The 144179-nt window shown below is 41.1% G+C and overlaps 1 protein-coding gene across 3 annotated transcripts; it reads left to right on the top strand.

Moving 5' to 3' along the window:
- Positions 1-58083: 58083 nt before the first annotated feature.
- RSPO3 (R-spondin 3) lies at positions 58084-121560 on the top strand. 3 transcript variants are annotated; one of them, XM_027751420.2, is made up of 5 exons: positions 58084-58347; positions 93054-93245; positions 94734-94880; positions 97248-97445; positions 120479-121560. In XM_027751420.2, the coding sequence occupies exons 1-5, from the start codon at positions 58251-58253 to the stop codon at positions 120670-120672; spliced, it is 828 nt and encodes a 275-aa protein (XP_027607221.2). In that variant the 5' UTR covers positions 58084-58250; the 3' UTR covers positions 120673-121560. The 3 variants fall into 3 exon arrangements, with proteins under 3 accessions (XP_027607221.2, XP_027607230.1, XP_039237717.1); XM_027751429.2 differs by lacking the exon at positions 58084-58347 and adding an exon at positions 58525-58679; XM_039381783.1 differs by lacking the exon at positions 58084-58347 and adding an exon at positions 59747-59765.
- The last annotated feature ends 22619 nt before the right edge of the window (positions 121561-144179 follow it).

The following is a 144179-nucleotide window of genomic DNA, read 5'->3' as shown; positions in this document are numbered from 1 at the left end:
TTGTTGGACTGCATACCCAAATCAGTCCATACTGTTATACAAACTGATTATGTTTCAAAGAGTAAAAATGGCGAGCTGTTAATGGTAGCAAGCATGTTTGCATAACTTGGTGTCACTGGAGAAATCAGAGACAAGCTCCTGAGATTCCCTTATTTACAGAGATGAACGGCTCACACAGTGAAAACCTGAGTCCATGCACTGGACGAGCCGCACTGCTCCCAGAGCAGGCTGCTGCCTTGCCAGACAGCCAGGGTGAAAGCTTCATCTGGCTGATAACACACTCATTGCTGGAAGAGGTCAACTGGATTATCGGCATTATTCAGGGGCTGCAGTGGGAGTGGGAGAGCAGAGACATTTGGGGTTGCTCTCATCGGTTGAGAGCCTCTGGTACGAAGAAGGATGAAACTCACCTGGTGAATTAGATGAAGCCGTTGGGTTTGAAAACTGTGCTCTCCTTCACACCCAAACCCACACTGCTGCACAGGGCCAGGTCACGCAACATCCTTTGAAGCCCTCCCTGTGCACCATGTCCAACATGAGCCCAGCCATTAGAAAATCAGCTTCAATGAAAATTAAAAGATCAAGAGCCAGTAATTTCATCCTTCCTCCGATCAGCTTACTCTAACAATCTTGAGAAGTGAGACAGGCTGTGGTGGGGAGGAGACTAGCAGAAAAGGATTGGGCACCCTGTGTCATATCAGAGCACTCTTGATTGCCACTTACACCCTAATATGGTTCAGCTGATGAAATGCAAAGGGTCTCTTCAGAGGGTTCTACCTGAACCCAGTTTATCAGCATCCTTTTCATGTCAAGTTATTGTGACTCAGTGAAAACAGGTGAGGGCCAGGTTACTGCAGAGGGCTAAGCAATCCTCCGGTGCTGCCAACGATGAGGTCACCGTGCAGCAACATCCACCAAGCAGGGGAAAACCAAGACAAGCAGCTGAAGCCACCATGTGAGAGCTGTGTGCAACCATCATTGCTGGCTCAGTGCCTTTGACCCTTCTCACTTTGCTTCCATTTGCTGTATCTGTGGATGTTGTTTGTTCATTGTGGCAGTTTGATATGGAGATGCAGGGTTGCCAAAAAAATTATTGGGCTGGATATCAGACTTTCTCTGACAGAAGCAATGAAGATGGTCTACTAGATTGTTATGCAGGTTTCTTTTGGGATGCTTGAATAGCAACTGTGTCATACTGTTTATTTCAGCTCACATCTACCTGGATTCGTGCAAAACATCTCTAAAGTGAGAAGACATAGATTTAGTGTGTAGACCACTCTATGGATAAGGAATTGACTGGATGGTCACACTCAAAGTGTTGTAAGCAAGGGCTCGATGTCCAACTGGAGACCAGTAATGAGTGGTGTTTCTCAGGGATCAGTATTGGAATCCATGGTATTTAACATCTTTGTTAGTGACATGGACAGCAGGACTGAGTGCACCCTCAGCCCCACCTCAAGTACCTTGTCTTGAGGCCTCTTCTCAAGTCCTGTGTGCAGTTTTGGGTGTCACAGTATGAGAAAGATAGAAAGCTATTAGACAGTCTCCAAGAAGGGCTGCAAAGATTGTGAAAGTACTTAGAGAGGAAGCCATATGAGGAGGGGCTGAGGTCACTTGCCTTGTTCAGCCTGGAGGAGACTGAGGGGAGACCTCATCATGATCTACAGCTTCCTCACAAGGTGAAGTGAAGGGGCAGGCACTGATCTCTTTTCTGTGGTGACCAGTGACAAGACCAGAGGGAATGGCATAAGGCTGTGTCAGGGGAGGTAACAATACCAACTGTGCTATTATAACTAACATTTGAACCTACATTCATAAACAGAGCTGACATTTGTGCCCAGGAGAGGCTGCTGACATACCATGCACACATGAGCCATATCGGTGTTTCTTCAGATTCTCACATGCTGGTTACAAAAGGCAAGTATCAAATCCAGACTGATACCACCTCCCTGCTTCTGTCATGTAGATGTAGCAGGTGGCTGGTGTGGTTGGGTACGTAATGTTTAGATGTCTTCAGTGCCCCAGAATTAGCCATGAGGCTTCACTAAAAGACTCCCTGAACCATAATATAAAAATAAAATGTTAAGCATTTGCTATACAAAAAAGGAAACAAAAAAAAGGCTGTAGTTATAAATGTAATATGAGCTTACTGAGGTCCAGGCTGCCATGAACATCACTGCTGTAGGTTTTAATGTGCTTTGAAATAGAAACCATTAGCATCTCAGGTATAACCTTTCTAAATATACAGTGATATATAATCTTACTGCACAGACCATAGTATAAATCATTAACGTATTTTAGCACTTTTTGGAAGCATTGGAAGAAGGAATGCGCTACTCCTGCTCTCTGCCACAATCCACATTGCTACTGCGACCCCCATGAACACCATGTGACAGAAAGGGGCACAAATGGGGCAGAAGAATCCAGTCCAAGCAGTTTTCACTCTTTCAGTTTTTTTTATTTTCACAGTCTGTAACCCTTCTCTCCTCCCAGAAAACAAGCACTGGCAATAGGATCAACAAGCAGGGCACAAGCAGTTGAGGGGGCCCTTTCTTGTTAAGACCTCTGAAACTGCTTTTGGTATTTCATAAAGCTGGAAATATGCAGCCAGAAGGTTGTGTTTCAGTACAATCACAGTAGTCTTGATTCCCGTAGTCCACTCTGGTGGTTTTGACAAAAAAGAGGAACAGAATAATCTGTCAGGCAGATCCAAAAATGTCCCAGGTCTGGTCCAAAACCAGATGCTCACAGCTAAGGGTCAGACTTTAAATCTGGTCCAGAACTGTGGACTGTGAAAAATGTGGTGTGATAGTTGGGAGGAATGTCTGTGTGACCCCTTGTAGGAGTATCCTGAAGCCACAAATCTCATTCAAATCCCAGCTAGATGATAAGGTCTGCAGACCACGGAAAGTGCCTTTTATTTGACTGCAAGACCCCGGGCAAATTTTTAAAAAAGCATGGAAAAAAAAAATCAGTTGTGGGCTCTGCCATACCTATTTATTGAAGCTCAAAATTGGAACCTTTGTCAGGGAAAGTCAGGTTTAATATTACACATCCTACATGATGAAAAACAGTGAAATGAGAAAATTTTGGTGGCTTAGCAAGGGACAGCTGTCACAAGAAAGGGGAGAGATACCATTCTTCCACTTTTTTCCTGTGTCAGACATAAACAATCTTCCTCGCAGGTGGCACAAAATGATGACGTCTTTCTGCCAAAATTCATTGAGTTTTCAGGTTCAGACTTTTTCAGAAAATTTTTTCATTTACTACTTGTGAGATATTCAACCCTTAATCTGCTGCTGCCATCACTCTTCCCCACATCTCATCACCATGGTACCATCAGGCTGATCTCCACCAAATCTCCTTCCCTTTCCCAGCACAGTTGCAGACCTCATTTCACGGGCTCCTTTCTCAGCTCCTCCAAAAACAGATGCCATTTGTTTTCTCTTCTGTCCCATCCACCCCTCACAGCTGCCCTCCTTGTGCTTTGCCTTTCCTGCTCTGCTCAGAATTTGTTCTGTCCTGGTTACAGCCAGGACAGGGTTAATTTTTGCAGTAGCCAGGATGGGCCATGGCTAGGACCAAGAGGTTATTCTATACCACTTCACATCATTGCTCTGGGCAGGGGGAAGGGAGTCTCTTCAGGGGGAGAGGGTCCTTTCTGTGTTGGCATAGCATGGCAGAGGGAGTGGTTGGGTATTTTTCTTTCCATGTGATTCATTCACCTTTTTCTTATATCCTCTGTCATTAGTGTTGCTGCTGTTACTGTTTCTGATCTCATTGCCAATTCCAGTAATAGCTCAATCCCTGATCTTTACCTTTTGTGCCTACATTTCCCCTCACCAACCTCACAAAGGGGAGGGGGAGGGGGAGGAGAAGAGTGGTTTCAGTGGAAGGACTAAGCTGGAGAATACCACTTCAAAACCACGACAGGTTCCTCCCTTCAGCTGCAGTCTGCAATTCCTATATCCTCTCCAAAAAGATTTCAGAAAATCAGTATGGCTTTATGCTGTTCTCTTCCTTGATCATGTCCCTTGGATACCTGTATCCACCTCTCTGCCTGTCTATCCCTTTCCCCACAGGTCCTTAGGAGAGCCATAGTGGGCATGTTCTCACCTATGTGGGACATGTCCCTGTGCTTTATCCTCCATGTAGCGCCACCTTGGGCTACTCCTTGTCTGCAGCTCCCTTCCACCTGCACTTCTTCCAGGTACCCACTTGCCTTCCACCTTCTGTCTTCTGGTTCTCTTTCATCCGCATCCCATTAAAGACCTGAACAAGATCCTAGAAGGTCATTTCCTTCTTTAGTTTCCTACAGTTCTCTGGCCCTGGTTCGAGTTCCTCACTCACTGAGAGCAGCTGACCTATAAATTCTGCTGCATCTTATCAACCAGGACACAAGCTTGGGTGACTTTGAATAGTGCTAGAGTTTTACATTGATGATTTTAAAGAGAACTCACTGTTCAGCTTTAAAATTCAGTGCTGTTTGGTTTTGGTATGTGACAGCTAAAGACTATTTGGTACGACTCAGTCATAACTGACTTCTATTTTGTTTCGTGGTGTTGCAATCAGTGTAGTCATGCAACCACAGAGAGAGAAATAGTGTGGCACACAATGAGTTTAACATTCATGCAGATAAGTGGTGGGTGAGAGTGCAACACATAGCATTAGCTGTGTCTGTCTGACAACTTTGATTGAGGTATAAGTCAAAAATATACTCTGACTCCTCTCAGATAAATTATTTCTGTAATTTGTTGAACTGCATCTGCACCTAGGTCTGGAGAATCAAGAATATCTGAATTTAAAGACTTAAATAGAAGATTGCAGGGCAAAAAAAAAGTAAAGTTGACATGTGTAATGAAGGTAAAATACCTTTCCAATAAATTTAATTATGCAATAAAGTGCCAGTATGGTGCACAAGGAATTTGATCAAGGTTCCCAAGGAAGGCTTTCATTCATTTTATCTTGCATTCTTGAGCTTTAGCAGTCAGATTTAGAATAGATTAAAGTATGTGTGTTACCTCCCTTCATTATGTCTTTTTTAAATTGTACCAGACACAACATCTACAAGTTGGTTAAAGCAAACTCTTCAGTTTAAGAATGCCAAGAAGAATTCATTTAAAGTTAACTATTTATTTATTTGGTTTCTGCATAACATATTAAAAATAACATTTCAGTTTATTTGAATGAAAGTATCAGTGGCTTATGTCACTCTTTGCACACTTTTCCACAAACGCATTGCCCCATGTCTTTTGCACTCTGGTTCAGTAATACGGATGTTGATCTACCAGATAATTTATCTGTCTGACAAATATGATTTTAAACTCAGAGATAATTCTTCCGTTTTATGTGTATTCAGTCAGCTGCTATGAATAGAGGTCTTGGGGAATGGCCATGCAGCATTTACAGAAATGAGATCATAACTGAAATGGATGTGATTTTCCCTATTTGTATAATATTTAACCACACGGTAACAATAGGCTTGTATAAATTTTTGGTACAATGACCAAAATTTTATACTGATATGTCACAGAATCATAGAATGACAGAATAGTTTGGGTTGGAAGGGACTTTTAAAGGTCATCTAGTCCTGAAATGAGCAGGCTGCCATAAGGTTTCCCTGGAACCTTCTCCTCTCCAAACTGAATAATCCCAACTCTCTCAGCCTGTTTTCATAGGAGAGGTGCTCCAGACCTCTGGTCATCTTTGTGGCCCTGCTCTGTATCCGCTCCAACAAGTCCACATCCTTCTTACATTTGGGGCTCCAAACCTGGATTCAATATTCCAGATAGGCTCTCACAAGAGTGGAGTAGAGGGGGACCATTACCTCCCTCATCTTGCTGCCCATGCTTCTTTTGATACAGCCCAGGATATGGTTGGCCTTTTTGGGCTGTGAAAACACATTGTCAGCTCATGATCAGCTTTTTGTTCATCAGTGCTCCCAACTCCTTCTCAGCAGGGCTGCTCTCAATCTGTTCTCCTCACAGCCTGTATTCTGATTGGGATTGCTCTGACCCAGGTGCAGCACCTTGTAGTTGGCCTTGTTGAACCTCATCACGTTTGTACAGGCCTACCTCTCAAACCTGTTAAGTTCCCTCTTGATGGCATCCTGACCTTTAGAAGAGACAGCCACACCAGTCACCTTGTTGTTGTTTGCAAATTTGCTGAGGGTGCACATGATCCCACTGTCTATGTCCTTGATGGAGACATTAATACAACACTGGTCTTAACACAGACCCCTGAGGGACACCAGTTGTCACTGATGTCTGTCAGAACTCTGAGCCATTGACCATTTCCCTCTGGATGCAATGGTCCCAACAGTTCCTTATCCACCTAAGAGTCCACCCATCAAATCCATCCCTTTCTAACACAGAGAGAAGGAGGTTGTGGAGGGACCTTGTCAAAGGCTTTACAGAAGTCCAGACAAACAACATCCATAGCTCTTCCCTCGTATACTGTTGTAGTCACTCCATTGTAGAAGGCCACTAGGTTGGTAAGGCAGGACTTGCCCTAAGTGAAGTTGTGCTGGTTGTCTCAAATCACCTCCCTGATCATCATGTGCCTTAGCACAGCTTCTAGGAAGATCTGTTCCACGATCTTTCCAGGCACAGAGGTGAGGCTGACAGGCTGCTGGTTCCCAGGGTCCACCTTTCTACCCTTTTTGTAAATGAATACAATGTTTCACTTTTTCAAATAGTTTGGGACTTCACCTGACTGCCACGACTCCTCAAATATCATGGAGAGTCCCTTGCCAACTACATCAGCCAATTCCCCCAGGACTCTGGGATGCGTCTTGACAGGACCCATAGACTTACTTCCTCAGGTGGTCATGAACCTGACCTTCTCTTACGGTGGGAGGAGTTTTGCTCCTCCACTCCCCATCTTGCAATCCAGCCATTAAAGTGGTTTGGGAAGAGAGACTGCCAGTAAAAACTAGGCAAAATGTTGCTCAGTACCTCAGCCTTCTCATCCAATTAGCTCACTTGCGTTGGTGAACAACAGGTCCCGTATCACATCCCCTCTGCTACGGCTGACTGTTATCTGGCTTACGAAATTATCCTCCATGCATTCCAGAAGTCTCCTGGGTTGCCTACGCCTCAACATGCTACTTTTCCAGCAGACCTCAGGGTGGTTGAAGTCCCCCAGCAGGACAAGAGCCTGTGGGTGTGATTCTGCCTGTAGCTGGAGCAAGAGGACTTCGCCAATAGGTTCCCTTTGGTCAGGTGGCCTGTAGTAGACAGAGGGTTCCCCTTGTTGCCTCAGTCTCTGACTCTTACTGATAAGCTTTCAACCTGCTTGTGGCTCTTCACACTCTATCCATTTCTTGATGTAGAGGGCAATCTCTCCACCCCTCCTTCCTTCTCCAGGTGAGGCCTGTACAGCCTGGAGTCATCAACAGCCTCATTCCAGTAATGGGATTTGTCCCACACGAGTTTCAGTAATGGCAACTAAGTTGTAGCCTTCTGGCTGCAGGACGGATTCCTAGCAGAGCCTCGCTCACTTTGGTAGAGCCCAAATTAATTTGATTTCTTAAGAAGTTCACCACACTTGTCCTTAGAAGCATTTGTAAATATTCCCCTGAGAAGGCCAAAGTAGTCTCTGCATCTTCCTTGAACAGAGTTGCAGCCCCTTCTGTTTACTGTCATGTTGGGCATTCCAGAAGGCAATCAGGTAGTTTATGGGCATCTCACATTTTGTACTGCATTTCTCCTGCAAACTGGTGGTGTTCTGCAGTACAATCTTGTGGCTTGCTATATACAGATTTGGGCTTGGCTTGTACTCACTGTGGTCTAAAGTCATGTAGGAAAGATTAGAACCAAAGTTTCAAGTCAGAAGGTGGTTTAGAGCCCTGTGGCGGTTTACTCATGGAAGGAGGACAAAACATCCCACACAATCATCTCTGAAGAAGGGATTACCTGTTTTCATTTACCACTGAAACAAATCCAAGCATCTCTGAGATGTTTTTGTGGTTAATGTGCCGCTGATATTGTGAGAAATACTGTAGGTTGTGGCTGAACCCTCTTCTCAGTGAATCCCATATAAGGCTTGAATGACTATTTTTTGTTGAAGGAATAATCAGGTTTTACACAGTCATAACTGAGTACAGAATTTACCCCAATGGTTGAATGTTTTTATCCCAAAGAAGACACTAAGTATAGTCAAAACAAAGCAGCAAACGAGTATTCTTCAGAGGTGTGCTGATTTATATCAGTTAAAACAGTCGTTCATATTAGGCCATCATTCTGGAAAGCATTTGGTCATATCTTTATCCTGCACCAACTGAAGGCAGGAAAGCAGGTAAAATGTGCTGACTTCCAAGCTGATGCCCCTGAGAACGTAACGTTCATAGTGAAGACTTTTGATGAGGTTCTACCTGTGTTGCAGAGCAACAGAAATCTGGGCTGAGCACTGAGAGTCAAAGGGATTGCATGCCTGTGGGAGGCAGCCAAATCTGCAAGCAGGGTAGTATCAGGGAAAGACCCTGGAGGCTGTGGGCAGGGTAATGGCATGAACCAGTTCTGCCTCACATCTGCACCTGGGAGTGATTTGATTAGGTTCATAGTATGTTCAGCATGGCATTACTTGTCCCCCTTAGAAAGTCTGTATATGCCCTGTAGTGTCTTTCCAAGATCCCATTTTATGGGCACCTGGGAAAGTGGTTGTTGCAAAAATGTGGCAAAAGCGATGTCCTTTTTGTTTTCATATAGGACATGGTATTTGACTGTGTAATAAGGAAAAATCTATGACATGCAGAATGTTTGGCAGCTCTTGTACTAGTGTTTGGAAGTAGGGAGCTGTATTAAACTGAATGTCCAGTCTTCATGAGCCCACATTTTGATGCACAGCTAGGACTGGGTTCTCCCAAGCCCATATAAAAAGCAGTTATTCCTCTGTGCTTTTACTTTGGTTGCACACAGTAACTATCCTTCTCTTGAGGTATCCTGCTGAGTGCATTCAGAAAAGAATTGCATCTAGAACTAGTACCACAGTAGGGTTTTGGCAATGTTATTTTTCCTGCAGAGCGTGACTCACAGCTTGAAGATCATGCAGCTTTCAGTATCCAGCCTCTAAAAATTATTGACAAAGATCTGTGAACCATAGATGTCTGTATACTTTGGGAGATGTGGGTCTTTGTAGAGTCATAGATTAGACTCTTGGATGGCTGTGAATCCACAGCTGAAAAAGAGTTTGCAGGCAATAATATCACAGTTCTATCTTCCGCTCATCACTAAAAACTGTTACTGGAAGATATAACCCAGGAGTTTTATCTTCCATAATTGAATATAACCCAGGTACTGTAGAGAGGAGAGACTGGAGTTAATAGGTTATACAACTTTCAAGAAAAAATAACTAAAATAACTTTCATAAAAATAACTAAATGCTTACTTATATTTTATATTGGGAAAAGAATGTTATATGTATATAAAAAAAAAGGTATCCATTCCTCTGTTTTTTAAGATTTTCCTGTTCCAGATCTCATATACCTCTCTCTCTTCAGCTGACAACATAGATTTTTAGACAAATTTGATAGTCTTTTTGCGTTACTGCCTCTTTCCCAAAGGTAAACTTGACTCTTAAGGAGATGAGGAGCACAGCACTATACTGCTTGCTCTGTAAGCAACATATTTACTTGAGACAATGTACACTTTAAGCTTCATTACAGGAGTGCTAAGGTCAGAGATAAAGCTTGCACACCATGCTGTTTGCAAAACATCTCATGGTGACTAGAAATGTGCTGGAATAGCCGTATTATACCCTATGGAGCCACAAAGATTTGCTTCTGGGAAGTTAGTTCTGTTTGGAACAAGAACTTGCACTGGCCATTGTGTAGTAAATTACACATTTTTTCCAGCATCAACCTCATGCTTTGGTTTTCCCTTGACACCTCTCATAATTTCACAGGCCGTGACCTGTTTGTGTATCTCATGTAGAGGACTAGTTTTATTACATATGTTCAAATGGCATCGTACTGACTAGGAAGTATAGATACGTGCTCTGAAATTGACCTTTAGAACATATTGCTGTACCTGCATTTTTCAGCATGCAGGTCCTAGCACCATATGACCATATATATACCAGGAACGCTCATGAAACAGGACTGTGCTCAGCAACCAGCCCAAGACAGTCCCTGTTGGGTATGGTGGCTCTGCTGAAACCCTACCATTGTGCTAGAGCGTCCTTTCAAAAATCTTCATAGCCTGACTCAAAGTCTACTGGGAATCTTTTCAGGATTTTGCATCGCAACATCCTGGTCTGACTGTGATTAAATGTGTTTAGGTAAGTGTGCAGTGTGGAACCTTTGAGAAAAATCAAGGTACCATAAAAGAACATCCTTGTGCATCCCTATCCCTACTAGGCGGTAGGCAGGATCAGTGAACTAGCTAGGAGTTGCAGTAAAACACGATTATTTTCACCAGCATGTTTCATGGTTCTGTGCTTCCATACTAGGTTCAAAAAGGAAAAAACTGCAATGTATGAATCTAAACATTTATAAATCAGAGAAAACTCTTTTCAAAATTCCTTGTCAGAAAATGAGCAAAATTCTGCCTGTATGGATTTTTTGTGTATAACAAAGTGCAATAACATGAAATGTCTTAGGAACAGAAAGAGAGGTTCCATGAAATCTCTCTGCAGAAATACATGTATTTGCTAAGAAATCCATTGAATAGATCACTTTGGAGCTTTTGTATTTTTCCTTTTGTCCTACTTGACTTTAGCACATACTCCCAGTTGCACAGAGAATGTTGCCATATTGCTTTTACATTAGGTTGCATCATGAAAAAAAGGAAATGTAGTGTTGACAAATTCAGAACATATTTTATGCAAAAACTCCTTCTCCTTCACAGTGAGTTTTGAGGGTTTTTGAATGGCTTTAATGGAGCTCTTTAGATGGCTTTAATGGAGATGATGTGAGGGCGGAATTAATTTATATACAGCCTCTTAGAGCAGCAAAGGAAAGCAGCACATGTACACTGGAGGGACAAGGACAGAGCTACCCAGAAACCTTCTGCTCAGTGCTGGCTAACTACCAGCCCAATTTGCTGACTTCTCTCTCCCTGTGTTTCTTCATTGTTTCAAGCCATGCAGAGACTTATTCTAATAATGGGTCAACCATCAGCCAAATGTGTTCAGCTGAAGGCCACCATGGGAGAATGGCAGGATATTGTCTTTCCAACAGCAAGTGAATTTCAGGCAGCTTAAGGCGGTATCCATTTCACTATAATGCTGGTTTATGTTACAGCCCTTTTCAAAGTTCTAATTGCCCTGTACTGCTGACATTTATAGACATCCCCAACTTTAAATGAAAACACAACACTGAGGTCAGGAGGAGGTTCTGGGACAGCAAAGATCCCAGGTGAGGCCAGAGGAGGAAATTACTTCAAAACTCTCAAATGCCAAACATGTTGGGGTGAGGGGAGAAGAAGAGAGAAAAGAAGAAAACCCAGAGGTGAGGGAGAGCCTATTCACAGCTACAAAGGTACAGATGGATGCCTATAGTGATTCTTACTTATCCACACATTCAATGCCTGGAGCACAGCTAATCCTCTTACTCCTCAGTTTCTCTCCCTTAGGTATAAACATTTTAAAATATTTATTTTTTACTTGAGATACAGTCAAGTTTATGTATAATTCTTTATTTCTGCAATTACAGGTTGATATTACTAATGAATATTTATAATGCTTTTATATGGCACTAAAACCATCTTCTAAACATAGTCAACTGTGTGCCGAATTTCAACCGTGTTTTATCCTGCCCAGAGATACACTTCTACACCTTTCCTGCTGTCTCGCAAACTATCCAGTACATATGTGTCAGCCATTATGCAATATATTCAATAGCTGCACAGTGACAGGTTAGTTATTTAGGTTGCTAATGATGATAATGATCCAAATCCATCCCCAGTGACTTTTAGTGGGAGATGAATGACAAAATGCTTTTGAAAATACTGTGATAAATGTCTTAATGGGTTTGATTTAGTTTCTCATACACAGACACTTAGTGTCACTCCAGAGACCTTACAATATCTGACAGAGGATATCTGCCACACAGGACTGGCAGATATAAATAGGATCTTCAAGAGAATCAGACATTTCTAGACCACAGCTTGAATATCTTTACGATAAGGGCAGGGGAGGAGGGGGGATGTTCTCATATGCTTAGGAGAATTGAACCCTGCGTGTCTGACCATACATATACAACTAACCTCTCCTGATTGTAGCAAATTTAAATTCAAAATTATTAAAACAAAGACAATTTCTGATGTAGAAATGAGACATACATTGTGCAGAAAGAAGCTCACTTGCTTTTATTTCTTATGGAAAAGAAGCATGTGTGCCACATAACCATCCAGTAAAATTCAGAGGAGATCCAATCACTTTAGTGGGGAGATATTATTGTGCCACAATTAAGCAAAGGATGTGTTAAGATTCCTCTTCCTGGGATTTTTGCTATTATAAAGAATCAAAGAATGGAATATTACTAGACCTATCATGAGGATAGAGAGGAGAAACTCAGATTCTTTTGACTTGGTGTTTGTCTCAGTTTTGAAAACACAGTTCAAGTTTTTAATAACCTTTAATACAGTGATGTTCAGGACCTTATAAAGTAAACCTGGACCTAAAGCAGCTATTTCTCCATAAGCTTGTAACTGTTCCTAGAGCCAGGCACCAACAAAAGATACTGAAATTCCCCTTTATAGAGGGGACAACGGAGTCCCATGGGACTAGCTGGAATGGAGGTGTGGAATTGACTACCGAGCAGAAGGCACACGACAGTCCTCCTCCTCCTTCACTCCTGCAACTGCTCCTCCTATACATATCTGCTTTCTTTCAGCATCCCACTGTTGTGGGAGTTAGTCAAGTAATATTTGGACTGTGTTAAGCTTGCAGTGGCTTTTCTGCTGATACCTTGGGAGGCCTGGGCTGCAGCAATCTTGTCCAACTTCACTTTCTGCCTGAAATCATCCTTGTCCTACACAGCACAGGAAACTCCAGAGGAGAGAGGAAAAGGAGAGAGAGATCTGTTGCAAGTGTATTCATGCAACATCTCACCTTTGACTTTTTTTACAGACAAACCTGAAAAACCTAAGTCTGTGTTATTAATAGATCTAGTGTTTAAAACAAACTCATCTGCCATTTTATTTTATTTTTGTGAGACTATATTTTAATTTAAAATTGTCCAATTCACATTTATTACCAGTATATAAATTACATTTTCTATTTCCTCTTTCTCCTCTTAGTTTCTATGAAGTGACAATACTGTCTCAGGAGCAAAAATGTTATTTTCCAAATGCAATATGACAGTTCCCTTAAGCCCTGGTAGGTCTTTATTTGAGACTTTTGTTTGGGGCTTTTATTTCATTCTGATTATAGTTGCTCAAAAAAAAAAAAATAGGTCTCTTCAAACATATGCTTAACTTAAAGATATTTGTGAATGGGAAGCCTATTTCTAATACAGGTCCTTGTTCTTATGCTATCATTTCTGAGCAGAAACTCTGATCTACGTTTCCACTGTTTTCAGATTTCAGCTTGTTAAAGGGAGTATTTGGTATGTAGCACAACATTCAGCCAACATTTCATTACATTTTGGGATCCAATTACTCATGCAGGGGGTTTGGGGTTTTTTTTGTAACTTGGTGTAAGTTTCCTTTTCCTCATGAGGTTTTATTTTAATTCCCTCCAGTCTACAGTGTCACACAAGTATTTAGTGAGTTTTTTTAATTGTGGCAGAGTTACAAAATAATTTTTTTTCTTAACAAATGTGGAAAAGAACCAAATCTGGATGAAACGCATCTCCAAGATTTTTGAGTGAAAGCATCATTAAAGGATATCTAATTAGACCTACAGTAATAACATGACCATCCTTGTTACACGACATATATATCTAAAGGCTTGTGATCTGCTGAGTTAGGAAGTTAGCAAGCTGGAGGGTCTACCACAAGTTCTGAGTGTCCAATCAGCTACACCACATATTACACACACCATGGAAATTATAACCTAGTCTATAGTTTTTGTGTAATCAATTTGGAATGACCAGATTTGGTCTCAAAACAAGACTTCCAGGATGCAAAAACCACAGATCTGAAGAAAACCACAACTCCCTATATGCAAACTATAGCATTTTTATATAGTACAGTGAATCTAAAGAATTTAAAACAAGATGAAGAAAATCTGAAATGCCAGCAAACTAGTTGTGCTGTTTGCCTATGACCACAGAAAATGACTCTGGATGTAACTTTTTAAAGAACATTTAATGAGTACATAGGAGTTGCCATCTCTGAATCCAGGCATATAGCCTCACCAAATCCTAATATAGTCTCTCTTCTGCCTGTAGTTGCTTGGCTCCTGAATTCCAACACAATCTTTAAATTATAAACTTTCTTACTCTTCAACAAGTTGATCTATGCTTGTGAATTTTAAGTATCATCTGTTCTAAAGAATTTGAATTACTTTGCTCAGCATTGATGTAAATAGTTGGGGTTTGGGTGTGGGGTATTTTTTAGGGGTTTTGTTGTTTGGTTGGTTGGGGTTTTTTTTAGGTTTTATTTCCCCCCCTCTACTGCATCTATTTTCCATTTTATACAAGTTTTGATGATTCTATTGATCTTGGCAAGAGCCATAAAATTGAATATCTTTAACAAGTAAATCTGGACAATTTGGAATAGCCCATGGCTGCCAAGGTGGCATTATGGACCAGTTCACTTCAAACAAAGGTACAAGGCAGCATCTTACCTTGAAAAAGCCCCACCTATTTTGCCACATTGCTGTTGCCTTATCCCATTTTTCATGAATATGGTGAAGTTAATGAAGTGAAAAACAGCACTAGAGGATAAAGTCATCCCAGGTATTGCAAAGTCTGCTTTCAACAGGTATTCTTTACTGACTCTTTTTCTATTTAATACTCATGTCATTCCAGCGAGGAATGTGGCATTAAGCTCTGGTGGGCTTGTGGTAACAAACTGACAGAGCAGTGAACTGATAAACTATTCTAGCTAGTTAAATAAAAGTACTTCTGTCCACAGACTACAAGAATAGGGACAATAATCCCTTCTGAAGAGGTACATTTCTTCACAGTAACTGGCCCTCACATTTTTGAGGCCAAATTTTCAGTATTAAAAATTCAACCAGTTCACCCTAACAGTACCCTGATTTTCAGGTCAGTATGCACTGTAATATATATTACAATTTTCTTATGGTCACAAAACTCTAGTCATTTGACTCTAAATATCTCTACAGCAGGTGTCAGTCCCTGAGATGCCCATTCTTGCTTCCCTTTACAGCCATTTAGGAGGACAAAAAAGTGTTTACCATAGTACTTTTTTATGATGCACTTTAAAATTGACCAAATCCCTTCTCCAAGGAGGGATAAGACTGTATAGAAACTAGCTGGAAGTTGTCTTCATTTTATTATTCAAATCTTATCCTTATTATTCAGATCTTACCCCCGGAGGCATTTGGGGTGAGGCTCTTGGAGGAGCGGTGCTTTTAAGACAGATGTAGCTGAAGCCCTGATCTGAATGGAGAGGCTGAACAACAGCGTGGCCACAACCGCCTGATGTAATACAGGACACGTATTACCCCGGCTGATGGCTCAGGGAACTGAAGCTGTCTCCTCTCACCTCTGTGATAAATCTATGCTTGCAATTTATGACTGATTTAGATCAGAGAAATGAAAGATAAGGACCAATAAGTGTCTAGTTGGAGAATCAGATGATGAACCTGAATCAGCTTGCAACACAGAGGTGTCTATTTTGACACACAATAGCACAGTATGTATAGATCTTTTCTAAGCTACAGGAAAATGTTCTGCTTTTTTTTGAGCTCAGTGAAATAGATATGGATTCTCTGCAACCCTCCTGTTATCACTAAAGTATTTAAATGCCTTATCTCTTATCTCCATCATGATGTGAATTAAAATGACTGAATGAATGTTCTGAAACTTTAAGCTATCAATCTGGAGTTATTAAAAAAATATTTACAGATAGAATCAATAAGGAAACAGATTTACTGCTTTTAGGAAGATAAGATGAGGAGAAGGGGACAAGATTTCTTTTAATCCATACTGGGCCAAATAATGCTTAAGACCAAATAATTTCTTTCTCTATCCTTCAGCTATTTAGTGAAATCAACGTATTTTCTGAGCAATAACAGGAGTTTCTTATGGTTCACTGTTCTCAGACAAAAATGATTGTATAAGCTTGGGAACCCAATGGTCCTGTCCTTAGGGCAGAGCTGTCAAGAATGAAGAGAATTTGCAGAACACTTCTTTGTTTTACTGAAAGTGTCTCAAATTCATTACATCTTCAAGAAAACAAATACACACATTACACAGGGAGATCCTGCCATCAGGAAAATGATGACTGGATATATTAATGGTAAAAAAACAAAAGCATAAATATAAGCAAGACCCTGACAAAGAAAAGTATTGAAACATCTTGAAGTATGTGTTCAGAGTAAAACACCTACATAATCACTTGGTCAAAGTGTATTGAAAATACAAAACTAATCTCTTATTTTTCTAGAAGTGAAGTTGGACAATGTGGTCCTGGTTTTCTGACATGTTCTGTTGTATCAAATCACATAGTTTATAACAGTACAAAACCTCTGGCTGTGGTTGCATCTAACATGCAGGTTCAACCCACAGAAATTATCAATCCCAATATACAGTTTTTGCATTGTACATATGTACAAACTCATCTACGCGTATACTGCCTAAATGTGTTCGCATTACTTCCTAAGCTCTTGCAAGGCATAAGACAACACAGCCAAGTAGCCTACAACAGCACATTTCCCTATCAAACAGAATGTGAAATAATTAAAAACTCAGTGTAACTTCACACAACTTAAGCAAATGCATTATTTAGTGGCGAATTTCCTGGGTGGGCTGGTAGGGACCTAAGGAGGTCCTAAACTTCCTCTTGTACCAGAACCCTAAGTGATGTTTCCCAGGGTAGCAGCCATGCCAATGACCAGCATATTTGCTCCCATCATATCTGCACCCAGCACTGTCATGTCTCTTCTATGTCCAGACAAGTCCTTTACCATGTTATAATGCAAGAAGAACACTCGAATAATTTTCAGTCTACAAAGGCAAGTGCTTTAAGGAGATGGTCTGCATGCAACCTATAAATTCTGAAGTTTTCATATCATGGGTAGCATCTACTCATTGTGGGTGGGGAGGGAGGGGGAGTTTGAATTGTAGTAGCCCCAACTCAGTTAGGCCTTATGTGAACTACCCTTCTATGGAAATATATGTGGAAAGATGTGAAGGCAATACATGCCACCTTCCCTGTGCCTGGAAACAGTTGTGCTTTCACTCATCTCCCCTGACTTTAGACCTCTGCCTCTGGCAGTGTTCTCTCTCTCCAGTGACAGAAAAAGAAATTTAGCAGGTCTCTGCCCATAATTTAAGGCATTGCTGAGAACCTGAGAGTAAGTGGGATGATTCCAGCTTTCTGTTCATGACCGGTCGTGGTCCATCTCTACTTGCATTTCTAGATACATTTTCAGTAATCAGGCATTTCAGTCACTGAAATTGCCCTTTCCCAGCCTGAGATTACACACTGCTACCTTTTTGTTCATGATGGTCAGTGCTGCAAATGAGCCTAGCAGGTAGTCTTGCATGGCAGTTCATGGTCATGTACCTTGTTCATGTATCCTAGCTTTCACACTGACACAGCAGCTAATTATAAAAGCAAATTGTAAGCCTATCTGTTTGTCCTTGCCTGTTGCCAAGTAATATTTAGTTTGATGTGAGACAATAGTATCAAGATGCTTGAACCAAGGTTGATATATAATAAGAAAATGATGTTAAGAGAAAACAATTGCAATAAGTAACCTTCCTCATAAGGAAAAGAATCAGAAAAATATACACAGTTCTACCATTTTACATGCTCTTTCATTTTAGTAATAGCTTCTATGTCAGAGGCTAAATTTCACTTCATGTATTAAAATTACAACTATTGTTTCAGTTTCTTTGATATTTATAACAAATGAAGAAATATATAGCTCTCTTTATTGACTTATAAAAATTGAATAATTTCTTGAGGGCTAGTCGTCCAATCCTGAAAAATCAGGTGAACCTTTTTTGTTTATAAAAGAGAAGAAAAAGAAGAAGATAATATGGTTATAGACTATCCAAATGAACTTTTGGATTCATTATTACAGAGCTGTCTGGTTACTTTGTCTGTGACTTTGATCCAGCCAATTCTACAGCTGTGCATAATTTTATATACTCTGACCTTCGTGCAGTCAATAAAAAAGAAGATGCATCTAGTGCATAACCAATTGCAGATTCACATCCTAAACAGTATCACAGCACAGCAGAGATCATCATTTTCACCTTTGGAAATCTTTTCAAATTGTGATAACCTGACTAAAATTTACCCACTTCCTAAGGCACTAAGAAACAAACAAAAGTGAAGCCTTGCTCAGAATACATATCAATTTTTTCTCTTCAGGATTTCTGGAGTAAAGCTGAATCCACCAATTCCAAAATTTCTGAAACTTTATTCCTAGTTCAGCCATTTGTTTTTACACGCGTTATGTTCAGTTTTATATCCTAAATCCACAAGTTTTCAAATTGAGCCACTTAGCATATGGAAGAGTTGAGCTGGCATTTCTATTAATGCTCCCCAGTACTAATATGCAATCTTTGCTTCTTAAATTCTATTTGATTGCCAAACCCAGGCATGGATTAGAATAATCTGTCCATAGGTAAACTTGCCAAATTCCCATTCAGTTGACAAGTAAGTCCTAAGAACTGAGAATCATTTTCATTTTCCTTGCTTACCAGACAGAAGAAATCTCTGCGGCTGAGACTCAAGTCACTGAAACATAGAGGAGAAAAAGAGGTACCACTGTCCATGTACCGTAAATGTTAGACAATACAAGGGGATCTGGTTTGATGAAAGAGTGGTACCATATCAAGGTGCTGAGTGCCTATTCATTTCTAACAGAGATGCACCATGGCTTCATAACAAATAAACAAAAAGCAGGAAAGCAGTTCTTTTCTTCATTTTCTCCAGTTCATAACTGTTCCAGCTATTTATGGCTGGCTGTTTCCACCCAGCCTTCTGGAGGCATTTTTGTTCCTCGTGACCCTTCAGCACTTTTTCTGGATGCCTCTGCCTGAAAAAAAAGACAGAATTGGGGTTTGATTTATCCCTGATGAGAATAAAAATACTTTTCCTGTTGTGATGGAGGAGTGTTTGCAATGGCTTGACCTGCCCTGACAACTCTCTGTGTTTATTAACTTGCCTGAAATATTTGTTTTGGGATGTCAGGTGTTAATCTCAATTAATGCTGATTTTTTTTGCAGGAGACTACTGGAAAACAACTTTCTGTTAGAACTGTTCTAGTTTTACAGCAAAATACTTATTCATATAGAAAAAGCTGAAGAAGAATAGTTGATATATTTTAATATTTTGCTAAAATGCATTATTGGACTTTGTTTAATCACATTTTTAATTTAAATTAAAATCTGGCTCCTCACTGTGACCAGAAGAAAAAATACATTCACCTCCACTATGTAGTGTACAAAGACACAATAGCAAGTTTAGGAAATAGTACAGTCTATTTCTGGATGACAGATGCTTTGTAGTGTAATCATTATTCATTGGCTGCAGGGATTTTTAGGCAGACTGCCAAGCAGCCCATGTGCCTCCGCTTATTGCCACATTTCTTAAAGGTAGGTTTTTAATTGGAAAGGGGAGAGATCATGAGTGATTTGCTATACGATTTTTGACAAGTAGCATTCTAAATTAAGTGTTATGCCATTTTTTCACATGCAGGAAACTTTGGAGAACGTGATCTACCTCTCCAACAATCACACATTAAACTATAAAGCTCCATAGAACACAATTGTTGATAAGAAGAGAGGAAAACTGTGAAATTATTGACACCGTGCTGCAGTTCGGGGCCTTAGGTAAGTGTATGCAAAATGTAATACACATATCCATCATAAAGAGCAACGACATGTTTATTGGTACATTCCTTCTCAAAGGCAAAGTGCTCTTACCAGGTACTTTTCATCTCTACCTAGACCTGTATCTTCATCTATATTTTGTACAAGATGCCCCTCCCATATGGCAGTGGAAAAAACACAGATCTACATATGAGTCTCATTCCAGGATTTGATGGGCATGACCAACATATGGTTTACATCTTCTAGACCCTATCTAAGATTTTACAGATGTCCAGATCACCAGATTCTTAGGTCTTGATCTGTAGATATAGGGTCCTATAGGGATAAAATTATAGGATTTTGTCTTAGAGGAACTAGAATATGGTGAAATGATTAATACATTTCTTCACTGCGAACTTGAAAGGTGCAATTTTCACATTTGAATGTCTAGAACCCATATATCAATTTCTAGCTTTTAGCTTACTTCAGTGCTGTGAACTTGATTTCAGCACCTCCAAATTAAAATGTCATCCGGGTATATAGATGTCTTAATAGATGGGCTTCTCACGTGTGTATCAGCAGCAGAGATGTGTACATCTGAGCAGGTCATCTAACTCTGCTTTAAGAGAGCAAGAGGAAGAGGCTCCTGTAAGGCACTGGTCACGTCTTCCAGAAGTAGAGTTTTAAAGCAGATCTGTTAACCACACACAATTTTTTTTCATACGCTTGCAGTAAAGAGAAGCTTGGGAGTTAGCCCCTATATAGACATCTGCAGTGTGGATACTGCACACACCTTGCATGCTAACCCACAGAGCAAATGACACACAACTAAGTTTAAAAACTGGAAGCGAGAGGGGTATCGTATGAGGAAAGAGTAGAACTGTTAACACACTAATACATCCTGGTTAGGCTGTTACACAAGCTTCATGTTCTTTAGCATCCTAAATAGAAAGCAAGAGAGAGAGAGAGAGAGAAAGAGAGAAAGAGAAAAGAGAGAAAGAGAAAGAAAGACAGAAAGAAAGAAAGAAAGAAAGAAAGAAAGAAAGAAAGAAAGAAAGAAAGAAAGAAAGAAAGAAAGAAAGAAAGAAAGAAAGAAAGAAAGAAAAAAAGAAAGAAAAAAAGAAAGAAAAAAAGAAAGAAAGAAAAAAGAAAGAAAGAAAGAAAGAGAAAGAAAGAAAGAAAGAGAGGAAGAAAGAAAGAAAGAAAAAGAGAGAGAGGAAGAAAGAAAGAAAGAAAGGAAGGAAGAAAGAAAGAAAACAAATTTTTGTGATGTGCTGGCAATAAGGCTGAGCTTTCCTGCAGGCTGCTGGGATGACCCAGTCTCTGGTGGGAGGAAGGAGACCAGCGGGTACCAGCATCCCACCTGCATTGTAGTGAAGACATGGGGCCCTGTAGGAGCTACTGCCACCTCCTATCCTTGCACCCACACCTGGGAGCCCCTTTTCACCATTCATCTTGCATCTGTCTTATCTTTCACTACCTTATGAAGATACTGTGACAGATCATCAGGGGTCAAGAAGACTGTACTAAGATATATGACTAAAAACAATGAAGTAGAAATAAAACTAAGCAGAATAAGTATAGAGAAAAAAAGTTTCCAAAACTTATTAACAGTGAAGTCTCAAGAGGCATTAAAAGACAAGCAGTTCATTACTTATAGGCATTTTCTTCAGCGTCTTCAAGCCTGACCTTCAAAGGCATTACACAGTAGATAGTCACAATGCACTCACACATTGCCAGACTTGGTTGTGATCAAAATGAATGAGGTCCCCTGACACTCCTGAAAATACCTCTGCATGTAATCTGATGCTTTAGCTACTTTAATAACTTTAGCTATTTGACACTTTTCTCCACCTTCTTTAACCTTACTAGTGCACCTGCTCAACTCTCTTCACAAGATCTCCTGTGGTGCTCCATCAGATTACTGCTTTCCGAAAAGTTGCCAGGGTATGAATAAAAATATCCAGACTCTCATGCCTGCTCCCTCTCTAATTTATCCACCCCTTTTAGGAAACCTCACTGACTGTAGATATTAGTTTGAATTATGCAGACCAAATCTGCTAAGCCTTCAAACAACGTTTTATGAGTAGGTGTCATCCTCTTCCCACTTGGTTTTCCTTTTCCTTATGCACCCTAATTGCTAAGGTTAAGATAAGCCTTAACAGAGTTTATTTTACACCATGTGAAAAATTAGGTGTGACAAGCCTACAAAAGATAGAGAAACTCCATTGTAGAGTGTGATGCTGAACTGGCACAGGACAGATTAAAGTTATGTGGGCAAACCTGGGTTACTGGAGACTGCTGTGTGTTGTCAGTCGGCAGGGGTTTTCCCGTGTGCATTGTGACTAGAAGCCATCCTAAAGGTGAAGTGGGGGTACAGAAACTTTTTCATCCCTCTGGAAACATGAGATGGTGTGGGTGCTAGCAAGGAACAGAAGGGAGAAGGGGGATGAACTCATCAGTCAGGAACATCAAGAGTTCAAAGCTGCTCACCCTACTCTTCAGTTGCCCAGAAAAAACAGAGGTTTGAGATGTTTAGGAAAGAAAGAATACCTCAGAAAAAAAAAGAGCCTCCAAAAGCTTGTCAGATACCAAAGAAGTCCTTAAGGATAAAAATAAAAAGGAACGAAGAAAGGTCTTGGGTCTGGTCTGAATGATTAAGCGGCTTTTTCCATCTCTGATTTCTATGACTTCATACTTGTGTGTTGAAATACAGACTCCACTAAAATGGATGATGAAACTCCCACTGAATTCCAGGAGCTAGGCTTTTATCTGTAGTGTCTAAGGAGAACTTTTACTTATTCTAAAAGTCCTAAGTGCTATTTGATGAATTTCCAGCTGCCATAAAAGCTATTGTTGTCTTCCTAGTACTGCAAGCACAATTCCATTTAGAAGAAGATCTGTACAAGCATAAGTATTTCCATAAATGTAAGGCTTCCTTTCTGTTTCTCATTGTCTTTAACAAGAGATACTTCTACTGATCAGTCTGAGAATTAAAAAAAATAGTTATCTTACAGATCTGTAACTAAACCTTAATAAAATAAAAGATTGGATCTCCAAATCTATTTGGTCTGTATGCTGCCTATCACTTTTTTTTATGCTGACAGCTCCTGCTGCTCACAGCTAACAACCTGAAGTGACGCTCCCAGGCTCCACTGGTCTATAGCTACAAAGGGAATACGGGAGATCTGTAGGGAATCTGGAGAAGCCAGTTTGTTCCACACGGATGTGCACATTGCAACTACTATGAAATGTGGAAAGTAGGAGAATACTTTAAATGTTCCTTCTCTCTCCATGCTAGACTCCCTTCCCAGCACCACTGTGGCACAGGTGTCCATCTGGCTCTCGTTCCTTTCCCTGGCTGAAAAAAGGTGATGCCACATCTCCCATGTTCCTGCAATTCATTTTTTTGGGGAGGAACTAATGAGGGGAATGCAACATATCACTTCCCTGGCAACATTTTAACTTTTCGGTTTAGGAATGAAATATTCATGAGCAGGGTAAGCAGGAACTAGTGTGAGTTCTCCTCTGTGGTTTAGAGCCTTTCCCTTGATGGAAAGTTAGAACCTTCTCATGGGCAGGAGAGTATTCAATAATGCTCAGACTTCTTGAATGCTGTCACAAACGGCACATTCTCTGGAGAGGGTGAGAAAGGATTGTTACCTCTAGCAGTTGTCACAAGGGGAATGGCTAAAGACACTGCCTTGCAGACACTTGGTTTGTGTAGGCATTTTCTCATCTTTGGGTAAGGAAGGCAAAGCAATGTCCAGCCTGTGGATCCCAGGATCACTTAGAGCATAAGTTACTTGGGCTTTCTGGGCTTTCTGATTTTCTCAGGACACATATCTTTCTCATAGTGTTTCCCTTTTTACAATTGCAGCAGGCACTGGAATATTTCCAGTCCATCCCCAGATACTGGAAATGTTCAAGCTTCCCTCTTTGGAAGGGCCCAGCTGTTGCGTAGACCACCATCAACCTCAAAAAGGAGGGCAGCCCTATGTTTCCGCACCACATTTCCTCATCTGTGTCCAGGTTTCTCCTTCTGCCCATGCCACCTGTATAGCCTTGGACATATGGTCAAACTCACCTCCCAAGAAGCAGCAAATGACTAAAACAAATCAAAAGGGTTAGGTGTGCTGAGTCATCCTGGTTTGTAATCAAAGAGAACAAAAAATATATGTGTAATAAGGGTGACAAACTGTCTGAGCACAGCACACCGCCACGCAATTGTGTTTGCTGTTGGCTTCATCCAGGAACGGCCATTTGGCGGGACTCCTTTCCACATCATCTGTATCGCAATGCCTCTTACTCTCCTTCCATCACTAAGTGATGTGAATAATATTTGTTTAGTTTCATTCCTACAAAACACTAGTTGCTCTTCCCACTGATGTTTGTGCCAGACTCTTTTCCAGGTTCTTTCATTTTTAATTCATTCTCTTTTTTGCCTGTCTTGAATGTTCTCATGTGGTTATAATTGCTTTTAGTGAATCTATGCTCCTTAAAAAAGCAGAAAAGTTAGTATGCTGGCACAGGCCACAGCAGACAGATTACAAAGTAGTGTTCAAGTCTATTGAGGTTTCTTTCTTTATTGACAGAATGGAAAACAATATCCAAAAAGAACAAAGCTAACTTCAGAAAATACTAATTCTGTCCTGCAAATGTCAAGTTAGTGCCTTTTTTTTTCATCTTATGTGGGAAATGGTAAGGAAAAAACAGATTTGATTAAAACCATGTGCACAGCAATATGTATAACAGATTAAATGAATTCATTAATAATCTCTCTATTGAAGTGTTGGGAGCTTTTTTCCTTTTAGTTTTCCATTGTATATAAATTATCATTATTGTCTGGGTTTTTTCAGATATGGAGGCCTCCTAAAAAGCCTTTAGATAAGGATTGAATTTACCAACCATAAAGCAAAGCAGAGACCTGTTGATGCTGATGCAGAAGAAATACTATTGTGCAGAAAAGAATCTTGTAAGGCCATCAGCCTTCACCTATATTTACCACTACAGAAAACTTTAAGGCTACAGTTTTTGATGCCTCTAAATTTATTCCTGAATCCCTCTTCCTTAGGTATTTAACATGAGACACATGAATTGATCAAAATTACACATACGTACCAACCTTCCACATGTTACAAAACAATTAAACTAAAATGCATTAGATTATCACCATGCAAATTAGCAATATGTCATTCATTGTCTCAAATGAATTTATATCAATTTGGCTGTGCTGCAAGTCTGACGAAACAAGAAAAAATTCCCTGCACGGGGGAAATTCCTTGTCATCAGCTCTTTCCATATCCTAAGAATAAGCAATCAGTTGTGCGTGTTTAAAACAGCAAAGAAAAAAATTCATGGAAGCAACTGTCTCTTCCCCATAAATACTTACAGACTGAGTATTCTGAAAGACAATTTTTAAGATACTAACAGTAAAATAGTATGAGACAGAAAAAATATCTTTTACCAGAAAAATCAGCAAGAAAACAACCAAAATCGTCTCTTGCATGTAACAGAAAGCAGAACTGCCAAGGAAGATTTTTGCTGTATAACAGATTGGTTTCTAGCAAGAAGGGAGAGCTAAAGAATGATACTTTATGCAAATAAGTCAAGAAAGTAGAGACTAACAAATTTAATTGCATTAACACAAAGTATAAATAAGTCCCATGTTTATATTTGGATGGTGAAAAATGTATTGACAAGTAAATGAAAAAGCAAGAATTTTTCCATTGCTCTGAATAATACAGTACCTTAGCAAATTGCCTAGAAAATCATCAAAATGAGACTGTGAAGCCTGCCTGTGCTGAATGGAATCGTATTTGTTGCAGAGAACTAGGGTCACACTACTCAACAGAATTAAATTTGTTATGGCAGGTTTAGTAGCCAAACAACAGAGAACACACTGGAAATGTATAACATATTTGTTAGCTAGACTGTGGTTTTCTGAATACTTCCATACTACAGACATGGAAAAAAACTTCCAGGAAGTAAAATCTCACTATACTTGCCAAAAAAACAGACAAAATATAGAAAGATGATATATGAAAGTCTTAGATTTCCATCTTCTGTATGTTTGTGTTTGGACTCCATACCTATGAGAAGTCCCAAAGAATGTATATCTTACAAGCTAAGATGCCATCTTTGTTGAAATTAATTACAATATGGATGTTTTGCCAATCTCCATACAGGAAAGTGTGCTGTGATGAAATTAAGGTCATGTAAGAGAGCACTTGGCTTCCTTTCCCGTGAGCTTGTCCCTTCTTTGTGAACCTTTTTTTACTACAAAGTTGTCATATTCTGCAGCAAAGGAACCAGGAATCCCAATGGATAAAAACCATGTTCTTACCATATGACTGTGTTCCAGTCCCAGCATATGTATGAGGGCCTGCTTAACCTCTTGATCTGGTCTATCAAAAAGAAGAGGAAAGGAAAAAGAAAAAATGAAACTATAAAATAAAATTAAAGAGAAAGGGAAAATTGGAACTTTATCTAGAATTTCCAGTGTCTTCTTTAAAAAGCATTTTTGAAAGAGAAACCCTGAGATTAGCTCAGAATATTCTACAATTCTATGAAAGCAGCCACACATCTGTGGGAATTTTGGGGTTTTCTTTCCTTGTTAAGCAGTTATCAATTTTTATTTTTTTTTAATTGAGATAACTTCGCAGGAGCTTGATTTACAGTGTGGGCCCACAAGCAGCTTTCCCTGGCTACCTGAAAGAGTCAGGAGCCTCAGAGTAGGATGTGAGAAGGTGCAGTGAAGTAAGGAGTGCAGGGAAAGTAAGCAAAGAATTAATGTCTGTTATTAAAATTGTTATTCACATAACTGTCCTGAAGACATATGACATTCTAACTATACCTTTTCTGAAGAAGCTAAATTTTGTACAGTTATTTTCAGTTCCATTCCATTGGGGATTTCTAGAGTTACAAGTAAATCCATACACAACCTTCTAGAAAACTTGGGATCTCCTACTCTAAATTAATCCATTCTTGCTTTAATGAATAAAGCTGATAAAAAGTGAGTACTTATGCTTTATAATAAATGTAAAAGCTGTGTTACTGGCATTAATTTAGAATTGCAACAAATTTATTTTTCAATTTCCTATGAATTGCAATTTTTATAAAAGTCGTGATACTTATTTTGTCAGCACATCAAAATATCATATCAGAAGTGCAAAAATTCTTGAAATGTTTACTAAAACTTGTGGTTTGGTACATGACAAAACTCATTGGCATCTGTAATTTGTGCAAACCTAACAAATCAGTTGTGCCCCACATAAGAAATAGATATGCCATCAGCTTCACTGAGACTTCCTATAAGAGAGAGAGCTACTTCCCTGATTAAAGAAAAGATAGATGCTGAGTTCTGTTCTCAGATATATTAAGACAAATCTGGAATGCTTCCAGTTTAAGCCAATCAAACTACTTTAGCTTTCCAAAGAAGTTTCACTGTGATGGGATTGGTATCATCACTCAATTTTCACTCATGCAGAACATAATAATACTGTCCACAATCTGCAAGTCTCTCGTGGAGGAGCAGGAATAAGAATGGGAACGGTTCCAGGCGTGGAAAAAGATATACAGCAATTGAAAGGACTTTATTATATGGACTTTACAGTTATTATGTGGTTTTAAATATGTGCATTGTATGATTCCCCTACAGTTCTAAATGCCCGGGCATGCCACGACTTCTCTGCTCCCTGCTTCCCTGCTCCTCCCTCTGATTGGCTGAGAAAGCTGCAGTGTGGGGAGAGCTACCATTGGACCTTTCCACTCCCAATTCCTCCCCAGTTCCTCCCCCTTCTCCTGAGTCCCTACTCCTATTTGTTCCCTGGTTGTCTGTCTCATTCTCCACCCCATTTTCTGGTGCATTCCACACCAGAGCTAGTATAACCCCGCACACTTTCAATAAAGTAGCCATTGTGCCTCAAACCTCGGTCGCACGTCTTTGGTGTAGTGTCTCGGCTCTACACCTCTCCCCCACGGACCGTGGCAGTCTCTTCTAAAGAAATTCATTCATACAAATCTATACACAGGTGGAAAAGGTTTTTGAGGCTTGCATTTAGTCATTTTACTCTCTGAACAGTGAAGTTTTCCTGCATTGTATCATGGTCATGCTTTGCATACCAAAAGATATTAGTAATGACCATTAAAGTCTCTTGTCATTTAAAAAAAAATAAAATTACAAAACTGACATGACATTTGACAGGATTACCATTTGCAAGAAGAAATTTACAGGAATGCAAGAAGCTGAAGGGATGATCACTTTCTGTATTTCTTCATATTAACTACATTGGATATTAATCTTCCCATGCTGTTTCCAACACAGGGAATTATGTGGGAGAGACTGTCAAATGTGTTTTCTGTCTGCTCTTAATTGGCTTCTGTTGATGCCCATGAATTTAGACATTCGCTTTAATAGCAGATTTTGTTCAACATTAAGTATATTTGGAAATTGCTTCTGCAAGTTACAAGTGACTGGGAAAAACTGTTTTCCTCAGGCTGAGCCCTTCTTTGGTTAAGTATTGCCTCAAAATAGATCTCACAGTGGGACAAATGTGTTTGTTACTTAGATATGGTCTGCCAGATTTTCATGTGGAATATTTCAAGACGAGAAGGGAGAATGACCTGTACCGTGTAAGCTCTTCACAGGCATTTAATACCCACAGTTTGAAATTCTAGCTCTGTTTATTTTCTCAAATAAAAATGGAGAGCATGTTTCTGGATCCTAGGTTTGGATCAGACCTCCCTGCCAGTGAGGCCAGGCAGTTATGACTAAATAAGCAACCACTTTGGGTCATGCTAAAGCAGCTCCGGTTTACTGGCTGGAGAGAGCAGCCAGAACTTGCAGTTGCTCCTGGGCTGGCTGACAACTGAAGCCTGTTGTTGCTAGCCCTTCCCCTGACCTTCAGCTTAGCTTTTGGCTACTGACTTTGTTTTGGTGCCTGAACACAGATCCTCATACTAAACACTGACTTGGACTGTGTGTGTCCTATTGCTTAAACAAAGGTCATATGATAGGTTTTTCAAGTGTGGAGAGTAAATCTTAAGGGTCTCATGTTTTCACAGACTGTATCAGCATATGCCACCCCTGGTGAATTTCATTCAAGTGCTCTCTGGCATCTGGGTTATCTAAGTGTGGATGTGAACAGCTACAGCAGGAAGCCATCCTCTCACTACTGCAACCAGATGTGCACACCTCTCGTATGAGGTGCTAGGACTCATAAGGACATATCCTGTGGCTCACAGTGCAGTATGAAGTAGCATTACTCTGAATTGTTTTCGTTATGTGTTGGGAAAGACCCTGTTCCTTTCCAGATGCCTACACTGAAGTGCTCACAGCCCACCAACTTAGCAACATTTCCTTCTTATTTGTTATACACCATATTTCTGTCTAGGATTTTTATTCTAACAGATGGTAAGACACAGACTCTCCAGACCTGTTCTAACTGCTGACATTAATCCAGCTTTCATTTTGAATCCTCAGAGCATATTTTGTGACGTGAGATGTACAGTAGGGCAAACCTGGCATCTGAGGAAGGCAGCTTGGCTTTGTTAAGAAGATCACACAGATTACAAGAGGATACAGCAGGTTTTAATAACTACAGCATTTCCTCATGCTGAATGTCAATATTGGAACAGAGTGCCAGCACTGTATCACCATGCTTTCTGGGGTAACCTTTAAGCAGTTGCATAAGGGACATGCTCGAACCCAAATAAGGACACACAAATCAGTAAAATCCCATCAAGCCAGAAATGGGTTGTTCTTAAACATCTCCCTGTAAACTGACCTTCAAATGACCAAAGCTTTGTGGTTTACAACAGTTTAATGCTGCCAATTGCAAGGACTGTAGTGACAGACAGATGAGCCATTGCTGGGGTATTGGTACTGCTGAAGTCTTCTAAAATTCCTAAGACACTCAAACAGTTCAAGTTTCAGAGCTTCCATCTGTTTTCTTGAGTGGGACGTTGTGAGGTAAAACAAAAGAGACGCTAGACTAATGAACTCTTACTAGCTTATAATGCTGACATATTTTGAGGCTGAGATGGCACTGGAAGAGCTGAGCTTAGCTAAGAAGTAGGCCCTTGGTAGGATAATATCTGCCTGTGTTTACAGACCTTTTTTAAGCTTTGGTGACAGTGAAGACTGAGGAAATATGTGCATTACCAAAAAACCCACTAGGAGTTCATTCTCTAACACACTGTCTTGAAATTTCTGCTACAAACTGTGCTGACAGGGATTGAAATCTGGGCTAATAGGAACAGGATGCTAAGTGATGTCGCAGGAACTCTGTTCATTGCAAGCTGCAGTGAGACCTGTGCACTTTGCAAGTGGTTGGGGCTTAAAGTGATCTCAGGTCACCCAGTAGACTTAAGTTATACACTGGGCTTTCAGCCCAAATTTCCTCTGAATTCCCAAGTAAGTTTAAAAAACCCAAAAACGGATGGATCAGTATACCTATGCTGGTGCATCCTGCAACTTCACTTGCAAGAATTGCTGGATTTCTATCACTAACGCCTGCATTATGCTCCATTTGATACTGTAAACCGTTTTTTACATAACTGAAGATGTGGTTTCTCTACTTAGAGTCTGTCCTGAGTCACACTTGCTAGGGACGAAAAGTAAAATAAAGAAAATTGAGGTTCTACCCTCAACTAAAGCTTTATGTGAAAAATCTCAGTTTAGCTCAGGGAATATTTTATGCTTTATTTAAGTGATTTCTCAGTACTAGGCAAAATCTGGACCTGTTAATGGCCCTATGGTAAGACTAAGAGACAATGGTCTCTGGGTTGATGTGTGGCTGGCTTCTCTCTGTTGGCCTCTCCAGTCTGTCCTTCCTTCTTATCCCTACAGAGGTCAAAGAATCCCAGTTTGGGGTTGTCTTGGCTGAAAGCTGCTTAACTCCTTCTGGTCCCAAAACTACTAATTGCTGTTCCAGCTCTACTTGCCTTTCTGTTCCTAGTTGAGTTTTAGTAGCTCCCATTTTTCAGAACAGAAATGGACTTTCTGCTTAGGGAAACAGAGAGCAATTGGTCCAGCTCATCATAGTATAGACAGCTTCTTAGTGAACTACCAGACCAAAATACTGATTGGGTTTACAGACACCAAGTATGTCAGGTGCAATAGATTTGCAGGGACATTCTGGGGCAACTCGAAGTGCAAGACAGTGCAGACAGACTACTAAGAACAGTTCTGAGAAAGTCTTGGATGAAGTTCAAATCACTGAAATGACTAATGCATTTCAGATTTAGCCAAGAAGCGGCAGTAAGCCTTCATTTGCAACAGAAGGGCACCAACCATTAAACAGTGTGTTCTCTCTGACACATTGCTTTTTACCAACTTCACTCTTGCAGCAACTTAATCACTGGTTACTTTTACTACCAAGGCAAATTATTATGTGAGGTTCATGCACAGATAGGATGATTTGTTTCTTATGTCCAAAATATGTTTGCTGCAGGCTGGATTTGCTGCTAAGTAGATAAACCACATCTGAAGCACTAATGCTCTCATAAACTGACTTCTGCTTTCTGATCATTTCTTTTAAACACAGCTTCTATTCAGCATCAAAAAACATTAGCACTTTTCAGAGAAACCAGATCCCTCAACTTTGACACATGATTTAGCACACTGATCATTACACAACACATGGTTTCAAAGTGTCTGTTGCAATTTTAAACATGTGTGATGCTACTTGAACTACACCGTCTTTTTCACAAACTGCCCTGGGAAGTTTATTGTACATATTTTCGATCAGGCTTCCTGGCACCTTAAGTCTAGTTCTCTCAAATAGCAAGGAACATTGAAGCACTACATGAAACATCATAATGCAGTGTGGATTAAGCAGGCACAATTTTCATGGCCTGTACTCCGAGGTGTTATGAAGTCACAAGTGTTTTGAGTTTGGTCTGTCTTACTCCATTTTTGGCATTTGGAGACAATCTAAAAAGAAGCATAATACAAATGCCACAACTGCAGGGAAGCAAGAAGTTGCTTCCTGCCATTGTAATTTCCTCTTTTGGTATCCTGAGACATTTATGGGAAGCAAACTCCTCACAGAGACAGATTGAGCACTTCCGAGGTAGCACTTTCTTATATCGATATGGAGTTTTTCATGGGCAGAGGGGTTTGGTTTGCTGTGGGATGCCCTCTTTGATCCAGCTCACCACAGGCCCACATAAGTGCTAGTAACAGCACTAGGGAGTGCTATGGGAGTGAAAGACTGAGCCCACAGGACAGGATGAGACCATCACTTTCAGCAGCAGATTGGATTTATACCAGATTCAAATGATCCTGGAGGTATGACATGAATATTACTAATTGCTGACAGCTACTAAAAAAACCAAATCATCACAGGTTACGCTTGTTGATGAATCAAGTCCTTTCTTATAGCTTCAAACACAAAGCTGTTCTGCCTGCCAGCAGGGAGAAAGAGCAAATGTGGATCAGAAACTTCAGCTTGCAAGAGGACAAAGGAAGTGAAGCTCTCTGCTCTCCCCTGCACATCACAGGAAGAGGAGGCAGGATACCAGGACTGATGGGAACAGAGCCATTTTGTTTATGGGCAAGTGTTAATAAGGATTTCTCCATGATGGCGGTTTTCTGTGCTGGCTATCTTGATAACTCATCCCTCCCAGTGACAGATTTTGTGGATCCACAGCACTATGCAACTTCAAGCAGCAGAGGCAACAGCCTTGAATCCCTGCTTCAGCCAGGGTGGCACTGCCTCATGGCACATGGTTACCCCTTGGCAATGGCTTGACTGGGGCTATCTGAAAGCCAGCTGCATACTTCACAGCTGTGAACTGAGTTTTTCCAGCAAAAGCTGTGTTTCATGAAGCCACTTGTTCATGTCAGCCTTGCTCACTTTGGTCAGACAAAGGAAATGATGCAGCTTCTAGAAAAAAAACCCTTTTCCTGGGATTGCATTCTGTTCCCAACGACTTCAGGAACAAAGTCGGTGTTAAGTAAAAGGCAGAATTTAGTCCTACCTATACTAATTTGTCAGGTACTATTTCCAGGGCTATTCCAAAGTAAATGGGGTACCTGCCAAAATATCAACCTCTTTCACCTTGTTATTGCTCCCTGGTGTGCCCTTGTTTCAGAAGGAGTAGGTTAATAAGAAAAGAGCCCATTGCATTACCTTAGCCAGCTGAAGGGGGGATATGGTGCTCTGGGGGTTAGCTCCAGTCATCCAAGTTTTCCTGCAGACATTAACACCAATTGGCCATGAAAATGAAAGACGTACCTATTCTCAAATATAATATAGTGAGATGAGCAAACCACCATGGGCTGCTTCAAACCCAGATCTATAGGCTGATGAAGAAAAAAATCTCTTCCTGAAGAACAAAAGTAAATCTCACCTCCTGGGTGAAAGGATGTAAGAGTGTCATTGTTAGTGGAATTTTACTAGACCGAGAGTTCTGTGTCATGAAGGCTTGGCTGGAAGACATACACGTGCTTTTTTTTGAGACCAAAAAGATCTGGTTTAAAATCACAGAAGAATGAAAAGCTCCACAATTAGTGAATAAAATTCTCAAATACAGAACAAAGAGATGATAGTTTGCATACATGTGTATAATACAAAAGTCTAATCTCAATTGATTTTACCTTTTCTTGGCAAGACATGTAGACCATGAATGTGCCACTGTCAAACTTTGACATACATTGGGTTTTTTATCACAACAGTAAAATCTACTGATCAAGATAAGCTCTGGCACTTTTGAAACATGATTACCTGACCCTTGGAAACACTCCTTATCGCTCTAAAACTTGCTTTCCACTCATACTGTTTCATCCTCTTCTGTCCTTTGTCAATAAAACGCCTATTACAATCACCAATACACATCCATGTTAACCTGACAGTTTTTTCCTTACTAGGAGGGCTGTTTCATTGTAGGCAGTCATGATGATATGAGATGTTACGGGGTTCATAAGATAGGAATCAAATCAATGAAATCATCATCTGATTAAAGCAGAAAGCAAAATATATGTTAAATAAATTTTAAGCCGTCAGAAAGGAAATCCAGTGCTGTCATCACTCCAGTACTCTATCACCTGCACAGAAACAGTGCATATGCACTGGGTATTCTTGCCACTCGCCTCCTAAAATCATGTGGATGCTGACCAGTGCTATTATGTTATCATAAAGCAGAATTTATGCATGCTACAGCATAATGTGAAGACAAAACAATCAAGGACTTTGGAAGGTTTTGGATTGGATTTCTAAACCAGCAAGAGTCCTTTGTCCATTAGGAAAGTGTTCTTTGTGATATAAATAGCTTTATATCTCTAGAGTTTTCTTCCCAGCTACATAAATGCTTTTCTGCCTTTGAGGACTTTTACTGTTCCATGGGGAATCCAAAATCTGGTTTTTAATTGTGGGAGAACTACCATGTAATGCAGAAGCAGCTATTTTTCTTATGTTTTGGTATAATTTTTTTTTTCCCAAGGGGTGTCACAGAATGATCGCAAGGCTGGAATTTTCCCAGCTAATGTAAAAGCCCTGACTGAGCAAGGAAGAGGGTCAGAATAGTGAGAAGCACTGAGACACTGCCCACAGCATCTGCCTGGAACTGGAGCCAGTTCCTGCTCCTCCACTCCCTTCCAAGTTTTTACTGTGCCTGGCCATGGATCCACAATGATAACACAAGACTTGACCCCTCTCAGGTAATACAGATATGAACATTTTATCTGGATACAATCTGTGCAACCCTTTTTCCAACACATGAACACATTATTTAAAATTTGTTAACTTTATCCTTTTAAGGTAGCAACCGCAGGATGGACAATGCCTGAGCCACATAAACCTGATTGATGGAAAGCTAAGCCAACACAATTGACTCAACAAATTTGTACTAGCAAAATGAGTTTATTCACTGGCAACGTTAATTAGTATTTTGCATCATGTTTTTCTGATACCTCTTGATTTCGTAGGAAGAACCTTTAAGATGGAGCTGGTGTATTGGTGAACCCCAGCCTCAAGCAAATTACTGCAGTGCCCACATTATTAATAAACTCTCTGGACCCTGATGTGCCAGGAGTGCAGAGGAGGGAATCAAAATAAGCTTGTCAGGGTTTATTAGCCTGGACAACATTGGAAAGTGGCTGAGTGGCCTTGGAAGTAGCATAGCTTACATGTTGCAAAGCCTGACTTCATAAGTACTGCTAGATTTAAAATAGTGATGTATGGGTCTGCCCTGGGGTTTCTGCACCCGTGGCATGGCTAATCAATAGACTACATAAACTGATGAAACTGGTGAGATCAGAAGTACCCAATTCAAATATCTGCTATTTCTACCTTCCTATTCATCAATTTCTTGATAATTCCACTCCCTTCTCCAGCCTCGCACATTTCTAGTGCAATGTTTTTGGCGTACAGGAGAAAGAGATTGATAGGGAAAAGCCATCCAGGAAGCACATGCTTCCTGTCCATTCACATCTTCCCTGAAAAAAAGAAAGAATTACTTAGGTACATGTAGTGTTGGCTTTGTCTACCCTCTTCTTGAAGGAGAGATCAAATCTACAGGCCAGATGCTGCCTGCAAGCCTCTAGCATCACTGTTCTACAAGATAGAGAAGTGATGAAAAGCAAAAACTTACGAAGGAGAGATTTGGGGGTTGAAACAAATCCCACTGCATCCTACAGTAAAGATTGTTCAAAGTCCCACTTTGATTTTGCATTGGCAGCAATGTTTCCTCTATGGTTCTGCCCTGGAATGGGAACTACCATCCAGCCATCCTTGCATTACCTCTTAGCACACTCTCAGCGCCACATGGCACCCTGCAACGCCATGCAAAGAGACGAACAACAACACTAGAAATAAGATAAACAGCACAGTGCAGTGCTGCACTGAGCCAGTTCTCCCAGCATGACTCGTTTGCTTGGGTCCCGTGCCATACCAATGTGGTGACACTCTTTCTGTTCCTGGAGCAACCTCACCCAATGGCAGCCCAGATATCTGGCATCGAATCTCATCACAGGGACCTGTGTTAACTCTGAAATTTATGAATGGTAATTACCAGTCCATATTTCTAATTCCCTTTACTACTTATATATCCATTGAAAATTAGGGAGTGTTAACCATAGGTGCCCACAGAAGAGCTAAAATTGGGCTCATGTCTCTGAACCTGGAGTTTGATGCACACAGTGAAGTTTCTTGTCAGTTAGTCTCTTATATTTCTTCTTCACCTCTTCTTCCTTCTCCCAGTACGTGCTGGCTAGATCTTCTCTTATAGGCACAAAGCCTGTAGGAGATACCAATGCCATTTGTTCATGGAGTTTGCAAGACTGATTGTTTGGTCTGCTTCTAGACGTAACACCAACCAATGTGGTTACTGAAAACTAGTACCAGCCTAGTGTATCTTAGCAGCTTGTATTTCTTATCTCTGTGGTTGCATTGCACACAATCATTTCACCAAGGCAGATTTCTTTTCTTCACAACACCCGCTGAAAATGTATCTGTGCCCAGTGATGCTCAGTGCCATTATACCTCTTAACATGTCTCTGAGTGGGCTTTGGCAGAAATAAAGGCCTCAAAGTTGCAGGAATATACTTAGAACATTGCCTGTGTGAGAGCCTCACTGGCTTACTGTCTCTCTGAGGAATTCAGTGACCACACAACAAACTCAGATGAAACAGCAGTCTTGAGGTGGACTCTGTCACAAAAGCTTTCTTCCCCCTGATGACAGTAACATGACTCATGACCCTGAACCCAAGGAAAACCAACCTTGTGAAAACCTCTGAGAAATTCGGAAGTGGTGACAGTGTTTTCTGGCATTGAATGCCTGTGCACCAAACTCATATCTGTAAAATGCTCAAACTTTGCAATATTTCAGCTACACATTACTAGACGGCATTGAATATTAAGCTGTACAGCACTAAGGAGATGCTTCTCACTCCTTTGCAGCAAAGGCAAAAGTAGGTAATATGTATGTGATTTATAGTCAAAACTCATCTAGTTAGAGTGCTGCAACACATACCCAGTGCCAGCAGCAGTAAATCTAAGTCCTCTGTGCTCTCAAGAGAATGTTTCATGCAGCAGCCTGAAAAATATGTGCAATGCCTTTGAAAATCCTGCAGTTGAGGCTGGTAGAAAATTTCTCATCACCATTCTGTATGGCTACTTGCTGGTGCCGAGAGACTACTACAACAGCAGCAACTGCAAAAATTCCCTGGTATCAGGCCTTGTATCAGACCACAAAAATCACTTTTGCATATAGTCAGAAGGTTAAAAAGTTTACCTGTGTACATAAAGTCTGTTTTGCTGGGTTCAGGGGTGAGGGGGAAGAGGTACGTCTATATCTAGCATTGAAAAGGGCATTTCAGTTGCAGGACTGAACTGTTTAAAAGTGCAATCCCAGAACTTTGGAAGCAAAATGGGTCCAATGTGCGGGCAAGAGCATCCTGACCTCCACCTTCTCCAGCAGCCAGGCTGCAGCAGGGAAGGTCATCCTCGGGATGAGCAGGCAGCAGGGCAGCTACCTTCCATCCTCCCTAAAAGAAAGGTCTGGCCCTGCTGGGTTCAGAGGTTGCCACCTTTTCTTCAGGTCCAGCAGTGAGAGTTTATTTCTCCCTCTACTCAGAACAGACTCTTCCAGGTACAGTGTCCTGGGAAGATAAAATAGGTGTCAATCTATAAAGTAATGGCATTTGCACACACCCGGAGCAATATAACCACCTCTGCAGAGGGGAAGAAAAAACTAAACCCTTCTTAGAAATCTGGGAGATGGCAGGTGTTAGCCTCTTTAATTGGAGTAATAAAAATAATGACTTCTGTTAATATTAGGTATCTAATTTCCAATGTTGAACAGGAAAAGTCCAATACCTGCCATTTTAAATTACTCTGTCATGTTTTCATTCCTTCCTTACCCCTGGGATTTCAAAAATCTTGATGAAATGTGTGTTCACTCTTCAAATATTTCCTGAGGCCAGTGGGGTCCATATGTTCTTAGGAAAAAGTTTTTCAATCTGTGGGTTGTTCCTGATGACATTTAGATTTTCTGATTGGTATATATTATCAGGACAAAGCTAGAGGATAATGGGGGTTTCCCCTTGTAAATATAATGCCCTATTTTTAAAGCAGTTTAAGGGCAGCACAAAAGTAATATAGTATTTTACAAAGATTAAGTAGAACACTTCAGTGTTCCCATTGTGATTGCAGTCATGGCTCCTAAATTACAGTGTCATTGTTAAGGTAAGAATGATATTTTATTTAAACTGCTGCTGAACATATGGTGTTATTTATGCCTCAGACATGTACAGCAGAAAGAATTTTCTAAGTCTAATTTATGCTGTTAGCGAGTAGCCAGCAAGAAGATGAGACCTCGCTGTTTTTACTAGCTAACAGAGTGCTGGTTTAGATTAAAATATTTAAGGGATGCACTTCTTTGAAGGAAAAAAATTCTACGTGGATTTGTACAGAAACCATGACTAATTTAAGTGTAGATTTGTATCCTTCCTCTGCTGTCAGATGTTGGCCACGACATCATCTCTGGTTGTCCTCAGCTACCCACTGTACATCATATCCCATGACCTTTCCCTCTATCGGTATTTTTTGATGAAAGTATTTTTTGAAGAGGTTGGGGCAGGTTATGTGTGACAGGGAACGAACTTGTCTCTATTCATCTGTGCACATGCTGAGGATCATTTACTCTTTTGCTTCTATGGAAGATGAAATTGAACTGAAGTCAAATTCCAGGTTAACTTTACTCCTAAGTAATGGCAAATGGTGTAGGAGGTTTTGATTCAGGGCACCCTGAGGAATATTTTTGGCTTTTAGAAAAACAGGAACTAAGAGAGTACTTTAGAAAAAAGGCTTAGTTTTCGTAAGTAATTTTAATATATTTCATCTCTGAGTCCTCTCTCTCCCTTCCTTACCTTCCCAGAACCTAGTTAGGACAAACAGGAGAAGTTGAAAGCTACTGTGTATCTAGAAAGCTACGACCCAAATGAAGTCCTCCAGAGAATACAAGAACTCTCAGTCCCCATGTGCAAGAAACTGGGCAAGAATAGCAAGAGATTGCCATGACTGAGTGGAGATCTGCTGGCCAAAATAAAGGGAAAGCAGCAAATGCACAGGCAGTGAAAGCAAGGACAGGTGTCCCAGGATAAGTACAGGGATGCTGTCGAGTTCTGTAGGGATGGAGTCAGGAAGACCAAGGTGCAACTGGAGATGAACTTGGCAAGGGATGCAAAGAATAACAAGAAGGGCTTCTAGAGGTATGTTAACCAGAAAGTCAAAGAAAGTGTACCTCCAGTCCCGATGGGCAAGACTGACAAACTGGTAAAAACTTTCAAGGGGAAGTCTGAGCTACTCAATAACTTTTTTCCTCAATGTCCAACTTGAGATGGGTGACAAGTGGTGTCCCTCAGGGACCCATGTTGGAATCAGTACTGTTTACTATTTTCATCAATGACATATACAATGGGATTTAGTGCACCCTTACCAAGTTTGGGACTATATCAAGCTGAGTGATGTGATTGACAGGTCTGAAGGACAGGATGTCATACAGAGTGACCTGGGGAAGCTAAAGGAGTGGGCTCTTGAGTTCAACTAAGCCGAATTCTAGGTGCTGCACCTGGGTTGGAGCAACCCCAAACAAAAACAGAGGCTGGGTGTGGAATGAATTGAGAGCAACCCTGCAAAGAACGACTTGGGGGTACTGGTGAACAAAAAGCTGGACTTGACCTGGCAATGTGCACTTGGAGCCCAAAAGGCCAACTGCATCCTGGGCTACATCAAAAGAAGCACGACCATCAGGTTGAGGGAGATGATTCTGCCCCTCTACTCTGTTCTGATGAGTCCTGGAGTACTTTGTCTGGCTTTGAAATCCTTGGCACAAGAAAGATGTGGACGTGTTGGAGCAGATCCAAAGAAGAGCCATGAACATAATCAGAGGGCTGGAGCACCTCTCCTGTGAAGACAGGCTGAGAGAGTTCGGACTATTCAGCCTGGAGAAAAGAACACTCCAGCCTTTCAGTATTTCAAGAGGGCTTATTAGAAAGATGGAGACAAACTTTTTAGTAGGGCCTCCTGTTGCAATCAGACAAGGGGTAATTTTTTTAAACTAAAAAATGAGTACATTTAGAGTAGATATAACAAAAGTAATTTTATAATGAGGGTTGTCAAACACTGAGAAAGGTTACCCAGAGGAGAAGGGAAGGTTCTGGTTGCTCAGGAGGAGCTCAGGTTGGCTCAGGTTGGATATCAAGAAGAATTTCTTCATGAAAAGGGTTGTTAAACATTGAAATGGACTGCCTAGGGAGATGGTGGAGTCTCCATCCCTGGATGTATTCAAGAAACGATTGGATGTGGCACATAGTGCCATGGTCTAGTTGACAGGTTAGTGATCGGTCAAAGGCTGGAGTCAATGATCTTAGAGGTCTTTTCCAACATAAATGATTCTGTAATTCTATAATTCAGAGAGGCAGTAGATGCCTCGTCCCTGGAAACATCCAAGGCCAGGTTGGATGGAGCTCTGAGCAACCTGATCTAGTTGCAGGTGTCCATGTTAATTGCAGGCGGGTGGGACTAGATGACTTTTAAAGGTCCCTTCCAATACAAACTCTTCTGTAATTCTGTGATTCTATGACTGGAGTCTATTTCACCTTAATGCACTTCTTAACTCAGCTTTGTAGTTGGCCTTTCTAGCTACAAAAGCTCATTTCATTTGAAGCTTGATCCACGTAATGGCTTCCACCAGAAAACAGATTTGTTTTGTTTAAATGTTAGCACTTGCTCATATTAGTGAGCTAGATAGTTAAATCTATAGTGAGGTATGGCTACAAGGAGTTAGACTATGCTAAAGAAAAGCTTTATGCAAAACTGTGATATTAATCATTCAAAGGGAGTTGCTAAGGGTGTGAACAGGTAGGAATGGACATTAGAGTTTTTTTGTTCAGCCAGAACTTCCAAGGTTTATCTGATTCACATTATTTCTTTTATTTTAGTTATGTAGAAAACTAATGTATTATACATGCATATATTGGAAAAAAAATTAATTTATGTTCTCCACCATACTATTAATTTGCATTATGCTACACCCCCTGTAGCAGACATAGGCACTGTGCTGAGGGATCTTCACAAAATGCCAAGTCAGCACATCCTGGCAGGCAGGGGAAGAGGGATAGGCAGAAGAGGCAGCAAAACTCCTGAGTTGGCCCCACCGTGAGAGAGGAACTGTGTCCGTGGAACTGCACCTCCTGTGGGCTACATAACAGGTCAAGGGCTGGATTTGGGGCTATCTTCCCAAACCCACAGGTATGATCCTAACCCTTTCTCACTTACAGGCTCACTGGCAGCCATCCTCCTACCCACCCACATCTCCACCATGGGCACAGGGAAGCACCAGGCTTGCAGCAGCACGCTGCCATCTCCATCCTGGGGGGGAATCAACCAAAATGACCAGCACAACAGAGTAGTTCAATGTTTTTAAAGTATGTTTTGTCAAGTGAGCCTGTTCATAAAAACAGGTATAGTGTTTCTGCCTGTTGTTTAAAAGAAAATTCACTGCCACGTTACTACAACTTCTGTCAGCTAATCCTTGCAAAGTGCTTCAGTTTCATGTTCAAAGACATTAAGCATATGTTTATATCCAATTCAGCACCATTATTAAGAATCTTCAACAGAATACAAGCAAAGTCAATAGCTCTGGAAAGCAGCCATTTGACAAGTCCTACAACTGGCAGTAAGGACATCCAGTAATAACATAAAAAGGGATTGTGATATTTTGAAAGCAGTGTATGGTAACGCACACGACTGCATCAGTAGGTAGTGTTATTACTCCAAAACCACGTGGACCAGCACACTGTCTCTTTCTCACAACATCTGAGATATGGTCTTTATTTCTCAAATTACACGTTGAATGAAGGGATTTTGGACTAAATTCTCCATTCCATTATTTAGCAACTGGATCAGAGGTGGTTTTGCTCAGGCACCAAAACCAAGAGAAGAGGGATCTGACATCCAGTCAGCTCTGAAAATAAGTCCAGACCCCATCTTCCTGCTCCTTTTCTGCATTATTTTTTTTCCATTTGTTCCCCTGCTCTTGTAAATCTTCCTAGAAGCCTTTTAAAAGGGTCTTTTTGTTTCTTTAGAAATAATTTGTTAGAAATTCTTATGTACAGGATATGCTTTTTAAGTTGTTTTTCCTCAAATTCTGTGTGTACAGAGCAAGTATGAGACTCAGTGTCTCGGCGTGCTCATCAGCCTGTGCACAAAGCAGATGTATACTTTCAGATTCAGACAGGGAGTCTCCCAAATGGTATTTCACACACTGTGGTGTGTGTGAAATGGTCACAGTTCAATAGAATCTGCAGTTTTATTTATGTCAAGTCCAGTGTCTTTTAAAAAGTTTGATTATTTTAAACCCTAACATGTGATTATATTTTTTTTTTCTCATATAGACTGATGAAAACCCCAAATATCTTCACAAGTGAGACACTGATGTCAATCTGGGATAGCCTAGATCTATCTCTGACAAACTACCTTGTATCTAGAAGTGAATAATGGTTTAATTCTGTCATGAGATGACAGTTTCTCTGTTTGTTTCCCTTGATTTGAGGAGTGCGAATAAATCTAAGGCTTTGTTCTGACAGCAAAGGGCCAATAGTGCTAAGCCATGCCATTTGCAAAAAGACTCTGACTTCCAGTCTACAAAATCGTAGCTATTCCTATCCTAAACTTCTCCTCAGCAGATTCTGCCAATCACGACAAACTGTGTGAAATTTGTGGTGAATTCATGATGTGGAGAAAGGTCCGCTAGGGACTAATTTGACACCATCAGATGCAATTTTCCTTTATTACCCTAAGGCAAGATTTAAACTAGTTTCCAGGGGTGAGAGGTTATTCCATTAACCCAGGGCGCTTGCCCCAGCAGACTGCCATCTAGACAGTCTGGGGCATCATTAAGTGGATGTATTTCTCCTGTTTTCTTGGTCTTTTCTGGGGTTTTCATTTTAGGGTGGCACTTCTATTCTTTTCCTTCAGATGGATACCTCTTTTCACAGTCAGACTAATCTCTGACCAAAGCCTCTTCTGAAGCCTATTTTTGTAGGAGAAAACTAAGATTTAGGCTCAGTCACTCCAACAGATTTGGTTAACCCTGTGTTGTCTGGAGTGGGGGCTGAAAAGGACAGGGATCCTGGACGAGGCTCAGGAAGGCAGAGATGTGTGAGGGGATGTGGAGCACAGAAGCAGCTCAAGTCCTGTGGGACAGTGTCAGCCATGCCACAACAGAGGTATCTGCATACACCTACCCCGTAAGTACCTGGGAATCCATGAGGAGATGAGAGCTTTTGCACGAGGACAGGCTTCAGCTATGCATCTGCCTTCATGTGACCTTGTGCCTGAGGGACCACATCATCTGGCATCCTGAGTCAGCACAAGGCTCTCCAAGCAGGCCCCTCACAGCACCAGCCTGGGTCTAGCAGAGCATCCTGGCCTGGGGGACATCCTCAAGCAAAGCAGCTACCTTGCTTCCAGCAGGCACTGGAGGTAGTATAGCCCTATTCTCATGAGATTAGCCCTCAGTTACAAACCTTTAGCATGGTGTCTGTCTTTAACCATGGCAAAACTACCCTGCTGTCCACATAAGTTGCACACCACTAATGAAAAACTGTGCAGATGTTAATGTTGACCAACACTGACTGAGATTACAGAATCATATCTAATACTCATTCAGGACCCAGTTCCACCAAAATCCACCACAAAATGTCAGTGCCACAAGTATGAATGGCATTTGCAAAAGACCTCAGGCTGCCAAGCTTTTTTCCTTCTGTTTCTTCAGCATTTTTTCGTCCAACTTTAACTTGAAGAAAGTTGAGTTTAGTTATGTTCTGTGTCCTTGTTCTTCCCTCTTTCACGCAGGTGCCAACTGCCAGGGAACATGTTGCTTCTGTGAGATTTTGCAAAAGACAGAAGAAGAGCTCCTCAGTGTTTTTGGTGATGAGCCAGAAAATAAAAGACAAAAAACTGAGAACTTTACTCTTTAAGCCTGAGTAGGACACAGGATCTTCTTAGGGCTCTGTGTGTAAGCGATTTAGTTGAACCAGGGACTTCCGGTGCAGCAGAGTCATAACCACCCTGAATCTGTAAGTATTGAAGTGTTTGTCTTTGGCAATAATGTGGAAAAGGCACTGCAGAGGCAGGAACAAGAATCCCCAGGAGGGCAGATGCAACATAATCTGCCTCAGTGCAACATTCTCTGTGGTTTTAATAGCTGGCATAAATCCCAGCTAGTGAGGTAGTTCCACTTCTTTTAAAATGCCTTTTAGTTGTCAAGAAGAGGTGTTAAGTGAATTAAAATGAGATAGCTTTAAGAAATGAAATAAAAATATCTATATAGGGCTTGGATGGGTTTGACTGCACCTCTTTAGCTAAACTAGGTGAAACCAAAATTTTGAGAACTGATGATTACTGAAAAATAATCTGGATGAAGACTGCTTATTAATTTAAAGTTAATTAGCCATCCCTAAATGGTTTTATATATATGATTTATATATATGATTTATGATTTTTTATATATGTAGATATTCTTGTCCTGAGGCAGACAACTCAGCAGGCTGGATCACCTGAGAGTACAAATCTAGGCCACAACACTTTTCTTGAAACCTTGCATTTCTATCATTAATGAGCATCTCATGAGGCTAGTGCTACTCACTGTCCTTCAAGAACTGTCCAAATCCCTGATTTTTGCCACATCCCCTCTGCCTTTTAAGCCCTTCAAGGCACTGTGGAAGGCAGACCCCATTGCCATATAAGAGTGTTTGCAACACAGTCCTCCACAGGATAGAGAAGACAGGATTGGAAGCATCTCCTTTCAAGATCAACGATTGCTTTGGGAGATGAAAACAAAACAGCAAAAGCCATTTAAACTGAATTACTGGCATTACTATTTTCACCTCTTCACAACCTAGCCATGACTTGCAGAGCATCCTGAGTTAAGCGTTCATAATTCCAGATGAACTTAATGGGAGTATTTACATGAGTTATGTTGCAATAGCTAAAAGGCTTGGTTGTGGGCAAGTCTGTTTAGCTGTATCTGTACTGATTTTGGTCCAAAGAATGTTCCCACTGCTGCAATTCCACCAATAGGTAGGAATAGTTGTAACACTGTTGTGACTGATCACTTTTAATTTAACAACCATATCTTCTAATCGTGGCCCAGGGCAGACTTCAGTGTTTGTAATCTAGGTTAAATGCTGTTTCTGGCTTGTCCACACCAGATCTCTCATCATCAGTATCACAATAGAAGTTCTGCTGGGGGGTGACTTGTAAGGCAAATGTGGTTTTCATCAGGTCCTCTCTGTCTCCACTTTTTTCATGGATACAAAAACAGTAATGGTATTTCTCAAGGTTACTGTGAAGACTAACGAGTAAACACTTATGAAGGGCTTTGAATATGAAAAGTGTGAAAAATTCCATTTAGTAACAAAAGCATAGACGAGGCCAAAGCAGCAGCCAGTCATCTAATTTAAATGAAATGTCCCTTTATAAAGCTCTAGTGATGCTGTTTTTTGAACGTGACAGGCAGCAGCCAATCTCTTTACATAAACAATGACACCAGGACATGCACTTCCTCTTCATGAACTTTGGAAAATCTGATCCATCTCATTTAATACCGAAAAGAAAATAAGGAAGAGAGCGAAAGAAAGAGAGCAAGAGAAGGAAAATATGTTCTTTGAGCCTATGTGAGGTGTAGGGCAATGTTTCATATTAACCCCGGCTTCCTCTTCATACAGCCGATTTCTTTGAAAAACACAATCATAGTTCATCCACTGGTCCTATGGCCTGTGTTATTCCTTGGGGAAGTTCAATGTTATGATTAGAAAGAACTAAAGGGAAAATATTGCTGAGGAATTTAACCAGATTTTTCAGTCTAGAAGCTTTGTAAGAAAAGAGGATGTACTGAAGCAAAAGTTTCTCATGGAAGTTGTGGCAGGTTCATTGATACTGTCAGGAAAGTTTGGAGTATTTCCAGCTCGGGCCAGACAGAAATCACTCGGTCACATTGGGTTGGGTCTGGTTGGGTTGGGTAAAGTACCTTCTGAGGATACAGAGAGATGGAAATCAAACCCTTATTCCTCCCGGCTCCAAACAAGAATATCAAGATGGCTCTCCCCAGGCATAACCAGTGATTTCTAATCAATTATTTCCTTTTTCCAAAATCAGTTAGGACTTTTCCGGCTAGGAGACTGTCACAGAGGAAGGGACATCCTCCAGCCTGCAGTGACAGAGATGCTCAGCTGTTCTGCAGAGACCTGGTCACTCATCCCTGCAGCTGGTCAGACAGGCAGTGAGAGCAACCTAGACCTCAAAAATTGTGAAGAACGTTGATGGTAAGCTGCAAATGATGGGCTGGAAAAGCCTGTGTCCATGCAATGAACACTGTTAAGTAAGATGTCCCGTTCAATTTCTTGCTGCAGAGTCCATCACAAATGTAATGGCGAAGAGGCACATGAGCATGGTTTTCCCACAGGACAGACAAGCGCCCTCATTACCTAGGAGAAACAGACATAAGAGGGGAAGGGAGCAGTGCTTTCCAGGGGTTTATTCAAAATGCCTCGAGCCTGTGTGAAACCAAGCCAATAAGAATGATTTTGGAAATCAGAAATATCAATGAGCTAAGGTTTAATCTCTCATACTCTATCAGTTGCCTGACCTTCCCTCTACACATTCCTTTGTCTATCCACAATAGTGCAGAAGGCATAGACATTTACATATTTTAGGACACAACTCAGCTCAGCTCTTTTAGATGTCTATCACAAGACAAATAAATCAGTTATAAAATACCTGTGTCTTTCCACCGACTACAAAAGCAGTCTAGACAACGAGTTCATGTGCAGATATGTGCTCAGATCAATTATATCCCCATGACTATTCCCCTCACATCCTTCCCACTTCCCTCATGAAAAAATACAGATCCCCTCACAGCACAAGGCTCAACACAGGCAGGGCTCTGCTTGCAGAGTTACACTGGGTTGTTATTCATTGATGAGTGAAACCAGGTCGAAATTCAACTGCTAGCTCTAGCCTCCCACTCATTATCTCTGTTGAGTGTTTAGATCTCAGGGAATTTGTGAAGTTTCTGGGTTTCCAGATACTAGATAGTATTTTCTATGAGGCAGTAGGCGTAATTCCTTCAACAATTGTGGAGGAATCGCTAAAGGGGAACTTCATGAGCATTGCTTGCTCTCTCCTCTAAGGAAAAAAATTAAATTCATGGTTTTCTAACAAATGCTTGTTTTCCGCTGTTGTCAGAAAGCCAGGAGACATTTACCAGCTCTAATAGTGGAAGCTAATAAAATAAAATAAAAGCAGAAAATTTCCTGTGTGCTGCTACACTTGGTAAGTATGCAAAATAAGGTTAAAGAGAGGTAGCTCTGCTCTAGGAGACACTGTCACCCAAAATAATTTTTGAAGTGGCACAGTCCTCCCTCCCCCTCCACCTTGATATAGGTTTAATTCCATAAAACGCACTCCAGTGATCACTGTAAACTGTAGTTTAGATCACTGTAGTTGCATATTGAAACTACAAATCAATGTTAAATAGAATATGGTCACAGCCTTCACCCAAGATACTAGTGTGTAATTGGCGGGATGTTATCTCCGGTTCAGAGTTATGTTTCTAATATGAAGTTACCATGTTATAGACACTTAGTGTCACCAGACACTGAAGTCATACTAAGCACTATAGAAAATTAGCTTCAATACAAGCAATACCTCAATTTCTTTGGAATATGAAAGTCCTTCACTTTCTTTTCTAATTTTGTCTCCTAGGACTCTGCTTCTTTCACAGATAATACTGGTGTTTGCTGGTTTCAAGGGCTATTTATTGCTGTGACAGTGACACATCACTCTGAGTAATGCCTCTTAAGTACTATTAGCACATATCTGATCTGAAAATGTACAAACACATTCAACCAAAATTTCTGTACTAATAGACAAGCTTGAAAGAAATAAACAGGAAACAAACAGAAACTTTTAAATTAATTCTCTACAATTGAAATACTTTAAAGATAAATAAACTTTTAGATTTGACTCCCTCTAGAGTATATTTAAGGAAAAGCTTGAATCAGGAAATTCCTTTTTTGTTGCAGAAACTCATGGCAGTCACACCAAACTTCTCTCCAAGTGCAAGAATCCCTCTGTGCCCAGCAGCCTCTCTTCAGTACAGCTCTGTGTCTAGTGCCAGTTACAGACAGGCCTCTGCAGGGTTTAGACCTCAGTGCCTTGCTGACACCAGAAAACAAAAGTATATCTTCTTTTTCAATAAGAGAGGAAAGAACTGTAATAGTGCATTTTCCAGAAAGGAGACCAAATCCTGCCTGTCTACAGAATCCTGCCTGCCCTGTCAGAAGGGCTTTCCTTTGGTTTGTAGTGATGAGTTGGAAAGGAGTAGACCCATGTCTCTAGGGACCTGTTGTAGAACAGGACCTTCATTCACTTTGGCCTTTGGGGATTCAAACAAACTCAACACAGTGTTGCAACATCTGCAGATCCCAAATGTCTATTTTTTCTAAAAGGAAAATCAGTTACCCATTTCAAAATGAGCAGTGCCAAGGTAGTTACTGAGGTTGCCACAACCCCTTCAGTGAAACTCCCTCAGTCCCAGTGTGCAGGACGCAAGAAACACCAATGTGTCCACTCTGTATCTGCTAATGCTCCCACTATCACTCTGGAGGAGCAGCAGAGGTGTAGAGGTAGTAGTGAGATATTGAACGGAAGGAAAGGTAGCACAGAAAAAAACCCCTGAATTTTCAAGAAAGACTCCAGTGGAAACAGTCACCGAGTCTTTCAAAGCATTTATATCTATGTTTTTCTAATGAAAAACAAGCATCAAATACATTTTGTAAGTTTTGTATGTAATAATGGAGAGGGAATACAGCACATGTATAATTTTCCTTCTCTCTATGCCAGACAGTAAGATGAAAAAATACGTGGAGGAGGGGAAAAAGAAAAAAAAAAAAAAAAAAAGTAAGTATCCTGAGCTGCCTGGATCTGAAAATAGAGAATTTGGATTTCTTGCTAACTAGGTCCATTGCTTCCCAGCATACAATGGATTCTCAGTTGCTAGCTTTCTAAAGCCGCAAAAGAAACTGAAAAAGAAACCCAAAGTCTACCTTCTTTTTAGCTGCATGAATGTGTAGATAAATTCAATCTAACTACAACACGTGTACTGCACTGCAGTCCCTCCAGAAATAAATTTGGATCACTATGCTATAGGCTCCAAAGGGTAACATGACATATTGCATCATATCCCCCTACAAAAAAAAGATTTCACTAACAAATATTACTTCCAAAAGTACTCCTTTATTCCACTTTTACATTATAGTTTCTTATGAAATATCTTAGTGGATGATTTTGGTGCTTTGCCACGTTTCTCTCAATCTATTTATAAATGTTTGGTTGGAAAGAAAATAAACATTACAGGACAAACATTTTATAAACCTTTGCTATTTTCATTTAATACTCGAACTGGAATTGGTTTTGCTTAAAATAAATAATAATCCTGGAGTGCTCTGCAGAATGGCACAAAATCTCCGAAACTTGTTAAAATAAAATAAAATTTAAAAAAAAAAAAAAAAAAAAAAAAAAAGCTTTATATCTCATCTGAGAGCACAGAAAATGACGTCTTTTATGAGGGGAAAAAAAAAAGGCCTGCCAGGTAGACTTCGTCCTGCGCAGTACGGAGCTGGTAACAGCCTTCAGGGCAATCACTGCTCATTGATTATAAATCGAATTGACCAACATGCCACCAGAAAACCTGCAGCGCCGATGAGTGAGTGATTCCCCGCGCCCCTATAATGAATTAAACAAATGTTTCACACCTTAAAGCTCTGGCTGCATTTGGAAAAGCACAACTGGTTTCTCACAGGCAAAACAGCGCTGGCTGACGGAACATGTTGCTGCTGCTGCTCCCTTTCTACCTCACACACCCAGCGACTTGCTGCTTGTTTATTTAAATGACACTGTTGTTTGAAATGATGGGGGCTTCTTATCCTCTTGAGTCATGCATTCTCTGTCTGGGATCCTCTGTTTAGGCACTTTTAGCACCTCATTAATTACTAACTGCAACAAAGTCATGCTGTTTTGCAACTCTATTGCCTTTGTTAAGAAATCTCAATCCTGTGTTAGAATGTGAAAGGGTACTGTTATCTACCATATGCCCTGCTTGACTCCATATTACAAAATTAGCTTTCTTCTTCCTGGAATACATACACATGTGCTCCTTATATCTGTACCCCATGGTTAAACAGCCTGGTCTCCGCTGAATGGCCTGCCAATAACGACTGTAGACGCTACTGTTGCAGATAAAAATCACTCTTAAATCCACACTTTATAAATAAATGTTTTATACAGGAATATACAATTTCTTAACAATGTCCTTAAGAAGTCTTAATAATGTCTTAATAAGTCCTGCTGCAAAGGGCTACTCTATATGCCTTTCTGTGAGTCTGTGGGTACCAAACCCCTCTCAAATTGTTAACTGTTAAAGGTAAGTAACTAATAGATTAAGCAGTTGGAGATTTTATTTCACTTTTCGGTGGAGGGTTGGTGGGACAGTATCACGTCAGGAACCATGAAACTCTTCCCTACAGTGTCCTGAATGCTATTAGTGTATGTAACTTTTCAGGCACATTAAAGTAGGTGGGTACGAGAGGTTTGATCAAAACAGGGACTTTCATAGCTGCGCAGAAAGCTGTGATTTAAGAATCAGCAGCAGTAGCTTAGGCTGGAAGCATCTAATTAAATTCACAATGTCCTTCCTTGTTTGGGGTGAATGCTCCTCAGAGTACGGCCCCTGCAGAGACTCAGAGCCAGCCCAGGCAGGACTCTCGCATGAGAGCTTGTGGACCAAAGATGAGTGTAACAGAGCTAAATTCACTGAGGAGATAGCCACCAGTGGAACCAGGCCCCTCTCAGCAAGCTTGTTTACAAAACAGGGACAGAAAAATAGAAATGGTAACGATAGTGACTTTGCTTAGTGTTTAGGATATATGCAACCAGGAGATACCAGTTTCTGTTCATAAATTTCCATTTAATGTGAAAAGTGCAAGCACTCTTTTAAAAAAAAAGAGATAGAAAAAGACTTCCCTTTGTGTGCCTTAAAATCAGTTTCTTCTTATTGTCTGACACCGAGAATCTATGAAGTGACACAGATGCAGCAAAGCAGCTTGTGGAGCAACCTCAGATGAAGTATCACATAACTGAGAGCTTAGGGTGTGGGGTGCAATTGTACCCTGAATCACACTCATATGGAAGGTACATATGGAACATAGGTCCACATACTGGCCAAGTTTCATTGCCATTGGGCTGCTATACTAAAGGGAACTCAAGAAAAACATAAAATTGACTCTCTGTTTTTGAAAGAAAGGATATTAATTTCTACCCAGATGGAGGAAGCTGGCTGTATCAGGCACAGAGGGATATTTAGCTGGGCAGAAAATGTAGCTAGATTGGGTGTTTCCTTATTGCCAACTCCTGCTGGCTCTCAGTTCAGTATGAATGTTGGTTCTGATAGCAGTTTGGTGGGTACACCTATTCCCATAATTTATTCGGAGAGTTTAGATGTCTGACTATTGAATGTTGGATGTTACTTGCAAAACCATATGACTACAAGTTAGGATTTGTTACTCCTAAGTTTAAGATGTCTTTATATTTTGTGAAATCTTGGTTTTCAAGCTGTAGCTGTCTGATGCCTGATTTAGAATTTGTTCAACGTAGTAGATGTACATATTAGCTTAGCAGAAGCTCCACATCACTAAACTCTTGTTATTCTTCAACTATTAATCAGCCTCCTATGAAAAGAGAACTCGGTTCAGACGTAAAACACAGTGTGATCCTTTCCAGTCATTAACAGTGGTCAGAAATATGCTGGAAGGTACACAAAAAGGGTAAGTCTCTGACTAGGGAATGTCTATCTCTTTGGAAAAGTGCAAGGGCTTATTTCAGCTCCAATGAACTGAATGCAAAATATGAACTGATTCAACATATGCAACTGCTTCTAGCTCTCCAGTCGTTATGACAGACATCAGTTTGTGCTTAAAAGTTCTTCTCAAGAACACCATGTCACCAGTGCACCAGAGTCAAGCAGAGAATAGTCTTCTTCAGGACTACTGTTTTGCAGTTTTTCAGAACCTGCAATTTACACCTTGAAATAAGCAACAAAAGCAATTGAGTACAGAAGTGTTTCTAGATTACTCAGCACTATCTGCCTAATACAATCATATGTTACTGAAATGTCTCATAGAATAAGTATCAGTGACACATTTACCAATGTTTAGTGAAGGACCATCTCTTGTAACATTTTAAATAGCATGGTAGTTTTCACCTGCTAAAATCCTAATTAAGAGTCACAAAGTGTGGCCAGTGGAACAACATTTTCTCCTGTGCCAGCCCTTGTTTAGGAGGGGCAGTGCTGCTGTTTTACTGTGTTTATTAACATGGGATCCAAGACCCATTTTGTGTGGCTCAGACTGTTGCACTTCCCCAGTAGCAAAGGGCAAGGTAACCCATGCTTGCACACTCTGTGCCTCATGTTGTGACAGTGGCTGCCCAGTTCCTCATCTACAGCTGTTACCAACCCTGTAATACCTCTTATGACTTCAGGTCACTGGAGCTGAACTGCTTCAGGGTGTCCTGGCAATGGGATGACATTGTTGAGGGCACCTGGAATTGCAGCACATGAGCTCCATCTACACTGTGCACCATCATCCTTCTTCATGCCCACCAGACGACACGCCTATCAGCCATGCTGTGTGTGGTGTGAGCACACACATAAAGAAATCAGCTTGTTCCCTTGTCCCCATCTTTCCAAAAACCCTACACCTGTAATTTCACCCTCAGTAGTGAGATTTCTCCACTGACCTATTTGAGACACTCCCTGCCCTTACTGTTTTACATGTCAGGTTTTTCATTCCTGTTTCCTCATGGTGAACCAGATCACGAAAGTGAATCTACTGAAAAAAAACCTTGGTTTTTTAGGATTTCATTTTTCAACCTGATATTTCCCAAATCCTTGGACCAACACAGCCCAGGAAGCGGGAATGAGCAAGTCATTTGGGCAAGCGTGGAATTTACTTAGATTGACATTAACACCAAGGACATTCACAAGAAACACTGCCAAATCCTCCCAAATACTGAAATCATAGAGAAATCAATGCCTAGACAAATGAATGTGTCAGAACGCTGTGAAACCTTTGTTGCTGGTTACTCACATCCTCCAGATTTGCTCAATTACAGTTCCACCCTATGGGCTGGCAGCACAAACGGAGTAGACTTGGGCAAACTGATGCATGAATTTAAGCCAGTGCAGTTATTCTGGTATTGCCTTCTAGGTGGTTGAAGTTACCTAGATCAAAGGCTTTTTTTTTTTTTTTTTTCCCAATTTAGCATACATTAAAAATACCCCACGTTTATGTTAGTTGCTTCTGTTCTAGAATGAGTATTTACACTCAAAATACACACATACTTCCATGGCAATGCTGAGATTTTTTTCTTGTAGACACAGTTGCTCTAGGCACAGATTCTGCAAACAGAACAAAATGTTGGTCTGCATCCCAAAAGTTTTACAATCTGATTGCAAGTCCAAGAGACGACCAACTGATAAATGAATACAGGGAAACAATGACTTAGCATGGTTTGATCATCTTCGTATTAACTGCTAAAACTTCCTCTGTGCCAAAAAGCTCTCATTTTGAGGCCTTCCTGTTGGACTTTCTTAACTGAACTGCATCTGGAAGGTTTGTGCTGCAGAATTCGTGTGTTTTTCCCACAAATATGCCTTTTTTTTTTCTTCCACATACAATAAAACAATAATTCAGCTCTCCTCCAGTGTGATCCAGAAGACCAGATCCAAACCTCTCTCAGACTGATAAAAGGTCAAGCTGACAGCAGCAGGCTTTGGACCTGACCCAGGCTGAGGGGTAGTCCAGATCAACATGCTAATTTAGGGCCTGATCCTGCAAACTTTGATTACATTGGGATTTTATTACAATGACAGAATTGCACAAGTTGGAGATGAGAAAAATCAATTAGGTCATTAAGTCTATTTGTTGCCAGTGTAGGATTGTTCTCTGCTGCACATGTTGTTAATGTTCTGCCATTAGATATTTTAAATATCTGAAACATAAAGACATTATTAAGGATATTGGGACTGGATCTTTAGGAATAAGTTTATTTCTTCAAAAGTACACATAAGTTCAACTGGTGAGTAAAGCATTTCTCATCACTCACTTCTTTCAGTATACTTAGACTATGGAAATAAGATCTTCTGTGATATTAACAGCTTTTGAGAATGCTCATGATGTTACAGAAGATTAACCTCCTAAACTGAACATGGCTAAAGAACAAATGGTTTATGTTAAGAAACAGAGAAATATAACAACTGTCAGATTGAGAAACATGGAAAAGAATTGTAATACACACACACACACACACATATACTTACAGATATACATACGTGTGTGCATGTGTGCTTTGGGTAATTTCTTATACATTTGTGTCTCTCTGAGTGCCTTGCCCATTTTTTGCTTGCCCCTTAGTTTGTATACAAAAAGAAAAATCTGGAGCAAAGAATGTCATGATTTGGAGTCCTGTGTAGTGCCAAGAATATTGTTGGTATTTAACAAATAGTAGATGTGTTGGGTTGTGCAACCCTTACTCAGGATGCCTGCTGCAGTCCTCCAGTCCTTCTCCTTTCAGCAGACATGACTGACTCAGGTCTGTGTGGATGCTACCAGGGATGATTCCTTGGTGGTGAAATCTGACCTATGCCATCTGCATCCTGATCAGCACATGAAAAATAAGGATATTGTGTTGGACACAGTATGCTTGGTTTTCAAGTTATATATCAGAAGTAACCCAAGGCCTTTATTTCTTTACTGTGTTTCCCAAGTTGAAAAGGCAAATTAGTGACCCTTTTGTTCACTTACACAAACTATTTCCAGTCTAGAGAAGAATGACAAAGGGTTAGCATTCAGCTGTCCTGTTCACATGGCTAGTTTTTACGACTAGAGTGCCATTTTAAGCAAGCAAAATATCAGCTATTAATTGACTATTATTATCTTATTTTGGATATAATCTGAGCATCCTGAGGCCACCTTCTTTTTCCCACAACCTGTTAGCTACTCGGAAAACTGAAATAAACATTTTCTAGCTGTGGAAATTTGCACAGAAAAACCACAGGGCAGGAACTGCAATAGTGAAAACACCACACACTATTACTCTTTGACTAAAGGATTACTCTTCTTAAAAAAACAAGCAAAAAAACAAACAAAAAACCCCAGCAAAACAATACTTCGCTGATTTTACAGTCTCCTGCCGCTGGTTTCAATGCAGTTCAGTAAAACAGACATATTTGACTTTCCGGCAACATACAGATGATCAACCATTCTCTCCCTCCCCACCCTTTTTAATAAACCCCAAAACAGATCAGCATATAAAACCACCCTGGGAACTGTTTCTGATTCATCCATTGCAGTTGCAAGGAAACACTACATCCAGCTCCCTCCACAATGTGTGCTGCTGCTGGCTCCTCACATCCCCGGGCCTGGTGAGGGGAGGCGTTTTGTGTGCTGGATCCCCCCAAAGCCGGTCATCTACAGGCCACAGGCCCATGCACAGCTGTGCAGCCCCGCTCAGCCCAGCCTGGACGCTGGTTCTGCCTCCCCAGGGCTGATGTCAGCCTGAACTTTGCCACCGATATCTCATCCATCGGGATGAGCGACATAAACAGAGAATTGCATGCCAAGGTTTTGCTCTGGAACAAGCTCCTTCCACACATTTCAATGATAGAAATTTCCCCTTTTATTGCAGAACAGCAATAATTGTTTATGGGTTCAGTTTGTTATTGTTGTTGGGTGGTTTTTTCCCTCCTAATGGGGCTGGTTTGGGGGAGTAACCTAACCTTCTCTTGTCCTGCTGCTTTTTGGATCTCATCTTGAGTCAAGGCACAGCTTTTGTTTTCTCCTCGGTCTGTACCTCTGCCCCTCTTCCACAGCAAGTAAAGGACCTCTTCCCCCCCTCCCCCCCCCCACTGCTGGTCACTCACGCATACCCTGCCCTACTGCTTGGCCCTTGGTTGGCACACACTTCACAAGTTGGTTTTGCCGAGGCTCTTGGGTGACCGACGCAGTCCCTGGGACTGTCTCTTAACACATCTGTCCCGTGCATCTCTGTTGTATCAGGGACACAGGGAAGGGAAGAGGCTGGAGAGACAGCAAGCAGAGTTTTCTCAGCCGTGCTTTGTCAGGGCAAGGAGAGGGAGTGCACTCCCCGATTGTTTAATGTTTTCCTTATGTTTCTCACAGAGCGTTTATTTTTTGACATGCTTTCTCTGCCCACTGGTGTTAATGCTGCTCGAGTGAGCTGGCTGGCTAGCTGCAGGTTGGCTCACATACATGGCCCATCCTTTCTCCACAGTCTTGTTTATTTATGTCACTCGCCTGGCTTCCTCAGATATTTACACACACACACTAGCACACGAGAAGTCTCAATCTCCAACAAAATAAAACATCGAGACAAATGTACTTTCTTCATGTCGGGGTAGCCCCTAGTTTTGTCTGCTGAATGATTTTTATTTTATGCCTCTCTGGCAATCCCACCCCATCCGGCTCAAGTATCCTGGATTAGAAAGGCTTTCCCCGGAGTCCTTTTCAAAGGGAGCCTCCCACAGACCTTTAAATCCCGCACATTTTATGGTACAGAGATATAACAGCTCTGAGAGGGGCAGCGGGGGGAGAGACTGAGGAAAACAGTTACAATTAAAGTGGCTGCTCCTCACATCACTGGGGTTCTTGATGCAGTCAGCGCCGATTTACACGGTTCACTCTCTCGTCCCAGAGATAGGCTTGGATAAGATAAGGACTGAGATAAGAAGGGAAGCAAGAAAGCGCTCAGTGAAGTCGCCGGTTTTGCCTTGAATCAGCCTCACCTCCCCCTTTGTAGCCTTCCCCTTCACCCCAAAAATAAACCCTTGCCGGAGGAAAGAAACGCGATACTCTTCTGTCAAACAGGCAGCCTAGCCTCGCCGAGGTGCAGCTGAGCTGTGCCCTCGGTGCCGGGGCTCTGCCGAGGGTCCCGATGGCACCGGCGGCAGGCTGCTGGGTTCACCCGCGGGCGCACGACTCCGCTCGGTCCCAGCCCGGGGCCGGCCTCGTGTCTTGCCTGCCGCCAGCCGGCCGTGGGGACGGCCCCCGGCCCCGGCAGGACACGCGGATTTGCTCTGTCTCGTCCCGCCAGAGAAGGCACCTCGAAAAACCCCTGTCCCGTGGGGGAAGTCCACAATGGAGAAAATTCCTCACCGCCCCTCTCCCATCTCCCCATCTCCATTTCGAGCAGGATGTAAGTAGATTCAGGGAAGAGGGGGGTGCTGCGCTGTGTCCCCCTCCGCAAGGAAGGGGCTAAGCACCCCGCCCCGTCCCCCTGGCGAGTGGGGGGGCTCCTCCCCACGGAGGCACCGGGGCGCGGGGGGCAGCGGCACCTCCGCGGTGACCTCTGGAAGACCGGCAGTGGAGGGGAGGCGAGTGGAGACCTCCAGGCGGGGGTTGCCAGCGAGGCTGCAGAGCCCTGCCGCCCGCGGGCCCCGCCGCTGGAGGATGCTCGGGAGCCCGTACCCCGAGAGGGCTCGGCCGGGCACGGAGAGCCTCCCCCCGCCGTGCCGGGGCGCTGGGGCTCTGCTCCTCCCGGCCCGCCCCACCTCGAGGCCTCTCCCCCGGGGCCTCGCTCACGAGCAGCTCCCGCATGAAGTCCGGAGGCTCCTGGTCGGCGGGCGGGAGAGCCGGGGGGGCCCGGCCCACCTGCGCCCGGCGGCTGGCGGTGCCCGCGGCGCACAGCGCGGCTGCTCCGGAGCGGCGGCGGCGGGGCTGGGTCCTCCCTCTGCCCCCCCGCCGCTCCCGCCCTCGCACACTCCTCTCCCACCGCCATCCATCCATCCGTCCTGTCGGCACCTCGCCCGCCCGGCGCACACACGGGCGCGCACAGCCGCACGCACCCCGGCGCCCGCACAACATGCTGCCGGCCACCGGTCCGGCATGGACCCCGGCGGCGGCTGCTCGGCTCCTCTCCGCTGCTGACTGCACTCTGAGGTTTGCGGCAGGTAGCGGGCCAGACTGCTGGAAAGTGCAATAGGAAAAGCGAAGGGGAAGGGGAAAAAAAAAAAAAAAAAAAAAGGGAAGAAAAAAAAAAAAGGCAAAAGCCATCAAGCCGGCCAAGCCCAGCTTTGGATCTCAGTGCAGGTATTTCTGCTGCTGTGTTCATCCCTTGCCGCCTACCACCCCTTATTTCTTTTTTTAAGGAAAGGAAAAAAAGACGAAAAGGAGAAGTCGAACTCTCAAAGGGTTACTATGCAATTGCGACTGATTTCTTGGTTTTTTATCACTTTGAACTTTATGGAATACATTGGCAGCCAGCACGCCTCCAGGGTACGGCGACAGGGAAGAAGTAAGTGCGAAGAGATTTATACTTTGATAACTTCTGCTTCCTCTCTTTGTGCTGTTCACCTGTCCGGGGAGTTCTGTGCCCCCGGTGCCCGGGCGAGTGCCCTGGGGAACCAAATTCCGCGCCCGCGGCGCGGCCGAGCGGATTTGCGGGCAGTTTCATTCAATTGGAGGGATGAAGGCGATTTTTGACCTCTTTCTGCTCTTCTTTCTCACCTCACCGGGATGAACAGCGCGGGCCCTGGGAAGACCTGAGTTTGGTCCTTTACATTTTAATGTCTGGTAAAGGGGAACGTCCTTTCTTTTCCCTAAAGGGAAAAAGCGATGACACGACAGGTAACTCTTTGCCGATATGCCCCAAGCGCCTTTCTCCATCCCGGTCAAGAAGCCCCCACCCCAAGAACCAGCAGTACAGATTATGACTATAGGTTAAGCCTGGCGCCTGGCGATGCGGAGTGGGAGGGTGGGTTGTCGCGGCGCTGTCCGGCCCTTTGGCTTCCAGCCTCCACTTGCCACTAGTCACCCATCACCACTGTCCTGGGACTGTGGTCCCCGAATTTTTAGTTTTTTATTTTTTTTTTTATTTTAATCGCATGGAATGAAGTGGGTTCTTCTCTTCTAATTTAACCGATCCCTGTCCATCTCCGCCTGGGTCAGGGGCGAAGGCAGGAGGCGGACGGGGGATCGAAGGGTGCGGGGCAGCACCCAGGGTACTGGCAGCAACTCCCAGGGAGCTGTCGCCCCGAGGAGGCGAGAAAAGTCCCCCGGTCATCAGGGAGGGAAGAACAAGGAGGCAGGAGCGAGTGGCCCCCTCGGGAAGGCGCTGTCCAGGTCGCGGGGCGCTGCCACGGGCGGGCGGCCTGGGGCTCGGGCGTGGGGCTCCGGCGCGGGCCCGGATCCCCAGTGACCACCCCCCGGGCAAGGTCACCGGGCAGAGCTCTGCCAGGGCGCCGCAAGGAGCCGCGGGCTCAGCGGGATGTGGCAGCAGGGCCTCCGAGACGTGCCCCCGACCCGGCCTCGCCACCACGCCTGCTTCGGACCCGCCGCCGGTTCTGGGGAGGAGGCATTTTCTGCGCACCTACCGCGGAGAGGCTGCTCATGCCTGTCCGCTCTCCCTGACAGCTGCAGACACCGAGGAAATGTCATAAAACACAACAGCCTGCATTTAATCAGCGAGAAGTAACTGAGTTACTTCCTCAGGGAGGGGAGGTACTATTATTTTAATTTTCTCTTGCTCAGCCTTCACTCCCTTGCCCTGCTTGGCACGGCTGGCCCTTGAAAGCCTCCTTTGTATAGTTTGCCTCCTGCAAACAAGGTTTGATTCACCTAAAGTGCCCCTAAAGCGGAGTTGAGGACGAGAGAGACCGGGGCTCCAGTTCTCCGATCCCCACGGCCGCGCAGCGAGGGAGCACTAAGGGCTAAGTAAAACATGTCTGGGCATCCGATTTATTATCTTTGGCAAGGGGGAGCTCCGCAGCTTCCATCACTTCCCACCCACTTCTTTAAACCCTGGCAACCGGGGGCCCGCAAGCTGCGGCTGCCCCCCACCCACAGCCGTGGGGGTACCCCGACAGGCGTGGCGGAGTTCAGCCCCGGGTCGGGGGCAGGGTAGGGGTCGGGGGGCAGGATCCCCCGCAGGGTGAGGGTCGAGGAGCTGGCCCCCCTCCGCCCGTACTTGCTCCGGCACTTGGTGCGCGGCGCGCCGGGCCAGCGCCGGGCCGGCGGCGACCTCTGCTGTCCCGTGCTCGGCGGGCAGCCCCGGCTGCAGGTGCTCGGCTCCCATCGGCACGGCACGGCACGGCACGGCACGGCACGGCATGGCACGGGCGATGCCCTGCTTTTGGCCGGGTAAGGCAGGTCTTCCTCCTGCCCTCGGCCGCTCTCAATGCTGGGTGCGGTGCAGCCGCCTCTTCCTAGGATCGGGGCAGACGCGGTGTAATCTCCAGGCGAGCGCCGTTCTACCTCAGCCGTTCTGAGACACCCTGCAAAGCAGCGTAACTTTCGGGAAATAGAGGCAGCAGTGTTGGCCGCGGGTATTTAACCGGTTGGGACAACGTTAAGGAGGTACCGAGTGCTTGCTCAAAGTTTTATGGTTAAAATGCAAGAGTTAAGGTAAATTCACAGCAGAGCTGAAAAATCACAGCTAGAGAGTCAGGATGGAAATCTGGCTTGTTATTTTGGCAGTGAAGACAAAAAGCCTTTCAGAACACCTCACCTGGCCATGGTGTACATCAGTCCACTGACTGAGGTCTTCAAATCCAACTGGTTGTAAAACATGCTTTGGTGTAACTAGCGGTTACTCGGCCTGAAGCAAGAAGTAGAGAGTGAATGTTTATGAAAGTTATTGTAAACGTGGTTACAATCACTTGCACTGATCCCTTTGGCTTTAAAAAACCATAAATTGCTTTTAGTGAATAGTACAACTTGGAATAAGTTACAGTGTGTGGATAAAGAAGGCACCTGTCAAATTCATCTACTACATGGAAGAGTTTCTCTGGATTTCTGTGTTTTTTGCTCGGATAGTCTCCTTTAACCACAAATCATAAACTCATGTTTTCAAATATCTCTTTAACCTGTATATTTTTAAATACAGTATAAACCACTTGCCATCAAGCAATCAACGAGCCCATGTTACTTCATTTTGTTTGCTATCCAAGTTCTCCATTCCATGTATTGTATTGTAGACTCACACATTTTAGCATAAAGAAATAACAAAGTCTGGACTGACTAATTCAGAATATGCTATGCCAGGCTCTCTGATGATATAAATTAAAGTTCATTTGTTAAATTTCCCCATCAGAAGGATCTGGTGTTGAAGCATTGCTTATTTTGTACCTATTGCCAAAGTAGTCTTTACTATGAGACGTCTAATCTGCAATGCTTTCACTCTCCATACTTCTACTGAAATTTCTAGTTGGAGAATCCTAAATCTCTATCTCATGACCTGTTGTAAAGACATAGTTGGCTATGCAGAGATTAAACGCCCCTGAAGTCAAGAACAGAGTGCAAGCAGAGGATCAGGTCCATAATTAAACATAGTACAAGATCAATAAAAGTTCAAAAGCAAACATATTATTATCAAAGAGATTTGTGGATTTGTTCTGATAAGAGCAATTAAGTTTAATAAAGTTGCTTGTTTGAGTCCTACAAGCCAAAGTAAAATGCAACTGAGTGTAGAGTAGCATACCAGTGAATAAGAAATTCTATGCATCTACCAGTGGTTAAAATTTGCTTAGAAAAAAAGTAGGATTAAGTCAGTAGTTCAAAAATATTTTGGGTCTGCCACCACCAGCCCCCAAAACTTAGTACTGACAGTTAGGTATCTTTCTCATTGACCTTCTAAAGGACGGAAATGAAGTATTATTAGCTACGGGTCTGTGATGACCGACAGATCATTTGCCATGACCCTATGGACTACCAGTGAGCCACAGACTAAATTTGGAAATCTCTAGAATAAGCAAGGTGATAGAAAATTCTATACTTCTATCACAACTCCTACATCTGGGACTAAAACAATTTGTATGACTCTGGAAGTGCAATTTGGATGTAGAGCTCCCATGATTATTGGTAGCCCATCTGATGTTTTTCCTCCTGCCTTTTGCTGTAACGGCACATTCGGGATACCTAGCCTTCCTTCCTTCCTTCCTGGCTTTCTTCCTTCTTTCCTTCCTTCCTGCCTGCCTGCCTGCCTGCCTGCTTGCCTGCCTGCCAGCCATTTCTCCTCTGTCCATTCCTCTGCCGATGCGAGACTGCAGGTCTTCCAGCATCTGCTTCTGGTCACAATCAAGAGTGGAGGGTTCCACTCTGCAAACACTCTGAGTCTCTGGCTTGGTTTGCATTCAACTACTTAAAACTCAAAATGAAGGAGATGTGTAAGAGTCCATTTGTAAAATAACTATATAAATTAAAACAAAACCAGGAAAGTACTGACAAAACACAAGCTGGCGAAATTGTATCTTCAGTCCTTTAATACTCTCGTGGAGGGTACAATTCACGTGGAGGTAAAATGTCAACAAGAAAAGAGGAACTACATTATTAATTAAAATAACACTGCATTTTGGAAGCACTTTTTTTAATAGTTCACCATCTATATATATTATTCATATCTACATGTATATTAAGAGTTGACACGGCACAGATGGCAATGCTGCACAGTCTATATGACAGGTGCTCTTATCAACTTTTTAAAAAAGGAATAATTTGATGTCTCATTGCAACAGTTTAAAGTAGAAGTTAGCCAAGCAAGCAGCCATCAAGCAGACCCCTTGGGCAGGATTGAATTACTCAGTATTAGTTCTCTTTCAAAATGTGTGCATGCTGATGATAATTTTTTTCTGTGATGTCTTCATATTAGTATTCCCAGGGTAAATACTTTGCTGGTGACCAGTGCATCTTTTTTTTTTTTTTTTGCAATGAAACTATATTTCTAATTTTTGGATGAGAACATGTTTGTTTTGACATAGACAGCAAAATTCCTATTGCAGTCATTAGGAACAAAAGCAGACGGAGAGCTGTTTCATTATTATTGTCATAAACTGTGAGTGTATCTCGTTGTAACGATATCTTAAATAATTAAATATCAGAAAATCACTACCCACTGCTGAAAGCTTTAGAAGCATGATAGGTATAGACTACTTGTGTTGTTATTTTATTTTAATAACTCTGTATGTATGTAGATCTGTGCCTGATCATACCGCCATAAGGTGGAACAATATGTGTTATTATCTCAAGAGTTTAAAGGACATTACAGATCAGTTCCCATTTCGTACCTGACAGGGTGATAATTACAAATTTTGTTCTTGTTGGCTGCTGAAGACATTTCTTATACTATATAAAATTCATATTATACTCCAAATACATATATTACCACAATTTTTCAAAGACATTGATGTAGGAATACATGAAATGTCCAATTTCACTTTGTAGGCAGAATAAAATATTGCTGTTATTAATGAAATGTTTTTAGAGCTTGAACCTGCCTCCTTTACTTTCAGTGGAGAAAGTCCCATTGACTTCACTGGAGCTGGTGTGGGGTTTTTTTTCAGGACCTCAGTATACAGTTTGAGTTCGGAAGAATCCCTATGCTAGAGTACTTGCAAAATTGTATGCTCCAAATACGTACAGTCCCTATATAGGGTAAAACAATGCCCTTTACCTTTCAAAATTGTAATACATAGCCTGTTTGGGAGGCAGTTTCTTTCTTAATCATATGAAAAGTACAGCTATTTTTCTACTTTCACCTATTGAGCCAACTGAAGTTAATCAAGTTAACTCGTGAGATTAATTTCTTTCGAGCTTCGCCATTAGTGTATCAAGCCTTTGCAAATCCCCATTTTGCTGTTTCTTCTTGCCGTAAATTTTTCACTGAAGACAATGAAAGTTATACCTGATAAAATCTGAGCTAGGACTCAAAAATCAGATTTACTCTTTTTCTCTTGCTTATAATGTTCATTTTGCTTTCTTGGTTAATAAAGCGAGTGTGCTGGCTTGACCATTGCACTTTATCACTAACATTAATAAGTTGTCTTTCATTTCATATTCAATCATTTATAGACAGTGACTACTAGCAACACTCCTCTGTTAAAACTACAGAGGTTCTTAAGAACCTTTTTCCTCCTTGAGTGAATTGCCCCTTTTGCTTGAAATTAAATTAAAAGTTGCGAAAGCTTGGTGGAGGAGATATAAAAGCTAATAAAAAATAATATTTTTGTCTCGCTTCTAATTTTGGAGTCTGAACTACTCAAAATCACTTTGCCAATTTTTTACCAAAATAATTCTGAATAAAGCAATGTTATCAGATGACAAAAGGCAGCTGAAACCATGTACATTTTTTACAAAAGTCTGTCTGTGTGCAGTTACAACAAACAATGCCACAGATAAAAATACAGAATATTTATTAATGCAAAATATGTTACGGTTCTCAAAAAAAAAAAAAAAAAGGAGAGACATGAGCTGCAACTTTTTTTACAAATAATTGAATAACTGAGTTTCTGATGACGGTAGAATGATTACAATGAGATGCTTTGTCATAATAAAATCCAGCAGATTTTATTAATGAGTACTTTATTTTTGTTGCTAGTACAGAGCACGGCTATGAGCAGTGCTCCTTAAAAAGAAGGAACGATTGTACTGTGATTATACGATAGCTGACGAATAGACATTTTCGTGTGTTTCAATTTTTAGACTATAAGCTATCAACCTTGCATTTTAGAATAATGTTATTTACTCCTGTGATCAAAACTAGTACCCACTGAAGCAAAGGAGCCACAAAACATATCTCGTTCCAACGCTGCTGGCAAGAACTCAGCTATGGGGACCAGAGCTGACCTAGGAGAGCCTTTGGCTGTGGAAACAACACCAGGCTCCTGCCGGCTCCAAACAGCACCCTAGACTTGCATTGATAGTTTGGCTTTACACAACAGAGTAATTAGGGGGAAGAACATAAAGGAATGATTATAGTAATACTTATAAATGAAAGTAAAACCCCTAACCACAGGTCTACACCAGGTTCTGGTAGTGCTGCTATAAACTAGATCATTTCAAGCTTCTTAATGTGTGTCAATTTTACATACTAACATGTTTCATGTTTAAAATTAAAAGGTCCTAGATGGGATTTCAGTTTGATATTTCCTGCAGGGTAAAGAAGATTTTGGGGCACTGTAAAATAACACAGGACTCACTGATGGATGTTGAAATAGTAACAATATGTGATTCCTGCAGTTTGCTGTAAAGTGCGAGGGCAAGCACAGCAAGGCTCAGATCCAAGAACAGGATATAGGTGCCTAAGGTGTGTCTAGGACAGGATTTAAATATGAGTCCCTCACCTTCAAAGTCCTGCTTAATTGCCACCTCATCCTTGACACATGGACATTTCTCGGATGCTTTGTCATTTCTAACATGAGGTTTCAGTTTAATGACATTGAGCATCCACCTGGCATGGAAGGCTTCTGAGCTCACATACCTTCATACAGAGACTTTTAAATTTTCTCTTAAAGAAACCCTATGTATAAAAAAAAAGGCAATACATAAACTGACAAATAATAAAAATAACAATACAAACGTCCTCCATCGGGAGCACACAATATTGCTAATGATTGCTTACTGACATTGGAATATAGTCTTGTGCAGCTCTGCTCTCATACCCGGCCCCCCAAGCCCTTGCCTTTTCTGTGCAAACTAAAATGGGTGCGAGCAAATGACCTGAGATTACATGCAAATGCAGGTGATAAAAATCAGTTTATTAGAGTAGATCATCACAGATAGGCTAGAGTCATGCCACAGAGAAGAATTCATCTAGCTTAGATTTTCGATTCCTGGCCAAATATTTTAGCTGCTAAGGTTTTGGATACATTAAGGGCAGCAAGGCTGCTGCTCCCTTCTTGGTGTGTTTCAAACGAAAAGAGTGAAATCTCCTTTCTTTTGTTAAAGAGCATACTGGTTTGTGAGGCTGGGCAGTAGTGCCAGGGCACCTGAACCCCCTGAACATCCAGGATTTGATATAGTTTCTGAACTCAACATTTCATACTAAGCTGAGAATCCCTTGTTCAGTATGCTGGGTTTTGTCAGTCTCTTTTGAAGACACCGAATTCTTCCCACCTGCTGAAAGGCAATTGAAATGTCTTGCTCAGGGTTGCCGTCTGTATTTTGATGGAGGCCTCGATGGAGTGCATCACGACATTCAGAACAGCATAAATCCTTCACCAAGCACCAGCTCATCCATCCCACTTCTCTCCAAATAACTCAGTAGGTGCACAGCTTCACTGGTGATAGCGTTCTAGTGGGAAGTTACAGCTTAGGTAGGGCTTGAGATCTTTTTTCCAGCTTCCCTATAGAATGAGGCTCTGCTTCGGGGGGAAGGAAGAAAAGGTTCTTGTGTGAACCAGAAACGTAGGAGCAACGAGCTGGTGCAACAAGATTTCCATTGCATTTCTCGACTAACTTTTACAAACATCCACATGAACCAGAGTTACTAAAACCTGACACTTTAATATGTTTACAAACTTTACGTATGTTATCAGCACATGCAATACTCCCAACAGGATTTATTACAGGTTTCTTTAGCAACAACATTTTTTATCATAACAGCTCAACTGGTCAGAGAGGGGAAAACAGCCAGTTTCTCCAGAGTGCACCTCCCACACACACTTGCCCAGCATTATTGCATTGCTTATTCATGAAGATTACAAACACCACTGTTGGCAAGTGTTTCATAACCTTGTTTCCTTTTCCTAGAATGTTCATAATTAATTTCACTTTTTTCTGTGCCACTGAATAATGAGTTGCTGGTGTTGTTTTACTTGCTGTAATGCTGACAAGTGAAGAACTAGCCCTCCAAAATAGAATCAAGTGTGAGCAAAGGCTATTTATTTAACGTGGGAGTCAGAAGATGTTAAGTGCATGTATTTCGCAAACACACGGGGATGGATGAAGATTCCAGAAAGTTTTAGTATAACACAGAACTAAAAATAATGAACTAAGATGAGACCTTGTACACGGCATGATGGCTGCAGATGTCATAAAATCTAATAGACAAGATCCTGAAGGCAGGGAAGGTAAATAAATGGCACAATTTCGTGTTTTGAAAAAAAACCCAAAACCACACAAAAAACCCAAAACGGTCTCTGTTTTGCAGTCCAAAACAAAGTCGCACATTTGTCTTTTCTGTTTGTTTTATGAACAGTTGGGCAATTAAAAGGTTTCAGAGTTGAGGGTGTATTAAAAGGGAAAGGAGAATTCTGTATGAGAGTGTAGAATTTATAACTTGTTCTATGTCCTAGACAAGTATTTTTAAGACTAAGGCCCTGACTTTAAGAGTGAAACATTTAAATGTGCTATTTAAGCTACCCATTAAGGGGAAGTTCAGTGGTGTGAGAATTTGTCAGTAGGATTCAGTTTTAAGCAAATGTCACGAAGAGGACATCCATGGCTGCTTAGGTCATATATTATTTCTGAAGAAAAGACCTAAGTGATTTTGAGGAACAGGTAAGTTCCTCAAAAAAGAAGTTCCCCTGGACAGATTGTGGACAAAACTATTTTATTTTTCTCTGTTGACATCATTTTTTTATGCTAACAACCTACAAAATCAATATGATTTGAAAATGCTGATTCTTTTCCATGACTAGGCACCACATTCTTTCATATGAGTAATAAACTAAGATACTAATCCTGCTTTAAAGCCCCAGTTTCTTTCAAAAGTATGTCTTAGAACAAGCAAACTGTCACATTCCTGAGTTCAGTATATTTGAGGAAATAATCTAACAAATGGTGACATATGTTATGGTTGTGTGGTCTCTTAGAGAGAGACCAGTCACTCCATGAATGTGAAAATTATGGAGGAGGTTTCAAATAGGCTTTCATTTATAAGTTATCTATTGTGCCTGGATACTCTGATGAACACAAGCCTTCTCAAGCTTTACAGAAATTAGAAGCACTGGCTGGGGAGTGACCAGAGTGGGAGGATCTTACTACTGTTTGCCAGGATCTGGTTAGCTACAAAGGAAACTGTGAACTGTACCCTGACTGGGGGTGCTGATGAGGATGGGCTGCTATTCACATCTTTTGGAAATCACATCATTTCCAGCTACCCAGTGAGCAGAGAAGTGCACTTCTCCCTCAGGATAAATCACACCTAACTCCAGATAAAATAGATTAATCAAAAGAGTAATCTTCTCTTGTATTTCCATGCTTCCTTGATTTTGTAAGAGAGGAGGATTCTAACCATGACTACACTAAAAGACCAGCAAGAATTATGAAAGCCAATTCATAATACTTTCTGAAGACTTGCATAATTTCTTGAAAAATAAGTTATTCATGTATGGAACTTGCTGGTTCATCCTTCCAGCCTGGTTCCATGACTAACTGTGGTTACTGCTGGGAACACCAAAAAGAGACTGTGTTTTTCATCTGGAAGTATGCAGAGACCTTGGTCACATCTTGTTCAAAAGAGATCAGCCACAGAAATTGCAGTATTGCATATAAGAGAGCTTATTCAGAAGTAGCATCTTCCATTGCATACTCCTTGACTCCTATGTAAACCTTCAGCTTATGTAGTTCATTCCCTGCAACCCCTTAACTCTACAGCTGTAGTCCTAGAGTTGGAAGAACTCCTTTACACAGTCTATGCCCATGATCTGCTAAAAAGACCTTTTTGATCATCTGCACGTATAACAGTTGAAAAAGGTGTCAGAAAACCACAAACCCACAAAAAATGCAGGGTGGTATTAAAAACTTTCCACAGTATATTGACAAAATTAATAATTTTGATGGAAAATATAATATTTTATAAAATATAAAAATTATAAATAACAAAAATTAAAAATAAAAATACAAATGCTCATACATTGTCATCTCTCCCTTTCTCCCCTACACATTAATATCTCCCCTACACATTCATATACATACACAAAAATTCACTTAGACACAGGTATTAAAGGTTTTGATGTGTTCTTAAAGTATTTTCATTTAAAATATAGGTTAAATGGATACTGATAACCTCAGATAGAAGTTTTGTTTGAAATCACACAAAGTCCTTTAGTTCACCTGGAAACTCCATCTCTTCACCCACTGCCCTTATTGTCCATTTGGAAAACAAAATAATTAGTTTTGTGTGGGTTAAACCAAATCCTAAATTAAACAACAACAAAAAAATTGCATGGGAAGCCTGGTAGGTGACCCTCTTCTCTTTCTGATGAGCCTGGCATATTTCAAACTATACCAGAAAGTTACATGGACCCTTCCCTTTTTGGTTATAAAACATTTCTGGTTTTTCATATGACCTGTATCACTAGGCTGGAAATTGTATTCAGCCACTGAGAAGGAAAGCGATATTCCATAGGCTGTGCTCTGGGAAGGGAAAATCAGTGGCAATAGTGAAAAAGAGTCTTTTCTTGCCCCTGTGACAATCCAGCAGCCCTGCTGCTGATGTTCCTGGGAGCTGACAACGCACATGGGTGCATTTCTGTACCTGCATCCTTGCATGTGCTGAGGGAACAGCAAAGAAAGACAGTATTCCTTTCTTTTATCAGCAAACAGAAATGTCTTGATCATAAGGCACATGCCATACCAACACAATGTTTCCTATTGTTTTTAATGGGAGATGTTTAGGTAGGATAAATATGTCATAAAGGTTAAGGGACTGATTCTGTTTCTAGTTATGGCTCATGTCAGGAAGCAAATAATTCACAGAGACCTGCCAGCAAAAAAATGATAGGTGGGGGATTTTTGTTCCCAATCACCAAGAAAAGGAGCAGAAATGCAATCTGCAATTCTCTTTGTGAGGTGCTGCTAAAGGGCATGAAGGCATTCCAGCATCTTTTGTCAGAGAACATCTACAATATGCCACCTAAAAGTATAGGAGGGATACTTTTACAGCTTTCCCCCACACTATCTATACTTATTCACCCTGCCCCTCACTGTGTACTCATGAGCTTTTTCCTACTGTGCCATCTGCTCAGTTGCAGATGTCAAGATTCTCCCTTGCCTCTACGGGTATTGAGCACAGGAATAGACCCAAAATGTTGCATTTTCTGAAGTGTCAAGTGGTAGAGGAAGGAAGAAGCCTAGACCAGCTCTATTAGCCTGCCTGATTTAATACAGTCATGTTCCATGTCCTCCTCATGATCCATACAATGCCTGAATCCTACCCAAGCCTACTGGAAATAAGAACTAGCAGACGAATGCATTGAACCAGAGGAATTCACATGTGATCATATGCCCAACATACAGGATATATGATAATGTGCCCTTTGTCAAATTTATTTTTTAATTTTTTTTCATAATCTTAACAATTCCTGTTCTTTCTTAGTGTCACCCCCAAAAACCACACCCTTAGTGTTTCCCGCCCTCACTCCCGCATTCGTACCTGCAAGCAAGTTTCTTCCTCTGCATACTTTTCCCTTTTGTTGCCAAGCCACAAGTTATCAACTTACAATGTTGAGCCCAGGGTTTTGAGGAGAAATGGTGGAAAGAGAAAGAACGCCCTTGAGTTGTGGTGCGATGACTTGATGATAGCAGTCAGTTTCTTGGTGAGAGAAAAGAAGCAGTGAACAGCTTATTTGATTTACAGAGACATATTATGAAAACAAGCTATGAATCTTTGCATATACAAAAATATGTGTATCCTTAGAGCCTATGTCAGACATAAGGAAGGATGGAAAGGTTTGCATAGTGTAATAGAGTATGTAGCCCTGAGGTCTATCAAATGCAAGAATATGAAGTGTGGAGTTTGTAAAAGTGTGAATTATTCTGAATGTGTCAGCTGACATCAAACATGGCTATGGTTGTTTGACCAAGCACAGACACCAAATTATTCACCCAGCTCGTCTACTGCTTTCCCCTTCAGGGACCAGCAGAAAGAGTGAACTGTTTGCAAAAATACTGAGGGGGGAGGAAAGCCCCCTCCATAATGTTATGCATTTCCCCACAACTTTATCAGGGAGTATCAAGATGGATGGACGGGCAACTGGCCTCAATTTAGTACAACTTACAAAATCCTTCTCAGCTGCAGAGCAGTGCATTGTTGCAGACAGGATGGGCAGCAGAGTTCATCAGCTGAACTGCAATGTGCAGTTCTGCTCACTGAACCCTATAAGCAGTTTCCAGCTTTCGTAATGCCTCGTGGTCCTAACTTTCCCCTTTCTCCAACACATTTAATTCCTTAAACCTCTGCACATCTCTATTTTCTCTTGTGACAACAGTTGAATAATGTCCACAAATGGAAATATCTACTCCTCCTCTTGGCTTGCTGTGGAGTCATAACTCCCCTCCCCCAATATATTCAGTCTAAGTGGATTTACAGAGTTAGTCTGACAGTTTCTGAAATAGAAAACCTCTGGTTTACAGCAGAGTGCAAGCACTGCTGTCTCTATAGGCAGGCCAGTGCTTCTTGCTTCTCTTTAAGATGGATTCTCTCTGATGACGTGGGGACAGAGGAGGTACCCCACCTGTCCAGTCGTTGGCCTCGTGTTGAGACAGCTGTCACAACTGCCAGTTCTTCTTGAAGGTTTTACAATGTGAAAGTTTCAAACATCAGATGAAAGCAATTTTGAGTCTAAACTAAGCACGGCCAGGTTTGCATTGATGATTTATTGGTGAAAGTCATCAGCTTCTATTACCTGTTTCTTGAGCCATCCAGTTCTCTGGCTTCCAGCTATTTCTAGAGCCTGATTCTTTTCTTACTGAAGTTAATGGGAGGTTTTGTCACTGATTTCAATAGGAGGCCTCTAACTTTCCAACTTGCTTTCTATAAAGGCTTGAAGTGCTTCCAGGTTTCCATCATGCTCTGCGTTTCCCTCTTTAAGTCAATTAGACATTAACAGATTGTCTGGGTCCACACCTTTGGATAGAGAAAAGCTCTAGATCTGATTCAGCTCTCACTCACACAGCTTTATACCTCAGTGGAGTTTCTCCTGATTTATACTGGCAGGAGAACGAGGTCCAGTGTTACTCATGCCTGGGTCACTGCCAGCAGAACACGGAGAGAATTCAAGTCACTTGTTATCCCCTTCCCCACACCTCTCAATCACAGCATAAACATATGTACATATATGTGGATATATTAGAATCATCTGGACTCTTTTAAGTTATTTGCCATTGAAACTGACTTCAAATTCAAGTTTTAAAGTTGAAATAACAAAGAAGGAAAAAAGAGTCAGAAGGGAGCCAGCTGCAACGGTACTCACAATTTTCATCAGTCTACGGGACACTCCTAATAACATATTTTACTACTTTGTAGCGAACTTTCTTTTCTTCTGCCATAAATATATTCCCTATGCTGTAAATGAATAGCTTGCAAGCTCAGTAAAGTTAATATAGAAGAATAAATCTTAACTACCTAATGTCAGGTCGGAAGTATAAATCTTATCTAATATGCCAGGTCAGAAGGAAAGAATACTTTTCGCTGAAAATAGCAAATACTTTCCAGTGCAGAGTAGAAACTTGTTTTTCTCTTTAAAAAAACATGCTGCCCCTAATAAGATGAGTTGAACAGTCTCTTTTTAGAATCTCTAAAAGAAAAATAAACACATAAAGCAGAGTTAATATATAAAATGCTCCGAAGTTTATCTTGGCAGAACAGTTGTAGGCAGTGAGAGTTCTCTCCCTCTCACACATGCGTTCATACACATACACATTCACACACACACACACACACACACACACACACATATTAAAATTAGGACAGGCCCTTACAATAGCAAATCCTACATATCTGGACAAATTCATAGAACCTTATTCAGGCAAGGTTCTCATTTTAAAGTCAATGGAAATTTTTCCAAAGAAAGACAACAATCCTTGAAACCTTTTTGTGTAAGTACAGACATGCTGTGTCACAGTAGGGAATAGCGAGGAACACAAATGCCTGCTCTCTCAGGTCCCCCTCCCATGCACGAGCACTTCTACCAGTTGTACAGCAGCCATGCAGCCGCCATCCCCTCCTCCTGCCTGCCCAAGGCCCCACTTGTTGGACACAGATGGAGAGCCTGATGGGTGATCTGCCAGCCAGCTGCTGCTGGCACATGGGTCCCTCCCAGGAGCCACAGGCTCCTGCTGCTGCCCATCCACTTGTTCCTTCTCCACACCTCCTGCACACACACCTTTCTCATTAAAGCCAATGTAACTTCAGAGGCTGAGGAGATGAAGCCCACCAAAGGCTTTCTTTGAGCCTCACAGGATTAGCTTCATTTGTTTAAAAGTTCATATCAGCCTGTGCTGGGGAGCCACCACAACAGGGGAATACTTCACGCTCCAGATCTAACAGCCGAGAGGCTGCCCAAAAGCAGCAGCAGGTGCTATGCTGACACTCCCAAACAATTTGGAGGTCCCCCACCTCTTGCAGCAGCCACTGGCCTTTCATACAGTTTATTTACTTCAGGGTCTGTAAAGCAAACCGTCAAACAGTCATTTCCCTCAAGATAAACAAGAATAGAGGCAGTTTTACATGACTGAAGCACAACTTGATGCTGAGGTGTGCCAGATTCTCTGGACCATTCTTGCTCAGTGCCACCAAGTTGCAGAACCTGACTTACTAAAACCCCACAGAAGAATGCAACAAGTAGGTCCTCTCCTCCCCTCTCCTTCCCTTCCCTCCCCTCCCCTCCCTTCCCTTCCCATCCCTTCCCTCCCCTCCAGCTGCTGAGAAATTGCCAGTAATGTCCAGCATTCAGTCTGACAACTGTTCTACTGTAAATATTTAGAAGAATCCATTTGAGATTAAACAAAGGGTACATAACTGCTCCTAAGTGATAGCTCTTATTAATGTTTGCAGCAATAGGCACTCTGCAAATGCATAGGAAAGTCCTACCCCTAGGTTGCTTGTAAGAAAGGGCAAGACAGAAGGCAGCAGCCAGAACACAGTGTAATTTGAGCAACAGTGTGTTATCATTATAAATATCAGCACAGAGACAGCATTCTGTAGTGTGTGTACCATGCTTGCATATCTTCCAGACAGCAATGGGTAGAGTGTGTTACCCTGACCAATGTATTTTAAATGATCCATATCAGGCTGCAGAAGTACTGACTCCCAGTCTGGACATCTTTGCCTTTCTCTGGTCTGCCCTAAAAATATAAAAAATCCCCCAAAAAATCCCAAACCACCAAACCCAATCCCACCTCCAATATGTATCAAGAATCGCCATGTAGGGGAGGAGACAATCACTGCTCTGGTGGATTTTTAAACTTTTATTGTATTCCAAAATTATCCTGTTTTTACAGTATCTTAAATGTTTCCTGTGCAGTGTGATATTAGTAGCAGGGAAAGGATGGTCACTAACAATGTCCTGGGGATGATGACAAGATACTCAAGAAGTAATGCTGGCAGAAGTCACTTTCCAGTGGATATAATTTTGAGGATAAAAAATGCCACATTTACAACAAACTGAGATGAATGAAGATGTATAAATGCATCTACATGTTAGCCAATTTCTTTGCTTAAAAAATAAATGGTGTTCTAGGAACACAGTGAACAGTGGGTATATGCCAATGCATGTGCATACTATAGCAGAATTTTCTATCACAGAATTGCAGAATATTCGGAGTTGGAAGGGACCCACAAGGATCATCAAGGCCATCGAATGGCCCATGAGGGAATCAAACCCATGACCTTGATGTTATTAGCACCGTGCTCTGACCAATTGAGCTACTCTCAGGGTTATCAAAACAAAGGTTGGTAATACTGATTTTTTAAATTTTAATTACATTATTTATCATCAGTTATCAGTGAGTAGAATGTGCTGGTTTGAATACAGAAGGGGTAAAAATTTGATCACAAGACTTGGTTCTAGTGTCCACCTTGAACAGGTGAAGTTCTGCAAGAAAAAGGCCTGGGGCTCATACAGGCCGCTTATGATGCTTTCCTAGGGTGGTAATGTCTGATACTCACAAATAAGGCATGTAGGGCAGACCTCTTAGCATCATATCTAATTTTTGAAGCTAACAGTCTCTTTTCTTGTCCCCTTATCTTAAATAAAATGTCTGGATAGTCTCCAGGCTATCCTAGACATCAATCTATGTTCATCCTTTCATTTCAGTTTCACAGTTATATCTTACCTTTCAAAATTAGTCACCATTTTCTATACATGAGTTTAGATTTCTACTGAAGAAATAAATAAAACCAACCTGGACAACTGAGCAGGAATATACTGACTTGTTGGGTACTCGCATCTCTGATCATGGTGACTTACGGAGCTGTTGGCTCCCATGTCACAGCAAGGAAGAAGGTAGGATGTAAGGCAATTTATCTTCTTCTGTAGCTCCATGTTCAACCTGCACCTCAGGAAGTCCCCCATCATCCCCACATCACCATTGGCCAATCAGAGCTCAAATCAGTCCAGTAGTTTAATTACCTCGGTAACCTCATCTCCTCGGATGGCAAGATTGACGGAGAGATAGACAACAGGTTAGCAAAGGCATATAGTGCTTTTGGAAAACTCCACAAAAGAGTGTGGCGTAATAAACACTTGAAGAAAAGCACCAAGATCAGTGTTTACAAAGCCATAGTGTTGTCTACTCTCTTGTATGGTTCCAAATCATGGTTCATCTACCGCCACCACCTGCGTCTCCTAGAACGCTTCCATCAACGCTGCCTCCGTACAATCCTAAACATCCACTGGTCAGATTTTGTGACCAATATATCTGTTCTAGAGCAAGCAGCAGTATTGAGGCCATGTTACTGAGAACACAGCTGCGCTGGGCAGGGCATGTCTCCAGGATGAAGGACCACCACCTCCCTAAGATCCTGCTTTATGGTGAACTTGCCGCTGGCTGCCGCAACAGAGGAGCCCCGAAGAAAAGATACAGGGACTCCCTGAAACAACACCTCAACCTTGGCCATATTGATCACCATAACTGGTCTACTCTGGCCTCCAATCGGGAGGCCAGGAGACACACCATCTATAACGCAGCTGTCTCCTTTGAGAACACACGCAGGATCACCCTTGAGGAGAAAAGGCAACGCAGAAAGAACCGTGTCTTGCAGAATACACCTTCTAAGGAGTCTTTCTGCTGTGCCTTTTGCAATCGGATTTGTCTGTCACGTATTGGCCTCATAAGCCACCAGCGTGCCTGCAACAAATGTGGATAGAGCCTTCCCAAATCTAGGTGAAGCCTAGCCATGTGTGATGTATCTCCATGTGTGCATATGTATGAGCTTCAGAAATCCAGGCAGAAGAGTCACTCATGCTCTCAAAAAGCTGTAGAGGGACGGTCTAGATGGTCTCTTCAAGGAAGAAGAACATTAGTAAGGAGTGTTTCTAAGCTAGTGGGCTTGGACAGCTGAAAGCAACTGGAGTTGTTTGGCACAAAACTCCCCTAAGTGATTGTATTCACCTTAAAATAATAACAACAAGAAGCAGCAGCAACAATGCACCTTTCAAAATCTGTACAAATATCAGTTCATTTTTTATATTAATCCTCTTGACAGGTTTGCAAGAAGGCATTGTCATAATTTTTCAAAAACTGAAAATTAGTTCTCTTCTAAGACTAGCCAACAGCAGTGATGTCATTTTAAGACACACAGACCACTTACTTGAAAATCTTACTAAAGTCCAGGTGGTCAGACCTCTTTATCTCCAGGAACACATTTTTCACTGGATAATTTGGCAGGGATCTGTTGATTTTTTACAGGACAGTGACATTTGGCTCAAATAAATAATTTGACCACATTCCTTGACTGAAAACATTGGAAGTATAAACATCAACAACTGAGCTAGTCATTGGACATAAAATGGCAACTCCTGGGCCACCTCATCCCAAGGCAGAGATTTAAAACAGTTCAAATGAACTGAGCCCTAGAAGTGTTTATTCATCTCCAACTGCTACAAAGCCTGCTGTCTCCAAGCCCAGAGGATCTCCCCCTCTCCATCCATAGAAGAATTAAATCTGACTAGATCGATGTTGACTCTTGAGGAGCCTGGACAGCTGGCTCAATCGTAGGTGTCCAAATCTTCAGTACCTACAAGGGGAAACAAATCCCTGCACGGGCCCTTGAGTGCAGATACCTTAATTCATAAAACTGAATAAAAAAATTTCAGAAGTCCTAAACTGTCATTTAAAGGCGACTGAACCTCCAGAGCTCTTAATTCCTACTCTGGAGCCATGCTTGAATGTTCAAGGGCAGCAGATATTTTAACTCTACATCAGTTTAGGGGAATTCCTGGGATATCATTTTGCCTCAGGCTTGTGATGCTGTGGGCCATTTCCACTTACCTTACAACTTTATGACTACAATGAAAACAATTGCTTCTCAAAATTTGCTGTTCCATGGCCATAAGGTCTGTTGCACTTAAACACATGGAATTTGAGTGTGAAACTGCTGGTGGAGAATAGAGGTACTTTACAGCCACTTAGCCCAAATGTGAATGCATACCCCGGGGACACTGGGAGGGGGGATCCCCTTCAGAGAGGAGGAGTTACACTTTCAGAGCAGGAATCATAGTGTAATGGGGATGAAAGAAAAGTATTAAAAGTGAGGCTATACTAATAAAGGTAATTTTTCTTCTTTTACTCATAGCCATACTGGCTAAGGGAATGTGCTCTTCAGGGTAATGGTGTCTCTAAGTTCTGTATAAGACAGCGTCATAAACACTCCTCCAAGATGCTAGTTTGAAGAAAGTGGAATATATGCCATAGTTCATAAAGACAGAAGCAGTGAACAACTTGGCTTGTTATTCTTTCAACTTTTTTAAAAAGGAGGAGTGTTGCATTGTTTCATTACATTTTTTACACGAAACACAGTTCCGTCTTTACATCATTTTTAAAATAATAACTTAATAGTGCTTTCTTAATTTTCTCTGATATAAAGAATAAACAGAGGAAGAGACCACACAGTTGAAGAAATTTAGATATATATTTAGGCAGAAAAAATAATGAAAACTTACTGTTTATTTTCTTTTCTTTTGTCAGTAATTTCATATGAACGTTAAACTGCATTAGACAAGTGGCTAAGACTCAACAAGAGGAAATTACATGAAATCAGAAGGATACTTTCTTGATATTCTCCCCTTCTCCATTTTGCACAAATATATAATGGTAAAATCAGCAAGTCTCCTACCATCTGTTTGCTTACACTGATGCCTTATCCAGCAGATATGCTACATTGAAACCTTACTAGACATAAAAGTCTAATTTTCTTCACAAGGCAACAATGTGGAGTTTGTTTTAAGGAAATTGAAGTTTATTTTAGTTTGGAAAACTTCTGTGAAACAAGTAGTTCTCAAATCACAAAGAAAATATTGGATCGTCAACTTATATTAGAAATATGGCATTTTTATTTACTTTTATCCAGAATTATGTCTTTTTTTTTTCGTCATTAGAATCAGATTGATGAGCATAACACAATTCACTGTGAGTCAGAAAACAGTGATATTGCTGATGTTATCTTAAGGCAAAATGCTAATAAATGGCTGGCTTGCCAGCATGTGCAACCCCCTTAGCCAGGCGTACAGCAGCAAGGCGTGTCTGAAGGTGCCTAGCATAAACTGTTGGATCCACTCAATGGTTCCTTTCTCAGGCACAATAATTTATGGATAAACTACAGCGTGCTTTTAGAAAGATGTCTGACCTCTTATTTGAAACATACATGCGTCTGAGATTATACTGCCTCCCTGAGACTGCTGCAATGATTTGAACTACCAGGACTTACTGAATTTTGTCTTAACTAATGCGGTTGAATCTCACTGATACCTATTTCCAGCCATTGATCTCTTTACTTACTACACTGATATCTTTACTTATAGTAGCAGATAGCTTTATAGCATAGATATTTTAGGGGCAATGTTTTATTACAGACTACCTTTTTTTTTTTTTCCTAGAGAACGAGGTGCTGCTGTGGAGTGTGCCTCAGACAGGGAAGAAAACACTCCAGTAAGCTAGATGCAGATTTTACTAGGCTTCTTTTATCTCTAAGAGCAGGCATAACTAAGGCTTTAGCGTATCTGAGCTCATCCCTGTTCTATGCCAGCGGAAGACCTCTGGTGGTAAACTTTCATGTGCCTGTTCTTTGCTTACAAAGTCATAACAGGAGAATTGGGGCAGAGTCTAACACAGTGCTGTCCCTATGTTGTGACTGAGAAACTGTGTTCCTGATGAAAGTGAAGACCATGAAGACACCCCAGTGCCAGTTTCCTTCATTGCTGTGCCCTACCTGTCGTCAGCAGCTCTCAGGCATTATGAAGCAACAACTTTAAAACTTAGAGATCTTCAGAGGAAGAAAACAGCAGTGAGGTGATGCACTTCTTAATCCCTAGTATTGAACTATTGCTTCAGCATGGGCTTTGGGATGGCTATGCCTCCTCTTTGCAATGTAAAGCAGAATAAGGCTGATAGCAATCAAGCTGCATTTTCTGGTTAGTCACATTTTCAATCCCGGGATCCTCCAAATGTCTTAGTTCAGACTGGTCATAGCAGCCATCAAACAGGCAGTGCATTCCCATTCTTCTCCAAACGTGTTGTTAAAGAGCTGCTGCAGTCATCTAAGAGAAAGGTAACATGGTCCCTAGAACATTTGCTTAGCATCATGGAACTGCATCTTGGTTGATTGCTATAAAGTGCTTTTGAGGACCACAGGGTGAAAGGCCCTACAGAACAGCACATGTATTTGGAGTCTTACTGTTACTGCTGATGTTGCTATGTAATTATATAATTTTCTCAGGGTGTTTAAGGATGGTTGAAATCACAATAGTTTGCAATAATTATACTTTTTTTCTTTTTGCCACTTACATGATAAACTTTGTAATCATTTTCCCTGATCATCTGGCCACCTTTTCATTTAGCTTTCCTTTGAACACCTCTTTCTAGTTTTCTGTGGGAACACCTTTGTGGTACTGGCTTTTTTCCATATGGAGTGTTACCTATGATGTTGGTATGGAAAGTATTACACAGCAAACAGCAGATTTAAGCTGAAAAAGATACTTTAGAGATTAATGAACACACTTTGGGTCTCTCCTTTTATAGGATGCTGGTTCAATTCTTACTAAAATCAAAGCAATCTGTTTGCCTGCCTATGAAGATATAGTTTAGTAGCCCCTTATAAAACTACTTAATAATCTAAAAGTTGAACATCTTTACATTCAAAAAGCAATTAAATTATCATCTTTGTTGGGTCTCACACTAAGACACAAAGAAACAGGGCTGCTGACTCCAAGCACTGTAGGAATCTTACTCCCAGACATGATAGCAGTCATTTAAAATGCAGGAACATTAATTTTAGAAAGTTAATGATGTAGTACTAGAAGCCTTTCATAAGTCTTTTGAATTTACATAACTATGCTTTTCTCTGCAGTATTAGGGAATTTTTTTCCAATCTTCTAAAAGAAAGGAGAAAAGGAAAATGGTTTTGCTCTCTGGAATACGATGAAAATATGGTCATTATGCTGAAAATATTTTGATTATTTTTCTCCCCTACAAAATTACCTAAAACTATTGAAAAGTTAAAAAATAAAAATATTTTAGACTTTAAATTAGTTATTACTGAGAAGTTCAAGGCATTATTTTCAAAGTTAGTATGTTAAGAGTTAGGCTTTTGCCTACTTCGGGAAGATATGTGTCTGCTCCAAACCCAACAGCCTCTGTTCAAGAATGCATCCTTAATTTTGATCAGGTATTTAAGTCTAATTGAAGTCAAGGAATCTGTAACACGTGTGTGAAGGTAACCATAAGCTGATGTGCTTTCTCAAATGGGGAGGAATTTAAGCATGGGCTTACACGGTAATTGTTTGGTTTGTTTTTTTCCAATTGGGTCTGGGTAGGCAGAAAGTAGCATAAAAGGGATCAAGAAACATTAAAGCTTGTTAACTTGCTGCTCAGTGTAGGGAGAAAAAGGGCCTTTTTTTCCCCTGAAATTTCTGACCTTTTTTGTTATTTTTCTTCTCCCTGTTGCTCTTTGCTCACCAACCACAGCTCTCATCTGCTGTGAACAATTCCCAAGGGGAACATTCCTTGCTGGAGTAACTTACCCAGCTCTTTTCCTTAATTTACAGTGAGTACAGCACCCCTCGCAGAATGCATAGCAGACCCTTTGGCTGCAAGCCAGTGTTAATAGCATGTTTTCCAATAATCTAATCTCTTCAGTCACAGAGTAGAAATCAGAAAGTTAAAAGAACTGGCTTCTCAGCTTGTCTCAGTCTGCCTTTGAAATCTGTGCATGGAAATGTTGTGCGAATGACTACAATAAATTGTTACCACACTTGCACCCATGACTCAGTAGTCGTGCCCATAACAATCTGATGTATATGAAAGAACCCCGTATAAAACAAGGTTTAATGTGGTGCCAGGAACAGACTCACTCGTGAAGGCTTGCATGTGCAAAGAAGCCAGGAATTTCAGCCAAAGCTGAGGACATATTGTAAACATCCATGAATTAAACACCTTAACAATCCTAAGAGATAGGTATCATTTCTCCTTTGCAGACAAAAAAATTGAAGCCCAAAGATGACAAAACTAAAACTTCTAAGTTTGGCTCTAGAAGCAAAGCAACAATCCTTTGATTGGACTCCTGAATAAATAGCTGTATTGTCAGACCTCTGACCACCTACATCTTCCACAGGCATTCTGAAAAACAGGGTATTGACATAGGAACAAAGCAGGAGATCAGTTGTCTCGCTGGAGGCCCTGGGTTTGAAAATGTGGATGCTAATACTTTAAACTTTCCAATGCTGGAAAGGTACCACAACGAGGCAACTTTACAGACTTTCAGATCCAAGAACCCCTAATTTTCTCCAAAAGCACATAACTCAGTGGTGCTGTTAGAGAAAGACAAAGTAACTAGATGTTGAAAGTTTACCTATGGCTTTTATTGTCTTCCATACTGTGTACTGAACTATGTATTTTTTTGCTTTGGGGGTGGGGAACTGGTACCATTGCAATAATTTTTCCTCATTTCTAATGTTACACAGGGCTCTGGTAGTCTACAAATTACAGGTTGATAACTGGGTCCAACATTCTACCCCAGGACTGGATCCCTTCATGTATAATTTTGATTGCTGTCACTAGGGACATGTACTTGTGGGGTACTTGGGGTGACGGTCTGATACCTCTGCGAAAGCAAATGACTTGACTTCAGGCAGCTCCAGGAAGTAAAGGAGCCAGTTAAGAAGGATGTTTTCATACTAAGGCACAGTTCAGACTTTCCTTTCACTTATTCCATTTTGGCATCTGCTTGTGACATTTTTTAGCACAATTTTTCTGCAGCAGCCTGGCATTTTGAGTGGTGTTGTTGCGGTCATCTCATATCCGAGCCCTGTCTCATGGCAGCCCAACGTGGTGCCGCAAGCCACTAGCCACCAGTCAAGCTGCCAAATATTCATCATATTGGATGCTTTAAAAATAACTGCTGTGATTTCATGTTTTTCTAATATCTAAGGGATGTTTGGTTTTCACTGAAGCCTAACTAATTGTTGGTATAACTTATATTAGGCAGTTCTATTTGAAGTAATGGGTTCTATTTCTATCATTTATTCTGCATCAGCTTAACTTGATTATATTACAGTGTGACAAAACAGAACTGAACAGTCCTCTCTTCTTCATTACTGCGGTTATTAGAAAAATGTTCTTCAACAGAGCACGTTGCAAAGTGCCAAGGAAATTTTGCAAGCTGGCTAAGGCATCTGACACCCAAAAAAGCATCTCTCTTGGAACACAAAACAGCAAATGGATCATTTGCCTGTGCAGCACCTTGGGTAGGAAGACATGTCTCACAAATTTGTACTTGCATGTGCAGAGTAAGGTTAAACATGTGCCCTCAGGATGCTGCTGTGATCCAGCCTAAATTGTATGACTTTCTACCATTGTTACCAGTGAAATACCTTAGCAAAAGTATAGTTTCAAGACTGCTTGTTCAGTTATGCATGAAAAGTATCAGATGTCCCTTTGGATGTGCATCAGCAATGTTAAATAATGTATCAGACAAATAAAAAAGTCCCCCTTTTTTTTTGCTGTTGTAGAGAAACATTAAGGTGGCTTCAAAAACCTTTGACTTTACAGTTCTTACTGTAAAATGTTTAATAAGACTCATAACGCTAACCCTATATTTCCTAGATACTTAATTCTTGATGTTATACATGATTATTTAAATTTGGGGGTTGTTTTTCTTTACCTAATATTGTCAATAGGTGGCCTCAGTTTATTTTTTTCCCACTTTTTTCTTTAAAATTGAAATTTTGTATCTTATACTTCCTTATCACCTTTACAATATTACTATCACTATTTCAAATTAAAACCACTTGAACAATCATTGATGCAATAAAATTCCATTAGAACAAGTCACTCTCTAAAAATAGAAATATTTTGCTAAAAAGCTTTGACAAAATTTTGTCAACATTTTTTTCAAATAACTGAAACCAAGTATTCCAAACTAAGTGAATGAGATTATCTTTTAATTTTTGTGGAATATTTAATTTTTTGCATTGTATGGCAATTTTACATGAATCCCATGGTCAAAAGTCCTTGTGAAATAGCATTCCTGTCATCCCCTAGGAGTGATCCTTACGTGCAGACATTGGAGTGAAGTAAAACATTTGTAAACACCTTTAATCAATTAAACTGATTTCCCGGTTGCCGCACATCCTCTCCACGGCATTCTCAAGAGGTTGGAGCAGCCTGGCAGCTTTTAGCCTTAGGTTGCAAGGGAGGTGATAGCCATGGGGCTCCTTTTAACAGGAAGAATGAGTGTGAAGGTGTGTATGAGGGACCTGTCTTCATTCTGCATTGACCCAGTAACTGCAGGGGGTGATTTGTACTCTGGAGGTGGCAGCAAAGGGACAACAGGGCATTTGGTCTGTGCAACCACTGGCTACAGCAGTTTCCTACAGCCATGTGCAGTCTGCACCTTCTCTTTTCAAATACAGCCTGTGCATAAGCTTTCAATTAATTTAACTATCTGGAAAGTTTGATGTGTTAGCATTAAACTGTTAATTGTATTTGGGATAACAAACATACTATTACAGATGATACATTAACTAAAATCAAACAAAAAAATAAGCAGTTTAAATTCATTTTAATTAATTTTCTCTTGCAATCAACTGAGCTGATTGGCATGCAAATCCCCAGGGAAGTGGTGGTATACCGCCACATAAAAAATTAACCTGCTTAAGCACAAAATGGATGATAGTCTTGATTTCATCAGCAGCACCCCAATAATTCAGCTCAAATACTTTGTAGCACAGCTGTAGCCTGATGGTAAACTGCCTGTTGTGTATCCTTGTAGTGATGTCAGATGTATCACAGTTTTGGGGAAGTGAATGATGCTCGGTGTGAGCACTAAATTTCTTTCATGTGGGTCAGTGTGTGCTGCAGTGAAGCCAGTTGAGAGGGAAAGGCTCAGACTTCAAAGAGAGGGCAGCGCAGAAGGGGTGATGAAACAAGCCCTAACTACGTGCCATTCATAGCTACTTCACGAGAAGAGCCAGGCACACGGAGCTGTTAAACTGACTCAGTCTCTCAAGAATCGGATGTCTACTTAAATCTCGCCCATTGTATTATTTAATCCCAATCTAAACAGGTCATCCAATCACACTGCCCTCTAAAAATCAGACAGCTACTCAGAACCATGGACTACCCTAACATCGATTAAGAAATAAGTGAAATCCTCACCTCTGTCTCTTCGTAGGAGCTTTGCCATTAACTTTAATGGGCCAGGACTTTTGTCAGTGAGTCCAAGATGGGAGGTGATGATGTCTCTTGTCTGTTTTCCACTAGAGTTGCATTCTGTTTCGTATCATACTGTTCATGTTTTGGTCTCAAAAACCTTTACTTCTTTTTCTTTTAGACTAGCATGAGTCCCAGTGACATGAGGGAAAGGTAAAAGCAGTTGGATCATCATTTGCTGAGTGTTGGTAGCATATGCATCATTACTGCGGCACAGAAGCAGTCACTAGAGCTAGTACTTTAATTATTAATTTCAACTTATGTCACTGATGGATGGATGGTCCAGTCAGCCTGGAGAAGTTAGCCTTTTCCTTAATGAAAATTTAAGATCAGAGTTTCTCTTTGTAGAACACAATTTTTAGAGATCTTCTGGCACTGTGGTACTCCTTAGTGTCTGTACTCTGCATTCAAATCTTGATGTGAGTCTTGAACTTAAAGAGATAGGTTCCATTTAAATGTTTGCAGGCATCAGTCCAGAACAGTTCCATTGCAAACAATATACTTCGAGCCTTCAGTTAGCTTCAGTATGGTATGAATTTAATCATTACACAGAAAAAATTATTTCATTCAGTACACACTTTTGATCAGTTCCACTTAAAAAATACGCTAAATTGAGAGGATATTAAGTAATTGACCAAAGGCACATCTGAGCACTGCCAAGGCAGTGGGCTGGCTTGCTGTCTGGCTTATTAATTTTTTAACACTATAAACACAGTAGAAAATCATAGTTTCGACATGGGATTACAGGCTTTTACTGTTTAAACCCTTCTCCCTAGTCCCCGGCATGGAAAGTAAAATCTGTTACATCCTGCTGTTCTCTCTGTGGTTACTGAAACAAAACTTTGAGAGAAAAACTCTGGTCTCAAAAGACCCTGTGGGAAATGAGAAACTTGCAAATGCTACTGTAGTTGTGTAATGTTGACAGTATGAGCTGAGTGATCCTTATACAGCTTGGAAATGCACGAGCATCTGTGTAATACACAACAATAAAAGTCTCCAGTGTATTAAGAGAACAAAACAGGGGAAGCAAATGGGATGTGCGGGAGACAGGCTGTGCTGCCACCAGAACAACCTGAGCATCAATGAGCTTTGCTAGAAACATATAAATGGTAGATTGGGCACTACCATGAAGCAGCAAACAGAAAGACTGCATATTCTGAAAAATGAGCATGTATATTTTTGTTTTTTCACTTGGTAGAAGCATACATTTCTTGTAGAGAAGAGATTGGGGAGTCAAGGGAGCCACAGTGATGTTGACAACCTTGTTTAAAAACAGTTCTGTGTGCGTACGAACAGTGTAAAATCAGCTGTGGATCTTCATGACAGCATCTTGCAGGATTACAGTACTAAAGTTCTGTCTAAATATATGTGCATCAAATAAAATCCCTTTCCAAAACTCATGCCTCCTTTTTATCTGAGCACAGATGCTTTCTTTGCAAGTAGCTGAGTCTCACAACTGTCATGGCATGTTGGTTAATGCAACTATCAGGTTATTATTCTTCATAGTAGCATACATGTCCTTCTATAACAGCTCCTTTTATCTAGACAATAAGGAGATAATGTAACCAAGATCTGTATTTTTAGAAAAAAATCATAATGTATAGTTTTGAAGGCTGAGTATTGGAAACAACTACAGCTGACTCTAAAATCAAGATCTGTAGTTGCTTATAGGAGTTAGAACTTGAGGTGAGAAGGTATTGCATGACCTGGTCCTACCTTTACCATCATTACCAGGGTGCTTAAAGCAGCTTGTCTCAGGGGTCCTTACTGGTTCCTATACTGGTTAAACTTCCTGCATCCCTGAATTTTGGTGGTGCTCTGTAGTATGTGGGAAAAAAGAAGTCAATTTCCCTTCTCTCTCCATGAAAAGAATTTTTCAGTTTATTTACAAAACTCTCTGGAATGACAAGGAGCCATTTGTGGTTGCTGTGGCTGATTTCTGTTGTGCTGAAGATGCTAGGAGACTGCACAAAACTCTTCACCCCTGGTGAGATTTTTCAGCCTGTTGATGCTCTTTCTAACCGAATTCAGGGGAAATGCATTCTGGCTGCCAGTATACTTAATTTTCAGGATCGCTCTGCCAGACATGTGTTTAATAATGATGAGGCAATCACCAGTGAGATCTTGGCCATTTGAGCTGAGGGCCTCCTTGCTCGTAGGCACCACTACAAAACAGCTATAGATACTCCTTGAGACTGTGGGACAGTCCCATACTCATGTTTCTGTTGCTTTTTTAGAACTGTTGACACTTGGTGAACAAAATAGGTTGGTTTCTTTTCCCTCAGATGTGAAGTGCCTCTTGAGGAGGAAAACATTCTGTCACGCCAGGCAGATGTTTGGGTAATTCTTTTGCAGTCCTCATGGGATCTTTTTCCCTCAAAACACAGGAGGACATTTGAGGATCCTCTTTGCGATGTATTTTGTACCATAGAAAGCAGTAATGCTCTGAAGTAAAATCCAAGTCAGGCAAATCTCTGGAGGAGTTACCACCCTCCTAGAAAGAAATCTTAAAGTATTTGGGAAGCACAAATCACAAAGAGAAACAGATGACATTAAGGCATTAACAATTGACTTTTAGACTGATTTTCCTCTTTCCCTCTTTTGCGGCTGGCTCAGACTCCTGTAGATCTTGAGGAGGCTGGACAGAGAGTCCACATTCCTCAGTTATCACCATTGGTTCAGTTGCATTCCAGAAAACTTATGGCCAATCCAATGTGGTGATTGTCATGTATGGGTCTTTCTTCCCCACAGAGCCCAGCTGCTGTACCATCACAACACACCAAGTCCGTGCAGGTGATTTAAGGCCAAGTGATCGAGCAGAGCTTAGCCTGCAAGACTGAGCTCAGGTTTCACCTTGGCCCAAGCTGGGAATCTATTTAGCAGTGATAATACAATTTTATCAAACCCATGCATACTAACTGTCCTGGTGCTGTCCTACCCCTCCTGGGCTTTGTCTTTGCTCCGTAACTGTCTGTTGACTACACGTTGGTTCAGCGTTTTTGCCGCACCATTGTCCGTCCCACCTCTGATGCATTTCTACACAAAGAAATGCTGTCCAAGAAAGAGTCTGAGGAAATACGCTGTGGTTTGCAAACTGAATTCCTTAATGACTTTCTCATTAGAAGAGCTGACTGCCAAATGCTGTTTACATTTGCCTAAAGGACAGTCCACATGACTAAGAGTAGCTCTGCTTTACATGAAGTATTGTTTTCAGACCACCACCACAGGCAGCTGCTTCCCACTAGGCAAGAGGAAAAGAAAGGAATGCTAGTGAGCACACAGAGCAATCGAGCAACAGGAGAACCCAGGGGATATCCCATCCCAAATCGCCACCACCAAAAGGGCTAGTGTCTGCGTGGGTGCTGTGTGGTGGGTAAAGCTGAGGTGGGGTTTGGTCTTGTGGCAAGGGGCAGCCCAGCTGGGAAGGCTGAATTCCAGAGCAGCTATGCTGTGAAAATATTTCCTGTGAGAATGCACACGCCTGAGAAACCAGGAGTAGCAGCAGCTCTCTAGCAGGGATGGATTTCATTTGCCTAGCACATCCATTTCAAGAGTGAACTTCTAAATGGACATCTTGTCTTTGGAGAGCAGTGATGAGTCAGTGCACCTCAGCTGCAGCAAACGGGCAAAGAATATTCTTCTACCCTGAGCTTTTCCTCTGGCTGTCAGAACATGTGCCCAGCTGGATTCCTCCTCCATTTTGTTTTCTGTTGTTTTCTTTTTTTTATCCCATAAATTTTAATCTAAAAATAAAGCAAAACTGATTGAAAAATGTCATTGCAAAGGTTTAGAATTTATTTGCTGCATATGGTCAAAGTCTAGCACCTCATCATTGGAAATTCAGACTCAAATGCAGCTCCTTATCCTTAACTTTCTATTTTTAATAGACACCGCAACTCATTGTTTCCAGAGTAGAGTTTTGGAAAATATTCTGAGATTTCATTTGCTAATGAGACTTAAAAGTAGTATCTGGACAAATGCCTTGCACAAAAAGAGGCCTCTGAGAGAAAAAAGAGGGTTTAAAGGCAGACAGGACAAGAAAATAGTTCAATATTAATTTAGGGTCTTTCCTAATCTCCAGTATTTAAGTTTTATAAAAAGAAAAAAAGGAAGAACAGATTTATTGGCTATGGACGTATAGCCAGTCACAAGTCTGCATATACATACTTTGTACTACTCCTAGCTGATGACATGAGAAGGAAAAAAGGTGCAGCCTTTCCCCATTGACACTGATCTCCCTTCAGGATGATGTTAGCAGCTACCACACATAAATACTGCAGACTAATAATGCAGGTGGGAAAAAAAAAAAAAAAAGAAAGCCACGGACAGACTTCTGTTTGTATGCACTGCTAACCACAAATTACTGGGGTGCAAGGCTGCTGGCACCTACAATTTGATGGCACTGAGCAGTCCCTGAGCACTAATCTCATCTGCATTAAGCTGCACGGGAACTGATGCTCGTGATTACTTCCAGCAGAGTAATGCAGGTAGGGATGCAGAGACAGCGACTAGGTGAGCCTTTGCCACCACCATCAACTGAATCCCAAACACTAATTCTTTCCCTAGATAAATATACTACCTGTTGGCTTTTTGTTTTTTCTTTAAATGAAATGCATCCCAGTGTAAGGGTAACTTTGCACTTACGTTAGTTGTCTACCTTTGACGATCTGCTGCAGCTTCTCTGTGGGTCTCTGGGCTCCCACCACTTGCTTTGCCCATTGCTGCGCTGCATTTTTCATCCCTGAGAGTCTATGATTTCACTGTGCTTGGAGTGTTTGAATACTAGAGGGTAGAAGTGCTGGATGGCTGGTAGGGTCATCTCTACAGCCCATGCATAGAATACTTCATCCTCACTGAAGTCAGTTCTGAAAGTTGTGGAGAAATTTTTGGGTTTTGTTTTATGTCTTTATAATGGAGCAGGTTGCACCAAAGACAAAGTGGTTCAAGCAAGAGTATTTAGCCAGAGCATTTCTTGGACCTATTTGCAATGCCTCCTGGTTCTGCAGCCAGTGTCTAACCCATGAGACCACAGTGCCTGACTTTCTGCCAAGACACTGGACCTCTCTTTGTCCCTCTTACCACATCTAAAACTTGTGGCTAACAGAAATGGCCTGTGCTCTTCTAATGCTTTTTCACCTGCAGACTTCAAAGCATTTCTTAAAGTGGATATATGTTACTTACCCACTTCTACTGCTGACCTAAGCACAGGAATTTGAAGAAATGCTTACACCCTGTGTACCATGACTAGATTTCACCAGATGGGGTTTATGTTCCCAGCACATCACTTAAACTCTGGGCTCACAGTTTCTGATATGGGGGAAGAAGGGATAAAACTTCTGGTTGCTTCCTCGGGGTTGTGATGTGCAGTTTCTGAAGTACTTGAGATCTGCAAGCACTAACACTTTGCTGCATTGAGAGATGAATAGTAAGGGCCAGTTCTGTTAGCAGCAGTGATAAGTTCCCTCCCTGTGTCAGAAATATGTTTAGAGCCTGAGTTTGCTCTGTTTCCTTCTGGAACCCCTTCAATCCCCCTCAGCCTTTGCAGGAGGGGAGGGCCCTATGTTGCAGAGATCAGGCAAGCATCTGGATCTGAACTAGACAGGGAGGAGGCTGAGAGTTAACAAGAATGAGATCTTCAGCTGCAGCTTGGAGATGCCTAATTTCAAACATGCTCCACCATTTGTTTTTTCCCAGGTTCAGTGACAAAGCCCAGTGCTGTGCTTTTAAACAGTGTCAATTTCTGGAGCGCTTGGCTGTCCCTGCTTTGATTGTTGCCTGAGCCAGAATAAGGGTCTACCCTGCATTCAGAGAAAGTGCAATGAGAGACTGTTTTATTACAGATACAGTACAGATACAGGTCTCAAAGAAATGCCAGGCACAGTTGGAGACAGTCAAAAAAAGCATCCTTTTAATAGCTTTTAAGAGAAAAAACTCTTACTTAACTTAAAATGTTAATTCTGACTTTTCAACGAGACTTTTGCTCTAAGCATTTCCAAGAACAGGAGCTTATTTGGCTTCATGCATTTAGTTATAACATGACATGAAATCAACCTTTAAATGGAGCTTGACTTGCAGAGTTTGTCTTATGCCTTGCTTCATAACACCAGCAATAAAATTCTCCATTTGGAACTACAGGCTTTTTCTTTTTTTGCTGTATTATTTGTATAAGAAGTATCTGGAATGCATAAAAAGAGGCAGGAATTGTGGAAATGGCTAGGAGTATATATTTAATACTTGTGCAGTTAAAGGGGAGATGGAAATTGTAATGGACCTTAGCTATAGAGAATTATCATATTTTGATAATAAAGTATTGCCTGTCTCGTCTCTCACACACAGCTTGACCTCAGAGCTGTTGCACATAATGTTTTCTCTGTCAAGAGAATCTATATAATAATGACACGTCACAGGTGCTCACACATAATATATTTCCCATCAAAAGTGATCATCCATATTTTATATAGCAGCTTTGATGACAAATATTTTGTACTTCAGCTTCTTTTTCATGTGTCAGACTTAATGAAGGAAAGTCACAGATAGTTTTTAAATAATATCAGCTCCTTAGATCACATTACTGTGTCTTCCTTTGAAAGTAGTTTACTACAAGATCCACAAGACAGAGGAGAAAGAGGCAAGGAGGTTTTCCTTAACTTTAAAAAGCAAAACTATTTTCCAATTTCTTAATTTCAAAATTAATAAGCTCTGTACCTTTGGAATATTTTCAGAAAGAAATATGTTATATTTATTGAGTACTCAGTATTTTGAGAGTCTAGTGAAAGCAAGTCGGATAACTGAATTTATATTGCAACTTCTCACCATGCAGAATGCCATTTATTCTCATAGTAAGTAGTGCTGTGTCCTCATGGTAAAAACACTTTCCTCTAGGTTGTGCTGCAAAACAGGTACTTTGAGGCATGCAGAGAACTGGGTTCTTATATTCTCACTGGAATTGTTATGCACATCAGGGTCAAAGTTTGCACTTTTCCTCCATGTTCAGCCCTACTGAGAGAAATAACCCCCATTCCTCATTTTATTAATGAAAGAGAAAAAGTGAACTTGAATTCCCTTTGAGGTTCTTCAGATTGCAGGACTTGTCATCGAAACCTCAGAGCACAGAGGAATGCTTTTCCCATTCATGGGACATGTCTTTTCTGCCAAGAGTGTAAGTGAACAAAGTACAGAGGTGTTCCTGAACTTCCTTGCTAGGCAAACCCACCTGAGCAGCGGGCAGTAGTGCCTCTCAACACATAAGCAATGGATTCATATGGACTTCTGGTCTACTCCAAGGGATCCACAGAAGGGAGTTGACAAAAGCAAGTTCATTGTGTATGCAAGATATTTAGCAGTGTCTGAAGACAAATATTAAATCAAAGCACTAAAATAGACAAAGCATGGCATGTGCATATTTATAAAATTACCACTGGCCTGAGGAGAAGGCAGAACAGGAAGCTGCTGATATTTACAAATACAAGTTACAAATGCAAATGAGGACTGTATTTCTCCTATATATGAAATATAACCAGATGTCTCAGGCTGAGAGATGAAAGCTTACACTTAGAAAAATGCCTGGGTTTTTTGTACAAGACAAGACCAAAAAAGAGGGGATACAGGGTCTGCAGCTACTTGATGCTTAATTATTTTTTACTTCTAATTTATTTAAGAAAGCAAGCAGGGAGAAATTAAAAGTAGCTAACAACTTCTAAAGTACAGGAAGGTGCAAAACTTTATTCTCTGCCACTGAGAAGTAATACACTGATTAATGTCTGCTACTGAAAAGATAGTCTGCAATAGCATCCTCTTTTCTGCTATCCCAAGCCTCTGAAGAATTTAAGCAGTGAGTGTAATAAGTTTTCCTTTCCTTGTCTGAAGAATTAGAACAATTCAATTGAAAGACAAATATAATCCTACCTATGCTCCGTGCTGAGACCGGAGCAGGGTAAATGCCACAGTTAAGTCTAAACATCAGGTTGTAATTGTTAGAGATTAAAAACATGCCACAGAGAACATTCCAGGAAAAGAAGGAGGGTGAGAAGTATGGCTCTCCTGTGTCTTTTTATTAAGGCAAATTATCGTCCGATCTTACAAGGGCATATTCCTGCACAGCAGAACTTAATCAAATGGCATTTAGTCAATGAAGGAAATTACACACTAGATTGATTTTTAATCATCCAGCTAGGAAAAGCAGGGATAAGTGAACATGTATTTATCTGTTGAGCCAAATGCATACAAGGCAGAAAAGCCACTGAAAATAAGGAAAAGAAAGATAAATGTTCTCTAGGATGCTGCTGTTCCATACAATCTATTTCAAATATCATTTGCTGTTAGCTATTTCTTCAAGATGTGAACATATCAGCTGAGCTGCTTGGTTTTGTTTTTTTTTAATGCCGATGAAATAATCTCTGAAATGGAAAGTCAGGTCATAAGCAACACAGATTGCTTATGCAAAAATGAAGCAATCTTTAAATGCTGTCAGAGAGAGGGATGGCCCACCCTTCGAAGTACAGAGGAACCATTATTTCATGGTCTTGTCTAATGTCCTGTTCTCTCACAGTTTGTTTTCTTTAATGCTTGTCTTCTCAGTGCATCCTAACGTGAGCCAGGGTTGCCAAGGAGGGTGTGCTACATGTTCTGACTACAATGGATGCCTGTCATGTAAGCCCAGGCTCTTTTTTGTTCTGGAGAGGATTGGCATGAAACAGATTGGAGTATGTCTTTCTTCGTGTCCAAGCGGATATTATGGGACACGGTATCCCGACATTAATAAGTGTGCAAGTAAGTGTTGGGGAAAGGGGAAGCTCATGGATTTGTTTGTTTTCTCTTGAATGCTGTGTTCCCTTAGGAGTCAAGTCAACAGAGAAGCAGACGGACAGGCCATGTCTTTAATGTTCAGTTCTTTATAGTAGTGCAGTAAATATTAACCCAAGCAAGAAGCTAAGATGAAAGATCACAAAATGGCCTAAAGCTCAGGGATCCCAGCTCTGCATGAATGACCTGCCCAGAATCCACATGATGGCCTCCTCCTCTACAACTCCACGTGAAAAGGAAGCAGAGGTGGGCACCAGGCACTGCCTCCCAGCAGCAAGGGAACGGCAGCATCACTGAAGAGCAAGCGGGGACCGAGGAATGCTGAATCTTGGTGGCTGGAGCTGTTTAACCCTCTGCCCTTACCCGCCTGACCCCTGAGACGAGGACAGAAGATGTCAGGTGGCATTCTTCAGAGATGTGGTTTGCCCTGGTCTCTTTATAGCTTGTCTCACACTCAGTGTAGTCCTCTGAATGCCTGTAGAAGCTGGCCAGGCTTCAGCTGCCCAGCTTTCAACCTGATTTGGGGGAAGTTACTGATTCATGTTGTCTCCAGGCTGGGGGACAGAGAAGCCAACTCTATTCTTTACCACTCAGGCAACATTTTGACCCCAGTATGGATTTTGAACCATAAATGAACTGGAAAAGATCGCAATGTCCTCCCCACTCCTCTTTTTGTTGTTGAATTCACTGTTTTTAATCCCACAGGTGATATAAAAACATAAGAGCGACGGCCAAGAAACTCTCCCAGTTTTTACCTGGTAATAAAAGTTATTTAATGAATGGACCCCAGAGTAAAGTCTTACAGAGTAACTTGACACTGTAGAGTATTTGCTCACTTTTTAGCAGTGTGTGGCCTTGCATATCAGACATGAGCTGTGCCATACATAAGGTTTTATGCATTTCTCCTAAAAGTTTCTGAGAACTGGGAAATAGTAATGCAAATTTGGGTAGTCATATAGATAATACCTGAAATACTACAGGACATATGATTGAACATCAGGGAGCCATTTGAAGAAAAAAGAAAGATATGTTGATTCAAAACAGTCCAAAGCAGATTCTAAATTCTGGCATATCTTTATTTCTCCTGGATTAATGGCAATAGATAGTGTGGAGCTGACCTGGTACTTGTGTCCCTATGATTTGTCAGTGTAGGGTAGAAGCAGTATATTGTTATTCTCACGTGCTGTTCTCTGTCTGCCATTTGCATAGGTCTTCAAGAAGATTATCAGTGTGAGGCTGTTCAGCATCAGGCAATCTTTTTTAAACCCTTACCCATGCTGAAGTCATTTGTGGCTGGCCTCACTGTGTGTACAGGCCATGAAGAAGATCTAAATATAATTTGCTTCCTTTGAAGATTGACATTGCTAGAATTGTGTGATTCTTGTACATGTGAGAGAGCTCATGCTATTTCATGGCAAAGAGCAATAACATTGTTGTATACTGTTTGCATTTCAGAATGTAAAGCTGACTGTGATACCTGCTTCACCAGAAACTTCTGCACAAAGTGTAAAAGTGGATTTTACTTATACAGTGGAAAGTGCCTTGAAAAGTGTCCTGATGGGCTGGAAGCCAACAACCACACGATGGAGTGCAGTAGCATTGGTAAGTCCAGTCCCCACAATCCTGCCTGGTTTTCTCACAGAGGATGGGGAATCTAAGGAAGGCATGTCTAGTTACAACACCAGGGAAGTGCAACTTGAAAATGTTCTGCATAACAAGATGTATTCCCCAGCACAAAACAGTCAAGGTATTGCCCAAATCTGCCACTTCACAAGAGGTACAAACTTGGTTGTGGCCCACAAACACAGCCTTGATGCTCTGCCACAGGAGATATGGCCTGTTTGGTCTGCCCTGAGGCAGAATGACGTATATCTCTTACTTGCTTTGTTACAGTGTTATGCAGCACCACTAACATGAAAGGTTCAAAAACTCTGTGTCAGACCCCATATGTAGTTGAAAGATTAAAATACTCATGGCTTTGCTTTAGCTCCCTTGTACTCCCCGAGTCTTTAAAGTATGTATGAGACAACACTTTGAAGCTTACCTTCACAAAAGTGAAGGCTAGTAACTAAAATGCTAAGGAAACACACACCCCCAAAAAAACCCAATCCCCAAAATGGTATATGTGCATAATCACCTGAGTGCAGAAAATGAGGATGAAAATAAAACACCAAATAGGGTGGCACTGACACTGAAGTAGTGAGATTGATGTCACTGTGACTCACTGGCTGTGGAAAAGAGACCTGCTTTTGTATCTACAGCCTCTGACTCACAAGCTCCGATTATTCACTCAGGGTCAGTTTTGGAGGTCACCACACCTAACTGTCTGCTTCATCCCTCTGCCACCCCTTCAACTGAAAGAAGACTGAGTGATATATTTGCCTTGGGCTAGTGCAGCTAGCAGCCCATGGGCATGCCGAAGCTGCAGCAGGGTTCAGTTTATTTTAGTATATTGGCTGTGAATTGTGGCGGCTGAGGGCTGTGAACTATGGTGCAAACAGTAACCTCTTCAGCCACTAGCAACTAGGGAGCGCTTAGGCACAGTCTGTCCATGATGGAAATCTCCTCCCCCACAGTATCATGCACATAGCTCTCCCTGGCATCAAGTGTTTTGGAGGGGAAGTAATGTAGGAATAAAAATAATGTGCACTAGTTTGGCATTTTCCTTCTCAAATATTTATTAGTTCAGGTGGTAGTGTAGGCTTTCACAGTTTTATTTGCAAGCAAAGACTTTCATCTTTGAAAGAAATTCAAGGGATCATTTTTGTTTATTGGAGGCTGTTTCCAAGTGCTGTACACTTAGCCGCTTTAACAATGAGTCAGACTCAACTAAGAAAAGCCATTTAAAGCTATGGAGTAAAACAGAACCTTTTTGTGCACGTGAAAGTCAATTATTTTAACAGGACAGCGCCAGTGTAATATGAAAAAAAATGACCCGCACGATAATTCACTGAAGGAAGGCTCAGAGATTGCCTGAAGTCAGTTATATTTTCTAGGTTTTGGAAAATTCAGAAGTAAATTCTGGAGCTGGAAAAATACTGACTTACAAATTCCTCCTTATATAGGGGCTGGAAGTCTTTCCATCTTCAATGATGACTTATAATCTTAAACACGCAGTTATACATAAAGTAAATATAAATATTTACTATCATTTATCAAGAGAAGGATACTGAGGAGATGGCACAAGACAAGGATGGTTATTAAGAGCATACTGTTAAGCTTCCAAAGTTACTCCCATTTTTGTTTACACTGTTTGGACACGTGTGCAGCGACACATATTTTGAGTTCCAAATAGTACAGGATGCACATTCACATCACTCTGATTTAGAAACTGTAACCTACACTGTTCGGAAAAGTTTGAAAACCCATCCCAATCTAAGTTCTCCTCTGCTTTGCCTATTTCCGGCTTGTATATACTACAGATGATGGCTCTTTCACAATTTAAGCTGAATACCAAGCAGCAGATCACCAAAGATGCTTGACTCCTACTGTAGTATCTTTCAATATCAGTTGGTCCTTTATAACTATTGATTTCCAAATTCAATATCTTTGAGACCAGCTGCAGTAGCTTGACCCCAATAACTTCACTCACCTTTCACACAGGCATGACCAAAGTTTAATTCCACTGAAGCTACAAGGGTTTGTACCTGCATCAAACCAAAGGAACCTAAGAACAAACCCCAGTAACTGATTTCATTGAGACCAATTGTGTTGTTGTTGCCTTGTTTCAGGAATGGAATTACAAAATAGCCAGTAGAAAGTAGTAACTGACATAATTATTTGACATTATTTTGTGCTATATATCCTCAGCTGTCCAATTTCTGTCAATTCACTGCTGTATGTCACTGCTAATTAATTTCATTAGTTTTTACCACCTTTTGGCTGATGCAGAATAAAATTAATGTACCATATATATTGTGTATACAAAAATATATTGGCCAGGCTCAGTTTGTCCTATATTTATTGCAGTGCACTGTGAAGCTAGTGAGTGGAGTCCATGGAGCCCTTGCACAAAGAAAGGAAAAACATGTGGTTTCAAAAGAGGAAATGAAGTAAGGGTCAGAGAGATCGTACAGCATCCATCAGCAAAGGGTAATCCCTGCCCAGCTACAAGCGAGAGCAGAAAATGTATTGTACAAAGAAAGAGATGTCAGAAGGAAGGAAAAGGTACCACGTTATCATCATCATAATATGAGATTGGTATTGTGCTTTTTTAATAACTCACACCTGAATTCTTAGGCCTTGATTGCAGGCTTCACCAAAGCTCCCATTGATGTGGTGTTCTTCGGGCTGGAGAGAACTGTGCCTTTGCCTGGAGTAAATAAAGTCCTAACACTGCTCAAAAAATGTGCTTTGTGTGATCTAGAGAGAACAGGGTGGGCTCATGGGAAGGCACTTTGTCTTTTGGTTCTGTCTTCTGAAAGAGCTGCCAAGATGACGGGTTGCATGTGGTGCTCAGAACGAAAAGATCCATCATAAAACATGTCATGGTGGTTGTTGTTTGTTGGGTATCAGGTAGCCAAGTTTCATGCTTCAACCATGGGATTCCTCCAAAACAATTCCTATTTCTTGCTTCCCTACAGGTAAAACTATAACTCGTGCAAATGCAGCGCTGTGGCCTCTCTCCTGAACTCTTTCTACTTGCTCTGGCTGAACAACATGGCCTGATTTGCATCTAGGTCACGAAGTCCCAGCACGGGAGAAAGACCACAACACTGCATGGCAAACAAGAGAAACTCCACTTGGTTTCACCTAAAAAGCAAAACTGCCGGCAGAACCATCCATCCATGCAAGGCAGCTTGTTGGACTTATTCCCCAGCATGACAGCTAGTGAATGGTATCCCACATGTTAAGAAGTCTATGAAATAATAATTTACACAAATTCCACCCAGTAGATATTGTTGTTCCATTGTTCCCTTTTCTTCCCTTCTTGCAGTGGGGAAGTTCCTTGGTCTGTCCCCAGTGCAGTTACTCTGGTTGACATAGGACGGTCTATGGAATATTTCTTTTTCCCCATCCCTCCCATTTTCCCCATCCTTCCCATTTCCCCATCCTGCCTATTTTCTCTTTTCCTCTCACTCCTTTTGAGGGTGAGTGGAACAGGTGGAGTAACTCTCCCCTCATGTGAACATCTGTGAGTCAGGAGAAGCTGCTGGTAACAAGTACTAACTGATTGTTTCACTGTTAAATGGTGGCAAGGACTGCTGAAATTACTTATGGAAATGTTCAAAGGGTTTGGAACTCATAACCCTTTTGAAGGTTGGCTTGTTCCCTGGGGATGTACTTCATGAGAAGGGAAATAATGTTATTAGAGAGTGTCCAAAGGAGGGCCACTAAGATGGTGAAGGGCCTTGAGGGGAAGCCGTATGAGCAGCAGCTGAGGTCACTTGCCTGTTCAGCCTGGAGAAGAGGGGACTGAGGGGAGACCTCATTGCAGTCTTCAACACCCTCACAAGGGGAAGCGGAGGGGCAAGTAGCAATCTCTTCACTCTTGTGACCAGTGACAGGACTTGAAGAAATGGCATGAAGCTGAGTCGGGGGAGGTTTGGGTTGGATATCAGGAAAAAGTTTTTCACCCAGAGTGTGATTGCGCACTGGAACAGGCTCCCCAGGGAAGTGGTCACAGCACCAAGACTGAGCTCAAGAAGAGCTTCGACAATGCCCTCAGGTACATGGTGCGATTATTGAGGTGTCCTGAGTAGGGCCAGGGGTTGGACTTTATGATCCTGATGGGTCCCTCTCAACTCAGCATATTCTGTGATTCTATGGTTAGAAGGAGGATCTTATGAGTCAGATAGCTACAGATGCCTCCCCCTCACCCAAGAACTGGTTAGATTTACTGATTAATGGGAGCCTATAGGGGTAGGTGTAACCTCCTCCTCCTCCTTTTGTCAGGCAGTGTCTTGAAGAGGTAAAGAGGGGCATCTGCATCAAGGTAAAAGCCAAGGCAACCTATTTACAGATTCCTGTAAAAATGCTACAGATTTCTATGTCCAGGATGCCCATACTTGCTTCTGTTCCTGCTCAGTGGTGCAACTTGAAACAGCCTCTCATTAGCCCACTGTAACAGGGGGAAGACTCGGGTTTTTTTCCTTATCGAGGCCTATTTTTGACAAAGGTGAAAATATAGGAATGAACTGTAATTTTGGAACTGTGAAACGGATTTTTTGGGGCAACGATATTGTGTATTTGCCTATGGTATGTTGGCATTGGTATTTCAGATTGGACAAGACATTTCTCTTTGAGAAATGACTGCTGTTCCTGTGTAATAAGGACTTTAGAAGAAACTACTCAGGTATTTTACTGTCCATTCTTATTTTATGGGATTTAAGCCAAACCATACTTGAAAAATACTGTGCACCACAAGAATTCATTCACAATCAGGAATCTTTTTCTTTCATTCTTTTCTACAATGTGCTTAAAGGTGGGGTTTTTTCTTCCTTTTGAGCAAGTCACAGTCTATATCCTAGCCTGTTTTATGATCAGTAGACAATTCCTTCAAAACCAATGCAGGCTGATGAAACCTATGTTCCAACTCTATCTGTGCCCTTGGGATTTGTGTGTCTATATCTGAAAGCCATTTTTTTATGTTCTGAAATCCACCTTCTCAGTATCCACAAAAGTCTTTCCCATTTATTTTCATACACCTTCTCAGGGACATGATTTTTTTTTTTTTTAAGAAAGATAATTCTTAATAAATATGAGGAAATTCACATATAAAACATCAGGTTAAAATAGCTTCAAGGGATGGATTATGGTGACAAGAAAGGAAACTGAGAATTAAGCTACAAGTTTTCCTTCTGTTCTTACTGGAACGGGGAAACAAAACTTTCCAACTTAACTCCAGGCAACATATCTTCCCTACTGCTACTGTCCCTTATTACACAAAAAGAAACTTCTGTTCCCCTTTGAACAATAGAGTAATTGCCTAAGAAACCAAGCTAGGCTCTGTTCTAATGGCTAGCTGTGCCCATGCAGTGAGTGCAGAAGGAGGTGACAACAGAAACACTTAAAAGGGAAGGGAAAGTAAATAAGTTTGTATTTACTGTTGAGAAATATTGACAATTCTCTTTTTTATTGTAAAACTCCCCATGGCTGTTCAGGGGTTGCTTTAGAGTTTAGCTTCCATGGCAGTGGCTTTTGAAGTGTAGCAGCAGACCCAGCAGTTACGAACAGTGCTGTTAATCTTTTCTCCATGGCCATGACAAGAGAGCTAGCTTGGTCAGCCTTGGCCATTTCCATGTTGAATAGATGTCTGCGGCTGAGGGAGCTAGGGCAAAGACCACATGATGACGGGGTATGCTCGTCACAGATGCCTCAAAGACTTTGCTCAAGAAGTTGAGGTCAGAGACAGGATGTTAGTCAGTTAAGGCACTCCTATCGCGCAGCAGCAAGGACATGCCTCTGGAACAGCTATGCAAAACGAGATAAAGCAGATGAAGAGAGGGTTTCTTTGTTTGTTTCCATTTGCTGGTGTGTTATTGAAGCTGGTGAGATCTATTGCAACCTTTTTTTTTTCCCCTCACTGGCTGCAAAATGAAGTTTTACTGTGAGAAGGTGCTAGTATTTTCAGAATGGATGAAAACAAATGGGAATAATGAGGAAACAAATAGCCCAACTAGTCTAAAAGGCTCTTTTTGCTTATTTTAGCACTAAATAAGTTGATTCTAGGATGTTCTGACACGGTAATTCCCATGTTTTTCATATACAGGCTCTTTTTATAGTTCAGTCCTATCCAAACTTCACTGTAATTTATTTCATCGTTCTCCTCTTTTAGTCCCATGATGGTGAGTTCATTTTAGTCTGCATATTAAGTTCTATTTTTCTTCTTTCTTTCTTTCCCTCACACATTCTTTTTCCTCCTCCAGTGCAGTACACTGTTACTTTCGCCTTTCCACACTTAACCCTTTCTTGACTCCTACCCTTCACTGACAGATATTCGTTGAGTCACATGTTTCTTGTAGCCATGTCCATTCGTGTCAAATGGCAAATAGATGTACTGGAAAAGCATAACATGCAGAGCTCTTCAAACACTGAAAATTATCCTTTGCCTTAATAAATGTGCTCTCGCCAAACACGAGTCCCTTTGGACTGCTGTCTGCAAATGTGTGAGATTGACTTTTACTGGCCGAAAGACAAATATTCTGAAATTCTGATATTCTGCATACAAAAGTATTTGTGGGGAAGGAATTGCATGTTTTCATGAGTAATTCTGCCAAGAAGAGAATATTCACCACATGACTTTCTGTGGAGTCCCAACTAAACCCCCACAGAGATCAGCCAATTTTAAGTGCTTTCAGAGAACATGTTCTGATCAGTTTGAAGAGACTAAAAGAACTCATCAAAACTAGTAGTAGTTATGAACAAGGAAGGCACCTTAGAAATCTGGGTATTATGCAAGCCAATAGATAGATGACATTAGTTACACAGCTGTATCGTTGTAAGCAAATAAAATTATATTTCAATTGTTGCTCATTCATATATTGAATGAGCAACCACAGTTGCATGTTTGTGGTGTTTAGATGTTCAAAGGACAGAAACAATGTTAACTGCATCCCATCTGTGCAAACACAGACCAATGAAGGTTCCTGTTCCTGATAGGCAAAAATTCAAGCATTAGAAATGAAGACATGGTGGCATGAATGTAGAAAAGCATATTTCTTTTTCACTATGAAATGTAGGAATTTACCACCTTGTACAGTCTGAAAGCAGGATATTGTTATGAGAGGAAGAGGGGTAATTTTAGTCAAAATTCAAAAGACTACAACCCCCCAGAGGCAAGGTAGCTTGTCCATTAATGGCTTGTGCTGTAAGGAGAATAGAGACATGATGCTGTGATTTTTTTTTTTTTTCTTAAATTACAGCAAGAATAAGAGAGAGAGCAGTGTCTTTGAGATGAGGAGCTGAATTCTGGGTGTAGACTGGCAAACAGAAGGGAACTAAGGGAACAGGATTTATTGCTGAACAGTTTTAATAAGCAAGTATATATATTTTGGGTAAATAAATTAAAATAAATGCTCCTATCTTGTACTGCATATATGTGACTATAAAAACGCAGGTTTGATTGAATAACTTAGAGAATTGAGACTCAACTCATGTCTTTTGTTTCTCTGGACTAGTTCCTCCATCCCTTATTGCTATATGTCCACATAATGCTTTCAACATAATAATCAGGTAATGTCTGAAAAAGTCTTCAGTTGGCTATGCTGTGAGGAAGGAATCCTATCAGGTAACCATCAGATTTCCAAAACCACCACTCAGCTAAAAATCCCAAGCCATTCATCAAGAATTCACTTTAGCTGAAAACAATTTAACTTAGTGCAAACTTAAAATACCAGTCAATAAATTAATTTCACTCATTTAATTTAAGATCATTGAGTTACCCACCCTAATGTACACACTCTGATGCCACACAGATCCATGTAACAACGGAGCACAGAGGGCTCTGGAGTCTAAATTAAGTTGCCCCTTTAGTATTTCTCACAAAGAAAAGTTTCTGCAGTAATTCTGCACCAAATCCTGTTGAGGGGTATTAACTTCATTAGCAGTCAGCTAAGTCATCCCAGGCAAAACAAATTAAAAATAGTCCCTACTAAAAGAGAAGAAAAGATGTGTTAGTTGCATTACATTTCAAAATGTAGGTGAAAGTACAGTAGTGAAGGAAGTCGTTTGAAATCAGCATGACTTTCCCCACTTTTTTGCTCAAGGTTTTAAAACTTGATATGTAAAATCAGAGTTTCATGATCTTCACAACCCACAGAAATTTCTGTGTAGCCACTTAAGACTTGCATAAGTATGTGCCACATCAATGTGTTTATTAATGTGCCAATACACCTTTTTTGCCCAAAAATTCTCGACTGACAGGCCTCTGGAACAGTTGCTTGTGCATTTTGCTGAGTTCTTTTGTCACACTGCACAATCTGAATTTTATATGGATGCAATTGATTTTGCCATCTGAGAAATCAGACTAGGAATGACAAGCTGGGACTCCACTGAGCCTCTGTAGGCTTTGCAAGGGTATGATGGGGTTCACTCCATTTAGGCTGGACAGCTAAAAATTGCTTGCTATTGTCAAAACAAGGGTCGTATTAATGGTGGGGTTAATACTGCACCTAAGATGCTGTAAGACAGATTCTAAGAAGTGCAAAATAATTTGCTTCCTGAAAGTGCCTGTTTCTTTCCAATGATTTTTAAATACAGCCTAATATGAGTGATATGGACTTTTAACTGCTAACTTTTAAATTAAAGGGCACATTTTCTCCATCTGTATGGTAATGACTTTGCAACACTGCAAAATCTAAATCAAAGCACTCAGACAGACTCTGTAAGCAAGATGAGTGTGTTTCAGGGAATCCATAGATCAGCCACAGTAAAACAAAAATCAGAGTTGAAAAATACTCATGTCCAATAGTAACTTCACCGAGTGTTGGCAAAATCAAGGTTAGAGCAGCATTTTGTTGTGTTGATAAACATCTAGTAGTGGCTGCACATCTGTTTATTCAATGGTGGGTTTTCTTTCAGAGAACAAGCTCTGAATAGTCTGTCCCTATGCACTCCACACACCAAAGATAAAAGTCTCCTCCAGTGCAATGGAGGCCCACACACTTCAGTAATTCCTCAGTATACTATTTTGAAACAAATTTTTCTGATTAAAAAAAAAAAAGAATTTGAGGAAATTCTGTATATTTCTGGTATTTAGTAATTTTACTTAATCGCATTTAAATCCTAAGCATTGCCTATATGGGAAAGTAGGATATTCCAATCACAGCCCGTCCCAAAAGTCACATCTTATCCCTCATGTAGAGCTCAGTGGCCTTTAAAATAAGAGGGCTGGAGCATGTGAGCCAGGGAGACATCACAGTACACAGTTCTCTCGTATAACTGTGAGAGTGTGTCCTGTGTGAAGGTCACTAGTGTGGTTATGGTTAATGACCCTACTCCATGGCAGGTCACAGGACTTCTGAAACCTCAAAATGAACATGAAACTAATTACTGCAACCCTGTGTTTACATACTGCATACGCCAATGGGCCCTAACTCTGGCCTTTGCAAGCCTGAGTTACTATAATTGAGGAATCTGTTTTGTGAAGAGTTTGGTTGTTTATTTTCCATTTGTTGCTGCCAAGAGGACTTCTCATTTCCTTTCCTTGCAGGGGTTTTGACTCTTTAACTTTAACACATTTCCAGCCTCCCAGAGTAGGGCTGCTGAGACCAGGAATCTGCTAGTTGCAACATGAAGTGAAATGGCATCCTGGGGATACCCTGAGTGAGACAGGGCATAGACAGCACAGGGCTGCCCACTGCTGCTGGACAGCACACAGGGACATGACCTGGAGAAGAAATCTGGGTGAGAAGAGTTCAGAGGGGGAGATAAAGATGAAATGAGTCGAAATGATTTGTGAATCTCAAATAGCTAATGTTAAAGGATGTACTTACTCAACAAATCAAGGGCTGAAAAGGTTATTTTTAACCTCAGAGCATTGAAAAGATTTAATCACAGGTAGTTTTTTAAAGTTTTACTAGGTTACTATCTGCAAAGGGAGACATTAAAATCTGAACTAATTAATAATAATATTTTGTTTTGCTACAAGTACATTTATTTTGCTTGTGCTAGTATGAACATTAAATTCTCATCACATCTTCCAGTTGTGACAGACATGTATGAACCACACAAGCAAGTGGTACGTACCTGCTGTGTACCTCTGCACATGTGGTACACTTGACTGCGGACACTGCGTGTACCATGCCAAGGTTGTACTCACTGAGTAATATGCATCTTGATGAACAGTCAGGTGAAAATGGCTGTGCCCTCAGGTAACAAAATTAGTTGTAGCCCTGCAGGGTGCTGGGCCGACACTGTCTCTGTGCTCCTCAGAGCATGTTCTCCTTTCTGGCTGCTAGCTCCTCTCTCGCCACATTCTGCTTCCTCTCTGTCCTGGGGGACTTGGAGTGGGGAGGTCACTCAGATGACCTGAGGCCCTCTGAAGTAAGCTATAAAAAATGTGCCGGAATGCTGACGATAAAAAGTATCAACCTTGTATTAACAGGAATAGTGTCAAAGCTGAGACGGAAGTGTGTAATCAATTGCTCTCGTAAGGGACGCGAATCAGAAAAAAGCTGATTGCATTATTTTATTAAAATGTCAACAATGTGAGAGCAGTCCTCCTCAGATCCCTAAACCAAATAAGGGATAGAAATCAGCTCTTTTTCTTTCTGATCTTCCCTTCTGGTGCCTCCCTGTGCTCCAGAATTGGCTAGTTGACTATATTTTAGATGCCTGAGCTTTGTAGTAAAAACAGATAGAAATACAAACCACCCAAGAATCCTTCTTCCTCTCCCTTCCAAAGTATCCATCAGATATTCATTCAACACCAAATTTCCAGCACCTGCCTAAAGTCTTCCCTCTTCAATAAAAATGTCTGAGATTGAGAGCTCCAGCTCTAGAAGGTGAAATCCACATCCGTGTCTACCCTGCAAAAGACCAGGCAGAGGTCTGCTCCTTTCCCACACGGCCAAGGGCCACCTTCTGGCTTGCAACCAAACTAGCTGGGGCTGTTCCCTCCACAGCAGATTTGACTGGGGAAGAGCACTGCTGCAGGTCAGAGTCCTTAAACAAACTACAAGTTATGTTGTGCAGACATGCAGGGGTCTGCCTAGTCTCTGGCCTTCTTCCCTGGTACAGCTGTACTTAACTTATTCATGGCACTTTCACCTTCAGCAACTTCATATTGTTGAGTTTCAGGGAGAAGCAAATAGGAAACTGTGACTAGTTTTGTAGGAGAAGCAAATAGGAAACTCTCCCCTCTCAGCACCACAGAGCAGAGACCGTGTGCAAAGAGCATATCGCTCTCTCTTACCCCACCTCCCTTCCCTCCTCTGCCAGAACATCCTCACATACCCATCTTTCTCTCCACACTGGTCTTCTATCACATCTCACAGCTGATGCTTCCAAAGTCCTTCCCCTAATTTCTAGTGATTTAAGGAGCTCCTTCTGAGGGAGGGACATGTTTGTCACTGCTGGAAGAGAAAATAAGACTCTTCCAGGCTGTGGGCCACAGCAGGATATCTTGATAACTGCTTTCTGCTGACTCTTCAGAAGACCACAGCAAGCTGTTTTCTCATCTTTGGACAATATTACTAAAAAGTAAAGGTGAAGGGAGGTGGCTGCTGACAGCAGGGCTCACCTGACCCTTGCCACCTGGAGATCTAAACCTTTTTACTACTTTGACCTGTCTATCCTGGAAAAAAGAACAAATGCAAGGGAGGAGTTTGATAGCACATCTATCAAATTTTGTCCAAGAATGCAAAACATCTGGAGTATTTGAGCTACAGAGTAAATCAGGCAGCGGATGTTTCGAATCTAATGGCGAGATATTCAGCACTGTTTAATCAGCTAAATCCTGGGCTGTGGAACACTTCCATGTATAGCAATGCTGTTATATCACTGCAATCATGGGCAGCAATGGTACTCATTCATTATTGTGTTACAGCTGCCCTTATTTTAAAGGGCCTGATCAAAGACGCACTGAAATCCCATTGACTTCAGAGTACTGTGGATCTAACTGTAAAGCAAGGATTTTCAGCATTCCTTTGTAACAAAGCGAAAACAAAGGAGCCCTTTTTTGGCTGTTGTTTCTCCTCATCTTTCTGGATATTTGCCTGTTCTTCCCCACCCAGTCAGCTCTGTTTGCTTTTCCCCACCCACGTCTCTGCATCACCAGTCTCCTTGTCTCAGCTCACTCTGCCTGCCGGCTCTGACACCTGATGTAGCCTTTGGTCTGCTTAGGCTACCACCTCCCAGCTCTTCCACCTTCATAAATTTGAAAAACTTACAAAGTTAAATACTTGCTGCCATAACTTTTGTTTATAAAGGTCCAAAGGAGCTTCACAACATTCCCAATGAGACGATGACATCCCATATTATTATCAGAGATTGTAAAGAACAGGAGGGAGGTTGTGGGAACCTCTATCATGGAAGATTTTTAGAAGATTAGACAAATATCCACCAGAGATAGCCTAAGTATAGTAGTTCAGCTTCGTAGACTAATAATAAACTAGATAATGCTTTGATTAACATTTATAAAATGGCTACAAAATTTCCACAATTTTTTTTCTTGTCTGTTGCCTTCTGTAAGACTCCTAGGGAGAGGCAACATACTGCACATTTACAGAGCACGAATCCAAGTATCTCTGTCCGCTGACATCAGAATAAGGTCTCCTGCTGTCTTTACCAACCTCAGATTTTTATTTGGGCCTGAGTCAAAGAACTGAATTCAACTTTCCTTTCATTTTGTCCAGTTTAGTAATTTGCATTGCTGAGATATGTGCTCGTTTTCGTTTGTTTCTCGATATGTTTCTCTTTGCATTCATCAGTTTTGTATCAGTTATAGGAAGCGTACAGGGCTGGATTTTCTTACTAATTCACCAGAGATATGAGCTAGCATCTCTCTGCCAATGAAGGTGTGTATATTTTAAGAGCAGATGAAGATATGGCCCCTGAGGGACATACTGTTGTATGCTTAGGCCTGAAAAAAAGAGAGCTAATATAAGGACAGGTGAAAACAAATATTATTTTCAAGTAATTTTTGTTGAAGTGATTTTGCAGTAGTAAAAAAATTAACAGGGAGAAAAACCCCCAAGATTTATAATTTAAAAATGTGGTGGCCATGTAAAATTCAGAAAAAGTATTTTCTAAATTTTCTCTTTTTAGTTCCTTGAAATCCAAAATGGTAGCAAAAGAATTAAGCAGCGTTCCGTATGAAACATATACAGGTAGTATTAAGGTCAGGATTTGATGAACATATTTTCTATTGTTTTTTTTGGTTTATAAGCAAAATGACCCAGTAATGAAACTTTTCAATTCTAATCTAATCCTCCCCAATATCTATGGCAAACAGTAGCCTCAGTATAAAGATTTACAGCTACAGTTATGTCTCTGCTTTGTTCTTAAGCATGTATTTACTTCTGCCCATTTGCTTTCTGAAATTTTCTCTCATTTGTCATCTGAAGAACTCCGTTTAAAAGGAAAACAGGCTTCAGACATGAAACACAGCTACATTCCTGAAACATGAGACGAACAACCTTTAATTCACGCAACCTTTCATTTACAGTAATGTTTAATGGATGGGCTGGTTTCATTATGGACAATGCCTCTCCCTGTCATTAGCCTGCAGAAAGGTCTAAAACTCTCAAGCATTTAAAGGAGCTCTGTTTCATGCTCTGTCTTCCCTCTTCCCTCCCCTTCTCCGCTCCCCATCACCCCTTCTGACTGCCCTTGTTCTAAGTGCATAATCTAAACGCTGTACTCTGCAAATTGCACTTATTGCTGGCTTCGAGCTTCGAAGAACCCTTCTGAACACTTTTTATACAAACCTAACAAGGTCAAAGTTGGAAAAATCTCAGCTGGTGGACTTGGATCCCATGAGCTAGTGACCATTTATAATTAATATTAATGAATGGCAGACGACAGATGTTTATTGCCTACGCAGAAATGTGCATTGCTAAACCAGAAGGATTTAGTTTAAATCCAGAGGAACTGACTTTATTTCTCATATGATGTGGGTGGTGGGAGGGAATGCCAGTGGGTGATCCAGACCCTACTACCTTTAAGCATGCACAAGGAAACAATATTTCTGTAAAGAATAATCCTGAGCTCTCTATTTGAAGTATGACATTTGGTCCTTCAAACCACTAACTGAAGTAAGGAGGACTCTCTGTCCCTTTCAGTGTCTCTGATTTGCAGCAGTAGTGGTTTTTATGCATAGATCCCAAAGCACTTAACAAAATTAAGGGTCTCTTCTCTCTGTTTTACACTTGTGGAACCTGAGGAAGTCATATAAAGGCCATATTATAAAGAAAAGAAGTTTTTGTCACTGAGACAAAGGATCACATTCCCAGACACAGCATATTTTTTGTTCCTGGATTTTTTTTCCACAGTGATCTTAAATTAAACTAAAGCTTCAATGGATAAATCTCTCAAGTTTAAATATGACACAATGGAAGATGTAATATGGAGATGGAAGAGTCTCTGTGAATACCTCTGAATACTTCAGGCTTAAGGCTGATGGAATCTCTGTTTTCTATCTGAAAGAAACTCAATCTTTCAGAGCACATAAATTAACTTCTTGGACAAAGAGACATCTTGGGTAGCATTTTCAAAAGTACATGAACAATTTTAAGTTACTTTTTAGAGTTTCTGGCTGAGGTTGGAATAAGGGTCTATTTGTTCTGAATTCCTTGAACAAAGCATCTTGCTCCTTATTAGTATCTTGCTACAGTATGTGTGCACCAACTATTTCCTGTTTTCTTGCCCCTGAGATTTCTACATTTCTGTACGACAGTCTGTAAAGTGTTTCAGAGCATGCCATACCAAACCCTTGCAAAATATTATTGGGTTTAGTGGCTAGAGGGTTGGTCTCAGATGTTATAAAAGAGTGCCTAACAAGTCACTAACAAAAGCAGGTGGTGCTCAGATCTGTAGAAATAGCAGTTTTTCCTTTTGACTAAAGCAGGTAGGAGCAGGCAGGAAAGTGATTAGTTACTCAGTTTTAAAGAGAAGCATGAATATATTTGCTGATTAATGTGAGTGGGCTTCTTCATCTGGAGGCAGGAGACAGCTGGAAAGAGAGAGTGCTTGTCCCCACAGTCCCAGTTTTCAGAGGCTAGAGAAGGTCCTGACGTGTTGCAATACATTATTGTACTGAAAATATCACTCACTGAACTTTTGCTTCAGGTTCCTTAGAACCTTTCTTGCATTACAATAGTTTGGCTCTTGTAACCAGCCCTGATGTATGCGCTGCACACACACCACAGGCACACCTAGGACTGTTACCAATGTATCAGCACTCCTGTGACACTCTTGAGGTACCAGCCAAGCACCAAGCAAAGAAATAAAACATGCCTGCAGCAAGTTCTGCCGAGCTGCCATCACACACTGCTGGTAGAAGCTCTGTGAGATGGGACACAGGTCAGATCTCCTGGTGAGGTGGATCAGGAGTCACAGATCTTCCTTAGCACTTGGGGTGCCTTCTGTCATGAGAGGCTGCTTTCTCATCTCAATGGGGGCCGCATCTCCTCTAGCCTTTGGGCCATGCGACCGCATCCATATCCAAGCTAAATGGCGTAGCAGTCAGTTTATAAAGTATACTAAGTGAAGTGGACTCCAGTGATGTGCTGCCACATGGCGTAATCATTCACATTCCACTTCAGGCTACTCAAAAAGCCGGCAGCTCACTTCAGTGTGCAAAGCTGTGTTACTACAAAAAGCTCTAAATGCACAGTTCATCCTCAGGGATTTAAAAAGAATAAACTTATCACATTTCTGGAAAAAAAAGAAGAAGACAAGACAGCCTGGATAAAATTTACATGAACAATTCATATCTGTGATTCATGTTAAATTGAAAACTTACAGACAATGTTAAAATATTTACATTCAAGTTTTTTTTCATGCATATCCTCCATGACACCTACTTAGAAATATTATTTTAAATATTTTATTTAAAAAATTTTCCAAATAAATGGAAAATAACAGATTATTAGTCATCACGTTTCCCAGAAACTTGCTGATTTCGACCAAGTCCCATTAGAAAGTAGGCAGGCTTTTGAAACAATTTTGTCTTTTTCTTAGATTTCCGCCTAATATCCTGGCAGTTTGTCCATTGGGTTGACCTCTGGCAACCCACCTGGCAGGCTGACAAAAACTCAGCAGCCTGAAAACCTGATATGCCTTTGACAACTTGGTCCTCCCGAGCTTCCTAGGGCTACATTCTGAATCCTTTTGGCATAAAAATTTCCTGAGCCTTTTTCAGAGACAGCCCAAGAGTCTTGGTGACTCCAGTGTCCTTTTCCACAAGTGTCTCTGTACATGGTAAACTGCTAGGTATTCTCTCAATAGGTGAGAAAAATTTTTCAGAGGCATATGGAGATGGTCAAAGTGAAATCTCATGTCGTGTTTTTTCAGAGAGGACCTTTAGATGGTCTTATCTGTATGAAATTTAGAAACCTGACCTGTCATTTTAATCAGCATGAAAATGTATTTGGACATATTTGCACTACTTTGAGAGGGGAGGATCAGTGCTTTGACCAGCGGAAATAGTACACACACATTGGAGACACAAAACAGAAAGAGACAGTCAACTTTCAACACCTTGATTTGAAAAGTATCCTTGAAAGCAAATTCTCCCTTCATTTACACCAGACACCAACCTTGGTGACCTCCATGTGTTTGAGCAAGTACAACAGAAAGCAGAATCCAGCCTCCGACGAATTTTAGTAATAGCACCCGGCTCTGTGTGCTGATGGTTTTGATGAGTGGATCCATCAGGAGCTGCTGTCCCCTTGCATGTTACCTGCTGTTGACAGTCTGATCCAGCCATCTGGCTGGCCTGGGTTACCTGTGGGACGCGCAGGGACTCCCATCTACCTGTCAGCACAGGTGTCACCGCAGGCAGAAACGCAAACAAACCATGCTCAGAAGGAGTGGACAAGTGAACCGTACTGAGAGGGGCCAGAGCTGCATCCTGTTGACTCCTCATCTTCCTCTACCTTCCTGGCATATCAGGAAGTTTAAGGAAACGTAAGGAGGAGGTTCTAGGGGGAGTGTATAACTGCTCTTATATCAGCAAATGAAATGGTGCAAGATGCCCAGGCTCCCTGGTCCTGGTGTGTAGTACCAGGGCAGGAACTGCTGGCCTGGCCCAAGTGTTGGAGTCAGCACTTGCAAATTCCCTCCAGGATCTGTACTCAACCATCAGTATAGACCAGCTCTGAGCTATGATCACTTATGAAAAAGGGCATTCTTAGGGATGCATCCAGACATTGGTGTCTTATAAGTATCATCTGAATTAGCAGGTTACATTAAGGCAATCAGTGTAAGTAAAGCCAAGGAAAACATTTTTTCTCATTTATCCCTTGCTTCAGAGCACTTCAAGCACAAATCTGAGTACTAAAGAAACAAGTGTGTGTTTTTGCCTTTTTACTACTGTACTAGAAAGACTTCAAATGTCTGCTGAGGCATTAGCATCTGTCTCTTATCATGTATAACTTTTCTTGATTATTTCTAGAGCAGCAGACTAAACATGCAGATCTGACATAATGCAGCATCACATTTTTATTTCTGGTTTGTTCAAAAGCCTGCACCAGCTGAACTAAGTCTCTAAAAAGGACTATATTTATGACCTCAATCCAAGTTAACAGAAGGGCTTGAATTATTGGTGCCTTAAAGGAAAACAAGCTATTAGAGATTCCTCCCAGTATTCTGATGCTCTAATGACAGGGTGAGGGCTTTTGGTACCAATCACTCTTATTCCGAACCTTTGTATTTGCACCTGATTCTAATAGTCTTAAAAGAGGCCTATCAAGTGGATTTGGACACTCATACCTTTTCACCACTTTTAGGAGAACTGTAAAAACCAAATCCCATTCAGAAGTCACTGTTAAAAGTCTCAAGGCAGAAAATACCAGTTTCGTAAATACCAGCACGGCGTATGTCACTTCCTGTCCAAAGCAATGGGGAGTGATTTTCTGCTCTGTTAAATAGCCATTACTTTCCTCTCTTTGGAAGCTGTGTTCAACCTTTATAAGCTGTGGGTTCTTATAAGATGAAAACTGTTATGTAATTACAAAATTGCTGTTGTTAGAACATTAGTCCTGATTAAAACAAGGCTGCTAACAAATTCCCTCAGTCCCAACAGACAAGTGAGGAGGAAACAGCAAACAGAACTCATTATACCAATCCTCCTCCTCTGGCTGCTTCTTTGACTGGCAGATATTCTTCTATTTTCAGGCACTGGCAATGTCTTTTCTATGGCACGGGAAAGGCAGAACCAACCTGTTTGCAAAGACGTCATCACACGCCAGGGACTATTCATAAGCCTTGCTTATGAGCTCATGAGCATAGCAGTGTCATTTCCCAAGCAGCCTACATAAAAAAAGATCTCTTCTGACTGCCCATGCACCTAACAGGATACAACTTTATACTTATCTCCTACAGCAGCAAAACCTGACGTCTCCTGTCTTGGCGTAGCTAATCTGCTCAGTCTCCTCCCATTCCTCTCTGCCCGCTTTCTGCAAATGGTTGTGGCACAGGCCTGAGCTATTTCTGTAATTGGAAACAACATTCTCATTCCCACTAATGTGCCCGTTTCAGCACTGTTCTCTTCTTGCAAGAACAAGCTAGCACACACAATGTAAATAAGAATATTTTTCAAGTGAATGCAGTCTAGTAGTCCAGATTCTATTTTCAGAGGCAAGTGAACCTCAAGGATCACAAGTCTCATACAAAGACATCTGAAGTCTACATCTAGAGAAGCATTTCCATTTTTAAAAGGAGGTAGAACATGTAAGTACAAGTTAGTCACCAAGTCCCCTAACGCAGTTGCTCAAGCATAAGTGTTGATAGCATTTGAGGTATAGAATCATAGAATCACAGAATGGTTTGGGTTGGAAGGCACCTTAAAGATCATCTAATTCCAACCCCTCTGCCTTGGGCAGGGACATCTTCCACTAGATCAGGTTGCTCAAAGCCCCATCCAACATGGCCTCGAACACTTCCAGGGATGGGGCATCCACAGCTTCTCTGGGAAACCTGTTCCAGAATTTCTTCCTAATATCTAATCTAAACCTACTGTCTTTCAGTTTAAAGCCATTCTGCATTGTTCTGCCACTACATGACCTTGTAAAAAGTCTCTTTCCATCTTTATTGTAGGCTCCCTTCAGGTAGCAGAAGGCCACGGTTATGTTACCCTGAAGCCTTCTGTTTTCCAGGCTGAACAATCTGAATTCTCTCAGCTTTTCCTCACAGGAGAGCTGCTCCATCCCTCTAATCATCTTGGTGGGCCTCCTCTGGACTCACTCCAACAGGTCGATATCCTTCCTGTGCCTAGGACTCCAAGTTGGATGCAGTGCTCCAGATGGGGTCTTATAAGAGTTTAAGTAGAGGGACAGAATCTCCTCCCTCAACCTGCTGGCCACACTGCTTTTGATGAAGCCCAGGATACAACTGGCTTTCTGGGATGCAAGTGCACATTGCCAGCTCATGTCCAGTCTTTCATCCACCAGCACTCCCAAGTCCTTCTCAGCAGGGCTTCTCTCCATCTTTCATTCTCCAGCCTGTATTGACACTGAGGGTTGCCCCAACCCAGGTGCAGCACCTTGCTCTTGATTTTGTTAAACCTCATGAGATTCCCATTGGCCCTCTTGTTGAGCTTGTTCAGGTATCTTGAATTTTCTAAGATCACCACATAGAACTGTGGATATGATACATGCTTTAAGTTCTGTATCCATCTGGACTGGTATGGGAAGCCATTGTTCAGCATGATGATAGCCTGCATGCATCTCAACAGCAGGAGAGCATAGGTTTGGCCAAGTTAATTGCTCCTTGAATGCCTTTTGACTTTAGCTCTGTTAAAATTTTTACCTATATTCTCTTCAGTAGTTCGAGTGTCTTCGGGAGAAAGTAAGGCCAAGAAATGCACTTAGGTTGTTCTGAAGTTTTTGATCCTCACCACTTTGGTTACCTGAAAATCTAGTGATTATAAAATAGGGCCCCAGTAGCTAGGAATAAACAAAAAGATTGGTGTTAAGAAAGTTATGCTGTTTAAACTTCAAAAAGATTTAACAAATTAATCAGCCACTTGTGACTTGGGAATGAAAGCAGAATGTCCATTGTATCACTGGGCAGATGGGCATTTGGAGGCTTGTTATTCTAGCAAGTAGTGTGAGTACATGCTACAGGCTGTGTTCCAGAAAAAAAAAAAGTGTCATTTTTTTTTGAAAACGAGAATGATCCACTCATTTGCATAATATGCCATGACTGTATTGTAGACAGAGCTATAGTGAGTTTAGAGCTTAAGGCACGCTCATCTTCCTGGAATCATTGCTCAGCACATGCCGTGCTGTTGTTGTCAAGGTCACGTCATGATGAAAGTGTGACGGACTTTTAGTGTAAGAGGACTAAAAATGTCTCTGAGAAGGGTATGGACAGGTGGGAAGGAGAGCGACACAGCATGGTGGCACTTAACCCTCAAGCTTTGTCCTTGTACCCTGTGGGGTACAGAGGGGTTGGGGCACTGGTACTGGAGCACCAGTGCTGACAGTGCTCCTACAGCCAGGAAAGCGCCAAGAGGTGAGTCAAGGCTGTGAAGGGTATGCAAGAACACTATGTCCCATTACAGCAGTGGCTCGTGGTCTTTTGTTACAGCTCTTCAGCTTATTACAGTGTAGTGGGGAGGCTTTTGTGGTCTGTGGTGACAGGCACCAGTACCCTTCCAGAGCGGGGACTATTACATCAGTGCCTGCAACCCCAACAGGCACAGTTCCATGACTCCTCTCGCCCCTTCTGCTCTCCCAGGCCAAATTTCTTCATGGGAGTGATGCAATCATCCCAAATGTCTGATGCCAGATTCTCATCCCTCTGGGTTTTCCATGAGACCTACCCTGTAACACCCCCTCCATCAAAGCGAAACAGTTTGCACAGTTAGATTTTATGCCTTCCTATGGTGGTTTGGGGTTCCAGTGCCCACAGAAGGGAGAAGTGAACAAATATGCTGCACTGAGTTCCCTGTAATAATTACAGTTGAATACAATAGGTGGGACTAAGTGACAATGCCTAAAGTAGATGAAATCTCTCATCTGTTGTAGTTAGTCCACACCAGTCATGATTTTCTAAGTAAATCTCTTTCACATAGTGATCTTGAGTACCAAGGTCTCCCAAGTCATGACCAACACCTCCTCCCTATTATCCATAAAATACAGCTATAGATCTAGTGGAAACACCACATCTGACGAGATAATAAAAAGGCTTCTCTGAAATACCTTAGTTTGCATACTTATTGATGTATTCAGGCGTGTATTGCATAAATACAGATGCAGGAGTTTATTTGACCAGGGGCTATAAATTAGATTAACAAGAATTCAGCACCTTGAATCTGATTTGACATGTAATTATAGTGTCACCTGAATTAATTTCATGTCTGCATTTAATTTGAACTACTGCATTTCTCAAAGTTATAGCAAGTCTCTACATTTTCTTCAATATACAAATTTGCTACTATTAGAAGCAGCAAAGTATCTCCTATGCACCAGAAAACTCTTTGGACAGTCCCTGCAGACTAATTCGTCCAGTACAGTTGTCTGTACAAAATTTCGGTTCTGGAATAAAAGCTATTTTAATGCCAAATAATTACTTTGTTGTAATATATATTGGAAGTATTTTATATTTGTTATACAATAGCTGTAGTACATAGTATCAGAGAAGTATTAGAATCTCATGAATCCACATCTTCATAAGTATAACATTCTCTTGGAAAATGTTTCATTATCTCCTGTCTAAAAAGACTTATCCTAATTTTTTATTATTTATCTAAATGTTTTGAAAGGGTTTATTGAATCCATAAGAAGAAACAGACAACAGTAGTGTTAGTGCATCACTGTAAGAATTCTGTAACCCACCCGAAAAGTAAGATATTCCCATGCTGTGGCAGAACACGCCGCCGTTTTTTAACATCCCCTTCCTAGCCGACTAAAAAAAAGTTCACCCGCAGGCGACGTAAAGCAAAGACAGACGGTGCAACGGCAGAGCCAGCGCGGAGGAAGGGCACGGGGCGGGAAGCGCTCCTCGCTGGCTCCCGAGAGCTGGACGCGAGGGCGGGCGCGACCTCAGGCTGCGCCCCGGCCGCCGCCACCGCCCCCACCCGCGGCCCCGCTCCTGGCGCGGTCCCGCGGCGCCCCCGCGCGGGCGGCACAGGCACTGCTCCCAGCGGGAGACTCCCTAGCGGCAGCGTGGCCGAGGGAAAAGGCACTGATACATACACAGGCGTACAGATTTATGCATATACATATATATATATTTGCATAATATGTTACATGTTTAAACCCATGCCGGCCTTTCCTTGTCTTCTTCTTCAAAGGCAAAGTAGTTCATAGAATCATAGAATGATTTGGGTTGGAAGAGGCTTAAAGATCATCCACCTCCAACTTCGCTGCCATGAACAGGGACACCTTCCACTAGACCAGGGTGCTCAAAGCCCCATCTAACTTTCAGGGGTGGGGTGTTCACAGTTTCTCTGGGCAACTTGTTTCAATGTTTCACCACCTTCACAACAAAGAATTTCCTCCTAACATCTAATCTAAATCTCTTCTCTTTTAGTTTCAAACCACTCTCCCTGGTCCTATCATTTATCTTCCCATATAAAGAGTCATTCTTCATCTTTTTTTATAAGCTCTCTTTAAGTACTGAGAGATCATCTTTTATTCAGAGATGAGCTTGTAAACATAATTTCCCATGTAATTTTTGCACTTTTCATTTCACAGATAGCCAATGAATTTCCACAGCTTCTGGTGTCCAGATCAATGTGCTGCTACGAAGTGGGTGTCAGCAAGTAGTAGAAAGATTTAAAAAATATTCAGGAACAAGTCTCTTGGAAGAAGACAGCAGGGATATGAACAGGGAGGGAGATGTACACAAGAATGTGGCTCCAGCTACACCCCAGTTCTAGCAGATAACTGCTGATAGAATCTTCCCTTGGGTCTAAATTGAACAAAGGACTGATTGGAAGTAACATTATACTGTCATATAAAAATTCCCATTTTTAAGAATAGTAGTGAAAGGAACTGAAGAACCAGCAAAGATGCACCTTCTGTGCTTTACTGCATTACCAGAACAGCACAGGCCTTGAGGGCAGATCTTTTCAGAAATGGCAACAGCAGGGAGGTGGTAGCATTAAATCACGTACAAATTTTCACAGAGGAGTCCAAACTAGCTATCTTCAGAGTAGAAGAGAATTAAGACTCAGTTTTAAGTGTTTTCCTTATCCTTTTTAAAGACACCAGTGATTAAAACATCAACAGCGAAGCCATGCCTAGGTAAGTCTCTAGCTAGAGATATAGTATATATATTCTTAGTATACTCACATACATACATATAAATATATACATCCTGGTCCATGACTGAAAGGGAAACCATTACATGTCAGTCTAACGCACTTAGAGAATTGTGGCTGGGAAGTCACAGCTGAATGATTTTGGCTAATCACCAAGTGAGCAATGTCAAACACTGAATGTCTGGACAGTTTCCATTCAAATAACATTTTATCTTGGGCCAACTGTATCTACAAACCACTGGAATGAAATCCCTTATTATTATCCCTTAGTAAGAGACGTTATTACAGCTGGGTAAGATGCAAGCTCACTTCTGCATGGAGCAATCCCGGTTCTCCCAGTGGCTGGTAGCTCTCGCTAAACCTCCTGTGTCCATTCTGCAGGTCTCGCCTGCTCACCTCTATGCATCTTATATGGCACTGACAAACTAAGAGAGGGATTCTGCAGGGGTGTGGGTGTATATTCAGGTAATCTCTGACTGGTTCCCTAAAATCTAAGATGCCATTTTACATTTAAAGCCTTACTGCATGTTTCAGAAACAACAGAAAATAAAAGCAGATATTTGTCCCTATTTGACTTAGCGTGTGCATCTAAACCTTCCCTTGCTCTCTGATCCCAGTGGTGGTAAGGAATGGATGAGCTGTAAAATAATCCCACAGACCTACACAACAAGAAGAGGATACAGCATATTCTCACATCTTAGTCTTGCTCTTTGCTTTCTGCCTTCTCTTTACCTCCTCTGAATCTCTCTCCCTTTACCTGACTAGTACTTCCTTGGATGGTTATCTGTTCTTAGAACAAAGCCACTGCCCCTGCACCTACTCCTCCATTGTAACATATTCCCATAGAGCCCAAAAAGGCATCAAAAAATCAAATCAAAAAAGCTTTGGTTTTGAGGCTGGAATGGGCACAATTCCCTGCATTCAGCACCCTCAACAGGAATATCTATCACCAGATTTGAGTAACTTGCCCAACATCGGTGTAGGAAAGCCTGGATTATGTCTGTTGATATTTAAAAGTAAAAAGTATTTTTTTATGTAACAAAGAGGGATAGATTCTTTTCAGAGTATCATTATTAGGATATCATAAAAGAGAGTTTGGCCAGAACCTTTTCAATACTTGTCTAGAAATTTCTCCATGTAAGGAGGCGTATGGGTCAGTACGACATTCTGCCATGAAAGTCTCAAGCAAGCTTGCCTTTGAAGATATTACTGGGATCTGTCTAACCAGAGGTGAATTTCAGCTGCATAGCACAGTAGATAAACCAGTTCCACACATTAAAAAAACAAACAAACAAACAAATCTCTTTTAGGCTTGTGTGTACATACAAGTTCAATCCAATGTCATTCCTGCATTGGTTTGTAAAGAAAATAGGAGGAATAGAATCATAGAAGTACAGAAATGTTTGGGTTGGACAGGACCTTTGAACATCATCTAGTTCCAACCACTCCCTGCTGTGGGTAGGCACATCTTTTGCTAGATCAGATTGCTCAAAGCCTGACCTTGAACATTTCCAGTGATGAGGTATCCACAACTTCTGTGGGCAACCTGTTCTGGTGCCGCACCACACTCAGTATAAAGAATACATGTAAGCATAAATGCACTCTGTAATGTCATCTCCACAGCCAATATACAAAGTTTTAATGTCCCTAAGGGGACAGGATGCTTTACTGCAGAGGTCTGTAGCAGTAACAAGATCCTCAACATCTCACGCTTGCCAGTATTTAAAAGCAACAAAGTACTTGACTACCTAGTTTTCTAACAATGGTCTAAAGCTTGACTTGAGACTTGGAACACCACATTTTAGTCCAAAGACAGTCACATACTCACATACCTGTGCTGGAGCTGACACTTTCTCATGGGATTTATGTTGCAATAACAAACATCCCCTGGGATGTGGGTGTAGCGGAGGTTAAGGCAGGGGAGAGGCACAGATGCTGAGTTTTGACAGTGAAGGGAAGTCACAAAATTGCTAACTTTCATGCTATCTAGCTTCAACCGTTGATGTCCACAAACTAGCCAGTGGTGTTTTTTCGGAGTTATGCTCCTGACTGTGGGAGGCAGGCCTGTGTGAGATACTTATACCAGCTCTAAAGCACTGGGACTACCCAAGGAGCTCTCAGCTCTTTGCTCAGTCAGATTGATGGGAGGTACTAGTCCAATGGCCAAATTTAGTGGTTTGATGAAGAGTTGGGCACTTCCAAATACTAATACTAGTGTCCAGCTCCTAACAGGAGCTTTGCCGTAGTCCAGCTCCGCCAAGCGAGAGACTCAGAAATTGCAACAGCCTGAGCAAACCTTCTAACGTACCATCATTTTTTTCAGGGAAAAAAAATAGGGAGGAGAAGAGAAAAAAGTCCAACAAAGATGAAAGCAAGGAGACAAGACAGGAAAGCAAAGGTCGAGCAGCCCGAAGACAAAACCGAGAACAGAGGGAAAACAACAACAAAACCCAGCCGAAGAAAAGAAAAGCCCCAAATAAAGAACAGGACCTGGCACCTGTTGACACTGCACATTAACAGCCTTCCATGTTTGTTTAAGTTTTATGATGCTGCTATCTCTACCAGATCGCCCTGACAGGTGTTCCAACCATTCAGGCCGTAAATGGACAATGCTACCAGTTATTATTAAACTTTAAACAACATTCCAAATACTTCCTATATTCTCCAAGCAACCATAGTTTATTAAAGATTGACATGAGCCAAGGAAAACAAAATCTAAAGATGGGATACTTTAAAACTGTTATATTATATGCTTCCGTGCATCTGTAAAAGGCAATTAAGAAATTTTGTATATATTAATAATAGGGTATAAAATATAGCAATATAATAATGAAATACATTCAGATGAACGATGTTCTTTTTCTTTGTAAAATATTTTTCAAGTTATTGTTTAAGTATGAGGCAAGAGATATGTCTAAATCAAAGACAAAAATCGTATCCCTTCATATATTGTACATAAATATTAAGAGAAGGAGGAAAATGTTTCTGAAGAGCCAGTAGGAGCCCAAGGTTTTATAAGCTCTAGTGGAGCAGGATGGGATTGCCCTGTGGTTCCCTGGTCCGTGCTTCAGACATGGGTGAGAAACATCAGGGGAAAGCCAGCAAGGCTTCACTAGCTGAGGGAGAAGAAGCAGAAACATCTGCAGCTTTGAAGACTGAATCCCTGAGGCAGAAGGCAATTCAATCCCTGAGGCAGAAGGCAACTGAGCTGAGCTTGAACAGTGCTCATATCTGTGGGACAACACAATGTTTTCTGGTCTAAACAGTGGTACCGTGTGTGCTGTTTTATGCTTTTTATACCTATGTGTAACTTAAGTCTACATTTCAAATCTTCTGGTGAATGACAAATCGTATTTGTAGGAGACAATGTTGAGTTAATAAAAACCAGAAAAGTAGATCATGTAAGTATGTTTTTCACAGTGATGGTGTCACTTTTTCTACTGGGGGAGGGAATCATTTCATAGCTTCACAGAGAGAAGAGGACACAACTTACATCCACAACGTGTATCTAGAGAGAGTATCCATGATAATAAATCTATAGAAATTATGAACTTCTGTCCAACTTTACTTAAATTCTTATTCTAGTTCTTTTCTCTTACACAGCAGAGGTGAAAATCTGCACTTCTGAGAGGACAAACCAAACCCTGTGGTAGCATTCTGGGTATATTCATGGCTAGAGTGGCCCATGAGTGAAGCACAGGCTACGCTATTATACTGACTCACTGCTCAGAAACGGATTTACCCTTTACAGAAATATGTTGAGGAACCTACATACCTCACAGAATGTGTCTCCTTACTGGAGAAGACCTGATTGAGTAGTACAAGTAACTGTGACTAAATCTATGTGAAACTTCTTCTCTGACAATTGCTTCCCAGTTACAAAATACCTCAAAACCTTAAGAGTTAATTTTAAGCAATTGTCTGAGAATTATGAACAACTTTTCTTCAAATGGGAGCTAAATTGAACGGACATTAATTATCAGCCAAATTCATGGTGTGTTAATTATTAAAGAACATGTCTGAAATTAAATAATAAATATCAGTTAGGGCCATTAGATAAAAACAAATCAGGTGCTATTTCTGACAGTTAAGCTGCTTGAGGAATTGTAATCAGTAACAAAGAGATAGAAAAATGCAAACACCAACTGTTATGTCCCAGGCTTCAGACCTGTCTGACCAAGCTGTAGCTTGTTCTCTCCCCTGGCTCCATGTTACTGAAGCTCTGAATAAGGGAATCCAATGTTAAGGTATCATAAACAGTTTAAGTGCTGAACTGCTGAACCCTTCACTGAATTTGTCCCAGCAGCTGTATTCTGAGCCACCACAGCTGAGTTGCCAGGCTGACCAATGCACTAAATAAATGAGAGATTTTGCTGTATCCTGTAGCAAAGTGGCAGCAGAAGGACCCATCAGTAGAATGGGACACTCATCATCACCAGCCATCCCCCACAATGAAGGTCTTGTCTTGTATACTCTACTAACAGCCTCTGGATACTTGCGGTTGATGTGCTGACAGGAAAGCAGCACATGAATATTGTTATTAATTCAGAAGAATTCCTCTATAGCCCTCATGAGTCACTATCATTTATTTTTTGCTTCTGTGGTTTTAGGCTCTGAAACTTATTGAAGGCTTAACTTTCTGATGCAGCATGAATTTACCATGACACTTGTACTTAACTGCTGTGCATTGTTATTTGTAGAGACAGCACTGCATTTAGTTCACATGGTTCACATGAACTTGCACAAATTCAAACAAAAACATCTGCACAGGATGACATAACAGCTGATCGTGGGAGCCACTCTTCACAGTGACATTCTGCAAGCATCAGCTGCAGCTTCAGTCTTTCCTAAGTCCAACAGCAAGGGCTTGGTCACATTTTCAGGCTCAGATCTGTTACTTCATTGCTGTTACTTAGCACAAAGCTTGCACAGCAAAGACCTTGCACCTTTACACAGTAAGCACAGTCTGCAGTTACACATCCTCAAATAATTCTCCCATATGGACTCTTGTTAATGGAGGAGTTAGATTTTTTCCTAATATTTTTCAATAAATTAGTATAATTTAAAGAGAAGTTAAGTCAGTATGTTTGTTCACCATTGTAATAATCCATCTGTCCCTTACATCTTCCTCTCCCAACTTAGTTGTGATATTCCTAGTGGGTTTAAGCCTGCCCTTTCAGATCTGGAATGCTAATTGTATTTGAGAAACAAGAGTACCTATTGATTGGCTTGACACAGAAATTTCTGGGTTTTCATGGGCAGATGAAATGTTTGTTGATAGTGTTCTATAGAGTATTTCAAAGTACTGACAATGTCGATATCAATCCCTCATACATAAGTCAGTCATTAATTTCCTAAAAATCAACCCTCTGCACTCCTGCAGAAGGCTGGTTGAAAGTGAATCTTGCCTGAGAAACATTAGTTAAATATCTTTTAGATATAAAGCTGTCTGAGAATGATCATCCATATGTCAGCAAGGATGTTTGAAATTAACCATCTGGTGATACTTTTTAGAATTTACTAAATATTTCCAAGGAGTAGCTTTAAAATATATTTCAGCTCTGTGGTTCCGTTTCGAGTTCAACCTTACATCATCCAATCTGGGCTGTTTATGGAAAGGTTATAACAGGTATAGTACTCTCCACTTTCCCAATGCGTGCACACACCTGCACTTACATTATGCATACACCTAAATTACTCTGACAATTACTAAACTACTCACACAGACACTGTAAGTGGATTTGGATTTAGATCATTAATCATTGTCCTTTATGACCGGCTTTTCTTCAGTTAGGTACACATACTTTCTGAATTTGCTGTCACCAGCCAAACTTTTGAAGCTCTGGTCATTGTGGTCACCCAAAAAAAAAAGAGTGGTCTCACATTCACCTCTCTTCTTGCTTCTTCCTCTTATCCTCTCCACTGTCCACCTAAGTGTCCTCTTTCTTCTGCACTACCACCATTCTTCTCCTACTTCTGATCCACCTGACAGATCACTGACAGATCTGTTGCCTGAGTTGTATTTGATTTCTGAGTCTCTTTCTGAATTTTCTTCCCTCTCTTCACACTTTTTCCCTGCTTATCTTACTTCAGTTGGTTCTTCTTATGAAGGCTATGAAGTAAAGCAAAACTGTCTTGCTACCAGACTTGCTTGTGATCATGTTTGCCTGGGCAGAGGAGGGTAGGGTAACAGTCTCTCTTGGATAAAATTGGCAGCATGACTTTTTCTGTAGTCACTACTGTGGAGGCAGAACAAAGTCTGCAGGTACCACAAGAATAGGAGGCAATATAACAAGGACAGGATGGGAAAGAGTTGTCAGCTGGTCTGCCACCTTTAAAAGGGTGATGTAAACAAAATTAAACTAGCAACAGCAACCACATTTTCTTGTATAAAGGTAATAAAGCACTAGGATAAATGATCTCAGAATTAAACCAATGGGTTTCAGTTAATTTAGTTCTCCGTATGCCTATAGAGGGAAACCAGAGATGAAATAAATTAATGCAGAGAAGGGAACAGCAGGCCGGCTGGCTGCAGATAAGCAAAAGCTGAAAAACATACTGTCATTATTATTTAATCTATGCATGAAATAATCTCTACTCATTTATAGTCTACTCCAGTATACCAATGGCTAAACAGATCATTAAAGTTCTACAGATGTTCATGAAGACGTTATCCAGGGGACCCAGTACAGCAACCAATACCTTGCACTAGTGAAACAGGTGTGTTCCCAGAGCATGAGATTAAGGAACCGCTTTTGTGATTTTAAGGGTTGTTCTGTGACTGAAAAACAGAAGGGCAGTTCCCCTTTCTGCTTTATGCTATAGCTCAAAATATCTGGTTTTACAAATGGTTTGATCCTCACTATATTTCAATGTACTGTTTTAATATACATCAGTCCATAAAACAAGCTGCTATGAAAAAGGTAAATGTGGGAAATCAACCTAATCTGCTCAGAAGTATGTTCCTTCTTTATAAGAAATGACACATTGTTTTACTCTTCCGTCAAAGTTGATCGATGGTAGAAACTGAAAAACATCTTACAGCAAAAGCACAATTGAAAATGGTTGTCCTGGTTACAGGGGCTGGGACCAGTTTATCACTATGTGGGTATAACCAAAACTGTGTATTTTACACCCTCTATGTAATTTCTGATCGACTGTTAATAATGGATCATTTGCAGCAGCTGCCCAGGGCACATCTGACACCTTGGGCTACAAGCTGGGTATTAAAAACTCTGTGAGAAGTGTTTCTTTGCCTTCACACCAGTGACTTAACTCCCCTCCAGGGAGTCATTAGTACCTTTTAAACCAGCCTGAGGGGTCATCTTTGCTAATGGGCCATACTGGACTGGCATAATAGGCAGCTGCAAGTCTAGACCATCAAAGACTCCAAAAATATCCCATGACTCACAGAATTAAATCACCCATTGTGAAACTCCCTGCCCTGGGGGAGGTACTGGCATTCCCACGTGAACCTGAGTACATCCAGTCTTGGGGTTTTGGGCCTTCTAGTACCACTCCTTGGATCCAGAGGAGGACCAGAACTTTGACAGGACTGCAACTGCCACTCTCGACAAGACTGATCATTACTTCAACAGGACTGTGACCATCACCCAGACCAGTAGGTTTTCCTTTCATTTTACTTTGCAACCAGGGGGCCCCCGTGGTGCTCAGCATAGGGCCAACAAATACCGTTCTGTTCTTGTCCCAGGGTGCTGGGTTATACATCTGTCTTTGGGGGTTAAAACCAATTTTCTTTGTATCATTGTGTTTATCGTAATCTTTTTTAGTAAATTGTACCTCTGACTTGTAATCTTTTGAGTTGGGTTCATTTCTTTTAAACCAGCACAATGGTAAAGCAAGCTATTTTTCACAGTGATGCTTTATTCATAAAAGAAACCTCCAGTGAGTAAATGACAACACAATGTCATATAGGTACTCTAATAATTCTGTTCTCTGGAAATGGGATTTACAGTTTCAGACAGCAGAAGGGGACTAAAAATGGGTAAACTATGTCCACATGACACTGACAGATATCAGTGTACCCCTGTTAGTTATTGGAAAAGTAATGTTCAAAATAATAGATAAACCCGTGGTCATCCTTTTACCACCTGTTTCCTCCCACTGTTAATCTACCTGATAAAAAAGCATCTGATTTTGAAAGCCAGAGACCAAACAGCAAGCAAGGAGGTGTCACTCTGCTTTTAAATCAAGAAATTTCTTGAACAGTGGCCAAAATGCACAATTCTGTCATGTTTGGTGATGATGTCTCCCATGTCAGATGCTTATGTCCTGTTGTCACTCTATCCACTAATAATATCTGAGATATTACTACTCTTCTAGTGTGTCCCTTCCATTGAAGAGTGATTTTGACTATTTACAGAGTTGTGATAAGCTTCTATTTTTTCCAGATTCTAGTTACTTCTTTCTAAAACACATTTCTACCCACCAACCCTTGCCTTCTGTTCCATAGATATGCCATATGTAGGATAACCAACCCAGTTCTGCTGAGAACAAGATTGCATAATTTAGATGTCTCATGCGTGTGTATGTGCACTGGGGTCAGGGATGGAAGGATTGGTGGAGACTGCATTTTGGATCAAACCCCTCTAAAAGAATGAGGATATTAGATGAACCACAATTATAGTTTAAAACAGCTTGAAAGCCTATGGGAGATCATTCACACATTTTAGTCTCTTGTAGTCATCCTTGCATTGAATCCCAAGAGTAGAGGCAGACCCCATGAGCTACAGGTTTGGCCTGTACACAATATATTGTGTTATTTCTGTATTGTTCTCCTCACTGCAGATACTCAGCTCACTTCCTAATGGGATTTGTAATAAATGAACAGTCTTCCTGAATGTTAATTAAATTGTTTACATTATAGTTAATGAATAGTGAGGACTGAGCCACTTGCTATTTTCCATCCTGACGAATACTCTTCGGAGTATCTTTTGGTGATAGCTTTCCAGATCATCTTAAGCACGAGTGCATATTCTACTCTTTATGATTCCTTTTACCTTGTTGGCATTATCTGAGCTCCAGTAGCACATCAAACAACTTAATTAGCATCTCGCATCTGTGGTTTCTTTTCACAACCTGTTTCCTACAACTTTACTTTTGCTGTGCCAAATGCATTACTGAAGTCTACACATAGTGTGCTTGCTTCTTAGAGGGAAAGAAAAAGAGAAACAAGTATTCTTACAGCAGTGGAAATATTGCTTGAGCTATCAAATTCTTGTTTTGGTTTGTTTTGCTTTTTTATACACTGGAGAAATGTCAACACAAGACAATTTCTTAAGCACATGCATCCTGAGACTTACATTTTCAAAATTAACCCCAGGGGAAAGAAAAGAATGATAATTAAAAGCAAGTATTTGAAAGTCAGCTGGATGCCTTAAGCTGAGATTCTGGTGCACCATTAGGGGGCCATCTAAACACAAGATCTTAAGAATGAAGCTTTTAGAAAGACTTAGAAGTTTTATTCAGCCGAGACAGACTTGCTAAGGGATAAGTAAGAATTCTTTGCAATTTTCTCATGAGTCCTGCAGAATCCTAGGAGCAATTTCATACATCAGGAAATGCAGGTCCACTGCACTTTAGTGTCTGTCAGTGGGTGGTTAAAAAGCACAATGTACACATTGTACCTAGGCTGTAATTAAAGAGGTATCAACTATTTTTCAATATAGAAAGCTCTGTCTTCTGACTACAAGAATAAATAATTCATTGCTCAGGAATGCTGGACAGTCATAATTTCGTGCCTATAAATCATACTTAGTGTGTTTTGTAACAAGTTTTACTGAAATGCTACTTCATAAAAAATCACACTAGCAGCACCATACATTGTATTATTTATTTCTACGAGAAGGCAGAAGCATCCTCCTCATCATTCAGCTATCTCCCCCCATGGGAGAGCAATAATTGCCATGTTTTGAAAAACAGTTGACAGTATCATAAGGAATCTCAATATTAATTTGAAAAGTGGGCATTCCATGCTTGCTATAAGACAACAGGCAATGCAAAGAATTAGTGGATTACTTAGAGGATGCATTGACACCACTGTGTATTTTCTTAAACAGCTTTTAACTTGATTTTTTAATACAGTGACACAGATCTGTAGTCAGTGTCTTTCCATATCATTTTATGTGCAAGCAATAACAGTGACTTATAATTGCATATAAATCTGTCACCACAAAGACGTGTTCCCTTGCACGAGCTCTGCTGAAGCTGATCTGAAGCTCCTGCAGTCTCTTTCCTCAGCTAGACACAAGAACAAGTCTCTCAGAAGGCTGCAGCCAAAAGCTGAGAAGGTTCCTGTGAGCTTCTGCAAAGCAGGAAGATGAAAATCAAAGTGGAAAATGCAGAGCACCACATGAAGGTAGGAGCATACAAATTCAGAGAGTAAGAAGAAAAAACCCTTAGGTAGCAGTGGTAATTCACAGCTGAATGTAAACAGTGTCATGATATCACAAAGAAAGTAAACATCATACTGGGACACACATGCAGAAATATAGTCTGTAATATATATGAAAAAATTCTTTTGTTCTACTCAGTAGTGCCAGAATTGTCAGCTGAAGTACAATGTCCCATTAAGGCACCATAGTTCAAGAAATAAGTGGTATAACTAGAAATAGTTCAGGCAAAAACTGAGAATGATCAAAGCTCAAAAAAATAAGCTTCAGAAAAATGTTTCCACACCTACCTACCTACCTACCTATGAAGCAGATAATAGGCGTACAGCAACACTGCCAAGGATAAGAGGGATATGGCCACAAACAAGAATCACTGGAAAGAAACAGAAATAAAGAATTTTTTATCTGTACAAATTTCTCCCTGTCTGGGTATAATAAACAACATAACTCACTGAGGGCAGGTAGCAAAAAACCCAAACCCAAACCAAACAAACAAAATCCACAAAATCAGAAAACACTAAAAAAAAAAAAAAGCACTAAAATTAATATATCACTTCCATGCTATCTGTAGCCAGTTTATAATTTTACCCTTTCTCAGGATATGCAGTGTTTGCATTTGTAGCTCCCAAATTCATTCATTTAGCAAAAATAACATCTTTCCTATTCTTTTCCAAACAAAATTTATCCTCCTTGTTTCCCAGTGACTCGAAGAAACACTGGAGCCTCCAAATTCAGAAGAAAATTGCAAAACATAAACTTTATCATCTTTCTTAGAGGAACAAAACTTGTGCTATCATGCTGGCCATCTGGTAGGGAGTTGTCCCAGCAACTTTCCACCTTCCTCTCCGGTTTCACCCTAATTTGAGGGAAAAAAAAAATCCAAAAAATTTAAGTTTGTACAAGGCAGGCATTCAACAGATAGATCCTGGGCTGCCAGTCAACACGTGCAGACTTCTAGACCTGTTTGCAGGGGTGCTGAGAACATGCGGCAGCGGCAGGGTCACTGGGGGAAAAGGAGAAGGGCTGGGGCCCAAAGACACAAATGCAAAGGAAAACTGGCTTCCTTATTTTTGGTGCTCATTGAGTGACTTATTTTACTTTCTAAACTTAAAATTTTTAATTCATCTTCATGTTTTTGGAAGGAGGGAGAAAGGGTGCAGGCAAACCATTTACGATTTCTTACGTACTTGGTAGGACACCACTGTTTCCATACAGAAGATGTACCACCGGATCAATGGTATCTGTCAGCAGACAGGATTGTGGCTTTACATCATACCTGAAGGACACTGCTTGGGAGAGCAGAGCCCCCACTAACACGACACATGAGCCTACCCAGGCAGTCTGTAGAGGACCCCATTAATGACCAAAGCAGCTGAACTGTACATACCACGTGCCACACCTGCTGCAACCCTGTTTAGCTCAGGAAAAGCTTCTCCAGTGTGGACTTGAGTGCAGAAGGCAGATGAGCACTGCAGGTTGCTCCACCCAGAGTGAGTGAGAGGGAAGATACAAGAGACGGAACACGCTCCCATCACTGCCCCACCAGTCCCCTCGGCATCCCCTCTGTGTGCAATCCCCCCAGTGATGCTGGGCATAGAAGCCAATGAGGAACAGCAAAGCAGGGCCACACCAGTAGTTCCTCTTTAAGAAGATGGATGAGATTTTGAGAACTGTTGATTCTGTCATCTGAAGATATACGTACACATATTATACCTAAATCAATAAAAATTAGGATCTGTCTTGGATTTTCTGTAAGCCTTGGAGCTAGATTAGAAATCCAGCTCTTTCCTTTTCTGTCACATATGGCACTTCCCCAGCTCGAGATAGTCCCCCCCACTCCAAGTGTATCCCGAAAACAAGGTCCCTACAGGATCCTCAGAAAGCAGAGCAAAGAGCTATCTAATGCGGCCAGAATTAAAAAGTGAATTCTTGGACTGAATCTTCCAGCTATGTGTATCAATGTCTACGTCCACCCAAGATGAGTTATTTCATGTATATGCTGTGATCTGGAAGTCAAAGGAACACATGCAAGGGGACAGGGAGAGACCTCTACTCCACATACCAGGATCCCAGACAGTGACATTGCACTGGACTGTGAACTGGGCTCACAGCTGTGTCCCAGTTTGGAACAGAGATCGGAGTAGAGATCAGGGCAGAGCAGTGTTCCTACTGTGTGACTGTTTCAGCTTAGAGCATGCATGCTAAAGCAACTAGGATCATGTGGCCTGGAAGGCAAGGAACACTTATTTAAAAGAAAACCTGTTTCAAGATCTCTTTGACACTGGCCTCAGTGCCTGAGCAGTGTAACATCTGCTCACCAGAAAAACATGGGTGTGTGGGGCAGAAAGTGATCTGGACACAAGGAAGGAGCAGTTTAAAGAAGGCAATGGTTAAAGGAGCCCCTTCAAAGGCACCACAGGAGGCAAAAAAATCAGAAGTGTCAAGGAAGAATGCAGCTACTTGAATAACAGATGGGACAAAAAATTTGGTCATGATAATATGTCAATAAAACATATTTTACCTGGAACATCTTTACTTCCTGCTCTGGATCATGTTTTTTCCTCCAAGTTTCCATCAGGCTTTTTCAACCCTGTGCATGGACAGTATTCCAGACTCTGCGCAATTGGCTTCTGCCTTAAACCTGAAGATAGGATGTGAGTGAGTCATGTTAAAATTATTCTCTGTATTTTCTGACTCACAGGAGTTTTATATTTCAAAATTTGAAGTTGTTTTTGCACTGTCAGCCATCTTAAATAACATAGCAAATTCCTTAGCTGCAGTGTTCTCACTCATTTTCTACAGAAGCTTAGGCGATACTGAAGAGCTACCAAGGGACTTTTTACTAACTTTTGCTATTTGTCACTGTGTCCAGATGATCTGAACAACGTTTTCATTTTAAATTTAATTATGCATTAATAACACATACAAAACATAAGATTTATTAAGATCTTGGCCTTAACATCAGACAATAACAATGATGTGAACAAATACTTACATATACACACATTAGTATATTCTCAATTCTAATTTAGAGGACTTATTTGTGGTAGAAATCTTGAAATGTCACCTCTGTCTTTTTTTACTCTATTTTCCATGATTTTATTAAAACTGAATGATTAAGACCAAGACTCTCAGCCATACCCAAAGGAAAATGAAATGCAACCTTGAAGAAGGGCATGAGAAGTGATTTCAGCCTACTTTTATTAGCTCAAATAAGGAAAAAAAGGAAATGTGTCACCACTGTTTACCAGTTGGAGGGTTCCTGTATCATTTTCTGGTTTCCAGTAACTAAGAGAGCATAAGTCGCCTCCCAAGGTATTTGAGGTACATCCCAATGAAGCTTTGCCTTTCCTGGCAATGTTCTGCTTGGCAGGTGGGTAATGAGAGAAGCATTTCAGTGACTCAGATCATGGAGTGATGCCTCCATAGCCAACAGAGTCAGGCATGAAGCAATCTCCATGTGGGAAAAATTTGAATCACTGATTCAGGGGTTGCTGATTGCGGATCTGAGACTCAGAGGGCCCTAACACTATAATTTTCTTCATTCTTGTGTTGTGGACTCATAATAATAGGTTAATTATGGTTTTAATTTTGGAAATAGAGATTATTGTGCTTCAACACACAGGTCAGACATATAATGATTTCTTTGTTGCAAGTCTGGCAGAACACAATGCTTCTTGTTTATAGCAGCAACTGGACAATTTATTTGCATGCAGGAGGTAGTTTGTTCCACTGGATACCCTTTAACTTTTACTTTTCCATTGTTCAGAAACAACACAGTATACTACAGTTATAATTATACTACAATAAGCCTTCAATTATTGGGCAAACAAATTTAATTAAACAAGACTATGGCTCATACATAGCTGCAATTACCTGTAAAGTTATGGATACTGTCAGTCAACAATACTATCTTTCACTGCATCATGAGAAACGACATACTCAAATTTAAATATGCTCAGCTATCAGCAAGACTCCCATTGTTATAGAACATTATGGTAATTATTCTATTATGGCATTACTCCACCTTACTACCCACAGATGGACAGCGGAAAGATTAAAACTTTGGTGTCCCTTGTATACGTTCTCTTTGCTGCCATCACAGAGTGAAGTTCTATGTATATCTCATTATATATTAAAAAGAACACAAGTGTAAGCTCATGGGATGCAATTCTTAAGCAACTGCTGTCAGGGTACAAAAGCCTTTGCAGCCTTGACCAGTGCAGCAGCTATCAGCCCTGTTAGCAACAGCCTGTCTTTTGCACACAGTGGTCCTTAAGATCTCTAGCTTTTACAATCACATGAATGCTTGGGCACAGACAAGTATAATCCCCAGCAAGGAAGAGGAGTTTCAGGTGCAGGACACGGTGATTTACTAGAGCACGACCCATTGGCTGAATCAGCCTCTCTGCATGACCTCTCTGTTTCAGTGCTGAGGTAAAGGACAAGGTTCCATCGGAGATGAATGTGCCTAACTGTTTCCATGGAGGTGTCTGCACAAGTTAGGTGTCTAAAATTCTCTTTTTGTCAACAGAGAATTGCTGAATACAGTAGTAGAGCCTGTAAAGTAATGTAGTTGTCCAAAGGTAGGAGCCCAGAGCCATTTTACATTCTCTATCAAGCCTATAATGACTTCCAAACAGAGCTTCAAAAAGGGCATGTGTTTCCTGTAAGGCTTGTGTCATATCTGCAAGATGCATGGTTCTCGCCTACCCTCTGAACCACTTTAGGGTAAACTGAATTGATCCAGTGACTCTTCCAACTGTACTGCTTAGAAGCTCAGTGCAACTGCCTGAACACCTCATGGATTAACATCCAAGATGCCCTGGGACAACTTGCCTGGAGTTCAGTTACCACTGCAAAGAGACATGGGTATTCCAAAGGCCCCGTGTCACATGTACCAGTTGCAAGTGGGCATCTCAGAAACCCTAAGCATCTCAAGAGGCACAAGACAAATGTACATAGGCACCTGAATCCTACCTATATTTCCATAAATTTAAATGGGTGGCATAACTATAGACACTTACATACAAAGCTGAAGTGTGTGACCTAGCTTTGACCTATTTATTCTGGTTTAAAAGTTTATACAATGACAGTTATGGGCACTCGACTAAGAGCACCAGCCCTTAAGCTGTCATAACTGGACTATTTGTCTGCTCTACACCAAGTTAATAATTTTAAATTAGTTTAAAATATGAGTCCTCCCTTCTTTACCCTTTTAAGTCTACTATTATCTTGGGTGCCTGTCTAATATGGGCTTTCATTTTTTTCACAGAGATCTTGACAGCTACTGCCTCTTAGCTGAGTGACCAGTTAAAGAATGTTCCTTTATAAATTCTTGTTCTGTGTAAAGCTTCAGGTTCTCTCACACCCTCATTTTAGTTACAAGAGCTTTCTATCCCATTGCTGGAGATAATCTTAATGAAAAAAACAATGCCACAGAATATGGGCTCCTAAAAAGATTCAGCTAATCAAAGACGAATGATGGTAGATACCACGTACCTCACTGAAGAACAAAGCCTGATGATATCAGAGACTAGAACTATAGGATGAGTAATCATGCCACTGCTAACCTTTTCAGCAGAAATATTTGGCTTCTGCACTCACCCAGCAATCCCTAACTGTCTACCACACTTGTCCAGATATCCTGAGCCCCAAATATTCCTCTGCAAAGCTCACAAAACTTTCTGCCTCTTCTGCAAGGTTCTGCAATTTATCCCTTCTGATGCCATTTTACAGCAAACTAGAAACTGAGGTGGGATTAATAAGATACAGTAAGCTAGATGGTGCAAATAATTACTCCATCAACACAATTAGTTGATATCACATTGAGCTGAACCAAAACTACCAGCACTAATTTACCTGAATCTACATAGATATCTACTTTGCTGGGCCTAAGCATCACAGAAATTTGCCACAGAACATAAAGCATGATGCATCCTCAACTGTATGTGTGAGGATGTATACAACAGCACACATTCATTAAAAATCCATAGATACTTTTCACACCATGGAATTGCAAATAGAAGTACAGGTCCATTCATCATCTTCTCTCAAACCAAGCTCACTATGCCTCCTATAAAATGTACTGCTTAATCTTAGACTTGCAGAGTCTGTAATAGGAATCAGAAGTTCATTCGTTCATTGACTGATTGATTGATTGATTGATTCATATCTGATCACCTTTTCTAGCCTTACTGCTCACTCTTTAAGCCATTACAGTCTGTTTCAGCTTTGTTTCACTGTCCAATTGTGTTGGGAGTCTTGGATGAAATCATAAAAATAAATCTGTGGCTGGTGTAACCCAGTGTCACTTCACTGGAACTCAAGGAGTTATATGCTTTTACAACAGCAATGAATTTAATCTGAGATCAATGGAATAACAGAGCTCCACCATCCTGCTCAAAAAGAATAATGGGGGCAGCTTTGAGCCCCCAGGTAAATAGATGCCACAAATTCAGGCCTCATATAAATTCAGGAATTTATACTATTGATGAATACAACAACCTATCTTGCCTTTCACATACTTGTGTAGTTTAAAGGCTATACATCATCCATTGCTGATGTGAGTAAGTGAAAGTCTGCTAAATTCCATGGAATGGCACTGAGCTCTGCTGGCCGTGAATGTGTCCCCGTGGCATTGGGCAATACACAGCTAAAGTCAGTGGTGCTCAGGGGTGACACAAAATGGAGACATGCAAAGTGAGATTGTTCAGAGCTTGTTTCAAGGTTAATGGAAATTGTATAGCCATTTCCTTTACTTGAATTTAAAGAAGCCTAACAGAAATTCCTTGGAGAGAGGACAATGGTGAAGGAACTGATCATTGTACATCTGAATGAATTAACTGAAATCAGTGAAACTAATTCTAGAGTAAAGTGCTGCCCAGCAAGAAAATGGGCCCAAAGTAATATCCTACTCAAAACCAGGAAAGGTGGTGAACTGAAACTCCTCATCTGTTTCTAACAGGAACGCTTCATGGGCTTTTATCAGCGCTGCTGGAAGTCAGGAAGCAAGAACACTTTACTCTATTGCTTTTTTCCCTATCTTTCAATGCTCTACATAATTAGAAATGCAGCTCATGTGAGGATTTCAACTGAAATAACAAAATGCCTGATCTATTTACCCTAGCCCTTTAAAAGACTCTTGAAAATTAATGATACATTAATACATCATTAATACTAAACCACAAAGAAACTCCAAGCTAACATTACAGATGTACCAAGAAACCTTATTCACACAACAAGAAGCCCTAGAATAGCACTCTTAAATTCCAGTGAGGCCAGTAATTATGAAGTGATGCACATAAAGGCTAAGGCTGAGTCATCCCCAGGGTAGCACCACCACAAACTGAAGAAATTAATTTCATCTTGAGATCCAACCAAACTAAATAAAATAAAAAATGCAGTAAAGAAAATACAAGCAGATATAAACTCATGCATGCATAATAAATGTGAAAATTTATTGTATACACAATAAATGGTAAGTAACCAGAGTTTGAAAACAACTACTTTCCTCAGAGAGTCCTCTGATGACACATAGGAACCTGGAGAGGACTATGGTGTGAGCAGAATACTACACTTTGTACTTTCCATCTTCAAAGGATTGTAACTAAAGAAACCTCACAAGGCCCCTGTGAAACAGGTCAGTGTTATATTCCATCTCACAGGTCGTTAAACTGACCACTGATTTGGCAAATTTGGGATCTAAGAGGTACTGTAATTCTTTTCTGAACTTTGCTTTTCTGCCTTCCATTTTCCTTTGCCTGCTCTCTTCCTTTGAGTTCAGAGACGGAATATAGTATTGCTGCAGCTAATTTTTGTCATCCTGTGAAATCCACAGAACTGACCTGCACCCAATCAGAACAATTAGGACTACTAGAGCTAACAGAATGAGCAGGAAATGACCGAAGTTGAGGGATTAAACATACAGAAGGAAAGGGCATTGCACTCTAGGCTGCAGAAAAAGCACCCCTTCTCTCTAGAGGTTTCAAGTAATTTATCTTCTACTGGAGCACTTATTCCTGATAAGTGATATTAGCAGGGCAGCCCGCTCATGCCATTTCTAAACCAGTCTGGCAGTAAACTCAGCCAGGATGTAGATTTGTCTCTCTCTCTCTTCCCCCCAAAGAAGATCTACACAGGGGTTAACTGCACTCTCATGTTTTCAAAACCTCCTCCATGCCTTTCTTCAGGAGAAGGCATAAAAGTTCACATGTTCCCTTGGGCCAACCCAAGCATATTGCAGGCAGCAGGAAGTAAACACACACAGGTATTCACTTGGGCAGTCTATCCTGATGCATCTAATGAAACTACTTGCAAAATCTGTGTGTAAGTACTGGCCTGGGGGCTATGTGGGTAATCAGAATTATTAAATTTTGACTGTATTATTTATTTTGCAAGCTATACTGGACATCCCTTTATCAATGCTTATGGATGCTATTTCCCCTTACTGAATTTGTTAATTAAACTCTAAGATACGACAGGCAGTACAGCATTACTGATTAATGCATGCCTCAGATCCTAAATAAATCCCGTCAGCTCAAACTTCACGCCATTAAGAAATGCACCTTTCTGTGCTATGCTGTCATATTGTTTGCGAACACTTTATAAGACAGATGCAAAAGCAAGTAGATAGTGTTGTTTCCATCCACAACATCATCTTTGCATTAAACTATTTCACTCTGTGTGGTTCTTAGATGTGAGTCATCGAAACTGCAATTATAATAATTATTTAAGCATTGATTAAAATTTATTCCCTTCAAAGATTTTACCATAACAACTTCATCTTCTTTTCCTTCTTTATGGAGAAAAAACTCTGGAAGCCATAGAAAGAAATACCTTCTCATGGATGTTCATTTAGTCTACATTATAGGCATTTAAAAATTCAAATAATATTAAGAAGCATTTATCTTTGAAATCTACTTTAAGCAGTACTCCATGGCAGAACTACTTCAACTGCATAGGTGAAAAGTGTATTACAAGTCTGACCTAATCTTGCACTTTCTGTAACATCAGTCATCATAGGCATCACACTGGGAGTGTACAGAGAGAGACTAGACTTCAAACAGGAACATTTACCCCAGTTTTTTAATTTACATCATGCTGTTACTCCTCAATCAAGAAAAAAAAGAGATGCCGCCACACTACATGGCTACCTGTAGCCAAGATGAATGCCTCTTTTGGGTGCCATAGCTACTTATTCTCAATTCTCTGTGCCATAGTTCTATACATTTTCAGAAAATATCTTCTCTTGCTGGTCTTAAGTGTTACAGAAATTGGTCTGTTCCCTGAGCCTCAAACCTGAGACCTGTTTTTGGGGAGCTCCCATTCTGCTGTGGAGATTGTAATGGAGGATGGTGCTGCATCTCTTTTCCTGTTTGCTGCCTTAGTGCCATGCTGGGGGATTACACACCACACAGTATGGTTCTGCTCCTCACCCTCTTCCCTCTTGAGATATGCTTCAACCCACATTTTCTCTCCACTACTGGGGTAGGAAGGACACAGCAACTTGTTAAACTCTGGGGAGAAGTGTTTGCTCCAAGGGGAGCAAAAACTCAGTGGGATTAGGCTGTGCAGAACAGAACCCCGTACTCTGAGTCCTTCTCCACAAAATTTCCTGCTACTGTGGAAACCGGTGAGAAACTGTTGTGGAAGCTTCAGATGATACTGTCTACCATAATGGGTCTCTCACCCAGAAGGCTGCAGAATCTAAGCATATGAGAGCCCAAGGCAATGCAGAAAGCACAAACCACCGAACAGCAAAGTAGCCTCTCAAAACTGGACACTCTTTTTTTCTAAAAAGCACAAAGAAAATTTTGGCCCCTTCATGGAACAGGAGAAATAAGATTTAACTGTGGAATTCTGTCTACAAATTTTGATCATGAGACCCTTTTCACACAAGTAAAGCCTAGAGGACAGAGTCATCCAGAGAAGTTTTAATTTTGATTTGAAAATTTTCAAAGTTACAGTGTCATAAACTACTACAGCAACTATGTGAAAATAAGTCCATTTAAGTTGCTGAACTGTTTATCCAAGTGGAACAGCAGGAAATGCTTCTGGTTCTTTTATAACATAATAACAAAACTGTCTCACTTGTTAATCAAAATACTGGAGTGCTTGTTAACTTGTATCTTATCTGTTAGAAGACTTTTACGTTCTAAAGCTGTAGTGTTACCAGGTCCCACCAAGAGCTCAGGCAAGGAAGCTTTCTTGAGTCATGTCAGCCTTTTAATGGATTCAGCAACAAAATTTTTCTCAGTTGCTAAATCTCACATTTTTATTTTTATAATTTCTGGGAAAAATATTTATGGAGTTTTTTTGGAGGTCCTTTGCTCTTGGTTTTATTATTTTCTTACTTGTTTCCTATGCTACATATTTTAAAATATATTTATAATTGTTATAGAAGATGATGTTTTGTTTAGGATATTGAGGCATTCAAAAATATTACTTGAAAAAATAAAAATATGCCGTTTATTGTAAAAGTAGGTGCTTGCATGACAACTATATAGTAGTTCATATAGGTATAATTAAATTACAAACCTAAACTTGCATTGGTTCTGTCTCCATAAGGGCGTTTACACCTATTGAGGACTCACCAGCAGGAAGCTCAGCGGGTCTGATGCACACAGTTTGAAGACTTTGCTAACTTTCCAATAAAGTGTGGGTGTTTTCAAACATTTCAATACAGAGTTCCCCTTCTTAAAAATGTAATACTGAGTTAGAGGTGTAGCTATGTGTGGTTTCCCAGAAAACATAAGCACAGAAGCACAGAAGCAGTAAGTTTTGCCACTGCTTGCGAAAGGACCGGGGTTTTGGTACAACAAGCAGGAACAGTCTTGCAGGCGTTTCCTGTGTAAGCCAGAAGTCTGGTCAGTGCAATAGCTGGATCAGGAGAGACAGTAGTACCTATACTCTATCAAAAATTTTTTTAAGAGCTCAGCTTCCCTGTAGTTACCATATACCATCTAGTGTTACAAAAGGAAATTGCAATTTCTAACTCACTATTCTTTAAATGAAAGATGAAGATGGCAACAACATATTTTTATATTTTGCTTTTCTTTCACTAAAATAAAATATACTATGAGTGCACTACCTCCTCCTTGTGATTAACAGTTTTTCCATTTCTCAAGAATTTTGTGACTCCAGTTAGTTTTCAAGATTTCATTTCTGAAGATGTATAATTCTACAAAAATTTCAGCTTCAATAAAGTTGAAATAAAGTCTGCCTTATAGCTACAGACATACATCTTATATGTAATTATAAGTTATTGTTGAGTACTACAGATGTAAAACTCAGGGGCAAATTTAAAAGAAATACAAAATCTAACCGAGTAATTTTTGTAAATATCATTATTTTGAAGATCCCAAATATTTTTTTTCTAATACAAGGTTAGTATTCCTTGTTGATGGCGAGGAAGTCAAAGAGAAAGATATTCTAGTGATGTTGAGACTAAGACATTAGGTTTGCTGCTGGGAAAAGAAGGCTTTAATCCTGGAAACTCTCTGACTAGAAAACTAAAAGATTGAAACACACTGTATTGTAATGCAGTAATTGTTTTGGGGTGAGAGTTTTCTGCTTGTCTGAATCACCATATGGATGACTTCAATTCAACAGCAACATAGAGCGTGATATGATTCTCATAGCTGGGATAATGGAAAAAGTCAATGTTTACTTATTGGCAGAAGAAAATTTTACCTTGTCTGCCAACTGGGGCAATAAAATAAATTTGTTTTGTATGCTGTGTGGACTTTTTTACTGCTACTAAATGAAAGCAAAACAATCATAAACTCTCCTTGGGAGCTTGCAGACAGAATGGGTACAGATCCACCAAAAGTAACAGATTGAGAGAACTGAGAAAAAGAATTTGCCCTCAGCTCCTCTTCTCCCACTTCTCCTCCACAGTGTTCTTCAGCTTCCTGTTTTTAAAGCAAAATGGGATTGTTTTCATGACTAACCAGCACAATCCTTCCAAAGCTGTTAAATAACAGCATTTTTGGCAGAAGTTACAGCATTTCTAGATTATGTAAGCAAAATACAGATATTACAAGAGGTACAGTAGTTGCATTTTCATACACCATTTTAGCCCATAACTAACACTCTGTTCTGAATCTACAAATAGTGACTGGAAATCAGTTTAGCTACAGTGCAGCAGGATGTAAGTGTAGATTGCTGAAACAGACATGAACCTCAATTTCCAGCTGGTCAAAATGAAAATCACTTGCAAACCCAAGGAGGCTTTGGACTCCCATTGATCAACTTACATTTTGTACATCACTAGCACAACTTCAATAGAATTTCAAGGAAGTTGAAGTGAATCCCATTTTCTCTCACTGACACCATCTTGAACACTGCCCTTGCACTGTTTGCCTGGCTGCAGAGAGCCAGGATTGCCAGGTGCCACTGACAGAGAATGAGAGAGGCAGCCTGATATTGGCTGCCTGAGGAGTCCCTGGCTAGCCCAAGTGGCTGCCAGGCCACTCTGCACTACAAGCATATTTAAAATACTTGTAGCACAGGGGACAAGCTTGCGTCTTGGACTGTAAAAAACTACAAGTATCATTTGTAAAAAGAAAGAATCCTGGGAAATTTGTGTATCTTAGTCTTTGATGACTGTAAGAAATTTATCACTTCAACAGAAATGGCACTACATTATGAGGAATCTCATGCTCTAGGACAGCTTAGAGGAAAGGAATGCAGTCAGTGGTAAGCAAAAGGTGTTCATGAAATTAATGTAGCACTGAACCAAAATCACGATTTGTGTTTAGTATATTTACACGTTGGAACTCGATTCTCAGCCCCTCTCTGGCTCCTTGCATGGAAGAGCCAAGGGTACACCTGCACTTGAGTAGAGTGCTGTCACCTTTACATCTTCTCTGTTCAGTACAGAGGGTTTGTCAAAGGTGCAGGAGTGTGGAATGGGTGTGATATCGCACATCGTTCACACTTTTGCTTCTAGTGCAACTTGCAGCAGTTCTGAGGTTCTCCACACTAACTCCCCAAAGTGACTCAAAACCACAGCAGAAGAAAACTGGTTTTCTCCCCTCTCATCTGCAGCAACAACTGAGCTCTTGATGAATATAAGACTGTATTAACTAATAATTTAGTGGTAAGCAAAAGACATAAGTTCCACAGTGATGACATTGTAGACAACAATAAAAATAAACAAGGAGAAACATAGGAGACAACAGAACTGTGAGGCAAGCAGGGGTATAAAAGATATAACTGAGGTGGCTTCAATTATAATAGACAGGTACAAAGAAACACTAAAAAAGATATTTAAATAATACCCATTCTGACTGAAATAAGAGATGTTACTAAGGATTGATAATAGCGTAGGTAACATTTTAGAGGTATAATCTTAACAGAACTCAAGCAGATCATTTCTGATGCCCTTATTCCAATCTATTCAACTAGATACCTTCATGCTCCTTCTTTCTTTAGCCTAGTAAGGTGCAATGCATTTAATTCTTTGGTTACTAGTTTTGGCACTATCGGATATTCCTTTAACTGCCATGCTTGCTCCATAACTCATGGAGTGTAAAATAAAATCTTTCATTCACTAGCACATTTTCTCAGTCGATCTACAGTTGCAGTGAAAGTCACAAACCTACCCAAACACAGCCACAGAGTTCTTTTATACTAAGTACAGTCTTCAAAGGTGCTGCTTCTCTTAAAAAACTGCATGCAGTGAGAGTAGCTTTGGTTGAACACTTTAGATCCCTTAAGAACACAAGCCTGCTTTCCTTTTTTAGGTCAGAAACTGTCAGGAATTTGGCCTCAATAGCTTCCACAGGATCAAGGATTCCTGTAAATTTCAGTAAAGGATTAAGGCTATTGTTGCTGAGCACACACTGCCAGTAAGGGACCTTTCCTGCTCTCTAACCTCTAGTCTTTGACTCAGCCTCACACAGATCTCTTTAAATAGCAGCATAGGTTACCATGTAAATGTTTGTCTGTGGATGCAAACATGTCACATTCATTAAAACCAGAGGTTTTAATAGGTAGGCTTTTCTAGACTATTAGAAAATAGTAAATGATTTAACCAAATGCATTTCTTTTAATATTCCTGATTACATTTAGAATTTAGTATTCTTAGAATTTTCATCTTTTATGTTCTCTGATGCTTGTGATTTCTGGATGTTAAAAATCCAAAAGTGCAGCCAACAGTAACTTTAGGTCTAAGAAGCCCTTTCCTAGACAGCTTGCACATGTAGTCATGTTGAAACATTTAGTTTTCCATTTATGTGCAATGAGTACCTGGACACAAAGCCCCTCCTCCCCAGTCTAAATGAATATCATTCCAGCCTAAATTATGTGTGGATTACTGTGATTACTCTTTCAATTCTGGTTTATTCAAAAGTTAATACAGCAGACTTCTCAAATATTCCTGACAACAGCAGGCAGCATAAGTCTCCTTCCTGCACTCCATCTAAGGGAACAGCTCAGCTTTGGGACAGTTTGACCCCCTGCAGTTACATCTGGGTCACCCTCACTGTGGGAGGCCACCAAAGCAGCCAAACCTCTACAGCCACCCAAACATGGCCTGGCAACGCACAGCAGCACAAGTCACTGGCCTGGTTAAGCTGGAGCAGTAACTTCACCTGACTGTCAAGCCATCAAAATTTCCAGGCAAATGAGGACCAGAATATGCTCCTGGAAAGGGCAGCAACTCTTCATGCTTCCTGATGTATCCACCCTCTGGCCTTATCAGTGGGAACAGGCTCAACTGCAATCTGTCTTCACATTAATGAAGCATGGCAGAGTTGTGCTAGTTCATCTCCCCCAGTGCTGCCACCAGCCACTTGAATGATGAACCCCTAGGAAGCATGCCTGTCTACTTTCTGGACAGAAAGCTCCAGAGAATACACACACTGAGGCTCCCACCACTTCCAGACCTTTCATCCCTGGAGGGTGTATTTGGTTTGTGTAGCCAGGAGGCTACAGGGGTGGCTTCTGTGAGAAGCTGCCAGAAGCTTTCCCTGTGTCTGATGGAGCCAATGCAAGGCGGCTCCAAGATGGATCCATTGCTGGCTGAGACTGAGCCACTCTGATCCCAGTAGCATCACTGGGATACCTTTAAGAAGGCAAAAAAGTCTGCACAACGACAACTTCAGTGGAGAGAGGACTGAAAGTAAGTGAGAGCAACAACTCTGCAGACACCAAGGTCAGTGAAGAAGGAGTGGCAGGAGAAGCTCCAGGTGCCAGAGCGGAGGTTCCTGTGCAGCTCCTGGTGCAGACCATGGTGAGGCAGCTGTGCCCCTGCCGCCCAAGATGGTCCATGGGGGAGCAGAGATCCACCTGCAGACCCTGGAGGAACCCACAGCAGAGCAGGTGGGTGCCCGAAGGGGGCTGTGACCCACTGGGAAGCCCACACTGGAGCAGGCTCCTGGGAGGACCTGAACCCATGGAGAGAGGAGCCCATGCTGGAGTAGGTTTGCTGGAAGGACTTGTGACCCTGTGAGAAACCCACACTGGAGCAGGCTGTTCCTGAACACCTGCACCCTGAAAATCAGGAGTGGGAAACTAGAAATCTTCCTGGGAAGAAGGGGAGGAAGGATGGTGTTCGAAGATTCGGGTTTATTTGTCATCATCCTGCTCTAATTTGACAGTCGT

Source organism: Pipra filicauda, unplaced genomic scaffold, assembly GCF_003945595.2.
Source record: "Pipra filicauda isolate LSUMZ 115617 unplaced genomic scaffold, ASM394559v2 scaffold23_size5868930_pilon, whole genome shotgun sequence".
Classification (NCBI taxonomy): domain Eukaryota; kingdom Metazoa; phylum Chordata; class Aves; order Passeriformes; family Pipridae; genus Pipra; species Pipra filicauda.
This window is presented reverse-complemented; position numbering and strand designations above follow the sequence as displayed.

What these genes read in the sequence shown, in the direction of transcription:
- RSPO3 (XM_027751420.2), top strand. Translation starts at nt 58,251, where the DNA reads ATGCAATTGCGACTGATTTCTTGGTTTTTTATCACTTTGAACTTTATG. An exon ending in GGTACGGCGACAGGGAAGAA is followed by an intron (nt 58,348 to 93,053) that starts GTAAGTGCGAAG and finishes TTGTCTTCTCAG; the next exon opens with TGCATCCTAACGTGAGCCAG. An exon ending in GATGGAGTGCAGTAGCATTG is followed by an intron (nt 94,881 to 97,247) that starts GTAAGTCCAGTC and finishes TATTTATTGCAG; the next exon opens with TGCACTGTGAAGCTAGTGAG.